The sequence below is a fragment of the Phocoena sinus genome, chromosome 8 (genome assembly GCF_008692025.1).
Source record: "Phocoena sinus isolate mPhoSin1 chromosome 8, mPhoSin1.pri, whole genome shotgun sequence".
NCBI classification, from domain to species: Eukaryota; Metazoa; Chordata; class Mammalia; order Artiodactyla; family Phocoenidae; genus Phocoena; species Phocoena sinus.
Genome location: NC_045770.1, coordinates 95392160 through 95525268, shown reverse-complemented (window position 1 = coordinate 95525268; position 133109 = coordinate 95392160). Strand labels below are relative to the sequence as shown.

The 133109-nt window shown below is 50.6% G+C and overlaps 2 protein-coding genes across 3 annotated transcripts; both read right to left on the bottom strand.

Annotated features, from left to right (window-relative positions):
• Positions 1-14236: 14236 nt before the first annotated feature.
• On the bottom strand, positions 14237-95598 carry PRDM11 (PR/SET domain 11). 2 transcript variants are annotated; one of them, XM_032641418.1, is made up of 8 exons: positions 95125-95598; positions 62145-62269; positions 61687-61790; positions 60841-61103; positions 37093-37160; positions 22003-22190; positions 17427-18053; positions 14237-16401 (listed from the first exon to the last, which is right to left on the bottom strand). In XM_032641418.1, the coding sequence occupies exons 2-8, from the start codon at positions 62261-62263 to the stop codon at positions 14237-14239; spliced, it is 3534 nt and encodes a 1177-aa protein (XP_032497309.1). In that variant the 5' UTR covers positions 62264-62269; positions 95125-95598. The 2 variants fall into 2 exon arrangements, with proteins under 2 accessions (XP_032497309.1, XP_032497310.1); XM_032641419.1 differs by lacking the exon at positions 14237-16401 and having other exon boundaries at positions 17187-18053; positions 95125-95333.
• LOC116758534 (myb-related transcription factor, partner of profilin-like) lies at positions 29066-34477 on the bottom strand. The gene is made up of 2 exons (XM_032641420.1): positions 32674-34477; positions 29066-29475 (listed from the first exon to the last, which is right to left on the bottom strand). The coding sequence occupies exons 1-2, from the start codon at positions 32980-32982 to the stop codon at positions 29239-29241; spliced, it is 546 nt and encodes a 181-aa protein (XP_032497311.1). The 5' UTR covers positions 32983-34477; the 3' UTR covers positions 29066-29238.
• Positions 95599-133109: the final 37511 nt, after the last annotated feature.

The following is a 133109-nucleotide window of genomic DNA, read 5'->3' as shown; positions in this document are numbered from 1 at the left end:
AATTTTGTGCTTTCTATTGAATAATTGTATTGTTTCATCTCAAAATCAGTTTATATTATACTTGGGGAGACCTTCCCTGACCAGGAATAGGTGGGATCCCCCGTTAGCTATTGGGTGCTGGTTGTCATGTCCACCAGCATCACCGAAGTGACCCTCTGAGTCAAACGCATCCCTTCTCGGTATACCAGCCACTTGAGGAGGAATTCAGTTTGGGGCACATAATTTAGTCTGGCTCTGTGGAGGTAGAGAAGGAAATGAGGTCTTTTGCAAATGTGCCCCTGTCCCTCTGTTTTTAGGACTTATCACTTTCATTAGTAAATAATGAGCAGCTAGGCTTCAAATCACTGATTATTCCAAATAGCTGTGCACATCATTAATCATATTATGAGCCTTGCTGAGTGGTTATAATCTTTGCCTGGGAACCAGGATTCCTGGGTTCTGTTGTCGACGATCCATAAAATGGGACTAGTGACGTGGCAGCTCTGTCTCTGTGAATGATGTGATAGATGAAACTGTGCTTGAGAGCTATAGGCAGCCCTGGCTAGAAACAAGCTCCGAGGCCGCCAGCAGATCATCTTTAAGCTTCATGTTGGCAACTGACCATGCCTGGAAAGTGCCAGAATCATCCCAGGCATTTCCAGAACCATGGATTCTACATTTGGACTCTTTAATACGGACATCTAAACTCCTTCAGATGTCACCCAGGCCCCTGACCTAAAAACGAATTCCTTTCCTTCAGTCCTTTAACAAGTCAAATCATTCTTGGTCTCTCCCTAAGAATCTGAGTAGAGACATATCAACTTTTTGTCATTATTTTTCCCTTTCTGGACAGAAGTAGAAAAGCATTTAGAAATAATTTCCACCTATCCCCTGAAGAAACAGAAAAATATCTAATCCCTCTCAAATGGGAAATTCTTTCACGTAACTGGAAATCTCTCCCATTAAGGCTGACCACCGTCTGCCAAGTGTTTTTAGGCAAGGCATTTGTTAGTGGTTTCCTACGACATGTTTTTGAGAACCCCCTCACCATTCCGGTCTCCCTGTTTTGGTTGGCATGCTGAAACAGAACAAAACATTCCCTATGTAAGCTGACCAGTACTCTCTTCTTGGTAATATCTTCTACTCCAATCGAAAAAAGTCTGGATTCTAGACTTAAATTCAGGAGACACGGGTCCTACTTCCTTATAAGTCCACTCACCTGCCTTACAGTCACACCAAAGGATGTTTGAGGTGAGTTAACGGGGCCCCTAATCCCAGAATACCAACTCCACCCACAGTCATTCTATCATGAGGCATTCGTTTCTTTGGATCTCAAAGGTTTAGTGATGGGAGTCAAATGTCACTGCTTAACATGTTAGGTGTCAGCCATCACCTCACTTAACAAGGTTGCATAGAAATGAGACAGATTTTGCAGGGGCTTTTGCCTGTTGTGTTCACTGGTATATTCCAAATGCCTAGAATAGAACTGGCTCATGCACCCTCAGTAAATATTTGTTGAATGAATCGATGAATGAAGACTGGATAGGGGAGTAGGCAGGAAAAGACACGTTTTTATGTAAACGGCATAAAAATCAGAGTCCTAGCTGGGTTCTCAATGGTAAAGACAAAGTCATCAGACACCTCAGCAGTTGGCCTAGAAATTCATGACATTGAGTATTACCGTTCACCTAATGACAATTTATAGCTCACTATGTAGATGTAATTAACGACTGACGAGATTATAAAAGCTGTGCTTTTCCACCAAACCTCCACCTCAGTGAATTTTAAATTACCCAGAGATATCAGACTGCCAGATGAAAAAACTTCACTAATCTTTGCATCAGCTTACCTTGTACCAGGTACACTTGCGATTTACTACCACATTAGAGTAATCGAGTCTGTGTGAATGCATCTGGTGGTTTTTTTTTTTTTTTGAAAGGAACACCTTGTCCTTTGCCAGGAAGCATTTTCTAAGAAGTGCATGAATCAGAGGTGAATTGGGAGTCCAATCTCATTAACCTGCAACTCACTCCTTGCCTCAAATCAGTATATATTTGTTGAGTGCCTATTGATCAAGACCTTGCACACATCTGTCCATTTCAATCTGAGATGTGACTCGGTGTGGATTCAATGGCAAATCACCCCAAACAAAGCTATGTAGAGAGAACAGTTTGGGAGAGCAGTTCTTCAGGGGCAATTCCTTTGGGATGTAAAGGAGTCTTGGGCAGCTTAAGCCAAATGGAGGTGAGGACCACCAAAAGAGAGACCTAGTCCTTGTGATTTGTTTTTGCTGCCTGTGTCCCTGTTGTCAATTCTCTGTGTGTGTCTGTTTTGCAATCATGAACCGAAGCACAAAAAGACGCACGAGATATTGTAGCCACATGTCTGGTGTCACACTTTGGAGCAAAAATCTTGCAGTGGTAAATAAATAATTTCCAACAGGGTCAGCTGCCTGGTGTTTTTTATTCCCTTTTACTTAATATTTTAGACATATAAAATGTAGAAAAAATCATTTGATAAACACTCATGAACCCCTGCCAAGTTTTATAAAACTTGACAAATACAGTTGAAATCCGCTCAGCCTTTCACTCAGGAGACCACCATCCTGAATTTTGGGTTTCTCACCTCAAGCCTTTCTTTATCTTTTTACTACCTGTACATGTAAACCGTGAGCACTATAGAATATTTCGTGTTTTTTATTTTAAATTGCGTCACACTATTTTTGCTCTACATTAAAATTTTGAGCTTTATCCATGCACATGTATTTAGCTCTAGTTCCTTTATTTATTTATTTATTTTTTCAGTTCCTTTATTTTTTTTTGCTGCTGTGTTATTTTCCATTGCATGAATATATCACAGTCCCATTCTCCTGTTGACGTATGTTTAGATATTTCTTTTCTTCTCTTTTTCCGTTAGAGGAAATGCTGCTGTGAACATTCTTGGGCAAGGCCTCTTGGGGATTTAGCTTTATTCTTGAGAAGAAAAATCAGGTGGAAACTAGAGACCTTCTCTAACATCCCCCAAAGTTGTACTCCCATCACTGGAAGAGTCAGGGCAGTGGCTTGGGGTTCACCTGTGCTCCAGGTGGTGGGCAGGGACAAGGGAACTTCCAGAATCCTGTCATCTTAGGCCCTCCTGGTGGCTGCTGCAGCCCTGGCTTCCAGAAGGGGCTCAGGCATTAAGCCAGGGGAAGGGCCTGGATTTTCAAGTCAGTAGGCAATCAGCCAGGTCACATAGAATTAAAACCAAAGGCTCTTAAAGAGGATAAATGAGCCATAAAGAAAGGCTTTGCTTTTCAAGTCTGTGCATGTAATTCCTTATTTTATATCATATACATATTTGTTACCTTTTAGTTACAGCCAGGATTTAAATTTCCATAATTAAATAGAAGTGGGTTTTATCCCACGTAGCCAAATACTGTGTAGACTATGTTTCACAGGTAACTATGAATATGGCTCCTGGAGCCCAAAACTAATATTTGAAAGTCTGGATTTATATAAAAGAGAAATGGAAGAGGCAAGACGAGCTCAGGAATCGTTTTATATGGGGCTTTCCCCTGAACCGCCTTAAATAACAAACTCTGTTCCTGCCTATGAAATAACTCAAATCTAGAGCACTGCATTTAGGAGCTGAGAACCTGCAACCCAGCTGGGCTTTGTCACTGGCACCTTCATGGCCCTGGTCACGTCACTTGCCTCTGGGCTTGTGCCCGCATCTGTAAAATAAATTTGGACAAAATGATCACTCTTCAAGTTTGAACATTTTGTGATTTGCTAATTGAGACTTTTCACGTGTATCTCTGGCCTCCAATCTCATGCATAAAATGGACTAAACCCACGTACACGTGTACCTGCCTTCCCTGCCCCAGGCCTGGTGTCCTGACAGCCACCCGCTCCTCCAGACAGTATGCGATGTTACCTGAGGCTCTGAGTCAGCCTCTTCTCATTTGCTTAATTGCTAATGGAGCCGGTGGTAATTTTCCACCCGAGAGTTTCTATTTTTTCAAGCCAGTTAGAAGCCCAACATTTCAAGAGCTTGGAACCCTGGCATCTGTTCTGTCTCCCTCCCTGGGCGGATGCCTGGCAAGGACAGAGCCATGCGATGTGGCTGTGGATGGATTTAGGAGGTTGGGTGTTTTCTTGGTACCAGCCTTGGAGAAGGCCCCCTGTGCCCCTCCCTCATTTCCTGCAGGTGAGCCAGCACAGATGGTCCCTGGCGGGGACCTTGGCAGCTTCCCAAAGCCAGAGATGGGGGCAGGTGCCTACCTGGGAGGAGGTGGGAGGATGCCTGTCTTAGGACTGGAAGCCAGATGTTACCATAGAAACCAGTCTACCGGTGGCTTGTCCTCAGCCAGGTGAGGTCTCTTCTCAAGGCAGACTCTGCTGGAGCCTGGTTTCCCATCCTAATTTCCCAGCACTCATTCTTGGTGGCTCAGGGCAAGTGGGTGATGGCAGAAATCCTCTTTCAGAAACTCAGGATTCAAACCCGGGACAGATGAGGAGAAATCTGTTCTTCCAGCCAAAAACAAACAAACCAACCCTCTTTGCAGTCCCTTTTCCCTCGAGAGCCAGGTGAGTTGAGGTGTTGACCAGAAGAAGGTGCCCTGAGGCTCTCTCTCCAGGCTGAGAAGGAAAAGGTGAGTCAGGCAGAGGTCTCCAAGTCAGCTGTGGCATAGGTATTGGTAGCTCTGTATTAAAAGTCACAGGCAACCCCTCATCCAGGGTAGACCCTGGGATTCAGGGTGAAAGAAGGGAACCCTAAAGTTCCTAGCATCTACTTCAACCTGATGTTAGAGGTAACAGTAACGATGATAGTGACCCTGGTCACCATGTTGTTAAGCCTCTGCTCTGTACTGAGCCCTGAAGATGCAGACTCAGATAAATGACTTGTCCAAGGTCTCACAGCTTGTAAGAGGCAGAGGGGGGACTTGAATCTGGTACCACTCTAACCCTAAAGTTCAGGCTCTGACTTAGAGCCAGTGGCCAAGGGTTTTTACCGGAAACATAACAGATGCGTAGGCAGTAGTTTCACAGCGCTACCTGGAGCCGTGGACTCAGAATTGCCACTCTGGAAGGAGCTGGAAAAGTTCTCTTCCCTGGGGGAACTCGGAATACCTGCCTGGGTGGGGTGGAACATTACCCAAAGGACAAGAGCAGGTTGGAGTGGAGGAGAACTCAAGTAAGCACCTCAGGGTCCGCCTCCACTTTGTAGAGAAGGGGCTGGGTCAAGGCCAGGTGTAGCCGGGTGTCAAGTGCTGGGGCATCCTAGTCAAATGAGGAAACTGAGACAGAGACAGGCAAAGTGGAAGAATCTGGGATTTCTACTGTGACCAATACAACATCGTTGAGATGGCACTTTTATCAGGCAAATGAAATTTACATTCATTCATTAATCCCTCCGATAAACACAGATGAGGTGCCTACTATGTGGCAGGAACTGCCCACAGTGGTATTAAAAAGTCTCTACTTTTCCCTTATGGACATTACAATACAGAGGAGGAAGACCAGACATAGAACACACACACACACACACACACACACACACACACACACACACACGATAATTACACAGTTCCAAAGTGAGATAAGTGTTTTGAATGAAAATCTCATGAGGAACAATGAATAGTGCCTTGAGGGTGGCTATTTAGAGGACATGGTCAGGAAAGACCCCCTCAGAAGGAAGTGTTCTAGCTGACACTTAAAAGATGAGAAGAGCTACCATCCTGGGGAAACCATCCCAGGCAGGAGGCACAGGGTACTGGGAGGTTCTGTGGTGGGAAAGAGCCCAGTGAGCTTGAGGAACAGAGAGGAGGCCAGGGGGCATGGGCAGGGGAGGGCACAGGAGCCCAGGAGGTAGGCAGGGGCTGGACAATGCAGAGCTGATGGGTCACACTCAGGACTTTGGATTGAACTCTAAGAGCAATGGGAAACAGAGGTTTCTAAGCAGAGAGGATACCACGACTAGATCTGTGTTCTCAACAGATCACTGTAGAAATGGTCACATAGCAGACCTTTGGGTCTTCAGGCCAGTCTCCTGAGCCTTCTCTCTGGGGTGAACTTGTCTTTTGAAGCTTGGAGAGGGAAGCTGGGGCAGCTGGGGAGAAGAGGGAGGGGAGGGAGTGGACTAGACCTCCCCACTTGCCACATCCTCCAAGCCCCACTTTGGGGAGACCGAGCTCACAGCCAAGTGCAGATGGAATATCTTTCTTTTCCTTGCTTCCCAGCTGCAAATGTGGGTCAAATCCGATGGCCAGCAGTGGGGCGGGGCTGACCCTGGTTCACTGGAGCTGGTTAGACATGGACAGCTGTGCCCCTTTGCTCCTTCCTTCCCACTCCCCCTCCCCTGGGAAAAGAAGAGAACCCCAACATTCTAAGCAGACTGTAGAAAGGCCTTCACAACAGGAAGCCTCTGGGTGACCTAGGGGCTGGAAGGGACACAGGCTGGGAGGAAGATGGCGGGAACTGAGAAGGCGGAGGTACAGAAAAAGGGAGAGGGAAGGCCCCTGACAGGAAGCTGGGCTGGGGTGAGAAGGGGCTGAGAGGAGGAGGGTTCAGCATCCGGGAGGAAACAATACAACCACTTTTCTATATTTTTCTTGAATGTATGCCCATCCTCTTTCTAAAACAATTTGGGGAAAACATCACTTATCGGGACTTCCCTGGTGGCGCAGCGGTTAAGAATCCGCCTGCCAATGCAGGGGGCATGGGTTCGAGCCCTGGTCTGGGAAGATCCCGCATGCCGTGGAGCAATTAAGCCCGTGCGCCACAACTACTGAGCCTGAGCTCTAGAGCCCGCGAGCCACAACTACTGAAGCCTGCGCGTCTAGAGCCCGTGCTCTGCAACAAGAGAAGCCACCGCAATGAGAAGCCCGCGCGCACCAACAAAGACCCAATGCAGCCAAAAATAAATTAATTTTAAAATTTTAAAAAAATTAAAACAACAATAAAACATCACTTATCACCCACCCCCAGACCAGTGCCATTAGCAAACTACCGGGGAAGGACCCCTCCCTGGGGACTGAGTCTGCCAGCGGAGAATCATGCAAGGTAGTTGGAGGGAGAATTAGGACACTGCTTACCTGCAATAAAATCTGAGATTTTTGTGGGCTAAATGTGTGTGAGGGCAGAGAGATTTATTTTAAATGGTTTTGGTGACACCTCTTTTTGGCCTGACGGGTGAGGCATGTAAGTTACCTGGTGGAAGTGGACTCGAATGGGGGAAAAGTGAGAACAGCAGGAAGGGACTTGGAAGACCTCTTCCAGTTCCTTCCCACCTGGCAGGCAGTAGGCATCTCACCTGACACCCAAGCATGGGACTCATTCTGAATAGCCCTGAGCACAGGCTGGGAGAGAGGCAAGAAGGCAGAGATTCGACCTCCGTGGGTAAATTTAAATGCTTTTATTAACAATCTCCTTACATTACAAGGATAATATGACAAAAGGAAAGTTTCTGCGTACATATTATGATAAACCAACATAGCTCTATTTGTATCCAGTGTTCTAGGTCCCGTCACACAGGTACTATAAAGCGTAGTCTGCAAAGTAATAACATCAAGAGTTGTTTTTTTTAAGAAAGAAAGTATTAACATATTAATATGTATGTGATAATAGACTCCTAGGTATTCCCCCCACCCCCACTGTGTTTTTCCTTTGTGATTGAAATGAAACGGTTCAGCAGCGTGGGGGGTGGAGAGAAGGAGAGAGACGGGGCTGAAAAAGACGGAATCAGACTGCTGGCTCTTCCGGAGAGACAAAAGTGAAGACTGAGGGTGCCCCGAGGGCAGCCTGGCCCTTGTCTTTTTGTGAGCAGTATTGTAACCGGCTGTCCTCCTCTGGAGGGAGGGCCCGGCGCCCTTGATGCCCCATGGTATGCTCTCTCTCTGAGGTACAGTGCATTGTGGGATTGCTACCCGGGGATGCCCATCCCCTGGCCACGGGTCTGGTCCACCGCAGAGGGAGGAAGGCTCGGGCCGGGCCTGGTCTCTCTTGAGCCAGGCACTGGAGGGTGTTTGGAGGCCCGGTTGGCAGCTAGCTGTGGCTCAAGGAGACCCAGGAGGACGTGGAGGGGAGAAGAGGTGGGCACTGTCAGAACAGACCCTCCCCGGACTGTAGGTATGGGGATGTCTGCTGGGGACTGAGGTACGTTGGTAAGATGGGAGGGAAGAGTAGGCCAGAGGTCAGGGGAGGCTCGGAGATGGGAGATACGCGCCTTTGAAGGCCAAAAGGCAGAGGCTGGTCTAGAGAACAGAGGATGCCACTGCCCTCCGTCTCCCATCATCTGTAGCCCCATCAGCCCCTACCTCCCTACCTCCCGGGGAAAGAAACGATCGAGAGAAACCTGGAAGTGAAACGGGTTTCTGATTCTGTCAGGGCTGCACAAGCCCTTCGTCATGCTGCCAGTGGCACCAGTGACCCCTCAGGCCCCCAGACATCCCTGCCATCTACGGGTGGGAGCAGGGACAAACTGAGGAAGGCGCCCTCCCCGGAGGAAGTGAATGAGCTTGGGGCATCCGGCTTAGCCTCTGCCTCGAGTCACAGAATCAGAACAGTGTACGTGAACTAAACCGGCCTGTTACGGTGCCGGTGGGGTGAGGGGTCGCTGGGCCTCCGTGCAAGAGAGGGAAGAGCGTTGTCCTGAGTACAGCCAGCAGCAGCTGTGCAAAGTGGGCTGGGCCAAAGCCCTCCTTCTGAACTTGAGTTGCTACTGAATTTATGAGTGTGCGGATATGTCTCTCTCACCCTTCCCCGTTAGCTGATGCCCCCTGCCCTGGCCAGAAAGCCTCTGGATGGTGGGCAGCGCTGGCTGGCCATGCTGCCCTGGCAGACAGCGATGGAGTGGGTGAGGGAGGCCAGGACGGCTGTAGTTCAGAGGTTTGGCCTCTAGGGGGCAGCAAAAAGCATCTAAAGGGGGAGCGGGTGGCATCTTTCCTGGACCTCTCTTGGTCCAATTTGCACCTTTCCTATGGCCACAAATGCTGCTTATTCCTGTGAGGGGGAGGGTATTTGGGGAAACTGTGCAGTGGTCCCTCCACCAGGGGTCAGAGACCACATCCTACTGCCAAGCAGCAGTGACCACCCAAGCGTAGGCTTGTGGGGGGCGGGGACTAAGGGGGCACTTCACGGGGAGCTCAGGGGCTGAGTATCTCCTTCCAACCTCAGACCAAGCCTGCGGGAAAGAAGAGAAAGTGCACGGAGAGGGTCTGGGCCCGGCTCCCCTCCTCTTCAACACTCCGGGTCTCGGAGGCCCCGTTCCCAGCAAACCCTGCCTGCTCAGCTTCCCCGGCCCCCCCGCAAAGGCTCTGCCTCCTCCCTCTTCTCAAGCGACAGGCTTTCCCGCTGCTCTCCCAGCTCTCTATAGACTCTATTTTTATATCTATTTAAACATAGAAATGTATAAATATATAGGATATTATTCATAGATATATAGACGGGTTTAATCTCTTACTCTGTGTGTATACGTACTGCATATGTCCATATATACAATATATATGCTGTAGCATTTGTATCATACACTGCACACACCCCTGCTTCCATGCACTTTCCTAGGGAGACCGGATTGCATAGGTATTTCCAGGGCGATACCACTTGAAGGGATGGGGGGATGGGGAGAGCCAGACCGAAGAGGAGGGCCGTACCATTTTCCTCCCGAAAGGGCACTTTTCCTCCCTCTGGCTAACACACAAAGATCACCTCAAAGTCTTCTTAAAATATCACAGCTCCATCCACTCAACTAAAGCACCATGTCCACAGATAGTAGAGAGAGGCCTTCCTCCAAGCAGGAGAAGGGCCCTGTGTATCTCTGGACATAATCTTCCCTCCTCGAGGTTGGAGGAGGGAGCCAGCCTAGAACCCATGACCCAGCACCACGTTCCCTGGGAGGCCAGCATCTGCAACGGGACTGTCCCAAGCTCACCCGCCCTCTGAACGTGCCTTTCTTGTCTAAGGAAAAGACACTCCCCACTTTGGCTGTCCCAGGCTGGCCTGGCTGGGCCTGCTGCTTGAAAGGGCAAGGGGATCCAGAACCTTCTACCCAAACTGGCTGTAGGGATCAAGACAGAACACAAATTCTACTTGGAAATCCACCCAGACGGGAAACCACAACCAGCTCTAGATACAGAATTCCTGTTCCTACGGGGGGTGGGAGAACAAACAAAGCGGGGAGGAATCTAGAAGTTCTCTTTCAACCCCCAAGCCACTTCCTGGACCCCATGAGGCTCCAGGTGAACGGCTAAAACGATGCCCGCCCCACAGCCCAAGCTGGGCCACGTCTGGTCCATTTCAGTCTCTCCACGATCATTTTCAGCACTCTACATGCTTTTGCCTGTTTTCTCCTTCTTGATAACACTTCTAAACAGCTGGAAAATATTTAAATAATTACAAGGTCCTTTCTCCAAATCAAAGCGTCAACATAAGCAAGTCAAGGAGAGGGGCCTCAGCAAGACAACTCAGCCTGGAAACAGGTAGCAGGGGTGGGGTGGAGACCTCCAGCTGCCCTAGATTCAGGGCCCAGCACCGAACGCGACCATCCAGGGATCCAGGACATCGAGCCTGGTCTCATCCTCCAGTGAGGATGAGGAAAGGAGGGTCTGCCCAGGACCATAGGATGCTGCCCGCAGCCATCGAAGGAAAAAAAAAAAAAGCTGGTGTTGTGGATGCTCAGATTCTCACATTCAACCAGGCAGGCGAAACTTGGAAATTGGGACATGGCAAGAGTTACAGACAGGGCTGGGCTGTCCTCGGGTCTCACAGATAGGTACAAAATGGGAATGGGTCTTTTTTTTCCTCCACTGAGGAAAAGCAGACCATTTTAATCACAAGGGCTTCTGGCTCCCGAGCTCTGCGATGTCTCTACTTGGCACAATTGGCCACGAACCTGATCTCACTTCCCGCCCCCTTCATGAACCGAAGAAAGTCACTAATCAGCCAACCCAATGAGGACAAATTTCAATTCTAGAGACACAGACCTTTCATTCTAAGCCAATGGTCGTCACTCCTAAGCCAGGGGCTGAGTTTATGGGCTCTGTCTCGTCCAAAGGGACGAGCAGGCAAGGACCTCCTAGCCACAGCTTTTTGTACTTATCAAAGGGAGGTTAGACTGCCCAAGCATGCGGTTCCCTGGGCCAAACCCTGAGGGTCCCCACAGTCCAAGAGTCCTTCTCAAGGACGCAGAAGAGTGGAAACGCCAGGGATGGAAATCACGGGTAATTGCATGCAGCATTCACAGGATAGAAACACTGGAGCCTCCGAGGGGTAGAGACTCTGTGTCAGTTGCAGTGGTGTCTCACCCAAATTGCTCCCTGTCCCAAGGCAAAGTGGCCTTCAGAGTGTCATGGGCATCTTGAGTTTTAGAGATGCCTTCCCCAACTTCAGGGCCCGCCAGACAGCTCGTCCTCTCTGAGGTCCGGAGTCCAGCTGGGCAGGTGATGGCTTCTGGCCCAGAGGCAGGTGGCCAGCTCCTGCCCCTCTAAAAAGACAAGGCAGACACTGGCATTGGCCCAAAGGATTTTTTCCCCTCTGGATAAAAATTTGAGCTAATTTTGGCCACGGCCTCCTGAGAGGCAACAGTCGCAGCCCTGATGCGGTACTCAGGCAGCCATCAGCGATTCTCTCCTCCTGGTTTCCAAATGAGTGGTCTAGGGGAGGACTCCCTATCTCCTGACATAGTGGGTGGGGAGGTACAGAGGGGGGCAGGAGGAGGCGTAAGGCAACTGTTGGCTAGAAGAAAGGATCCCGACTACTGTTTCTGACCCCTACGGAGGCCCACCTTGCCAGCCATCTCTGCCCTCAACGCATCTCAGTCTGTGCGATGTTCAGAGGAAGCTCCCACAGACACGGTGGTTTGGGTGTGTGGTGGAGAGGAAGTTGGGGAGGGAAAGGTGGACCCTTGTGCTTTGCACTTGACCACAGTTACTGACCCTGATGGGAGGAGGCAGATGGGGAGAGAAGACATCGGCCTAAAGTGGAGAAGCGGATGAAGCTGGGAACTTCAAAGCACGAGGAAGGGCTCTGGGTCTTTCCTTGCAAGTTCCTGCTAACTCTCTCCTTGTTCAGGGGAGGGTGGGAAAGTACGTGCGACTGGGGAGGGGGGTGAGGGGTGAATGTCACCAGGCAGGGGTGCATTGATTTGTTGAAGAAGGCAGCATATGAGGCCTGGCAGTGGGACAGTCGGAGAAAACCAGTTGGTTTTTGTTTTTTTAACATGCTACATCACTGTTGAAAACAAACAAAAAAGTTTCAAAAATAATATATAATATATATAATATATTTATATAATGAAAAGCTATCGACTAGCAGCAATGACTCTAAAGTTATCTTAGCACCAAGACCATGGGGTGTGGGGGAAGGGATCTGGAGGGAGTGAAGGTCTGGCAGGACAAGGAAGGAGGGGGTGACATGTTCAGTGTTGATGACAGTTCCACTCCGGTTCTCAACGGTGGCATGAGCCCTCGGAGACAAGATAAACCAAGAAGGAAGGAAGCCACCACAGTTTTCTAATGTCTGAGCCGAGCAGGTGGGGGACGCTGGAGCCATGCCTGTGGCCAGATCACACCGTCCTTTGCCCACCCTCTGCCAACTGAGAGGGATGGCTCCCGACAGACCACAGACAATGCAGCTCTTCCTCTCTGCCCCCAATATAACCTGCACCCACGATGTAGGATCTCTGCATATCAGATATGCATACATCAGATGTGGAAACATGGACAGAAGTTTTTAACAGCTCACGCACATTTTTAAAAAAACTCCCTTGCGAGGTATACTGGTAATTAAATGAACAAAGGAGCATTGATCAAGACTCCTCTAGATTAAACCACTACTTGCCTCAGGGAGTAGGCGAGTGGCTATTTCTAAAGCTTATATCTCGGTGTGTGTGTGTGTGTGTGTGTGTGTGTGTGTGTGCGCGCGCGTGTGCGTGTGCGTGTGTGTGTGTGTGTGTGTGTGTGTGTGTGTAGGCTGATGCCTTGAGAGTCCTGTCTTACCTCTTGTGTATTCCTTTCTTTTAGGACGTCTCTACCCTGTTCAAAAAAGGAAGCGTTCGCCGGCATAGATGCATTACCCACTCTCCCACTACCTTCCTGCCAGGCTGCAGGGCTCGTCATCAGCCTTACTGCAAAAGGACCCAATCTCTAGAGACTCTCATCGGAGTTATGCATAACCCAGGGCACAACTTGCATTGACATCTCCTGCCACCGGACTCTAGCAGGCATTTCTTGATTATTAAAGGGAAAATAAAATACCCCCAAACACATTATATGATTATAAAGACAGAGTATAAATAATTCATGTAAATTGATTACATACTTTTCATTTTACTTGTTTTTAGCCAAAAATTGCTGCCCTACTGGGGTAGAGACTTTTTGGCTCTTCATTTCCCCCATATTCCCTGGATCTGAATGGAATTATATTATGTTATCCCACACCAGGTCAAACAGGAATGCAGGAGCTCACGCCCCACCCCCACCCCGTCCCCGGGATTTCAAGCTCGGTGTAAGGCGATTTTGCCTTCAGTATAACAGGTAAAATGTTTAGGATCCAGGGGTCTGGAAGGAGGGATTCAACAGACAAGGGACAGGACAAGCGGCACGGGTAGGGAGTGGTGGGTGTCACAGTCTGACCGACACTTTTGTTTCGAGACAGTGAAGGAACGCTGGTCAGGAAATGAATGAAAATCCCTCAAGCTGAAGTTGGGTGGGAGAGGGAAAAGTCAAATACCCCGATCCAGATACACAGCCCACCCTATCCCAAATGAGAGATCTGATTCAGCTGGACCAGCTGGTCAATGAAGAGGCCAAGAAACCCCCCTCATGAAACCAAACAAGAAAAAAAAAAAAAAAAAAGGCAAGAACATACACCCAAACCCAAACCCTTCAACCCCCAAACGAGAACAGAAACAAAACGAGCTACCTAAAGGTGATGACAGACCCGTCATTTTAGCTTATGCGGTTGGTTGACTGTGAGGTGGGAGCACGTGTGGCCCCAGCACCTGCTTCTGTGAGTGAAAATGAGTTTCCACGTGTGTTGCAGCTGCCAAGTTTTGTAGACGAGAGTCAGTTTCTGACATCATTCCTTTCCCAGTAGCTTCTGGTGGACGTGTCACCTTGGTTTTTAACATCTTTTCAGTGTGGGTTTATATATATATATATATATATATATATATATATATATAAAATATATAATATATATTTATATAATGTATCAAAGCTTATGAGTATAGGTTAAAAAAATATTCAACAGCTTAGTGAACTCTGCGATCCGGCTCCCTAAATATCCGGGTAAAACTCTGACCCGTGGTCCACGGTCTGAAGCACTGGCTTCTGTTCCAGCGCAGACATCCGGCTGAGGACCTCGGCCGACAGTGTGTAACTGTTGCCAGACTTCTCCTCGAACCAGCTGTCCAGGGCTCGCTTGGCATCAAAGTTGGCGATCGGAGGGCCGTTGACAGCGATGGTCAACAGGTCGCTGAGCTGCTCCAGGGTCAGGCGCGAGCGGTGGTTTTTGCGGACTCGCTGCAGGGCGTTTCGGCCTTTCTCGCAGCAAGCGGTGGAGGTCGGGAGGACTTTGATGACCTGGATGATCTTGTTCAAGAGCGGAAACCTCTGCTTGTATTTGCAAATGTGGCCGATCAGGTCCTTGAAGCCGTTTTTGGTGTAGTAATCAGCCTTGAGTTCCCGCCACTCCATCAGCAGACTCCCCCGGGGGTCCAGCCCTTCCCTGCAGACATCCCGGGAAAAGGTGGGGATGGCCTCCAGGTGATCAAAGATCTGCACCATGTCCTCCTTGCCGTAGCTCATGAGCTCCTCGCTGTTCCTGGGCCAGGCGGCCAGGTCAAACACCTGGCAGGCCTTCACGAAGAGCCGGCTGCGGGAATCGAACCGCTGAGCCAGGATCACTTGGGTCTTCTGGCAGATCTTCTCCCGGATGGACTGGAACTTGGCTTCGGCCACCCTGAGGTTCTTCACGGAGATCCCGTTGAAGCTCTCCCGGAAGTTCTCCTCGAACTCCTGCAGGTACTCCCCCGGAGAGTCGGCCAGCCGGCTGATCTCCTGGATGGCCTCCTCGAGCTTGTCGTCCACCTGGGACACCAGGAGGTACTCGCCCTGGAAGACGTAGGCCAGGCGTGACAGCACGGCGATCACGTCCAGGAGGAAGTAGACGAGCTTGATGGACTGGTAGTCCATGAGGAACTGCAGCAGGGCCAGCGCGATGGCCGAGGCGTCCGCCCTCTGGGTCTGGCTGCTGACATCCTTGAGGTGGGCCACCACCTCCAGGTAGTCCTTGATGAGGGCATTGAGGACGTTCTGCTCTCCGATGATCCACCTCACAGCCCGGATGTCCCCCAGGAACTCCGTCTCCTCGCAGAGGGTGGACGCCGTGGACCGCAGCTCGCACATGAGGCGTGGCGAGTAACGGTAGAAACTCAGCAGCTGCTTCAGGTTGTTCTCCAGCTCCTCCAGGCAGGGGAGCTCCTTCCCACTGATGGCATCCAGGATCTCCAGGTGGGGCCGGTGCACCATGAAGGGCAGGCACAGCAGCCAGGGCAGCGTCTTGCGGATCGTCATGAACATGCTGGCCCGCAGGCTGGCTGTGACGTTGGCCCCGTCTATGCCCAAGCCAACGGTGGGCTTCTCATCCTGCAGCCGAATGCCCAAGGCGGAAAAGGCCCGGTCAAGCGCCTGGAGGTAGCTCTCTGTGCTGGAGAACCCCAGTTCCTGCAGGGACAGGAACTCCGTGGCCGGGGGCCCGTCGCTGCTGGTGTATTGGACATAGACCGCCACCGTGTCAGCCAGCAGGTCGTCGCTCTGTCCATCCAGGATGATGCTGAGGCACGGTGACTGGCGGATGCGCTCCACCAGGTCTTCGCGCAGCGCCCGGGCAATGTGATGGATGAGGATCTGACAGTCTCCCTCGTTCATGTACTGGTCCACCACCTTGAGCTCGCACTTCCGCAGCAGCTCGGCCAGGGGCCGGAAGTCCAGGTAGGGCCTGCCCTCCAGGGCCAGGTGGTAGGCGGTGTTGAAGAGCAGGGTCATGTTGCGACACATCTCTTCCGTCTTCTCGGGGTGCATGCGGAGCTTGTAGAGCTGCAGGCACTTCTTGTGCAGGTTGCTCTGACTGTGCAACTTGATGGTGTGAATCTTGAACTGCTTGGAGCCGATGATGAAGGCCGAGGTGCGGGAGGACTGCACCGTGTACTGGCGGCAGACGTGACACCACATCTCGTTGAGGGTCGGGGAGTACCGCAGGAACCAGAATTTCTTCAGCCACTCCTGCTTGAAGCGCCGGATTCGGCGCCCGGTGGCCGACGACATCTTGGAGGGCTCATCGGTGGCCGTCATCATATCGTTGGAGACGGATTCGTCTGCCGAATCGACCTCCTGGTCGTCGTCCTCCATGATGGCAGGGCCGGAGACCATGCTCTCTGAGGCTGGAAGACAAATGGGAAAGAAACAGTTACACCTGCTGGAAAAAAACACGGACATTTCCAAAATGAAGGAAATAGGGCCCAAGAGGTAGGTGTCGCATTCTGTGAAACAGGAGCCAATCCCTATGAGGAATTCATTTATAAGCACTCTTGTCGTCCATGCATGTCTCACCCTCTCTGTGCATTAGCCCCGGGGGCCACCACGCTCCAGGCTGCCTGCCCTCACCTTCCACGAGTAGGTGCTCAAGGAACTTAAATGTTCTGTATCGACCGAACAGCACAACTAGGAGGGCAGAGCTGCTGGAGCAACAGAGCACATCAGAGGTTCCGTAGTGGTACACAGCAAGGACAGGACGTGGGACGCGTCCCACCACCAAGGCGGTCAGGGGAAGGCGCGCTGCCCTCAAATGAAGGGAGTTCGGGCCCCAAGTGATTTCGGGATCAGAATGCAGTGTAGTTAAGATGCGTGCTTTGAAAATCGGAAACACCTCATTCTGAGCTAAGGGGTGCGGTTAAAATAGGAAGTGCTTTGTAACTCTCTAACTCAGCTGCAGGTGCGTACTGAGAAAACCTCCTTGTGGTTGAGCATCCCTAAAAGATGCAGGCAGCCAACAGAAAGCAGCAAAGGCAACTAAATGCCCTGTATCCCCGTCAGTAAGGCCGGGGGCTCTCCCCCACGGGACAGCCTGCCTGAGACCGGGAGAGAGAAAGATTGGGTTTAGAAGTTGGGCTTTGGGGTAAGACACTGGAGAAAGGCAACGGGTTAAGAACACAGCACACACCCCTCCTGCGGCAGAACTTCCTTTATTGACGAGGAGGATACAAGGGCAAGACCCGAAGCCCCCACCGGAGCTGTAAGGCGGCCTGTCGGAGGCACCCGAGGGCGAGCGCTGTGGCCGGTACCCATCTCCGAGCTCCACGCCCCAGGTCTCCCCAAAGTTGGCTCCCCTGGGGAGCACCAGGCCCCCCTCCACATGGCCCACCGCGTGTTCTTCCCTCTGACAACAGTCTCATCCACACCAACTTACCTGCGGGGTCTGAGAATTCGGGGAGCTCCAGTACCTGTGCTGGCAAGGTGGGGGGCTCAGGAAGCGTGCCAGACTTAAGCATGTCTAGTTCGGCCTGGAGTTCCCGGACCTTCTTCTTTAGGCGAATACAGTTAGGGCAAAAGGAGGTGGTGGGCAGCTCGTGAGGGTCAGATGCAAGGGAGGCCTCGGCGGGACTGTCGGCCTTGAATGACGAAGGCTCCTCTTCTTCATCCTCCAGTGGGCCTGCCTCCTTGGAAGCCCCTTGGGGGATCTTCCAGTCTCCTTCTCCCTGGGTCCGGGTGACGTTCTGCATGCCATGTGACACGGTCATTGCACACTGACTGTAGGCGTCGTTCTGGTACTTGGGGACCTTCCTGATGACCAGCGAGGTGCTCAGTGCCAGCTGGTGGGCTTCTACCTTTGCAGATTCCAGTGAGGCCTCCAACACATCCTTGAAAATGAGGTCGATTTTCTTCTTCTTGGCCTGGGGGTGCACGTCCCCCTCGTCAAAGCCACGCTTGTAGGGACTTTTGCCCTGTCTCAACACGGGGAGCTGCAGGGGACCCCTCAGGTCTTCTGGGTTATCCAGAGCCTGCTCAGACTTCTCCCTCTGCAACTTCTTCTCTCCTAGGAAGGAAAACCAGGGTGTGAGGAAGTGGGGAAAAGCCCCAAAGAGGAGAAACCAACAGAAAATGAAGCGCTCCTCTCAGGAAGTCGCTTGACACATCCCTCTGGGTCTGGCCTAATGGAGCAGGGGTGGCAAAAAGGGAGGTGGATTACTCAATGGATCACGGGGTCTAGAGTCAAAGGACCCGAAAAAGTGGGAAGAACTCTTTTTCAAGAGACTGTTTCCATGGAGCTTTATGTGTAGAAGCTCTATGTTTATAAGTTGAGCAAACGCTATAGGGGCAGGGAGTTGGAAGTTAAGGAACTTGCCATCCTGTCATCCTAGAAGATGATACCCCACGTGATTAGCCGGGTGGGTGGTACCATAGCTCAGCTAAGTGCATGTGGAGTCCCCACCCCTCCAGGCTGCTCCTCCAGTCCCAGCAATCGGAAGATGGCTGCTTCGACTTGGTAAAAGGTACACACAAAACACTGAGGCCCACTCCTTCCTCCTCCCTGACTCTTGGGAGACAGCCCTGTTAGGGCAAAGTCTGCCTTATAGCAACTGTCCTTTCTAATTCTCCCAGGAACCGGGAGCCTTGGATTATGTGAGGAAGCACGGCCTGAACCTCTGTGGCTCTCACGGATGACCGAGGCAGGAAGAAAAGGGAAGTCGGGCATACCAACAGCGGCTGTGAGCTCCAAGATGGCAGCCCCCCAGCACGATAAAGCACAACACGCCCACGCGGACCCAACACGCGCTCAAACTACAGTAGCTGTGTGTCCTTACCTGACAATTCTAAGGACATTTCCTCTTCTATTTCTATCATGTAAATGACGTCAAAGACCTTGGTGAACACCCCAGCAATATATTACGTTAGCCTGATCTTTCAAAATGGCCAACACAGCTGCATAAATTGCTATAGATGTATGCCTGGGGCGACAGATGCTAAGAGGGACCCTCAGAAGGTCCTGACAGCCGTCTATGGAGCTAGAACTCTCAAAGGCTTCCTAGATCAGGGGCGGGGCCCTGGGAGATGTGACTCTGACCAACGTCTTGACCTGAATATATGTTGTAATTAGGCTTCTGAGAGCTGCGTTTGCTCAAGGCCTCCGAGTGAAGGCCAAGGGCTCTCCATGTGCAATCAGATGTTCCATGCTGTGACCAAGCCTTGGCATCCCACAGCTGGCATGGGGTGATGTACCCTGGCCCGTGTATGACTCCAGGTTTCCCACAGGTCACAGCACAGAAGGGAGCAGCCTATTCAGGACGATCCTCTTCTGTCCTCACGTGAACACCTAAGGAATGACCTTATCTCCTGAAGGCTCCAAGGCTCCTGAAACTCAGGCGGCTCCCCGCAGCCTTGTTTCTGTAACATCTGAGGGTGGAGATGAAGAGAACTTTTCAAAAATGCAACTTGTTCGCCTTACAGATCAGACACTTGCCCATCAGAATCTCTGAAAGTCAAAGGCCACCCTTTCACTTTCTCATGGACCAATCAGGCAGCAAATAGCTGAGGATCTCAGGAGGTCCAGGATACGCATCACCGGGGATTCCTCATGCATCTCTACTCAAGGACAAGGTTATTCAAATTTCCTAGGATGAGCAGGCGATTTCTTTGGGCTCAAGGCTCCCGGAAAAATCTATGGGTCAAAAAAAATCTTTAAGCATTATGAAATTGATTCTAAAGCCTCCATAAAACATGAGGGAAACACCACAAAGAAAATCAATGACCCAAAGTCGACAAAAAACATAAATTCTTTGAATACGTGTATTAGATGCATCCTATTCTTAAAAGATAACCACAGAGGAATAATTTATACTCTTCAGGAAGCAGTTCTGGGCTCCAACTAATGTCTCTACTTAATAAGAGCTAATAAGTCACGCTCTGGACTTCACCAAGGCTCCAGCCTCCAATTCCAAAGAAGCCTCCTCCCAGGTAAGACCTTGAATGGTTGAGCGTGGGGAATGCCCCCTACAGAGCAGAACTGGCACACAGATCTAAGACACCACTAGCCGTATCAGAGTCTGCCAAAGCTACAGGCTACAGGGACACACGTCTAAAGGCCACTGAGCTCCACGGCTGCTTCCCAAGGGCTTTACGGCCAAGTCCACCCTCTGCTCTGGCCCTGCCCCATGGGTGGCTTCCAGGTTCCTTCGTGTTTCCTACTTCTCAGCCTGGCCAGGAATAGACGCTCCTTCCTCCTGTATCTTCACACATCTTGGTTTATCTCATTTCAAGTCTGTCTGCCACGCTCCTTTGAACCACTCCTGAAAGCTGATGCCCTTCTCCGAGCGCTCCCCTTGGGTCTCAGGGCTCTCTGAGGATGAAGCAGCTTGAGGTGCTCTGGAGTAGACACGGGGAAAAAAGGACATTACAAATCCAGAAGAATTCAAGAAGATCATGGCCAAGGGATGGAACCCATGTCCTCGGATATGACTTCTCTTGGTTTTCTCTTCTTCTGGTGATATGATTCTTTTGGAGATTTCTTGGTGGTCTTCATTCATTTCTTCTTTTATCCATTCAACCAAGATTTATGGAGGATGTATGGCATCTCCAGAGGTCAAGTGGAAACCACGGCAATCATGTCACAGAAACATGCCTTCCCAAGTATAATCGGCATGTATGCGCCTAACACCCAGCTCCAAAGAAAACAAGAGATGAGGGTATCTACTGGGTCTCCCCTCACTGCTCATCCGGTCACCAGATACCTTTTACCAAGTCAGGCAGCAGCTGTGCACACAGTTGTGCACTCAATGTCCACAATTCGCTTTGCTCTGTTTTGGTTTTGAAGACAGCTTACTTCCAATGGGTCACTCTTATCCCCTTTTCATCTCTTCCCCTCATGCTCTAAATGAAGCTTTACTTCCAACAAGTAGATTGGTCAGAAACATGATATGGTGGGGCTTGGGTATAGGCTTGGTTCCCGGGACCAGATGGACTCTGGGTCTTTGGATATGTGGTTTTAGTGTAAGGAAGGTCCTGTTGGAAAAAGGACCTTGGGCTCACCCGTTTGCCCTGGCATGGCTGAGGATGGAGTAAAGAGGTAAAGGCCTAGGAGCTGGGGAGTATTTTAAACCGCTTTCAAATGACTCATTTAAATGGAGCCTGGATGGATACCCACCCACCAGGCCACCACCCACCTCCCTCCAATCTTCTTCTCCTAACAGAGATTGTTCTTTCACAGCATATCATTAGGACTGCCAGGAATGAGACCAGGAGGAAGCAGGGAAGAAACTAGTTTTGTCTGGGAGGCCTTATAACACTGTAGGTTAGAGCTTAGACCTTGGACTCAGACTAGATGTGGGTTAGGAACCTAGCTCTGCCCCTGCTTGCCATGGGATTCTGGGTGAGTCACTGTATTTATTGATGCTCGGTTCCTACATCTGTAAGGTGGGGATAATAATCTACATGCTATCATTAGTATTAAAAGTTTATAACTGAGGGCTTACGATGGTCAAGACAGACATTGTTCTAAATGTGCTACGTATATTACCCCTCTACTTCTCACTGGGCACTTATCGGGCAGGTGCTACTAGGATGATTACATGGGACACCATAGAAAACCTGCTTAGCACGTATGAAGTACTTAGCAAATGTCACCTATTATCGAGCCAGTGGCAGTTCACAACATCCTTCCATCAATTTGAGTCGGGGAAACAGAATCAATTTTGATTAAACTTATATGCTTGGCATTGGAGACTTGTCTCTCTCCCTGATCCTCTGAAACGTCTATAATAGGGCTTCTGACCACGTCTGAGGGAGGAGGACACACCGGATGGCCACGGCCGGTGCCAGAGCGGCTGCTCCTACCTAGACCATCAGTTCCCCTGAGTCCCTCTGTGTCTCCCCATTGCTGGTGTACTGTATTTCCCATCGGTTTTCCTAGGAAGCTCCTAGAGAAGCATTTCTGGCCTCCCCTGGGGCTTGGCAGTGGGCGTGGCCCTCCCTTGGGTGTGGGCACTCACCTCTGGCCAGGTTGCGGTGAATGGTCTCTTGGGACATGCTGTGCAGGCGCTTCATGTAGTCTTCGCTGTACCAGACCCGCAGCCGCTCCCCGGGCCGGATGTCCCGGCACGCCCGGAAGTAGATGCACTCGCTGTGCTGGAACGCCAGCAGGTTCTGCTCCCTCTCCTCCCGGGAGATGACCACGTACCTGGGGGCGAGGGGGACAGGTAAGAACGCGCGGGCCACTCTTTGGCGAGTGCCTGCCGGTACCAGGCACGGTGCCGGGCAGGTGCCAGTGGCCAGCCGCCTATGAGCGTGTGGGTATCTGCAAAAGTCTACAGAGCAGCTTCCCTGCCGAGGAAAGGCACACCAGCTGGAGCCAGTCCCTTGTCTCACTGTTTTGTGGACTTCAAGCAAGCCTTTGAACCTCTAAGGATCTCTGTTTTCTGGGACTGGAAATGACACCTGCCCTTCCTACCTCCTAGGTTCTGGTAAATACAAGGTTCAATACCAGATATACAGGTGGCTGGAAAACTATTCTTCCCTAACTTTTAACCGCAGGCATTCCCAGATACCCGCAGGCCTCTGATGGTGGTAAGGGCGAGATCCTTGAACTGTTCTCAGAATGTCACAAAGCCTAGCAGAAATGACCCATGTGAAAAGGGTGCCCAAGAGATCAATTAATAAATGCTGAAGATCAAAATCTTGAAAAACAGAGGGTCCAGTGGGGACAGGGGTGGTAGGGAAAGGCAAGGAAATGTGAGAAACCACAGGTTAATCCAAGTCATTTGAAGGTAAGGAAACTGAGGCTCAGAGAGGCTAAGTGACTTGCCTAAGGTCACACAGCTAATAAATGGGAGATGGAGCATTGAGGTCCATGCTTTTCTCACTAGAACTCACGGCTCCTATGTGGGCATGTAAAGCACCGACTCAGCAATGCCCAGATAAGCTTTAAAGTTCTGTCAGACCCTCAGAATCTATGGACCTCACCCATTCTCCCTGAAATGACATTTCCAATATCCAACCTGCCACCTCACTCGCCTCCGAAAGGTGAGATGATGCAATACCTGTAGAGAGGTGGAGATGCACAGATCAAACAGGCAAGAGGAAATTATTTGGAGTTTTAGGGTTCTGTGGTATCCAAGTGCCTAGGAAATTTGTAGTCAAAAACAAACTTCTTTTCCTTATGCTATGATTTGTCTCAAAAGCCAGGGAAGAAATCAAAGACTGTCCGACTGGCACAGCCCAAAGAGCTGTACTTGGAGCAGTCCAAGGGAAACAATAATTCACAGAAATAAATCCAAATGGATAATGAACAAATGAAAGGATTCAGCATCACTAATAAGAAAAGAGGCACAAAGCAGCGCATTGTCTTGTCGGCACAGAGAACTTTTTCACATTGTAAGCTCTGTATTGGTAAAGGTGGCAAGACTAGGGTCTCCCATACTAATGGTGGAGAACAAGCTGGCACGACACTTTGGGAAACGACTTGGCAACATGGACTCGAACGAGTATTTGTTCACTCACGTTCACAGCAGCATTATTCACAATAGTCAAAGGTGGAAGCAACCCAAGTGTCAACTGATGGATGAATGGATAAATAAGATGTGGTATATACACCCAATGGGATATTAGTCAGCCATAAATAGAAAGGAAACTCTGACCCACGCTACAACATGAATGATCCTTGACGACACATACTAAGTGAAATAAGCCAGTCACAAAACAACAAATACTACAGGATTCCACTTATATGAGTAGTCAAATTCACAGAGACAGAAAGTAGGATGGTGGTTGCCAGGGGATGGGGGAGGGGGAAATAGGGAGCTAGCGTTGAATGGGTACCGAGCTTCAGTTGGGGAAGATGGAAAGTTATGGAGAGGGATGATGGTGATGGTTGCCCAACAGTGTGAGTGTACTTAATACCACTGAACTTTACACTTAAAAATGGTTCAAATGGTAAATTTTATTTCATTTGGGTTTTTCCACAATATTTGTAGAATTTAAAAAAGAACACCAAAACGTTAAGGTGTGGAACAAGAATGCAAAATGCATACCGCCACGCTGACTGTTCCACTGTTTGTAATGGAGCAAAAGCTAGAACATCTAAACTTCTGATACTAGAGAAACAACTGAATAAACCATGGTATACTCGTACAATGGAATGTTACTCAGCTACAGAAAAATGTTTTCATAGAATCTTTCATGACATGGAAAAATGGTCCTGATATAAGGCAGAGTGGGAACAATAGGACTCAAAGCTATTTATATTATGGTTCTAATCACGCTTTACAAACAAGCCTGGGTAAACCGCTTGAAGGAAATACACCACTGTTTTAACAGTGATTATCCATTATACACGGTTCTACTTCTTTGTAATTTTCTCTACTTTCCAAGTCTTCCTCAATAAGCAGTTATTACTGTTACTCCCTCTCCCCCACCTCCTAAAAAAGGAAAAGACATACACCAACGCCAATACCAGTACAGGGTGGCAGTGGTGACGGTCATGGTGGCCAGCAGCATTGGGAATCTACATTTGTGGTACCCCAGGCATAGCGCCCCTCACATACGATCTCAACTCTCCAACTGCAGAAGTCTGCCTTTTCTTCATACGTGAGATTTCTTCTGAATGTGCAAACTATTTTCTAGTCCCCAGCTCAGCAAGAGTCTGGGATTTGACCTAGTGGTGAGCACAGCATGGAACTGAGGTAGATCCAAACCTTCCTATTCCCAGACACAGAAGGCAAACCAACTATTCATGTTTTTTCTAACAAGAATCACTTAAATCATAGAGCACAAGGAAAGAGGAATACAGTCTTTTCTTTTTTCAGTCTCTAAACAGCCGTCAGGCTCTAAAAGCTAGAATTATTTTCTCTGGCACTCAAAGAGAAAAAAGGTAGATGAGAAACACGTAACTATCAGGGATTTATTCCAAAGAGCAACTTGGTGAGGACGTCAGAAGGTTTAGAAAGATTCAAGTCAATTTCCCCTTCCAACTTCTGGTGTTTTTCTACCCAACAAGAATCAATATTTAGGAATAGAGGTCCTCCTGTATAGCACAGGGAACTATATTCAATATCCTGTGATAAACAGTAATGGAAAAGAATATGAAAAAGAATGTATATATGTATAACTGAATCACTTTTGCTGTACAGCAGAAATTAACACAACACTACAAATCAACTAGACTTCAATAAAATTTTTTAAAATATTTAGGAGGAGAGCTCCAAATCTTTGTATGGATCACGAAGTATCTTCAAAGATCAAAATTGGTTCAGCATCCAGTTGTATTTGGTTGTTCTGAAAGTTGGCATTCGAAATAAGATATATACGGCAACTCTCAGTGAATCGTAACAATCCATTCCCCCTGAGAAGATGTTTACGCTGTATCATTTTTGAGGTAAAGCTAAATGGAGCCAGCTAAGTCCCAACACCAGTGACTTCTAGTCAGGTCTCCCCATTGTAAGTATTTTGCAGTAACACCCAATGGCTTGATCCACTCCCAGAATCCTGCCCCCACACAACAATCCCTGTATGAGGAGGCATGCCTGTCCCATTACACGGCTGCGGGTGAACAAGAGCCCTTCCTGGAACAGAAGGCTTCCAGGGAGTGAAAAATCTTTCTATTTGAAGTAGTTTCCAGGTCACTACTTCATTGGAGGGAAGGCACAGAGTATGTCAGAAGGGGGATGGAAAATGCATAGCACGGGCTGATCTGTAAACACTAGTGCTTATTTGATAGCTTTTCAAATCAGACCCTTTGAAGCAATCCGGGGGGGGGGGGGGGGTGGGCGGGTAGTGGTGGTGGAGGGGTGGTTCTGGACTGAAACTTGCATGATGATAATGGATTGTTTTTATTCCAAACTCTGCTGACTTTGGGTATTGGCTAGATAAGCACAAAGACGACACTTTTCAGACCTCACCCACTGTGTCTTATCCAGTGCACCGTATTTTCTAGCTGGGTCAGGAAATGACTATCAGTTCCAACTCAAGACAGGAAAATAACCCAAGGGGCATCCGTTTTGTTGGAAGGGACAGACAAAGGCTGGGCTCAGACACTCTCACTCAGTGGCTATGCCTCCGATGGAAAGGAAGCTGCCCCAGTCACTGAGGCAGAGATGAGGAAAGACTGACCAAGAAGAGGCTGGGCTCTGTATTCTCACACGCATTGAGGTCTCTGTTCTGGGAAGGTCTTTGGGTCATGCATCCACCCACTAGATGGTCACCCGGACTCTAACAGAACACCACACAGCCAGCCCTTGGCATGGCTGGAGGCCTCAGACTCTTAGTGGGGGATGTCCCCATCTTAAGCTGAAATTGGCTGCCCATTCATTTCCATCCACCGGCTCCAGTTTCACCTTCCTGTTTGACGTGCTAGCCCCACAATCCCCACTGAAGCCAAGAAAAAGAAACTGAAATCTTTTCCATCGGAAGTTGACAAGTCTCTTCATCTCTCTGTCCCCTTTGCTTTCAACTTGGCCACTTTCCCTCCCCAGGACCAGAGGGAGAGGCCAGCCAGTCACTGCTTAGTACCCTGACCTTGGTGGGAAAGACCCTAGGCCCGGTTTCACAGAACCTCTGTATCTCCTGGAGATCGGAAAATCTTGATTTCCATGACCATGCTCTTTGGTCAAGAATGGCAGAGGTTAAAGCAGGCTGGAATCTTCCAGAAAGCGGATGGATCCCTGGTCAGGACATGGGTATTTCCTGCCTGGGAGAACCTCTCCCTGTGACTGGAAGCAAGCCAGGGCAATGCACGGATCAGGGGGTCCCTTTCCTGCTGAGGAGACTCCCAAGGGGAGCCAGAGGAAGCCATTTCAATTACTTTGAGAAGCCTCGACTCTAGGTGGGCAGGGCCTTACCTGTGACAGTCAGGTACCCAGATCAGTGGGGAGGTGACCAAAAAAAAAGTGAGTGCCTCAGGGTGGTCCCTGAAGTACCCTGGCAAGTGGACAGCCCCTGACCCTTCTGGAGTCTCCTGCCAGAAATGGTGGGGTTTTTCCCCAGGACCCCTGACATACCTTTAGGGAAAAAAAGGTAGAATTCATTGAGCAACATCTCACTTTCGATTTGCAGAGAAATTAAATATAGTGAAACGGTTTCATATGTGGATGCTTTGTCCACCTCGGCCCATCAATTCCTTTCCTTTCCTTTCCTCTAAGGGTGCTGAACACAGGGCATCTGAGAGCGGATGAGATCTGGGAAGTGCCAGGGGCACTTGAGCCTCCCTCACCAACACACTTTTCCTCGGTCATCTAACCCCTGCTTTGGGGGCCTCGAGGTTTCCACAGGAAGCGAAGAAAGAGAATATACACCAAAGAAAGATCCTGGAGACCGGGTGTGTTCCAAGTGTGAGATCAATTTCTTTTTATTGCCATCTTAACAAAAATACTTGGGAAGGCAATCTTTGATTCCAGCATCGGAGGGCAGGGCAATGCCAGGCAATAGTCAAGCCATCGGGCTGTCGGACAGGGGGAGCAGGAACCCCCAGAGAACCACAGACTGGGAGAAGGAGCCCAGGACACAGGGACGTTGCAGTTGCCCTCCATTCTCCCGCCACGGGGCTAAGCTTGGGCTGGGGTGAGAAGCAGGACTCCAGGAATGGCGGCAGCAGGCCCTGGGCATAGCAGTCCTCCCAGCCCCCACCCAGCTATGGCTCTAGGGGGCAGGTGTGGCAGGATGGAGGGTTGGGATATGAGTCAGCCTCAGGCCAGGGAGCAAAGAGGACACACAGCTGAGCTGCACCCACGTCAGAGCTGAGCTTGCATCCGCCACTCCCCGCCTCCCGCCCTAACTCTAAGAACCGGGCTCTCTCCCCACACTCCAAACCCAAACACGAAGCTTCGAGGTGTGTGTAGCTAATGCATACGCAGCCCAAGCAAGCAGAGGCAAGGCATGCTGGGACCTGGAACGGGACAGGAGCCCTGCTGGGCTCGGGAGGGGCCAGGGGAGGGGTCGCCTTCTGGATCCCGAGACCTAGGCCCTACTTCTCCCCAGCCACTGGCTGCCAGCCTTCGTGCCGGGGCGGGGTGGGGTGGACTCGCACCCTGAACGCTGCCGTTGCCTCCCACCGAAACCCCGAAGAGCTTGGCAGGGGCAGGAGCGACCCCCCTCCCAAGTCCCACATCTGGTCTCTGACAGGGGAGCTGGAAAAATCCACAGACCTGGCTTCCAGTCCTGGCCCCGCGACCGACTACTGTTTCATTTGTATGCAATGCAGATGATGATGGTAATAAAGCTGCTCACAGTACCCGACGTGGCTGCCTCTCCCACCGTCCTGAGGACCCACTGAGATCACACGTCTGCGAGCGCAGAGAGAAACATAAAGTGCTCTAAGAATGCCAGGTAGTCTTCCCCTTCCTCCGACGTCACCCCCCTCTTCTCCCCGCTCCACAAAAGGCAAGCACGGCAGCTGAGCACACGAGCGAGGGCAAGCGGAAGGCCAAGGCTGGGGCGCCACCCACCGGGGCTCGGAGCCCTGGGGGAGGGGAGGACAGACCCCTCCCGGAAGGGCTGAGCTCTGCCTGCCCGTTCTCGGGCCTCACCCTCCTCGAAAGCAGCAGCCTCAGGGCCGGGGAGGCTGATGCGGCAGCCCTGAGGACGGAGAGCGGGATTCCATTCAGATGCCCCCCACTCTCGCTCCCCCTTTCCCTGCAAGGCCTGCTGCTGTGGGGTGCAGACCAAGAGGAGGCCGACCCTCCAGGCCAAGCAAGCATCAGGCAGGTAGCTTCTCCTGCATCTCGAGCACCTGCCACAGATGAGGGAGGAGGGCTGAGCCCAGGGCAGCCAACCTGTGCGCAGCGAGGAGACGACAGTCCCCCCAACACCCTACAAGGGTCTTCGATCTTGGACACAAGACACTGGCCCCTGTCTCAAGGCCGGACACCCCTCCTCCATCTCTCTTCCTCCCAGCGCAGACTGGCCGGCTTAGAAACTGTGCTTTCTCTTCCGAGACCTGGTAGTCCGTGCGTGGGCCGGCGCTGGGGGCGCCTCTGGGGGCTCCGCTGGGGGAGCCTCGGCCCGGGGGGTGGAGCCTGCGGGCGCTGCCCCGTCGGGCCCCCGCTGAGATGCCTGGACCCCATCCCGGATCTCTGTCAGCGTCTGGCACATCTGGCTGACACGGCTGGTCAGCTCGGCCATGGCCTGGCCGATGGCCTGCATGCCGCTTGCCATGTCCCGGTGCACGGTCACCAGCTCCTGGCAGAACTGCCGAAACACCTCAGTCTGCTGGGCGTGGGAGTGGAACAGCTGCCAGTCTAGGCCTGTGCTGGGTGGGCCGGGGTGCGGCCGAGGGGCCCTGTAGGCGGCCTGGGCCTGAGGCGAGGGCCGGGGCAGGGCCTCGGGCTTGGGGCCCACTGTCTCGGACTGTTCAGAGGAGGAAGAAGAGAGGAGCAGGGCGGGCCTGGCCAGGCAGGCCTCTTCCTCTGGCGACGGCTGCAGGGGCCCCCGGAGGGGCTGCCTCGAGGGCCCGGGCGTCTCCTCATCTTCATCATCTTGGGGGACAAAAAAACAAAGAAGGGCAATTGATTACAACTGCGAGAAAGAAGGCAGCCCTGGGCTCGGACGCACCCCCCGAAGTTACCTAGCCTCCCCCCACCCTGCTACCCTTCAGCCTCGTTCGGCACCTGCCCCCCCCCCCACACACACACTCGTAGAGAAGCACCTGCTCCCTAGATCCCTGAGGTGCTTGGGCCAGGCACGCCTGGGGAGACAGGGTGAGTACAAGCAGTGCCCAGGTCCCCAGGTCCCCTCCTTGTACAGGGACAGCGACTTTCTAGTGGGACCCCAGCCCCAGGGATGGCACGTCGACCCCAAGGGCTCACTTCCTCTCTCTGCGCTCAGTTTCTGCAAAGCAAAGGTAACAACTGCTCTACCTACCTCCCCGACCACTTGCCCACCTAGCAGGTTGTTAAGGACTACACAGGACGACAGACAGAAAAACAACTCCAAAAGGTACTAGGATGCTCTTGGCCGCCCTCAGTTCCCGCCTCCATGCGGCCATTTCTGAGCTGCTTGGGGCCCACCTTGTGGGGCCTGCTGGAATCTGCAGCTTTAGGTCATAGAGGGGGAAGCTGACAGGCTGGAGAAGGGAGGGAAGGGATGGCTCTGGGACAGACAAGCCCAGACGATGCAGAGCAGATCTACCTGGGCGACCAGCCCTGCCGTCCTCTCAGCACCCCAAGGCAGGCTACCCGAGCAGACCACACCCCTTCTACCTGGAGCACCTGACGGCACAAAGGGACCATCAGACAGACTGCTACTTGTGACCAGTCGCAGGGAGGGGCCCAGCCCTGCACACGCAGGTCTCGGCGGCTCTCTCGTGAGCTGGTTCCCACAGCAAGAGCGAAAAATATACAGGCTGACCCTCCTGACAGGCACACCTCCCTGCCTGTACCTGGGGGGCTGAATTCAGAACCACCTGAGGGGGAGGTGACAGGAAGACAGACAGATTCCCGTTGCCTGAGCCGCCTGCCTCCGAAGGGTCCCGGCATCTCACTTGGGCCAGCACAGGAAGAGAGCCTAGTGCCTCATGACCCCCACTTGGCGGACACCCATTCTGGAAGGGCAGGGTTGAAAGAAGTGGGACGGGCTGCCGTGATGCTACTCCCTCCCTTTCAGGGCCTCATTCTGCCCAGCCCCTAGCCAAGTGCCGTAGCAGCTGGGAAAAGGAGGCCTGGACCCAGCCTGCGGTGGAGGGGGTCCTGGGCCCCCTAGCCAGTTCAGGTCACATTTGGTAACCTCATTACCTTTGGTCTCGGGAGATGGAAGGGATGAGCAAGACAGAATTTAAGGAACAGACTTCACTAGATGCTAGCCTTCTCCCTTTTCTCATCATTAGGTAGCATCATCCTGAAACTCCCGGATACACTGATTCAGCGGGAGCTGGCAGACCCAGGTTCAGGTCCTCATTCTGAATCAGGCTCTGAGACCACCTCTGTGTCTGGAGCTTAACTACCTAATCTGGACAACATGGAGGTCGGACCGGATGATCTCCTCCTTCTTCCTAGTTCTCAATATCTGACTCCGAATGGCCACCTGTCAGGAGCCCCGGCCAGACAGGAAATTAGCAAGCTCCCTGCGGCAAGGGGCCTGGGAGGGGAGGCTGGTCTTTGTGAACCATCTTCCCGAGGGCTGGTGTTCCTGGAGCCCTGCTGCCCGGCTGGTCTCTCACAAGCCAGACAGCCTCCAGCTGGGACCGCGGGCTGCGAGTGGGGGGTAGGTCTGTGCAGAAGCACAACTGAAGGGGGTGCAGCCCCAGCAGGGAAGGGCCTCGAGCGCCCCCCCTTCTGGTGAGCCCCGATCAGCACTACAGCCCCAAAGGACGCCCCGTGTAGGCCAGGAGGTTCCACACCCCCCAACCCCTGGCATCCAAGTTCATCCTGAGACACAGGAAGCACAGGGGAAAGAGGGAGACGAGTGCTGGGGAGCAGAGGGGTGGAGGGGGCCGTGCGGAGGGGACCCCAGAGCACAGAGAGAGGGGTCCTAGTGAGAGCCTTGGGGCGGGGGTTTTGTGGGGGGGGGGGCGGTGGGCAGAAAGAGGCAGGGTGCAGAGAGAAGAGAAGGCAGCATGGCACCGCGGAGGGGAGTGTGGAAATAACACAGAAATAAAGACACTCGGAATAGACAGACAGAAAGGACTGAGCTTTCGGGGCCTGGGACTTGGCTGGCTTCCTCTGGCGCCCCTCCCCCTCGCCTGCCTACACGGGGCTTCCCTGGCTCCTCTCTGTTCCTGGAACGTGCCAAGCGCCTTCCTGATGCAGGGCCTCGGGGCCTCGTACATGCTGTTCTGCCTGCGAGGCCCTCCCCTCCCCTGCGCTGCGCCCCACGGCCCACGCGTACCGGCAGGCTTAACTCTTCCTCATCCTTGGTCTCAGTTCAACTGTCATTCCCGGGAGCCTTCCCCAGCCTCGGTGGATGGCCAGTCCACCACTCCTGCGCTCAGACGGGCCGCTACATAATTTGCAGGGTCGAAGGCAACACGAAAATGCGGCGCATCGTTCAAAACTAGTCTGAGTTTCAGGAAGGCAACCGAGGAGCAGTTAGCCCAGCTCCGGCCTTGAGAGCGACGGGTTGCCACATCCAAGTAGTCAGCCCTGCTCTCAGGACCTCCTGTATTTGTCCTTCATGCCTTTTTTTCAAATTTCCTTGCGCAATTATTTAATTAAAATGTGTTTATTCTCACGAGTTTAAGGAACGTCCCAAGAGCAGGGGCAGGGTAGGTTTGTTGTTGTTTTTTTTTTTTTTTTTGCAGTACGCGGGCCTCTCACTGCTGTGGCCTCTCCCGTTGCGGAGCACAGGCTCCGGACGCGCAGGCCCAGCGGCCATGGCTCACGGGCCCGGCCGCTCTGCGGCATGTGGGATCTTCCCGGACCAGGGCACGAACCCGTGTCCCCTGCATCGGCAGGGCGGACTCTCAACCACTGCGCCACCAGGGGAAGCCCTAGGGTAGGTTTTATGCCCATCTCTGTCTTCCCAGCTCCCAGCGCAACTCCTGGCACGGTGTTCAGGAAATATTCTCGAATGAGTGAAGGAAAGAGGTAGAGAGGACAGAAGGGGGGAGGGAGGGAAGGACGGAAAGACTGGGCGAGGCAGAGGGACAGGAGAAAGAAGGCGGGTGCAGGGGACTCCGCCAGGAGTGGGTGGGGGAACAGGCAGGGGGAGCCCGGGGAGGGGAAGCGGGCGGTACTCACAGCTGGTCGAAGGGCTGTCGGGTGGCCATCCAGTTCCACCCTGGGGAAGCCGTGCCCGGACCGGGCTGTGAGCAGCGCTGACTCGATGGCCCTCTCGTGGGCAGTGAGCACGATGGCGGGGGCCCGGCCCCCGGCCCCTGGGCCCGACAGGGACTTCTGCATGAAGGCCAGCTTGTCCTTGGTCCTCCGTTTCATGTCATCCCATCTGTGCTTAATGTCCTTGACGGAGCGGGGGACCTGGCTGACGGAGGTGATTTTCCGAGCTATGCCTTCCCAAATCTTGTCCCTGTCGGCATGGGACAGCCGCATGGTCTCCCTCCCAAAGAGAACCGCTTCGTGGTGGGTCACCTCCGTGACCAGAATGTCCAGCTCCTCCTTGGAGAACTTGGGCTTCCTCTTACGCTCAGCCAGGGGCACCACGTTCCTTGGGTTGAATATCCCACAAAGCACAATTGGGTAAATGACCGTCAGCGCGGCAGGGCCTCCTCCTTCCTAACTGCCGGCCCCCAGCCGGGGAGCCAGGAGGCGCCTGGGCGCCCGCGCCCGCTCTCTCCACCACCACACCCTCTCCTAGCGACAGGCCCCTTCCACTGCTCCTTGGAGGGCAGGAGGAGACGCGGCGTACTCGATGGGAGTGCTGGACGGAGCCGGACGCCTTCAGTTTCGGGCCCTGCCTCGCCTCTGACTAGCTGTGAGAGCCATGGCCGCTCAGCAGCCTCTCCTGGTCCCACTCACTCCATCCGGAACCCGAGTAACAACTGCACCAACCTAGGGGCTTGTCACTAAGGAGGCAAAAGCACAGCGATGTGAAAGAGCTTTAAAGCCCTGAACGGGAGTAAAGGATCCTTACTGGGGTTAGGGTGAGGCCATCGCCTCTACAAAGCGATCTTTACCTAGGGCCATAGACCCCGGTGGCTCGGAGGAAGACCTTTTACACAGTGGACACTATTTACAGTGGGCTTCCATGGGGCGTGGCCTCGCTGGTCATGCCCATGATTAGGGCGTGGCCACAGAAAGCCTGTTCTGTCCTGCGGCTCTTCCCCTTCCCAGTCTCCCCAGTCCCCACCTCTGGGTGTGTACAGGCTCCCCTCCCACTGGAGTGCTGGCTGGCAGCAGCTCTTTTGGGGGCGGGCTGCTGTGCTTTTTGGCAGCTCATGGGTAGAATGTGAGGACCCCATGAGCACCCATCGGGAGACAGGTTCCACTTTGATGGAGACCAGGAATGACCTCGGCTTCCATCTGCACAGAGCAGCCAGGGGCCCCGGGCATGGGCACAGCGCAGCCCTGACCCCTCTGGCCTGGCACCTACTCTGGCTCTGCAGCTCCGTATCTCCACAGTGTGGTTCTGTCCACTCTTTAACTCATGCCCAAGGTCCCAAAGATCCATCCAAGAGGAGAACCTAGGATATGGAGGGAGCCTGGTTCACTCCTCTTGCAGGTGCCGAAGCCACAGCAAGACACAAGGGCACAGAGATCCTTCAGCCTTCACCTCCCCCCCAAGAATATCACAGCCCAGGAGGCAGGAGAAGGAGTCCGAGACTTTGTCACCTGGCCAAGACAGTGGCAGGGCCCGGGGCTGGGGCCTGGGGCTTGCACTCAGACAGACTTTGGATGAGAGGCTGAGTCTCCTGTGCAAACCCCATTTCCCCCAGTACCACCTCCAAGACCTGCCAGGAAGAGTTCATTCAGGGCTTCCTAATCTCACCATGTGGGATCAGGAAATTCTTTGTTGGTGGGGGAGGGGGGGCATCCTGGACAATGCAGGATCTTCATCAGCATCCTTGGCTTCTGCTCGACAGAAACCAGAAGCATCTACCTGCAGAGGTGTGACAACCAAAAATGTCTCAAGGCGCTGCCAAATGCCTCCCGGGGACAAAAGAGCCTGTGTCTGTTGGCCACTGATTTCATGAAGGCAGAGCACCCCACGCTCATCCGCGGGTGCCCGTTCTCTTCCTGGCCTACCACTTCGGGTTTGAGGAAGTTAACCAACTCCATTCGATCATCTGCAAGAGCCTACGCCGTGACAGTGCTAGTGAAAGTGTCTGAAAATTAGGAGGCGCTGTACCAGCGGAAGCCATACCTGAAGGGGAAAGGAGGGCTCCCAGGATGAACTGGCTTTCCCCTCACTCCAACTACCACCAGAAGAAGGCCATCTCCCTGGCAACAAACCATACACCCAAACCCAACCTACTCCTTGAATCTCTAATGAGATGAGGGCCCACCATCTGTGACAACCCTGGCGCCACCTTGGATCAGAATGGGTCTTGGAGCAGGAACATGATAGATCCCAGGCCAGCAAGATAGCGGTGGCGGAACCCACCCCACACAAGGCCCAGGAAGCCATGCTGTGCCTGGTCCCTTGTGTACAAGCAGAAAGAACACCGGCCTAGACGTTCAGAGATGTTCTGCCACTGACTGCGTGATCTGTTCTGTTCTGCAAGGCCCTGCCCTGCTCTGGGCCTCAGTTCGGCACTGTAGCGCGGAGAGCAGAACAGAGCAGTGGTTCTCAACAGCAGCGGCGCGTCAGAATCACTCCGGAGAGCTTTACAAACTACCAGTGTCCTGGGCTCAGCCCCAGCCTGATTAAGTCAGAATCGCTGGGTGCTAGATGTCCACTCAGTTCGTACAGGTGATGAATCCCCTTCTTTGCGGTTACAGTAAAGCCTTGTCCCGGCCAAAGCTTCAGTGCAGAAAGGTCTGACCCAGACTTCACTCAAACACACTATCCTTTGCTTGCATAGAGCCAGACCAGAGCTACAGGCCAGGGGTCTGGGCCATGCAGCCCATCTGACGACCTGCCGGACACCTGGTCCCCACTTCCCACTTCTGAGTCTTTGCTCACAATGTCCTCAAATGAAACCCCAGCCCCTTTGAAGGCCCAGCTCAAAGGCCCTCCCCACCCCTGCTTTCATCTGAGCCCTCCCAGCGCATTGTCCGTGCCTCCATCAAACAGCCTTATTAGAAAAAGCAATTTCCACGGCGGAAGGTGTGAGTCCTGGGAGGGCCAGGGGGGCAGGGCTGGGCCCATCCATCTAGGGCACCCAGTACAGGCTCTGACTCGCCACAGGTGCTCAGGAATGGGTGGTGAGTTGCACGTGCTAAGCTGACCCGCACCCGGCGGTCGGGGAGAAGAAGAGAGCAGAGGTGCCCATCCCCCTTCTTGGAGCCAGTTTCAGGGCATGGCTGACCCGATGCTGTGAAAGGGGGCTGAGGAGTGGGTGCCTGTCCCCACAGCACAAGGCTGGGGCCCGCCTGTCCCTCGGTGCCTCTGCTTCTGCACCTGTTAAATGACGATGAGGACAGTGGCCCCGACAAATAAGAGGGTGAATCCTTAAGCGCCCCGGACAGTGCAAGCTGCAGCCCACACATCAGCGGGCCTCAGGTGGGAGCCCATGTGGGCAGTGGGGCACCGGGGAAGGGGACTGGAGAGCTTACCACGGCCTCCCCACCTCAAACCAATTTCTCCTCATTTGCTTGGCACGTCTCAGGGTTTAAATCCAGCAACCTCCCTCTTAGCGAGGCCCTAACTGCCCTCCCTCCAAGCACAATCTCTCCTCCACCTCCCAGCCCCCAGCCCCCAGCCCCACGGGGCACAGAACTGCACAAACACCGACAGTGGGCCTGATCCACGGCGCGGTTCTGCCCCTGGGTCCAGCCCTCTGAGGCCTCCCTTCCCTCCCAACCCAGCTCCTAACCCCCGTCACAGCTCCTGAATCCCAGAGAGAGGCCACCAAAGAGACGATGAGGCAAGCCCGACCTCCCACACTGCTGGCTGACCCCACCAGGCAGGGCCCCCCAGCACACCACACAGGCCAGCAGCACAGAACCCAAAGGAGTGCCCTCGGTCCCGAGCTCAGCTCGGCCGCCTCTGGGTGACCCTGGACCAGTCCCCTGCTCTCTCTGGCTGGCCGTGAAGGATTCTTCTGGCGCAAACTTCTGTCCCAAGCAATGGACAAAACCAGTCTAGCAATCGAAAACTGAGCTAGAGACTGTGCCCTTTTCTCTGGGGGGCTTTTAAACGATGGCTGGGGGCTGCACTGGGATGATTCCTGCACCCCTCCAGCCGGAGTCTGCCTGTGAGAGGTGTCATAGTCCTGTGGCAGGGACACGTCCCCCCCCCCCCGCCCCCCCGCCATGGGAATGCTGTCAGGAGCCTGGGGCCTAGGGCCTCTAGAAACACTGACAAGGGTGTCCCAGTAAATGACTGGTCTGGCCACAGGCCTCCTCCAGAGCCCCCTGAGAGAGCCTGTGGGAGCTGGAGGGTTGGTCCCCCAGAGCTAGACACGTCCCTGCAAAGAGCAGTCCCGGGGCCTCAGGGACCTCTACCACTGGAGACCCTAAAAGCCCAACATGCTCCCTTGGCCTCCTTTCCAGAGTTCGGGCAAGGCTCCCGGGAAATCAGCAGACAGCAGGACTCACCTCATCCAGTTGGCTTTAGTCTCATCTGACCCATCAATGGACTTGTAGCGGTTGTTCTTGTCCACAATCTGGAAGACAGAGAGAGAGTCTAGAATGGGCATCCTCGAGGGGGCTCTCGTGTCTCTGGACTCCTCTCCAGACGAGGGCCCAAGGACAGCACACAGAACCTTCCCGTGCTCTCCCACTGCAATGCCCCCACCGCTGCAGGACTGACCCCTGAGCTGCAGCAGGAATCCCATCTCCCACCTCTATCTCGATGGAATACCCAGCAACATGGCCAACGAGTGGCATTCCCAATAGCACCGCGTTGCACCAGCAGCTAAATTCAGTCCTTCCCCTCTCTCTGTGGTTTCTGTGGGAGACAGAGGCTGGCACTGGGTGACTAGGCATATGTGATTTCGGAGGGCTTCTCCTCTCCCCAGCCTCCAAATGTTCAAGAGCCTCAGGGTTTGCGATGGGCCCCTTCATCTTCTATAAAACTGTCTTTATTTCATCATCACTTTCGCATCAGAGTTGAGCTGGATACGGAATTCTAGACGGATGAACTTTATTTTCTTCCAACAAATAAAGACTACCAAAAAGGCTGCCATAGGCGCTTAAGCAACCTACTGTTAGTCTAGTGTTGTTCTTTCATGCATCATCTGTCTGTAGTAAATTTTAAGACTTCCCCTGTATTCTTGATTTTCTGCAGTTTCACTATGTGGTTTTGAAATGGAGATCTACTTTTTAAAATTCTCCTCATTACTGGTCAAGCACGTTACTTGATAAGAACTTATTTCAATTCTGGGAAATTCTGAGCTATTGTGCTTTTGAGTAGGGCTTCTCAGTCGTTTTCTCCAGTCTCTTCCAGCAGAATTTCTATTAAACAGATATGGTAGGAGCCCAATCTATTCTCCATGTCTTACAACTGCTCTTTCATAATTTTCCCTCTTTGTCTTTCTGCGTGATGCTCTCAGAAAATTTCTCAGAACTCTCTTCCAATTCACTCATTCTCTCTTTGACTTTGTCTGGTCCAGAGTTTATCTGTCTGCTGAGGTTTTTCCTTTCTTTCTGGCCTTCCTTTTTATTTTATTTTTTCCTTCCATTTTAAATGACTACTTTTAACGCAATGAATATTTTTCATTCCCAGGATTTCAATTGGTTCTTTTTCATACCCATTTTTTCTTATTCTGCCTCTTTTTTGTTTCATAATGTTGTGTTCCTTCTTCTAACAGCTTTATTGAAGTATAATTAACATATAATATAACATTTGATACATTTTGACAAATGTATATATCACAATCAAGATAACAAACATATCCATCACCCCTAAGAACTTCTTCAGGGCCCCTGTAATCCCTCCCTCCTGCTTCTCTGCACATCTCCCTTTCCCAGTCCACAGGCAAATAGTAAGCTACTTTCTGTCACCATAAATTACTTTGCAGTTTTCAAGACTTTACACAAGTAGAATCAAATGGAAGGCATGTCTACCTTCACTCAGCACAATTATTTTGAGATTTGTTCCTACTGATGTGTGTATCAGAGTTTATTTCTCTGTATTGGTGAGTAGTATTCCACTGTTTGGATGTGCCACTATTTTTTTTTTTTTTTTAATCTCCTTATTGATGGACATTTGGGTTGTGTCTAGTTTTTGGCCATTACAAATAAAGCTGCTAAGAGACAGCACTAATAAATCTTTGTATAGACACATATGCTTTAATTGCTCTTAGGCAAATAATTAGTAGTGGAATTGCTGGGACACATGGTAAGAATATGTCTAACTTTTAAGAAACTGCTAAACTGTTTTCCAAAGTGGTTGCACCATTTTACATGCCCACCAGCTGTGTGCGGGATTTCCAGTCGACTCACATCCTCACATACTTGGTATGGACAGGCTTTTTCATTTTAGCCATTTTGATGCGTATGAAGCAGTATCTCATTGTGGTTTTAATGTGCATTTCTCTGATGACTAATGATACTGAATATCTTTTTGTGCACTCATTTGTCAGCTGCATTGTCTTCTCTGGTGAAGGGTCTATTCAAATCTTTGGCCCATTTTTTAAATAGTGGGGTTTTTTCTTGTTGTTGAGTTTTGGGAGTTTTTAAAAAATATATTTTGGATACAAGTCCTTTATCAGGCATATGTCTTACAAATGTTTTCTCCTAGTCTATGGCTTGTTTATTCACTCTTTTGGTGGTGTCTTTCTAAGAGCAGAGGCTTTAAATTCAAACAAACAAATAAAAACTCACTGTCTTTTTCTTCTTAATGGATGTTATCCTTACTTTATTTCTTTGAAGATCCTAAGGCTGTGAGTGTTAATTATCTATTATCCCTTTCATCCACAGTAACAGAACCCCTGGATTATAACCGAATACCTGGCTACCTGTAATAACAGAATACATTTCTTGGCTTCTCCTCTGGCTAAGTTCTGGCCAATAGAATGTAGGTGGAAGTGTCATGTGTCATCTTCCTGAAAACATCTTTAAAATACAGCTGATAGGGCTTCCCTGGTGGCGCAGTGGTTGAGAGTCTGCCTGCCAATGCAGGGGACACGGGTTCGAGCCCTGGTCTGGGAAGATCCCGCATGCCGTGGAGCGACTAGCCCCGTGAGCCGCAATTACCGAGCCTGCGCGTCTGGAGCCTGTGCTCCGTAACAAGAGAGGCCGCGACAGTGAGAGGCCCGCGCACCGCAATGAGGAGTGGCCCCCACTTGCCGCAACTAGAGCAAGCCCTCGCACAGAAATGAAGAGCCAACACAGCCATAAATAAATAAATAAATAAAAATTTTTTAAAAAGGCAAAATTCCTTAAAAAAAAAAATACAGCCGATATATGCGCTTCTACTATCCTGCTGCCTGGAATGCAGATGTAATGGCCGGAGCTCTAGCTATCAACTTGGACTATGAGGCTATAATCCGAGCATTGAGACAGTGATTAGCTGGATCAAGCTTGATTCCTGAGGACTTAATACAGGCTCAGAAGGTATTCATAGAAGAAAACTTAATTCCTGTTTTGCTCGAGCCACTGTTATTTTGAATCTCAGTGACTCACAGTCAAACCTACTCCTGATTCAGATCTTAGCTATTTTAAATTCATTTTCAGAATATGCTACTATTTTTATTTTAATTAGAGTGAATTCATTTGTCATTGTTTCTGAAGGCTGTCTTTGTAACATTAGTTTTCTTCATTAGTTCTGGAGGTTTGGTCCAGAGGCTCATCTTGAGTAGGAGTTTGTCTGCCTACCTCTTGCTTTTTCTCATTTGAAGCAGTCAACCTGGCTCCCCTCTCCACCTCACCTGGGGCACTTCTATTTCATAGTACCCTACAGGAGCTAAAACTGATTGCACTAGACTAGAGCCCTACGGGCCTTTGTTTTCAGTTCTGTGATCACTTCATGTTTCTCTCCTTCTCTCTCTCTCTCATTTTTTTTTTTCTTTTTCTTCTCTTTTTTTTTTTGGCTGGGCCTCAAACTGTGAACCCTCAGTCCATCTGAATTGTAAGCCCTCGTGCCCCCTCCACACACATCTTCTTTACCTATGCTTTCTCTGGACATTCACATCCATTTCCACACTCTCAATCTGTTCATTACTCACAGATTTTCATCTCAAGCCCCAGGTGTGAATATCTGATTTCCCATGTGACACGCCCCCTTGGATATCTCACTGGCTGCTCACTCACCTCAGGCTCCGCCCCCAAGTCTGTTCCTCTCATTTTCCCCATCACAGTATTTGGAACCACCATCCACTCAGGTTTCAGAAAGTCATCCCGACCAAACCCCAGTGAATCGTAACACTTTAAATGAATGAACTGTACAGTATGTGAATTATATCTCCATAGAGCTGCTAAAAAAAAAAAAAGGAAAAAAAAAAAAAAAGGAAAGTCATCCTTCATGCCTCCCTCTTTTTAAAATTTTATTGAAGTATAGTTGATTTACAATGTTGTGTTAGTTTCTGCTGTACAGCAAAGGGATTCAGTTGTACATACATATATTCTTTTTCATATTCTTTTCCATTATGGTTTATCACAGGAGACTGAATATAGTTCCCTGTAATATACAGTAGGACCTTGTTGTTTATCCATCCTATATATAATAGTCTGCATCTGCTAATCCCAAACTCCCAATCCTTCCCTCCCCCACCTCCCCTCCCCCTTGGCAACCACAAGTCTGTTCTCTATAGCTGTGAGTCTGTTTTTGTTTTGTAGGTATGTGCGTTTGTGTCGTTTATTTAGATTCCACATATAAGTGATATCATATGGTATTTGTCTTTCTCTTTCTGACTTACTTTTGCTTAGTATCATAATCTCCATCCATTTTGCTGCAAATAGCATTATTTCATTCTTTTTTATGGCTGAGTAATATTCCATTGTGTACATGTACCACATCTTCTCTCTCCATTCATCCGTCGATGAACATTTAGGTTGCTTCCATGTCTTGGCTATTGCAAATAGTGCTGCTGTGAACATAGGGGTCATGCCCCCCTCTCTTGACCCCCACATATCTAATCCCTCAGCAAGTCCTCCAAACCAAATTTCAAAACTGCTCCTGTCTCCACTGCTTCCTGCCATCATCAGCTCTCCTCCAGACAACTACAAGAGGTCCCTGCTAACCTCCCTGATACCATTTTTAACTCTCCACTGATTCTCCTCAAAGCAGCCAGAGGAATCTATTAATGTAAATTAGATCATGTCACCCACCAGCTCCAGAAGGCATACACTGTACTTAAAATAAAATTCATACTTAGGTTCACTGCCTTGAAGGCTTGTACGACCTGGTCCCTGCCTACCTCCCGACTTCTCTCAGGCCTCTCTCTCCCCCTTCACTTTTCTGCAGCCACAATGCTGTAAGAGTGAGACTTCACGCTGCCTGCCACCTCTTTTCCCCACTCTTAAAAAAAATGATATTCATGAAATATCTCAAGCATTCAGAAATTATAATAAAGAGTAATGTAACTGACCACCTTGTACCCATCAGTGAGAGCCAAAAACAATGACCACCAGCCATTTCTGTCCCGGACCTCTGTCTCCTCTTGCTTCAGGAAAATACATAGATGTTGTTGAAGACCATCTCTGCCTCCAATTCATTCTCTTTCCCACCCTCTCTCCGTCCTGAAGCTGGAAGGGAACCTTCTCAATTTCACTATACAAGGATTTCTTCTAAAAACAACGTACGGAACCATTTTGCATGTTTGTACAGTTTACAGAAATGACACCCAACTGAAGGTATTATCACTTTGGCAACGTCTTCTAAGTTTCGCACGGCTGGTCCCTTCCTATCTTTTGGGTCTCGGCTTCTGTCACTTCCTCAGAAGAAGGTTTTCTTGACCTGAGCCTCAGGTAGGTTCTCCCCTTCCACACCCTGACCTCCACATGCCTCTCTCAGTATTATCTCTATAACACTGTCCTGTTGCTTCCTTTTAGAGACCCAATTGCAGGGTTTGTCTGCTTGCCAATGTGGTAACTGACTGCCTTCTCTTTAGACCGTAAGCTGGTGACGGCCAAGTGCATGGCTATCTGCTCATGACAGTGGCCTGGCCCCGGTTCCTAACACGGGGCACGGCACACGGTAGAATACTGGTTGAATGAATGAAGGATTGGATGAAGAGCCAAAGTGTACACTGTTAATACTTGAGTATAAAGGAAATGAGTGGCGTGCTGGAGCTGGCTCGTACTGGCTAACGAGCGCCGAGTGCGCGATTTTCCAGAATCTCATGAACCAGTTGTGAAACGCAGCCACCGTTAAACATTAAGTTATATAAACTTACAAGTCAATACATTCTATTTTTACAAAGGTAATATATACCCAAAGTTTCCTAATTATTTTACTATATTTTACAATATCAATGTTCTCGAGGGTACTGGCATCTACCGTAACCGCATGGTAGAAATACTATAGAATAACTGTCATGATATACCTCTTCCCAGCTACTCACTTAATGCCTTCATGTTGGCAGCTTGAAACCAGCCATGCTGGGAGCCTTGACATCAAGAAAACTGGCACATGTATCCTGCTGTACAACCGTCAGCAAGCAGCAATATTTGCTAGCACATCACTCCGTACGTTTGTATGTGCATAGACAGCCTGGGAGATGCGTTTCAAACTCTCACCTCTGGTTACCTCTAGAGGGGAGGGCAGAGGGAAGGAGGATGAGGCTTTTGCTCTGTTTGTCTAGCTACAAGACTATACTGTCTCCGTGGCTTAAAACTCTCAGACAAAAAAAGAGAAAACATGCAGCTCAGGCTTCCCCTCCCCTGGCAATCTCCCCAGAAGACACCCCAGTCTACAGGGACCTTCCCCTGGCATCTCAGGGAACCCTGTACTTTATCATGATACTAATCACGCTTCCTTATCATTTTCAGATTGCTCCTTTCTCTCTGCGGGGAAAAGAGAAGCATCTGTAGGTCCCGCAGCCAGTAGCAAGAGCACCTAGTGGGTAGTGAGAGTCACGGAGCCCGAGGAATCGGCTAGAGTCTCAGCGTCGCCACTGACAAGCTGAGTAGTCTTGGGCAAGTGACTTCCCTGGTCAGGCTTCAGTTTCCTCCCCTGTAAAAAGGGGTAAAAACCAACCTTGCAGCACTGCCATAATGACTGATTTGGAGGCACTCCATAAGAGGTCTCTATTAGCACTGTGATCGTCATGGTGATTATTAAAGGGACCAAATGTTCGTTATGATTAATTCTGGGTGGTAGGGGTCAACAGTAGTTGTAATCAGACTTTTTGCAGCTTCAGCTGGGCCGAGAGGCCTGCGTGGGAGCCGTGAGGGACACAGGAGCTGCCTAAGGTCTCTGTTGCCGGCTTCAGATCCCCCTAAGATCTCCAGGTTTGCTGAGGGATGTTTCTTGGCTTATCGTCCCTGTCAGTCAGGATTTTCTCCAATCGAGCATTCATTCATTCAGCAGACATCACCAAGGGAGCAGCTACAGTGACAGGCTCTGGGGATAAAATGGTGATCTGGGAAGACAATGTCTTTGCTCTCACAAAACTCACAGTCCAGGGGATGCAGAAGAGAGGCCACTGTGCTGTCGTGTGGTCAGCAGTGTGGTGGGGAATTCTGTGGAACACGGGAGCGCAGAGCTGGAGCCCTGTACCTGGTGGTCAGCGAAGGACTTTCTCAGAGGGTGCAGTCTTGGAGAAGAAGAGGGCGAGGGGGTTCTAGGTGGAGGAAGCAGGGGCGCGCAGGATCACGGAGGGTATTTAGAGCACATCACGTGTTACTCATTAGCCCTGCCATCCGAGTAGACAGCGGGCTGTGGGCCTCAAGTCCTGCGACTGAGATGGTCCACGAAGGCCCGGTCGGGGCCATATGCTCGGGACCAAGCCCAAGAACACTGGTTTCCCAGCATCCTCCTTTGCCTCATCCTTCAAGGTCGATTCCTTGGCCCTTCTGAACCCAGCACTTCCTGGACCAGCCCAGACTCTGAACACTGTGATGTGAGAAGGACTTTGATAACCTGGGCCTGACCAGAGAAGGACGACCTGCATGGTAAGAGGGTCCCTTAGACTGGAGAAGAAGAGGCTAGAGAAAGCAGATCCATCATCAAATGTGGGAAGGACCACAGTGTGGGGGAGGGCAGGCAAAACCAGGACCACTTAGAGGACACAGGCCTGAACTCGGCGCAAGGGCTATGCATGCAGAACGGTCCTAAGATACATGTTCTAACATGCAGAACCGTCCTGCCATGGAACAAGAAGCCTTGTGAGGTGGTGAGTTTCTTGTTACTGGGAGTATTTAAGCAGTAGCAGGATGACTCATTGTCAGGGAAGCGGAAGAAAGAATTTCCCCACTGAGTGGAAGTCTGTCCTAAATGACGTATAAAATTCTAAGAATTTTATGATGCTATGTGGACAGATCCTCAGAAAATAATATAAAAAAACACAAGGTTTGGCTCCCTGGGTCAAGCATGGGTCAATGTGGACTAGAACACTATTTCTGACCACGGTAATAATTAACAGAGACATCAATAATAAAACATCACCCGCTGCCATCGATGGAGCAATTTTACTGCGCCAAGGACTCTGATCTCACGAATTCTCACAACTCTGTGAAGGTAGCTACAACTCTTGTCTCCATTTTACAGACTAGGAAACTGAGGTTCAGACCCAGTAGGCAACTTGCCTGAGGCCACAAAGGAAATGTGTGGGGCAGCTAGAGTTTAGCCTCTGCAGGTACAGCCCTTGCTCTTAAGCGCTCTGCAGAGTGATGGATGTCACCCCAGGCTCCCCCGAATGACCTCATCAGAATCAACCAGGATCGTGTCCTGGGGCCCTCTCCGGTGGACTTCCAGCTTTGCTGCTGGTTTGAGCAAATCATTATCTTTCGCATACCGATGCGAAGGTCGGCATTTTAACAGGGAGGAGCCTTCTGCTTTGCGGCAGAACGTCTGCCACAATCGAGGATTCACTGTTGGACTCCTCTAGATGGTGCCATGACCAGGTGCTGGCAAGACTGGATTTTTAAAAACCTGATTTGCCTGCAACTTTCCAGGAACCCAATGAATCCATAAAACGTTCTGATTTTCAGCTCTGCAACTCCTCTTAGAGCAAAGCGGTTACAAAAACGATTTGTGAAGCCACTGACAGTTGACAAAGCTCTTTCACATGTCTCAGATGCTCCTCCCAGAAGCCCAGGAGGCAGGCGGCATCACCTCAGTCCCGGGCCACTTCCCAGGCTGGCTAGCTGAAACGGAGAGAGATAAAGAGGCCGGCCTGAACTTGAACTCTGGCTCCTGCTATGCCCAGAAACACGGAATGAAGAACGCTTAAATTGAAAGGGGGCCTCTGAGATTATTCAGGGTCTGGGTTCCTAACTTGGTGTCTATGGATGGACTTCGGCCAGGAGAATGGGGAGCAGTCCCTTAAAATATGCATAGCATTTTATGAACATATATGAGTATAACCTCCTAGGTATATGAGTATAACCCCCTAGGTATACGAGTACAACCCCCTAGGTATATGAGTATATGAGTATAACCCCCTAGGCATATGAGTACATGAGTATAACCCCCTAGGTATATGAGTATATGAGTATATAAGTATAACCCCTTAGGTATATGAGTATATGAGCATATGAGTATAACCCCCTAGGTGACTCAAGAAGGCTCAAGAACCATGATCTAACGCAGCCCCACACCTCCCGCACCACCATTTAACTGATGACGGAATTAGTACAATCAGCGCTATGTATCTGCGGGTTCCACACCCGTGGATTCAACCAACCAAGGATCAAAACTATTTTTAAAACTTTTTTCCAGAAGTTCCAAAAAGCAAAATTTAAATTTGCCACACACCAGAAACTATTTACAACAATTTACATAGCATTTACATTGTATTAGGTATTATAAGTATTCTAGAGATGATTTAAAATAGGAGGATATGTGTAGGTCGTATGCAAACACTGCACCATTTTATAGAAGGGACTTGAGCACCCATGGATTTGGGTGTCCATGGAGGCCCCTGGAACCAATCCCCGCCGATTCTGAGGGACAACTGTACGTACTTCCTTTCCTTATTCTATTTATCAAATTTCAAAAAGGCCCTGGAGACCTGGTAAATGAGGCATGTTTACATACAATCCCAAATTCCGCATCCAGGTTTTACAACTGTAATTTCACTCATCACCCCCAGCCGGTCCTGAAACCCACGTGAAGCTAACTGGAGATAACACAGCTGCAACGCGCTCATCACCTACTACACACCAGGCACGCGACAAGCATGAATAATAGCAACTCATGGGGTACGTTCCATTAGATTGTGCACCCCCATTTGATGGATAAGAAAACTAGAGCTCAGAGAAAACGGTGACCAGCCCCGAAACACGCTTCTTTCAAGTGGGAGGAACGTGAGTCCAGAGCCCTGTCACCAATGCAGACAGCTCTTCCTTTCCCAAGTCCCTCTGCTCTGTCTGGAAAAGGCACCCACAGGAACGACCACCCTCTACCCTGAACACACTCAGCCTCACTCTCCTTGGTAATAAATCTGGCTGTTGGTGAAACTGATGAAATGAGCCCTTGGACCAGGACTTGAGGAGCGGGGTCAGGAAACTGGCCTGAATCCTGTCTCTTCATTATGCCTGACATGAGGGTCTTGGGGCAAGGGTGGGGGAGATAGCCAGGAGAATGTGCCCATCTGGGAGGCAGCAAAAATGCAAATAAGAATAGGCATGCTGTCGGAGAGAAATTAGCGAGCAACAAACTTTATACATCACGCTACAGACATGCAAGCTCTTCCTGATTAACAAGGCAGAGGGAGGTGGTGACAGGGCGGGTGTGAAACTCACCCCGTGGGGTTATTCAGAACACAACCTGTACACCCATCATGGGCAACTCTCCCTAATAACCAGTGAAATGGACAAGAGACAGAAAAAAGCAGAGAAAAAACCCAAAGGCCCACAAGGAGATATTGCTTCACACCTACTAGGATGGTTAGAATCAAAAAGGCAGGTAACGGGGCTTCCCTGGTGGCGCAGTGGTTGAGAGTCCGCCTGCCGATGCAGGGGACACGGGTTCGTGCCCCGGTCTGGGAAGAACCCACATGCCGCGGAGCGGCTGGGCCCGTGAGCCATGGCCGCTGAGCCTGCGCGTCCGGAGCCTGTGCTCCGCAACGGGAGAGGCCACGGCAGTGAGAGGCCCGCGTACCGCAAAAAAAGAAAGAAAGAAAAAAAAGGCAGGTAACAGTAAATGTTGGAAATCAGAAGAGAGAAATCAGAGCCCTCATATACTGTTGGTGGGAATGTAAAACGGTCCAGTCACTCCGGAAACAGTCTGGCAGCTCCTCAAACAATAAAACATAGAGTTCCCATATGACCCAACAGTTCCATTCTGAAGCACAGACACAAGAGATGGGAAAACATATGTCTACACAGAAACTTGTACACAAGTGTTTACAGCAGCATTATTCATAATAGCCAAAAGGTGGAGACAACCTAACTGTCCACGCAAGAATGCACAGATAAACAAAATGTGGTATATCCACACAGTAGAATATTATTCGGCCATAAAAAGGAATGATACCTGTCACAACGCGGACACACGCCTTGAAAACGTTAAGCCACGTGAAAGAAGCTGGTCACAGAAGACCACATAGTATATGATTGATTTCGTTCACATGAAAAGTCCAGAATAGGGAAATCGATAGAGACAAAGAGTAGAGGAGTGGATGCCTAGGGCTGGAAGGGAAAGAAGGGAAGAGGCGGGTAACAGCTAAAGGATGGAGTTACTTCTTGAGGTGATGAAAATGTACTAAAATCGACTGTGGTGATGCTGCACACGGCTGGGCACATACTAAAGACCATTGAATGACACGCTTTAAATGGGTGAATCGTACAGTACATGACTTCCATCTCAATAAAGCAGTTTAAAACATCTGCCAAATCTTCATCAACAGCAGTCAGACAAGGAAAAGGAAACGACCTTATGTCACTGGCTTGAAAAGCCTTCCCCAGAGAAAAAGGTGTGTCGGTGGCAGTGGGAAGACCGACAGATGTCACGTGGGCATCTAGACAGTCACATTCAGGGTTGGAGATTAGGAGCTCAAGCTTTGGTTCGGAGACCTGCTTCCACACTGCATGGCCTCATGTAACCTGGCCCTTTAAGCCCCAGTTTCCCAGTCTGTAAAAGGGGGATGATAATACCTATCCCACAGAACGGTTGTGAGGATACAAGAATTAAGACACACAGATCCTTCAGTGCCCAACGAACAACAGCAATTGTTGTTGCTATTATTATGACGCTTGCCCACCAACCCTAACTAGCATTTGCTGAGGACCCACCGGGGTTTAAGTGGTGCTGAATTTGGCTCTGGGAGTATAAATCAGACAAGACTTCTCCTGGAGGAATTTTCAAACACCAGGAAACCCCCAAACCCCTGTTATTAAAGCCAGAAAGTTCACTAGAGATGAGTGTTTCTCAAAGTCGGGTCTTTGGACATGTTCTCAAGATCCAAAAGTTCTAAGAATGTTTAATTCAATGTTTTCCTTAAAAAAAAAAAAAATCAATACATGGGAATCCCCGTGAGATTTCTGCCCCACAAGGGTACTGTGCTTGTGGAAACTCCCTGGTGGTCCAGTGGTTAAAACTCCACGCTTCCACCGCAGGGGGCCTGGGTTAGATCCCTGACCTGGGAACGAAGATCCCGCAAGCCCTATAGCGCAGCCAAAAAAAAAATTTAAAAAGAGTATTGCGCTTGTGACTGAGTCGGCACCCGCGGTAGACTGAATTCTTGGCGCAGCTCTCGCCCCTCCCTATCACCCTGGCCGTGTGACTCGGCACTAGACTCTGTCTTACAGGTGGCCCATACTTCTTCACTCCTTGACCTTGGGTTCAGCCACGTGACTTATTTGGCCAATGGGGTGTTAACACGCATGATGCAGACACGGGCTTGAAACGCGCTTGTGAGGGTGGGCTTGCCTCCGGGATGAGAAGAGCTTCCCCAGGGAGCCTCCGCCTCTTCAGTCTGGGCCCAGAACAGACACACTTGGAGCGGACTTGGCCCCCGGTGAGCAGCCAAGCCCAACTTAACCAGCCCAACCGCAGGGAACCAGTGGACACACCAGAATCAATGAGGGTCTGCAATCAACCAGCAGATACCCGAGCAGGGCTCAACGATGGTTGTTCTATACGCCAGGGGGCAGCAAACCGGGCCTGCAGGCTTAATCCAGCAACCCCCAATTGTTTTGTACAGCCCACCAGCTAAGAATGGTTTGTACATTTCCAAATGGTTGAAAATAAATCAAAAGAAGACTATTTCATCATGTGAAAATTACGGAATTCACATTTCAGTCTCCATAAACAAAGTCTTACTAGAACGCACACACCTCCGGCTGCTCTCATACTGCAGTGGCAGGATTGAGTAGTGTGACAGACACTGTATGGGCCACAAAGCCTAAAATACTTACTATCTGGCCCCTTAACACAAAAAGTTTACAGAGCTCCATTCTATTCCACTGCTTGTCCCATCGTAACAGCTGACTGTACAACACCAATTATGACTACTTGCCATGAGCCGATGCAAAAAGAACAGATACCAAGTTTAATATGTAAATGATGCATTCTGGCAAAGACTAAGAAACATCGTGGCAGTTGCATTAATGAAAGATTTCCCAGTGTTTTAAATAGAGACAAACAAAGAAAAGTGTCACGTGGCACACAAAAGCACAGGCATGTCAAATGCGGAAGAAGCTGTGTCTAAGTAGTATTCACCCTATAAACAGCACGTTAGTTTCAGTAAAACATTATCCAACACAGGACATTGATTTTGTTCATTTGAATTACGTTGGTTTGTATAGTTCTGTTCATTTTATATTTTTAAGTCTGTCTCGGTTTTATAGTTGTTTAAAAGCTATAAGAAATGTGTTTATCTAGTTTTTTATGTTTAAACCTTTTAAAGTAACTTTAGAATAAAATTAATGTAACACTGGGACCCCATAAAGAATAAAAGTCAGACACCTGACCAAAGTGCACATGCAAAGATGCTCAACATCACCAGTCATCAGGGAAATGCAATTAAAACCACAACGAGACACCAGTTCACACCTCTCAGAATGGCTTTCACCAAAAAGACAAGAAATAACAAGTGTTGACGAGGATGTGGAGAAAAGGGAACCCTTGAGCACTGTTTTGGGAATGTAAATTGGTGCAGCCACTATGGAAACCAGTATGGAGGCTCCTTAAAAAATGAAAAATAGAACTGCCATATGATCCACTAATTCCACTTCTGGGTATTTAACCGATGGAAACTTAACACAAAAAGATATCTACACCCCCATGTTCACTGCAGCATTATTTATAACAGCCAAGAAATGGAAACAACCTAAGTGCCCATCAACAGATGAATGGATAAAGAATATGTGGATAGATATACAAAGGAATATTTTTCAGCCATAAAAAGGAAGGAAATCCTGCCATGTGCAATGGCATGGATGGGCCTTGAAGGCATTGTGCTAAGACAAATAAGTGAGATCAAGACAAATGCCGTACGATCGCACTTATATGTGGAATCTAAAACAACAAGCAAACAAACCCTGAACTCATAGATACAGAAAACGGGTTATTGCCAGAGGCGGGAGGTGGGGTGTTGTCAAAATGCAGGAAAGGTGGTCAAAATAAATTACTCCTGGGTATGTAATGTACAGCACAGTAACTATAGTAAAATATATACATATATTTTTAAAAGTGGCCTCAATATAACAAGAGTGCGAAACACAACTGCAGTGGAAGTGCTGAGGAGACAAGGAATGTTGAAGGTCAAGTTAGAAGCCGGCTTATAGTGAAAATTCAGAAGAGTTCAGAATAGTTTTTCATGCTTTATTTTTGTTCCATATAATAGAGTGTGAGAATTACAGACTCAGTTCCAGCCAAAACTAGTTCACTACCATATTATATTTGGGGTTGGGCGGGGGGATATCTTTGGTTTGGTTCATGATCCAGTAACCAAACTACCAGCATTTATAAAAGTTATACAAGCCAAGCCATTTAATGCTTCTGATATTAAGAGGAATCTTAGGGTTGAGGTACATATTTTTATTCCTGGAAAAGCTGATATTGAATCAATAGTGTTTGAAGATCCATAACATCTTAGAACATGAGAAAAGCAACTTTTTTCTAGCATCATCTTCCACTTTTCCTTCTAAGCACATCCTGTACCTCTGCTATACCCCATTACCATTCTGCACCTCAACTTACACATGTGTCCCTGGGCCTTTGCACATGCTATGCCCACTGCTTGTGATTCCGTGTTCCCTCATTTCCTGACTCTGTTGGCCACTCACTTCAACACATCCCTCAAAACCTAGTTCAGGCTTAGAAGCAAGGACACCCCAGGAGCAATGCACACACCTAGTGTCCAGAGATTTGAATTCTAAATACCATTTCTCACTAAAGCAAATTAGAGCTCCTAAGAGAGATGGCTAGAACATCTTCTTTGGGACTTCTCTGGCAGTCCAGTGGTTAAGACTCTGAGCTTCCACTGCAGGAGGCACGGGTTCGATCTCTGGCCAGGGAACTAAAGAACCTGCATGCCACGTGGCATGGAAAAAAAAAAAAAAAAGAACTTCTTTGCACAGGAAGTAAGGAAATACTAAAAGAAGGACAAGAAGCCAGTCTGAACGGGTTCCTGTTGGCCAAATCTAGGGCAATTTAAAGCTCAAAATGAACAATGACGGGAATGGACTAGAATACACTGAAGAAAAAAAAGAATCCTTGAGTCCATACTGATACTAAAAATAACTTTAAGGAATGGGGTGGGGGAGAAAGTTGAGCACTTTTTTTCCTAACAGAAGAATGTCAAGTCATAAGTATAGAAGGAATGGTTACAAATCATTTTGGACCATGAAAAATAATTGATACGGGCAAGAATCACCAATAGTTGCTAAAAGCACTGGGTTAAAGAGAAGACAAACGGACATCACGTGTTCCTGCTATCTGCAGTGCGAAAGACAAAACACCCTCTGTGCCAAAAAATCTATAATCTGAATCTATCATGAGGAAACAATCAGACAAATCTAAACTGTGGAACGTTCTACAAACAACTGTCCTGAACTCTTCCAAAGCAGCAATATCGTGAAAGAGAAAACACAATGCAGGGAAACTGTTCTAGAATAAAGGAGACTAATGAGACATGACAAGTAAATGCAATGTGTGATGCTTGAGCGGGTCCTGAATGGAGGGAAAACTACCAAGGCCGTTACGCAAGGCAATTGGGAAAATCTGAATATGGATTGTAGTTGAGACAGTACTGTATCCATGGTTAAATTTCCTGAATATAATAATTATATTGTGATTATACAGGACAGGGGTCAGCAAACTACTGCCGGCAGGTCAAATCCAGCTCCTCATTTATTTTTATACAGCCTGTGAGCTAAGTGTGGTTTTGCTTGTTGTTTTTTTAATAATTGAAAAAATTTTTTCTTCGTATAATTTCATTTGTTTGATTTTCAAAACTTGTGAAACTCAAATTTCATTTGAACTTATATGAAATTCACATGTCAGTGCTTACAAATAAAGCTTTATTGGAACCCAGCAACGCTCATGCATTCATGTGCTGTCTCCGGCTGCTTTCATGGCACAAAGGCAGAGCTGGGTAGCGATGACAGACACCGCATAGCCCATGAAGCCTGATGTCTGGAACTACGCCTCAAACAGTTTAGAAAAACCCAACGAAAAAGAATGTGTGTGTGTGCGTGTGCGTGCACGTGCCGATAGGTAGATATATGGAGAGAGACTGACGCAATTGTTATAAAATGTTAGCAGCGGGCGAATCTAGATGCAGGGGGTGTGTCTGTTGATCATACTGGTCTCATACTTCTGCAGAGTTTGGAATTTTCAGAATAAAGAGTTAATAGAAATTAACAAATAAGCATGAAACTCACTTGCTCAGACTCTCTCACTCACACACAGAAGCCCAACCTGTTTCAAATGGGCCTTCTTTCCTTCCTGGACCAGCCCCTTGTTCTTCCCTTCTCTGAGCCCCACCCCACCCCCTGCTCCCCCTGACATCTTGCACTGTTGCAACTGTCTGCTCACACTTCACCTATCCCAGCTACTCGGGATTTCTCAGACTCTGTTCTGGAGGGCGTCATGAGCTTTTGCACATCCAATTGCAAGTTTTAAAATAAATCTCCATTTTTACGATGGAAGCTGAAATGGAAAACGGTGAAACCCCATTTCACGTCTGCTTCTCCCCAGAACAGTAGGAGCCTGGCAGGCAGAGAGGCTGGCTGACTGCGGGGGAACAATCCCAACCACACAGTGTCTTCTTTATAAGGAGGCCTGGGAAATCTCCCATCCAGTCTCTACCCAGAAAAGGAGACCTCCTCGGGAGCTACCTGGGACTTCTCGAGTTATGGCCAGAAAGTACTGGTAGCTAAGCAGGCTTGCCTTTCCCCAGTGGCTGCCGGATTGGGACCTTCTATAGCTAAAAGTGCACACACAGGTCATTATGGTATGCATTTTTAGCCTCATTCCTGGCTCCATTTAGGGTCTCCACCCTTGTTTTTCTTTCTTCTCTCTCTCTCAGTTTTAATATGCTATCATGTTATATTTGATATATGCTGCTAGGCTGCCCTAAATCCCTTCTGGAACCGGACTGGGTCTCAGTGAAAAGCTGAAACAGAAACCCTGTGCTGGCCTCCTCTTTCTCTGCCTCTTACCAAACCATATGGCTGCCTGGCGCTCCCCAAGCATCTCATGCCTGCAGCATCGTCTCTGGCCTGCAGTGCCTGGGGGCAGCCTGGCAACCTTGGCAATGACTTATGGAGTCTATGATTTCCAGTGAGATGAGTAAGCAGAGGAAGGGGAATTTCTTTTCTAAACAGTCAGAAGTGAGAGCAAAACTCCTTCCAAGGAGGCCAGGCCATGAAGGAGAGATGCAAAGTGGAAATGGCCGTTTGGTGCATCCCAACCCGGGCCCCGTCCCTGCAGCACACTGTACGCAGTGGGACCAGCTTTCCTCCAGGTTGAGGGGATGTGGAGAGGGACCTTGTACTGGGCAGGAAGGATGAGTGGAACAGAGTCGACCAAGGCCAGGATGTAGGCATAGGCCCGACAAGTAAGGGAGGTGGAGAGGACCAGGAGGCCGAATGAGAAGGTGGGTTCTGGAGGCACACTGCCCAGGTTTGAACCCCGGCTCAGCTACTCACTAGCCGTTTAGCTTTGTGCAGAATGACTCATCCTCTCCAGGCCTCAGTTTTCTCAGCTGTGCAATGGATAGAACACTACCTGCTTCACAGGGGCATCGCGAGGATCAAATGAGATCATCCTGTGAAGTGCTGAGTACAGACCCAGACACGTAGTAGGCACTCAATAAGCATTAACGGCTATGCTTATCCTTATAGCACCACCATCGTTTCTGCTGGAGGGGACTCTATATACTGAGTGATGGAAGGAAATGTGTTGTGTTGGACGGAGGCCAGAGCTCTGGAAGGCAGGCAGAAGGTCAAGCACAGACAAGTATAGCTTTGGGACAGGATTTGACAGATGAATGCAGTTTATTTAGGATGTGGAGTTTCCGGATCCTGGTCCAAAGTCAGGGCCGTCGTTCAGCCCACCTTTCCCCCTCTCGCACCGTTCAGCCAACCCATCATCTGAGCAGGCAGAGCCGTTCCTCATTCCTGCTTTTCCCCAGCTGAGGCCCCAACTGAGGACAGACACACAGACACACACACACACACACACACACACACACACACACACACACACACACACAGGTTTCAACGCCTCTCACTTCTCTGCATCACAAAGGTCGAAGCCTCCACGTGGTCCTGCAACCTCCAGCCATACTGTCCCTGCACCCATGAGTATGCCACAGCTCAGAGGCCCGTGGAAGGAACCTCCAAGGAAGCAACATTGCTGCCTCTGGCCCTGCCCCTGAACGACAGGCCACGAACAGATGGAGCTGGTCTATGACCACGCTGCAAACTCCAGAGCTTCCTATTATCCCTTTTCTCCAGACCTGGACCCATGCCAGGCCACGAACCTGGGGAAGCTATCTGCTTTAGAGACTCCAACCTTTCCCGGCTGGGCTGTCCCAAAGGGTAGACTCTGATGGGAAAGAAGGGGACCCTACTAGCCCTTCCCTGGGCATGACGCTAGATTTTTCTCCCCTGAGATTTTCCTGCAGGCTGAGAAGGCATCAGCCTCCTCTGCTGAACTCCTACCCATCCTTCAAAACCCATCCCCAATTTGCCCAGCCAAAACCAACTCCCCTTCTGCCTACCCCTACAGCCTACTGCAGCACCACAATCACCAGCAAAACTCTGGGTTGGGAATAGGCCTCCTGCCTTCCCATCTACCTCAGTCCCCGCTCCCTGTGGCTGAACCGAAGGCTCTGTAAAAACAGAGAGCAGGGCTTCCCTGGTGGCGCAGTGGTTGAGAGTCCGCCTGCCGATGCAGGGGACGCGGGTTCGTGCCCTGGTCCGGGAGGATCCCACATGCTGGGCCCGTGAGCCATGGCCGCTGAGCCTGCGTGTCCAGAGCCTGTGCTCCGCAACGGGAGAGGCCACAGTGGTGAGAGGCCCGCGTACCGCAAAAAAAACCCCAAAAAACAAAAAACAGAGAGCAAACTTCTTGTATTTGTGTTACCTCCAGAACTTCCTGCTCAGTGCCCAGTGCATGGGAGTTGCTCTGTGTCTGTGAGGATAGATTGAATTTGGACACATAACCACATTCACTGCTCCCCCTCCTTACGCATGTCTCCCCACGATGGAACTCCTTAAAGCCCCAGGCATCATGGAGGGATGCTGTCTTTGAAGGAACCCAAGGTCTGACAGGTACCAGCTACGGAAGTTGGGGCTGCTTGCTTGACCTCTTCAGTCCCGGGTTCCCTTATCTGAACGAGAAGGGCAGCCACCTCCACCTGTGGGACTGTTTTGAGGGAGAATGTGGTATACACCTGGCATATAATAATTGCTCAATGAGCAGCCAGACTTTGAAAACAGCCAATCACCCTTGCTGGCTGCCCCTCCTCACCTCCCACTCACATCTCAATCCACGGCAATGTGGCTTCCACCCGTGAAACTGCCCCTGCCAAGGACACCAAGACCTGTGTGCCAATGGGCTCTCGATCCTCAAGCTTCTCGCCCTCTGCAGCACTGACCCCACCGCTCAACCCTTCCCAGGGCTTCAGCTGCATATATTTATATGCTTGGTTTTCCCTCCATACCCAGGCGTCTGCCCTCGGCTGCTGACCCACACACACCGACGTGCCTCGGGACAGCGCCACCTGGGCATCTCGAGGGCACCTCCATCTCTACCCATCCCAACCTGAACTCGCCTTCTCCTCAGTCTCAGGCTACCACCTCTCTGCACATTTTAGCAGATGTGCCCCCAAACACAAGCCCACTGGATTAGTGCCCTACTACTGCTGTAACAAATGGCCACAAACACGGTGGCTTAAAACAACACAAATTTATTGTCTTCCTTTTCTGGAAGTAAGGAATCCTAAAATCAAGGTGTTGGCAGGGCTCAGTTTTTTTCAGGTGGCTTGAGGGAAGACTGTTTCCTGGCCTTTTGTAGACTCTGCAGGCCTTAGCTCCTTCTCCATCTTCAAGGCCAGCAGCATAGGGTCTTCCAATCTTTTCTTTCTGACTCTAACTCTCCTGCCTCCCTCTCATAAAGATGCTTGTAACTGCAGTGGGCCCACCCCAATAAGCCAAGATAATTTCTCCATCTCAAGGTCCTTAACTTGATCACGTGTGCAAAGTTCCTTTTACCATATAACACATTCACAAGTTCCAGGGATCTGGACATGGCCATCTTTGGAGAGCCATTGTTTGGCCTACTATAGTCACCTCCCTTCACCTGCTCCAAATCTTTAGGATATCCCTCCAGGGACAGACAAAATGTTGGCCCACCTCCTTTCTACAACCAGTGTCTCCATGTGAACCTTCTTAGGTAATATAAAAGCTTACCCATCACGCCTTATCTCTACTGTATATTCAATCATTTCTTCAGCAGGACTCCCTCCACTGGGTTTTTTAAGGAAGTTAATGTCTCATTAGCAAACTCCCTTGACCCCAGTCTTCCCTCAGCCATCACCCTTCCTGTCTCTCTCCTCCACTTATTTCTAATCAAACTTCTGAGAAGTGACTATACCAGTCACCTCCATTCTAATGAGGTTCCCATCTCATTACTCTTCTGCAGGATTTCTCAGCCCTGGTACCGTTGACAACTGAGGCCAGATCATTCTTTGTTGTAGGAGGCTGTCCTATGTATTATAAAAGGTTTAGCAGCATCCCTGGCCTCTTACTTCTAGATGCCAGTAGCATATCTCCATCTTAAGTTGTGATGGCAAAAAAAAAAACCATCCAGACATTTCCAACTACTCCAGAAAGGGGGCGGGGGGTATAAATTGCCCCAGGTTGACAACCACTGGCTTATAGTAACAGCTCTTGCTAAAGTCACCAATGACTTCCCTGGCACTAAATCCAGTAAATGCTTTCGAGCCCTTCTCTTGCTTGGCTTCTCAGCAGAGTTGGACATTGTTGGACATTCTGGCCTTCCCACCTCAGGCCACTCTTGCTCTGGCTCCCCTGCAGGATCGAGCTCCCCTGCTGGGCCGCTCACCGTTGAAGTTCCTCAAAGCTTAGTCCTTAGGCTGCTGCACCTCTCGCTCAGCCCGTTCTCCCTGGGGGCTGCCCTCCAGCCCTCTGGCCCCACGGATCACCTATGCACAGGTGACTCATGAAGTAACATCTCCAGTCGCCCTTTCCAAGCTCTGAACCCATATATATAAAGCTGCCTAGTTGATATCACTACTTGGATATCTTGGCATCACTCAATAAGATATCCAAGGCATCACTCCAAACTCAACAAGCCCCAAACCGAAATCAGGATCTTCCCCTCAACCCAGTCCCCTTCTGGCATTCCCCACTTCTCACAGAAATTCACCATTCCTGACCTGTAGGGAAAGGAACACTGCAGGAGTTGTTCACGACACTTCCCTCTCCCTTACTTGGGACAATGGGTCTCTTCCCAAGTCAAATCTCTTTCATCTCTGAAGTAGTTCACAAACCAGTTCGCTTGTCTCCATGTCTCTGCCCCACCCTAGCTCAACCCTCCACCGTCACCGACTTCAAGAACAAACACAGTCCTCCGACTGGGGTGCAGACGTCCATTCTTGACCAGTGCCTCCACCCCATCAGTTCTCCAGCCTGCAGCCAAAGTCACCCTTTCAAAACATGAATGAAAGCTTTTTGCTGTTCTTAAAATGGAGAACGGAAGTCCCAGTTTGGCCCACTGGGCCCTACATGACCCAGCCGCTGTCTCTTCCAGGCCCATGTTTGCTGCACTCCAGGCACACTGACCTCCCAGTTGCTCAAACGTACCGTGCTCTCTTCTGCCACAGGACCTTTGCTCATAGTGCTCCATCCGTCTTGATGCCCCTCACCATTCATCACCCGGTGGGAATTCTCTTCCTTCAATCACAGCTCAACTGTTAGGAAGCCTTCCCCGACTCCTGGCCCCATCAAATCCCTTGGTCGATCACTTTTCTCCTAGCCCCACTGTCTCTCCGTTACCTTTCAGAGCCATAATGTTACATTTATTTTTATTTATTTATTTATTTATTTGTGCGGTACGCGGGCCTCTCACTGTTGTGGCCTCTCCCGCTGCGGAGCACAGGCTCCGGACGCGCAGGCTCAGCGGCCATGGCTCACGGGCCCAGCCGCTTCGCGGCATGTGGGATCTTCCTGGACCGGGGCACGAACCTGTGTCCCCTGCATCGGCAGGCGGACTCTCAACCACTGCGCCACCAGGGAAGCCCCATAATGTTACATTTATTGATGCTTATCTTATTCTTTCATTTCTTCCATCTTCCCCACAGTAAATTCTATGAGGGCAGGACTGATGTCTGATCTGGTCCACCATTGCGTCCCCAGAGCCAGCCCAGTGCTTGACACAAAGCAGACCTTCAAGAGGTGTTTATTTAAAGATAAATGAATCATCTTCCTACCCCCAGCCTGCCTCTCTCTACTGTCCCATGTCCTCCTATCTGTGGTCAAGTTTGGTGCCTGAAAGTCATCACTGATAATTTTCGAATCTGAAAATCCCTCTTCCTCACCTTCACATCCTGTCTATCAACGAATCTAAGGGATTCTCCCCGCTAAATCTCTCTCAGACGTGCCCACCTTTAGCACTTGAGTTTAAGCCACCATCTTTCCAGATGTGAACTCCCACTCCAGCCTTTTACCTAGAATCCCAATTCTCCATTCCGCAACCCACCATGTCACACCTCTGCTTGAAACGTTCCGATGGCTTCCCCCGACCCACAGGATGAAGGATGCACTTGTCATGGCCTATGAAACACAGCATGATCTGGCTCCCACCTCCCTCTCCTGCCAATTCTCGCCGCTCTGCCTCTCAGGCTCACTGCTGCTGCCCCACCGGACTTCTTAGGTTCCTCTCTCTCAGCTGTTCTGCCTACATGGAGCATTTTTCCATCCCCCTTCTACTAACTGCTACTCATTCTTCAAGTCTCAGACCAGAGGAAGTCTTGACCAAACCCCTCAAGTAGGCCAAGAACAACAATAATAGCTGACAGTCACTGCGTGCTTACTAAAGGCAAGCACGATTCTAAGAACTCTGCAGCGTTAACTCACTTCATCTTCACCATCAGCTATGATTATCCTGGCACAGAGAGGTTCAATGACTCATCCAAGGTCACATTAGATAGTAATTAGCAAACCTGGCTGACATGATGAACTCAGGCTCCAGGCCCCAAATCCCAGAGCTCTGTGAACGCTGCCATCTCCCTGTGTACCCAGAGCGTCCTGTATTCCCCCTTCAGTAGCTGTTTGTCACATGTGCATGTGTTTGTTCACTGCCTGTGCTCCCCACCAGACTGTCCACTCCCAGAGGGCAGGGACCGTGCCTGTCTTGTTGGAAGCTTTACCTCTAGCATTGGATATTACTGCTTTTTTAGCTGAACGTCATGCTATGCATCCCCACAGTCCCAGCTCCAGGTCACCCACTCCAGAGGAGGGCTGGGGTAAACCCTTCATAAACGTCATAGAATGGCCCGCCAGACACACGCACGAGGGTTCATGGAGAAATTGCCCCACCACTGATTCCGCTGACTACTGCCAGATGGGGCTCCTCCGCATGGCCCTTGGCTACCAAGGGTCACAGGGGCAAGGGGACAGCAAGATCCATCATCCACGTGTCCAGGAGTGATGGCAGAAAAGCTCTGGGCCAGGCTGGGCCAGCGTATGGCTCCCCCTGCTGGTTTCCTTCCATGTTCGTGGCACCCTTTTCCGAGGCACAGCCCGGGAGACACTCACCAGCCACGAGAAGAAGCCAGCTGATTTGTCCTGGGTGGAGATCTGCCCCTCATAGGGGCCGAAGATGTGGCCCTTGGGGATGACCTCATTTATGCAACGCACGTCATTCTCCCCACTGGCTTCCTTGACCACCTCCATGCCCTGGGGGATGGTGAGGGCCGCCCGGTCTGGGATGCCCACAGGCACCGGCGTGTCGGACACAAACACCGGGGGACCATGGTTCGGGCACTCATCCACAAAGTACTCCTGGCAGGACTCGCAGACTGGAGGGATGGAAAGAGGAAAGAGAGCCTCAGTTGGGAGGTAGGACCCCCATGGAGGTGGCTGAGGGGCTGATGGGAGGCCCACCCTGAGGACAGCGTAAGCCAGTGGAAAGTACACAGCATGGGACTCGGGAGTCCCAGCCCTGGCTCCACCCCAGCCAGTCACAGGTCCCTGAGTCTTCAGTAGTGATAACTCACTCCCCTCCCTGGGGACTCAAAGGACACACCCACCAACACCAAGGAAGCCAGTTTGAAAAAACAGAAGAAAGATCATGACTGGAGTCAAATAGGTCTGGGTTTGAATTGCAGCTGTGCATCTGTGAGCTGTGGGACCTGACGCAGGTGGTACCTAACCCTCACCAAGTCTCAGTGTCCTCCCCTGGAAAATGGGACCAAATAATGGACACCTCAGTGGCTAATGGTGAGGATTAACTGAGGCCTGGACCTGTGTCTGGTACATAATAGGTGAGTGTCCATCTTCAGTATTCTCACTGCCAATTCCCTAAGCAGAGATGGGATGGAGGGTGGGGTGGGGGGTGAAGGGCACGCAGAGTGGCCAAGAGTAGCCCCAAGCTCCACTTACACCAGAAGTCCACTTGCTGGAAGCTTTTGGGCATGATGAGGTCACGCTTCCCCTTCAGTTTCCTGGGCTCCACTTCCATGGCGGAGGGGTCTGGTCTCCTAGAGCTGGCCAGGACAGGGGCCAGTAGAGAAAGCACAAAGCGATCAGAGTGAGAGGCTGGTGGGCAGGGAAACCGAGGACGTGACCGGATGTGAGGCAGGTGGAGGAACCCCAGCCCACCTGCTTGTTCAGTGCAGTGGGTAGTGGAAAGGTAGGAGTCCTGAGACCTGGGTTCAGGCTTTCTTGGGCCACTACTTGGGTTTTTCTAGAGCCTGTGCTCACCCCTGGTCCTAGGAGTTGCCCAGAGCAGAGTATGGAAGATGAGTAAAGCATGGGATGTCTTCCCAGGGTCTCCCATCAACCCAGCCCAGCAATGCTCCCCCCCTTCTCCCTCGCCTGTCCCCACATTGGGGCCTCACCAGGGTTGGCCATACTCCTGGTCGCGGAGCGGTGAGCAGACCTCTGTCTTCACCACCGTCACCATCTCCCCCACGGCTGCCTTGGTCTGCGCCAAGCACTCCTTCATGTTCTCAGTCATTCTGTCCTGGGGACGCGAAGGCGGGACCACCACAGGAAGAGGATCAAAGAGACAGGGGAAGAGGGGTGAGTGGCAGAGAGGGCAAGCGGGGGTCTCCTGGAGTCTGGTTACCCTCCCTGCCATCCCCAGAGGAAGCGCTTGAGAACACAGACAACAAAAACAGCTGTAGCCCGGCCAAGAGGAAATGCCATTTCTATCCCGGGCTGGTCCTGGGGACGACTGGAGCCACCAGCCCCATGGGGTCAGGGGCCGGGAGTAGCTCAGGCCAGGAGGCAGGGCTGAGAAGCACAGCCTGTATCCCAAGACCAAAGGGCAAAGGGTACGAGGGACCCACAGGAGCCTCTGCACAAAACCCTGCAATGGGGAGCAGGGGAGGGATCGACTCAAGTCCAGCTGGGGCCAAAGGGGGCAGGCAGATGAAATGGGCCCCCGAGCGCCTGGCTGCACAGGCCCTCACCCAGGGGCTGCCAGGGAATGCAGCCAGGCTCGCTTCGCCAGCTCAGAGCAGGTACAGGCGGGGCCTGGGGGTCCCCGTGTGGGCCGGCCCTGACTCCAAGCCCCACCCAGCTCTCTCTAGGGGAGTCTCCCTAGCCCGCAGCTTACCGCCCTCCTCCACCACCGCGCTGGGCTTCAGCCCCTCCCTTGGCACCCCAGGGTCCTCATGCCAAGCCCGGGGACACTCTTCTGGCCAGAACAGCGCTCAGCTCGGGCTGGGAGCACGCTCGGCCCCCGGACTGGGCGAGCAGCGTGTGTGACTCACTACCCGGGGCCCCGCTGGCCACACCCCTGCTCCTCGGCTAATCAGCCCCCTGCTCCCCACCGGGGCCCCAAAGCCGCCGGCAGCGGGAGGGGTGTGGGGAAACGTGACGGCCTGCCCCCTTCTCCGAGTCGGCGGGGACTGGGGGCGCGCGGAGGGGGGCGGGGGAGGCCCGGGCCGGGCCGAGAAGCCCCGCCCCAGCCCCCCACCGCCCCCCCTGGGACCCCCAGTTCCTGAAGCCCGCGGGTCATCCCGGCTGCGTGTCCGGCTGGGAAAGTGTGAGATCCCGAGATCCGGCCGGCACTGCGCACGAGCCGGGAGCAGGGGCGGCGCGGGGGGCCGGGGAGGGCGCGGGCTCGCTCTCTCCCTCTCACCAACCTTCCCGGCGGGGCGCTCCCTGCCCGGCCCGGCCCTGCCCAGCGCCCGCCCCCCGCCCGCCAGGCCCGGCATTCCTTGCGGGGGCATGTGGCTTCTTGCCGGCCCCGGGGGCACGCAGTTGGCTGGCGGCCGGGAGGGGGGCGCGCGGGGAGCGAGAGGAAGCGGGCGCCCGGGAGGGGCGGCGGGAGGGGGCCCCGCCTGGGAGGAATTCCAGCCCCTCCCGCGGGCCTCGGCCCCCACGCGGGCCGGGGGGCGCCTCGCGGGCGTCTGGTGAGGATGATAGCGCCGGGGAGGCTGGGCCCCGCGGCCCACCGCGCGCCCTCCCAGCCTCCGCAGCCCACTCGGCACGGCGGCAGCGCGGCCTGCGGCGCGGCCAGAGCGCCAGCGACACCCAAGTCGCCGGCCACGCACCGCAAGCCCGCCCCTTCCCCACCTGCGCGGCCCAGGGTGGGGACCGGCGTCTGCGAGGGGCCCCAAAGTTGGTATTTGGCTGACCTCATAGCCCACGAAGTGGCCCCCAAGCCACCCGTGAGGTGGGCAGGGGTTGGGAGTCAGCGAGGCAGGAACCTAGAGCTGGAAGACGTCCAGTGACTCGCCCAAGGTCACGCAGCCCATTCCTGGCGAAGTCTGCACTGGAGCCTAGGGCCTCCTCTGAGTAAATGGGAAACAGCAGGACCCCGAAATGTAAGCGCTTTGTTTCGGGACTGGTTCACTTTCACGCCACACCCTCAGTCCAGTCTTTTTCTAGAAGTATCACCCGAATCACCCTGGGGTGGGTTCAGGACTCAGCCCATAGGTGCAGCTGCCAGGTGGGGGCAGGACCCAGTGGATTTATAAACGGTCACAACACCCCCGCCCTAAGGAGCACTTCTCAACTGCATGGACAACATTTACACGCAACACATCCTGAGGCAGCTGGTCTAGAGTTTAGGAGCCTGGGCTCCTAGAGCCCACTGCTTGTGTTCAAATGCCAGCTATTGGCTCTGTGACCCTGGGCAGGTGTTAAGGACTGAATGTTTGTATGTGCCCCCTCAGGAAAAAAAAAAAAAAAAAAAAAAAAAAAAAAATCCATAATCCCTATGTTGGATGCCCTAACCCGCAGTGTGCCTGTATTTGGAGACAGGGCCTGCGAGGGGGTGATAAAGGTTAAATGAGGTCACAAGGATGGGGCCCTAATCTAATAAGGCTGGTGCCCTTAAAGAACGGGAAGAGACACCAGAGCGCCCCCTCTCTCTCCACCAGGTGAGGACAGTAGGAAGGCAACAGTCTGCAAGCCAGGAAGAGAGCCTTCACCAGGAACCAAATTAGCCAGCACCTTGATCTTGGACTTCCCAGCCTCCTGAACTGTAAGAAATAAGTGTCTGGTGTGTGAGCCACCCAGTTTATGGCATTTTGTTATGACAGCCCGAGCTGACCTGGGCAGCAGGCTAACTTCTCTGTGCTTCCATTTCTTCATCGGGAAAATGTGTCAAGTATTAGATTCTATCACAGACGTTGCTGTATTAAACAGACAGAGACGTGTTTGGAGGGAGCTAGGGAGCTAGGCACCGTCTCTATACATCCACTGAATAAAGCTCATCAGGAAGATGGGTATGTGTGACATCATTAAGGAGTGGCTTTGAATTCTCTCCTTTGGATTGGATTTATTTTAAGTCAGTCATTTGCAGACTCTGCCACTATCATAGGAACTGACTGCTTGGGACCATTTTGCATTGAGCTCTCCTGTTCTAGCCCCTCTGCCCTCCCCCGGCTTCACCTGTATGCCATGCTCCACCCTGCCAGGGGTCCTGTGAACTTGCTGTGTATTCCACCTGGAAAACTCCTACCTATTCTTCAGCCCTCACTGTCCCCCCCCATCCATAATACCCTCTCTAGCCCCATGTCCCTTTCCTCATGGCACTTGTCACTCTTAGAGCAGTCTTCTGTCAGTATGATTATTTGATGAATATCTGTTTCCCATAATAGATTAGAAGCTCCCCAAGGGCAGAGGGCAGGCCTTTTTGCTCACCACTGAATGGCCAGCACTTGTAACAGTGAGTGCCTGACGTCAGGGCAGAACAAGTGAAAGACAAGCCATATGCTAGGGCATAAACTTTAAGGAGGCACCCATTCTCAGGGTCATGCGCTTGCAGGACTCGCACCTGAGACTGAGTGCCTCCTTCAGTTTTGCACCCCTAGGCGCCTTGCTTGCCTTACCCGGGCCTCAGCCTTGCCTATCATATAGCATATTCTCAATAAATGTTTGCCAAGTTAATTCATGACCCAATGACCCCGTCATAACTCACTGTCTCCCACCAATATGTTCTTCTGGCCCCTTTGAGTATCTCAACTCTGTAAGAGACCTCAGAGGGGGAGATAGGGTGGGTGGGTTATTGTTTTGAACCCTCTTCATGGGGTACTTTCTCGTGACCTCTGCCAGGCAAGGTGGGGGAGGCTGGCATCGAGAGGCAGTGAGGGACAGTGAGAGTGTGATGGGATTAGACTCCTGAGGCCTGGAGCCTGAATTTGATAATAAGTGTAAAGTATAAGCTGTGCAAACAACCATGGGCATATGACTTCAACTCTCTAGGCCTTAGTGTCTTCCTTGGTAAAATGGAAATAATCAAAATTGCCCCAGAGAAATCACTGAGACAAAGGCTGGGTCAAGGTCTTGGAAAGAGCCAAGTGCTAAGGGTTTGTAAGGGATATTAATCCCTTACTGGCTCTAAACTGGCTGCCAGAGGCAAGGGGGTGAGCAGGAAGAGAAAGGAGAGGGGGGTTGGAGGGAAGAGAGACTGGCGGGGAAGGAAAGGAGGGAGAAGTAGGCAATAGTAAGGGAATAAAGGCTGGAGGGGAAGAGGGAGAGGAGAGGAAATCGGAGAAAAAATGTGGAAAGGGAGAGGGAGACTCAGAGAGACAGAGGGAAGAGGCACACAGACATTTTTCTAAGTCTTAAATGGTCCTGGGGGAAACATCCCCTTATAAAAAAAAGCATTCATTTGAATCTCAAAGTAGAGATGTCTGTGGGCCACTTACTTTCATGTCTTATTTTTCATTTACATCCCACCTTCATCCCATTAAAAAAATTGTGACGATTTATAACATAAACTCATACTCAGCAGGACAGTTGAACAACCAGAGACCTCATGGAGAGGAGTGATGCCAATTATACACAGAATCAGTGGTAAGATGTTTAGTGATCTACCTTTCCATTCAGTTCTGAGCCTCCTGGCAGCTAAGGCAAAAAGGGAAACACGATGGGTTACAAAGTACTCATTATTTGATACCTATTTATTGACTGGCTGCACAATTAAGTTCTTTTCATTCTTGGAGGGGTCCAGCTGCCTGGAGAACCAGAATCAACTCTCACTTACATAACTGGTGTGTATTACAACTCCTTTCTGTGTCTGTAGTGAAGGCCATGGGGGCAGGGAGGGAGAAGATGGGATGTGGCAGGACTGAATGAACTTCCATTTGGGAAGAGAGGGAGAACACGGGCTTGTGTCCTTCATTAGGTCCAGCTCAGCGGGCACGGTAAAGCCCCAGCCAGGTGAAGTTCCAGCAACTGTTTCCGCAGACTGCTCTGGCCCTGCTTGCCCAGAGAGGGGCTTAGGGGAGGGCGGGGTGGGGTGGGGTGGGGTCAGCAGGCCTCGTAGAGGACTCCAAGCTGCTGGCAATGCTCCCTCTCAGCTGGCTCCTCTGAGTCTGCACCCGCAGAGATTAGGCATGTTGCAAACCCAGCAATGAGATGCAGACCCAAGAGGAGGGGGCAGAACGCGGCTCAGGAGCCTGCAGCTCTGTTTTCACTCTTGGCAGGTTGCCAGGGTCCTGGAATGCCCGGCAACCAGTGTGGCCAGAGGACCAGGGGCCTGTACCCACGTGGGTACCCTAGAGGCTAGCACCAGGAGAACCTGGCAGGCCTGCTCTTGTACCCCCGCAGCATTCGGTGTTGTCTCCCCGATGACAAAGGGACACGCAGTGAGGGGGCTGGCCCGAGTTACACAGTGACCTGGGCTGGGTATCCCAAGCCTTGGCTCTCAGTCCCGACTGTGCCATAAACTTTTATTTATTTATTTATTCATGGCTGCGTTGGGTCTTCGTTGCTGCGTGCAGGCTTTTCTCTAGTTGCAGCGAGCGGGGGCTACTCTTCCTTGCGGTGTGCGGGCTTCTCATGGCGGTGGCCTCTCCCCCGTTGCGGATCACGGGCTCTAGGCGCACGGGCTTCAGCAGCTGTGGCTCCCGGGCTCTAGAGCGCAGGCTCAGTAGTTGTGGTGCACGGGCTTGGTTGTTCGGCCGCATGTGGGATCTTCCCGGACCAGGGCTCGAACACGTGTGCCCTGCATCGGCAGGCAGATTCTTAACCACTGCGCCACCAGGGAAGGCCCTGTGCCATAAACTTTTTAGGTGATCCTGAGCAAGTTCCTGCCTGGCCCTGAGCCTCAGTTTCCCCTTCCTGAAAAATGAAAGTTCCAACATGTTTCTTAACAGTAAACCATGGGGATAATTGGGGGAAAGCATGGAATTATTACAGGATTTATATGTCCAGCAAGCTCTGCCTATGGAAAGAACAGATTATATGCCTTGAACTTATGCATAAGACAGATTTGCAAATGTACGCAGACACTTTTGCGATGAACTAAAGGTAAATTTATTTAACAGTGTTATTGATTCATAGAAGCCCTATGGCACCATGTGTTTTGTTAACCAACTAATACCAGCACAGCCACTCAACAAGCTGTGTAACCTTGAGAAAATTCACTACCTGCTCCACCTCGGTTTTCTCATCTGTCCAATGGGACAGATATCAGATCCTACCTCATAGGGCTGCTTTACAGAGCACAGTGCCTGGCATATAATAGGTACTCTACAGATATTAGTTCTTCTTATCGTCCCTTTTATTTATTATTTTAAACATGTAGCACACATCAGGTGAGCCTGTTGGTGAAATTTTTTGACATTAAAAGAGGGCCTTGGGCTTCCCTGGTGGCGCAGTGGTTAAGAATCCGCCTGCCAATGCAGGAGACACGGGTTCGAGCCCTGGTCCGGGAAGATCCCACATGCCACGGAGCAACTAAGCCCGTGCGCCACAACTACTGAGCCTGCGCTCTAGAGCCCTCCAGCCACAACTACTGAGCCCACATGCCACAACTACTGAAGCCCGCGCACCTAGAGCCTGTGGTCCACAACAAGAGAAGCTACCGCAGTGAGAAGCCTGCGCACCGCAACGAAGAGTAACCCCCGCTCGCCACAACTAGCGAAAGCCTGTGCGCAGCAACGAAGACCCAACACAGCCCCAAAAAAATAAATAAATTTATATTAAAAAAAATAATAAAAGAGGGCCTTCACGAGTAGTCAATACCCTTAATAGAGAAACACTTTTAATAAATCTATACTATAAAGATGCTTATCCCAGTGGAAAAATAAAATGGAAAAGAACGTGAAAAAGCAATCTGCAAAAGAAAAGAGACAAATGGCCAATCTGCTTTATGGAAAATCACAAAACTCTAATACTCAAATAAATATAAGTTAAAACAAATAAATATAATTTCTCCTCTATTAAACTGGCAAAGATTAAAAATCTTGATACTAGTCAGAGTTGGCAAGTGTGTGGGGGAAATACCCTACTAGTTAGAATAGAAATCGGTGTAATCTTTCTGCAGGGCAATTTGGCAATGTGTATGAAAAGCCTTGAAATGAGCAAAACCTTTGTAGGAGCAGTCCCAAACCTAGGAATTTATCCTAAGGACATAATTAAGTTGTGTGCAAAGATTTACCCACAAGGCTTTCCTCTGCAACACTATTTTTAGTAGCAAAAAACAGGAAACAACTTAAACCTCGAAAACAGGGGAGAAGTTAATATGTAACACACAATGAAATATTACACAGCAATTAACAGTGCTTTAGAAGAATATTTATTGACACGGAAACAGGCTCAACATACTGTTAAAAAAAAACTGAAAGTCATGAAGTGAAAGAAGCCAATCTGAAAAGGCTACATCCTGTGTGATTCCAACTCTATGACATTCTGGAAAAGGCAAAACGATGGAGAGAGTAAAAAGATCGGTCATTGCCAGGGGTAAGAGGATGGGAAGGGTGAACAGGCAGAGCACAGAGGATTTTTAGGGCAGTGAAACTACTCTGTATGATACTATAATGGTGGATACATGTCCTTATACATTTTTCCAAACCCTCAGAACGGAAAACACCAGTGAGCCTTAATGTAAGCTGTGGCCTTGGGACGATAATGATGTCAGTGTGGGTTCAGCATTTGGAACAAATGTACCTGCCTCTGGTTTTAACTGTATAACCAACAGCTGAATGCCTGCTGGGGTGGCCACCGGACTGGCCACATAGCTGAGGACTGATGGGTCCAAGCACACCTCCGGCTCTTGGAGTCTGGGCTAGTCCTCAGACTAATGCTGCTGTCCATAGTGGGGGAGGTTCTGGAGGTGGGGGCCAGGGAGCATAGGGAAACCCTCTAGTTTCTGCTCGATTTTCCTGTGAGCATCGGTGGTCCAGCTGGCTGAGGCCTGCAGAACACATTCTCCCAAGGTGGTTCCTCCTGCAGAACCTTTTAGAGGTAATATGGTTACTCCATGATGGTAAGACTTTGATAAGGAGTTGGAAGAAACAGTGTAAAGGTTCGTGAGTCAAATGGAGAAGCTGGTGAAGGATGGCACCTTTTTTTATGAGTTTGCTTCTTACAGCGGATACTGCTAGTGGCTTACCTGGATCCCATTCCCCCTTTCCTCCCACTAATGGAATTGGACTTTGTTCAGATGCTACACCTTCCTCACTGGACCTACTGCCCTACCCTCGGGGGTGGGGGGGTGGTGAAGCACGCAGCTTTTCTTGCAAATGGCTGCCATGTCCTGCGGAAGACCCCGGCAGGAATCACCCTTAGGATGACCTAGCACGGCAGAGCAGCGGAAAGGTGTGGTATAGTAATAAGTATATCTGGTCTTGTCCCCAGCTCCTGGAACAGAGCTCCTAAAACCCTTGGCATTTCCCAATAGGAGTGTCTTTTGTTATTCACAAGGAGCCCCTTGCTGTCACACCTGAGTTGATGCTAATGAAGTGACTTAGGATGGGGTCCCTTGATAGCCTTAAGATGGGGCTGATCACCAGAAAGACCAAGAGATTAGAGTTAGAACTTTCAGTCCCATCCACTGACTTGGGGGTGGGGGGTAAAGACTGAACTCTATAAAAATTCTTAAGATTCAGAGAGCTTCGTGGTTGGTGAACACGTCCAGGTGCTGGGAGAGTAGCGTGCCTGGAAAGGGCATGGAAGCTCCACGCCCCTCTCCCCATACCTTGCTCTATGCATCTCTTCCATCTGGCTGTTCCTGAGTTGTATCCTTTATAATAAACCAAAAATAGTAAGTAAAGCACTTTCCTGAGTTCTGTGAATTGTTCTAGGGAGTTATAGAACCTGGGGAGGGGGACGTGGAAACCCCTGATTTATGTTGGTCAGAAGTATGGTTGGCCCAGGACTTGCAAGTGGTGTTTGAAGTGGGAACAATCTTGAGGGAGTGGGCCGGCAGCCTGTGGGATCTGTGCTCATTCTGGATAGTTAGTTTCAGTTGGTGTTGAAGTATCAGAGCATGGTTTGTTCGGTATTGGAAAACATACCAGAGATGGGGACTTTAAATGGCATGGTTAAGGCATTAAATTAACGGGTCCTGATATCTGCCCTACTTCTGCACTTCCTGTTACTTCTTTTTACTCAAGCCTGACTAGGACAGTGTCTCTGTCACATGCAGCCACAGCCATCCTCACTGGTACCCTACCCTGCCAAAGGTGCAGGCTCCACCTACCCGCATGTCCACTGGGGCTGGGATCGGAACTCTGGCTGTGCCTCTGTAAAGCATCCTCCCCGACGGTGCCTTGGACTACAAAGGGGCAAAGGGAGGGGCTGCAGCATTACACCCCCAGCCACCCCTCTCCCCTAAGCCCAAGATCTGACCTGCAGCTATAACCTGAGCTCTCTCTCTCATGCACTGCTGGTGGGAGTGTAAAACTGGTACCTCTAGGGAGAGCAGTTTGGCACTGGGAAACTTTCAGAAATGCACATACTCTTTGATCCTGCAATTCCACTTCTAGGAGTTTCTCCGAGACACATGTGTAAGGGTATTCATTGCAGCACTGTCTGGAAGCGCAAGGAACAACCAGCGTGTCCATCTGGAGGCTGGTTAAATAACTGATAGCATAACCATACAACAGGCAGCTGTTTCAAAGAAGGAACTGACGGAACAAACTCCATCCCCTGCTTCCACTCTGCCCCTACTGTCCGTTCTCCACCCCACAGCCAGGGTGAACCCATTACAACCTAGGTCAGATCAGATGGCCCCCAGCTCAAAACCCTCCTCAGAGCCCCACCTCACGCGGAGCAAAGAGCAAAGCTCTTCAGCGGCGTGCCAGCCGGACCCAGTCTGCCCTCACGCCCTCTGGAACTCATCTCCTCCCACTCCCCTTTCACGCCCACCACAGCCTGCAACAAGACACGCTTCGTCTTGAGCCTTTGCACTGGCTGTTCCCTCTGCCTGGAATGCTCTTCCCCCAGGGACCCACAGGGCTCACTCCTTCACGCCCTTCAGCCCTTTGCTGAATATCACATTCTCTGGCCACCTATATAAAATTGCAGCCCCCTTACGCTTTCTACCCCTCCTTCCTTGCTTCATTTTCCTCCAGAGCACTACGCACTGTCAAATATATGCAGTACTTATTTATATTCCTGGCTGGCTGTCTCCCCGACAAGAATGTAAAGTCCAGGAAGGCAGAGATATTTATCTGTTTTGTTCATTGCTGTATCCTCTGCCACTAGAAGAATGCCTGGTGCAAAGTGAAGCACACAATACACACATGTTGAACGGATTACATAATTCGTGGGGAAAACAAAATCTTGGTAAAGAAGACTCTGTATGATTTGAGAGGCAGCAGAAAATGGCGGTTTGAGACCAGGCCGACTACGTTCAACCCCCAACTGCGCCAACCACCGTGTGGTGTCGAGGGGGTTCCTTAACCTCTCTGTACCTGGAGGTATTAATAGCACCTACGTGGTAAGGCTGTTATGAGGATTAAATGAGTTACTATTTGTTATCTACCTAGAATGGTGTCTGACACAAACTGAGTAGGCTATATAAATGCGTGTTACATAAAATAAACATACCCCGTTTTAATAAAATTAGAAGGACGTACACATTCATATGTGCTTATGTGCGCACAGAATAGCTCTAGGCTATGGCAGCTGCTGTCCCTGGGATTGCCAGCTGAGGGAGGAAAGTTCTCACTGAATTTTACACCAGATCCATGCATTTCTAATTTAAAAAACAGATTAGTAATGCCTAGGAGTTGTCAATTGTTGAGGCTGGGTGATAGGTACCTGGAACCTTATTATACTCTTCTATCGTTTTTGTAGAGTAAAAAAGTTTTTAGAGTACATATCAGTATGAATAGTCTAAAAAAGAAGTCCCAGGCTACCCTGCCACCTCCCCTCCCAGCATGCCAGCGAGTGGAACAGAAGGGAAGACTGCATCTGCTGATGGAGGGAGGGCGGGCAGGGGTGGGCGTCGGGGCTCCTTCCAGCCACCTGCTGTCCCCACGGAGGGGGACCCTGAAGTCCAAACAAATTCCCTGAGTCCCACCTGGCTCCAGGATTCCAAGCACCAAGTCATCCACTCAAGGCTGGGGGAGAAGGGCTGTGCTGGGAGCGCTGGGTCCGGCTGCAAGTGGCGTAGGGTCTCTGGGCTGAGCTACCAGGGGCTCAGGGAGGCCACGCTTGCAGACGCCAAAGCGGCAGGAAGGGAAGGTCTTGATGGAAAACGGCCTGGATGTGTACATTCATTGAAGGACAATCAGAGATGGCCTGCATTGATTGCTTGCAGGCAGTCTGGTCTGTTGGCAGACCAGACTTGTCCTCTGGTGTCCCCCGCTCCTTACCCCTGTGATGCTAAGGCAGAGGGCACACAGTCTTTAAGCAATCTGCCCCCAAGTCACACCTGCAGGGGTGTGACTTTAAGCAATCTGCCTCTTAAGGGGCAGGGCTGGGGAAGGTGTGCTCTCGCATCTTACTGCCTCCTACAGGCTGTTAGAGCTGAAGGACGCACCCAGGCCCCTCCTTTCTAGACGAGGAAACAGGAGGCCCAGAGGCAGTGACTTGCACAAGGCCTCCCAGAGGAAGACTCGGGGAGATACAAACCCACCGCCCTCCAGCCTGTGCTCGCAGCCCCTCTCCCGCCCTGCTCTCCCTGCCCCTCTCCACAGCGCTCTTAGCGTCCTCGCCTCTACAGTCCTTCCGACCCACCCACCCACGGAGCTGGAGCCTCTATTTAGCCAGGTGGGACCTGGTGAAACACCACGCCGTGTTTTGGCCACAAGGAAAGGGGTCCTACTGTCCGTACCACGACTCCCGGAGGGAAAGGCCCGTGCAGGGAGGGGCTGCAGGGCCCTCGGGGGCCCCGTGGACCTGGTGCCAGCCTTCACCTCTCCTGCAGTCTCCTTCAGCTCCCTCCCCTCCTTGTTCCATCCGGCCCTGCCGTTTCACTGGCTGTTTTTTCGCCCAGTCCTGCCCAGAATCTCAGAATGAAAAGAAAGTTCAAAAGTCACCTAAATCTTTGCTTCTCCTGGCGTGGTCCACAGACCAGCAATAGGGCCATCACACGGCACTTGTTAGAAATGCAGAGTCCCGAGCTCCACCCCAGACCCCCTGAATCAGAGTGCGCCTTAAAACAGGAGATTCCCCCAGTGATTTGTATGCAGAGTTGAGTTTGAGAAGCGCTAGTCTAAACTGCAAGAGGCTGGAAGCCGCAGTGTCTATCATCACTGAGCGCGCTTGAACACCTCCAACAGGGAACCAGGCGGCCAGGCCACCATCCCATCTTTGGACAAGTAAGGTGTGTGTGTGTGTGTGTGTGTGTGTGTGTGTGTGAGTGTGTGTGTGAGAGAGAGAGAGAGAGAGAGATGGAAGGGGTGGTCCGCCATGGGTCCTGAGCGTCCCCTGCTGAGTTCATCAGACTGTATGCCCTCACCATTCTCTGACCTCTGACTGTGAGCCATTTCCGTAGCTAGTCACATAGGTAACTAAGTAGGTCACGGTGACCACAGCACGAATACTACCATACAACTGCTCGCTCCCCGGGGAAGGGGAACCAGCTTCTTTACCGCTTGCTACAAAAGGTGCCGAGCCCTCTGCCCTGAGCTCTTCCAGTGCAGTGTAAGAGCTCTGGGTCCATCGTGTCACCATCTGGGTCCATCGTGTCACCCGATGGGACTTGGAGGCACAGTAACCGGTGCTACCGTGTGCATGGCCCTGCTGTCTCCCTCCCGTGCTGGGGGTAAGAAACTGTCCTGCTGATCCATGGAGTCTTGGCCACATGTAGCATCCACGCCAAGAGATTGGGGTTCTTTCCTAACTATGTGTGTGTGTGTGTAGGTGTGTCTGTGTGTGTGTGTGTACCATGAGTGGCCGTTTATGAAGAATTAATTATCTTCCCACGTACTCATGGAAAGGCTCACACATGTGGGTTTATACTAGGACCTCGATTTGAGGGGATTCAAAGGGAACTAGGACCTCGATTTGAGGGGATTCAAAGGGAACCTGGCCCTTCTTGAGCACCTGCTTTGTGCCAGGTCTTGGCCAGGTGCTCCACTTTTTTATTATCTCACTTAATCCTCTTCGCAAACCTGCAGGGTGGAGTCTATCCCCGTTTTATATTTGAGGAAACTGAAGCTCTACCAGCGGCTCAATCCTGAAACAGTAACAAGCATAAATTATCTGGGCACAGGCAATAAAGAAGTAAACAAAGAGTGAGATGATTTCAGAGGATACCTGTGAATGCGAGGCGCTGTGATCACTAATTATTATAATGACTGTGTGTCAAGCTGGACCGAACAAACAGTGTCCTGGGGCTTCTCCGGCTGGGCTGACAAGCTCCGCCCGGAGAAGACACTGCGGAACCGTGACACTCTGTAGCGGGGTGCTGGGGCGGGGGTGGGGTGGGGTGGGCGTGAACCTGGCAAGGACCAAGGACAAGACCTTCATCCTGGTCCTGGAGGAAAAAGGGGCGCAGATGTGGCTGATGCCAGGCTCTGTGGCCGGTGTTCTACACATCCGTGGAGGATACTCATTTATCCGCTCTTGACTTTTCCACGCTATGGAGTGCCAAGCACTGTCCTAGGTGCTGGGAACCTGGGCTGAACTAGGTCCCTGACCTCGTGAGGCTTGCAGCCTGGGGAGAATGTCTGTAGGTTTCCCCACTAGCATCCATTACCCGTTCTGGCACCAAGCCCCCTGGTGTCCTCGGGGAGACCCCTTTTCAAAATGCTTCACTCTGATTGGTTGGCCCAAAGGCCAACCCACCAGGGCTTATATCTGCCCATCATAGTGAATGGTGTAGGGAAGGGTAAAGGGCCCAGTTAATCAAGAGCTGCAGTTTGGGGGTTTTGGAGGAATCTGCTGGGAAGAGGAACTCTGAAAAAATAGAATGTAAGTACGGATCTGCTGGCCGCCAGCCACGGTGCCACCACACACTGCAGCCTGCCTGTGAGTGGAGCCAGTACAGAATAAAGCAGACAGGCCGAGTCCTGATGACACTCTGTGAGCCCTGGATCCAACTGTGCCTGAAGCCGTAGATGCTCCTGGACTTCTCACTTTGCGGAGCCTGTAAACTCCACTTTTGCCTAATCCTGTTAGAGCTGAAATTCTGTCTGGTTGCCTTTAGTCCTTTCAACAATCTACTGAGTACAGTTTTACTTTACTTGTCTTTCAGACAGCAAATGGAGGCTCAGAGACGTTAAGTGGCTTGGATAAGGACGCACCGTAACTGTCTGGAGACTCTCCAAGTCAAAGCCCACGCCCTTTCCACCACTCCAAGGTGGCAGCGTAGAGGGTGATAAACCGCAGTCGAGCGGGAGGTAGGGTCTTCCATGTCAGGGAGTGAAGGGACCTCCTAGGAGAGGTGGCCCCTGAGGGATGATTAGAACAGACTTGCTCTAATCAGAGACAGGTCTGTAGAGAGGCAGCAGAGGAAAGGATCCACAGCTTACAAGCTAGTGGCTGGTTTTTTTTTTTTCCAGTTTTTATTTTGGCTTTAGCTGCCAACTTTAAAGAAACATAAGATTTCGTGTAAAAACATGGATGTTCAGCTTTTCTGGAGAACCAGAAGTACTAGCAATGCTAGGTAGGGGGTCTCACGTGGCAACAATTTGCCAGAGTTGGGTGACGGTGGCCAAATGGGCAAAGCACTTACTTTCCAGATCTCCGGCCAGCCCGTGTCATTCAGGGACGTCCCCTGCTGGGCTGGGCTACTGAGTGTGTGGCCTGCATGGCAGAGACCAGAGTGCTGTGTAGACGCTGTCCTCTGAGAACCCAGCCTCAGGTGAGAGGAGGGCGCTGGGGAGGGACCACGGTGCGGCCCCCGCCTCTGTCCGCTCTGGCTGCGCCCAAGTCCCCAGGGCCCAGAAGGGTCCCTGGTAGGGGCTCAATGCACACTTGGTGGAGGGAAGAAGAAAATGAGAGTGTGAGCTGGGAGCTTCCAGGACCACCTCACAGCGATCTTATAAACCAACTCCAAGAGGCACCTTGGTGTAGAAGTCGGGAACAATGTGGGCTCTGGAGTGGGCACAAATTGTGGCTCCACCACATCCAACTGTCATCTGCGGAAGTTATTTTCACCTTCTGGGCCTTCAGTTACCCCTCCATGAAATGGGGATAATAATAATCAGAGGGTTGTCGTGAGCAAAATGGTAAGCAGTCAGTAAGTAACTGACTTCTTCCATGATTCACTGACCTGAGATAAATTCCTTCCCCTCTCTGAGCCTCAGTTTACCCGAGGCGGTTAGATTTGATTTTCGGCTTGAACTTACCAGCTCTGGTATTCCGTGACTATGAAAATTCAGCATTCCTGCAAACTCCCAGAGCTGGGCCACAAAGAAGCACCCTAGCGGGCCACAGGGGTCTCTCTGCTAAACCAGTCCCCCACTGAGGTCAAAACACACCTGAATGTCCATCATGGTATCATGGTATAACCATTTGATTCCAAATTCATTTAGATTTAGCCAGGTTCCAGCCCCAGGACCTGCTGTGGCTCATTTACTCCAAATCACAACCCAAAGGCACAGGGACACAGCTGCAAGAAGCCGGCCCTCGGGGGCCCTTTCAGGGATCCCAGGGTGTCCTGTGCTTGCTTCTGAGCCTGCAAGCAGGGCTCTCGGCACAGGCGTTTCACTGCGGCTGGCGCCCGGTCATCCAGTTGGCAGAGCCGTTTCCATTTCTCTCACACGCCCCCGGATGGGAAATGATTCATGAAAACCAAGAAGGTAAAATTAGCCCAGAGGCTGCCGAGTAATTTATACAGCCAACAGCCCCAGGAGGGAGGGAAGGCCCCCGCTGCCAGCTCAGTGTGGCCTCCTGGGGGCTGGCGGACACCAGCCTGGCCATCAGGAGCCTCTGCCTCTGGGGTCTTCTATTTCTGGACTCAGCCTCCAGGGCTGTTGGCGAGGCTTCCGGAGCTTTCTCTGATCCCTTCCACCCCCTCAACAGATCTGCTCGTGACATTAGGGACCTGCTGAGTGTCAGCGGGTGGCTGAGGAGACACGCATGCGTTTCACCCTCACCTCAGCCTTGGGGGCAAAGTTTCACCTCCTGTCTCACAGGTGAGGACACTGAGGCTCAGAGAGGCCAGGTGAGTGGCCAAAGGTGTGTGGCAAAGCTCACATTCAAACCCAGATCTCACGGCCCCCAGAATCAGTGCTTCCCCCCCACGCGGGGTGCTGTCTGCCGAGCCCCAGTTTCTCAGGGTGGGGTGAGGGAATGGACCTGGTGGGGGTTCCCTGGCAAGCCCCACCTCATCCTGCCATGTGCTTCTCAGTCTCAGGACTATTTAGGACGAGGACCTGGTCCTTGACTCCAAGCCCAGTTGTCCCAGCTGGCAAGGCTGAGAGTCCCCAGTATCCTAGTATCTTCAAAAGGGGTTGAGAAAATGCCAGGCTGGGCCCTGAGCCATAAATCATACCCCTACCCCTAAAAGGGAAGGATAGAACAGCAGGTATCGGTGAGCCCCATGGTCCCACTTTATGGGGCCAGACACCAAGGCCCAGAGAGGGGTAGGAACCTACTCAAGGCCACACAGCAGATCTATGGCAGAGGATGGGATGGAACTGCATCTCCTGTGTCCCACTGCAGAGAGCCTACTGTCAGAGCTGTTCACAAAGTGAGCAAATCTGAATCGGGGTTCCCAGCACGCAGGGGCAGCTGAGGCGGGAGTCACCCGAGACCTCCAGGGGCCCTTGATCTGGTTCTTCCCCAGGCATCTGCACCCAGTTTTGGAACCCACAGTGAGGAACTGGAGAGGGCCCCTCAGAAGGCGGTAGGTGAGACTCCACGCCTGTGGGAACCTGGGTGAGTCACCTCGCCTCCCTGAGCCTGGATGAAAGACGGGCACGGGGAACTGACAAGAAAAATGTGTGTGTGAACCACCTAGCAGGCTGTGAGCGTCCCACAGGAATGCCGGGGTCCCCCCGCAAGAGCTCGGTCACGGTGCTCACCCTCAGCCCCTCTGGCCCCTGGCTTTGCCCAGAGGAAGCCCAAGGCCAGCCACGGGTGACACCCCACAGCCACCCATGCAGAGGGAACTTGCCTCTGTCCCCGGGGCTGGGCAGCTGCACGCCAGTGAGACAGCTCAGAGCCACACCCCACTCCCAGGGCGGTTCAGAGCAGCTCAGAGGCACCGTCTCCCCAGAGTGGCCGCAGCTGCCGTGGGCCGGCCCTGAGCACAGCACTTTCAAATATCACCGCACTGGACCCTTTCCATCAACACTGGAGAAAAGGTGGCAGGGTCCTCACTTTACTGACACTCAGAGAGGCTGAGTCGCTTGTCCAAAGCCTCACATCCATTCACGCAATTATTCACTCGACAAGTGTATACCGAGGCCCACCATGCGCCATGCACAGTGCCAGGATGAGACAGGCGTGTGTAGCCCTCCTGGCCATGAGAGGCCTCGTGGTGTTCATGGGCAGCCTCGAGCCACTCTGCTGGGATTCCAGTCCCAGCTTCACCCCCATATGTCCTTGAGAAGTCACCTCTCTGCACCTCAGTTTCCTCAGTAAATGGAGAATAATAATGGTGTCTACCTCATGAGGTTATTCTGAAGATTAAGTGAAATATTATGGGTCAAGACTTAGAATAGCACCTGGCACACAGTAAGCGCTCAATAAACATGAACAGTTATTGTTGAGCCAGGACGCAAGCCCACCTCCCTCTGACGCCAGCAGCCATGCTCTTAACTCAAGGCTAGGCCGGCTCCATGTCCGAGGTGTGACCCAGCAGCATGACTGGTGAGGGGCTACAGTAAGAATCAGAAGGTGGGTTCAAGTTTCCCCTCTGCCAGCCACCAGCTCAGACCAGCCCCTGAGCCTTTCTGAGCCTTGCTTCCTCCAGTCTTGGCCTGCAGGGTGGGCAGGAGAAGAAAGCAGCTTGGGGCCAAGAATAAAATGTACCCCGTGATGGCTGCTCTCCTGCCTCCCTGGGGAAGTACCCAGAGTCCCCAGGGTTGCTGCTGAACACCACAGGACAGGCCCAGAGAGCGAGCCTTCTCCCCAGCAGGGCACATGGCCTCAGCTGAAGCAGCCATACTGTCCCCTGCCACCTCTGGCTACTGAGAGGGTTTGTGGCTGGTGCTGGGGAAGGGCTGGGCCCCGGGTCAGCGACGGTGCTTCTCACCTCTCGGGAAATAATCCCAACCCTCTGTGCTCACTGACCACACATGCCACAGACCAGAGGGCAAGAGGTCAAGCAGGGCTGCCCCGCTGGGCACCTTCCGCCAAGATATCACGTTGGGTGGCCTCGTGAAAAAGAACCGAACAAGGAGCCAGACGGCCTGGGTACATTCCCAACCCTGCCAGTGGCTGTGTGGCTTTGGGAAAGTCACTTGACGTCTCTGGGCCTCTGATTCCACATGTGTGAAATGGCCTTGACCAGGCTGCCTACTTCAGAGGGTGGCTGTGCAGAGCTGGTTAGTTGGTGGCATAAAGGTGGTTTTGAACCTGAAAGGGGGTCGGGGGGATGGAGGTGTGAGAAAAAAGCAAAGGGGCCATCCTTTCCAGCACTAAATATACAGTCACCTGCAGAGATTTGCCCCATGGGCTGAAAGGTAAACCCAGGCCTGGACCAGCCAGTGTGGCCCAGAGGGGCCCCGGGGCTCTCAGGGGAGAGCTTGGCCCCAAGCTGCTTTCTTCTCCTGCCCACCCTGCAGGCCAAGGGAGATCAAATCCCCGGCCACAACAGGCCCCATTGAGAGTCGGTAAATCTGCCCGAGGTGTGGGGTTATGTTACCAGGTTCCTGGCCACCACCACTAAGCAAAGGGTCAGGCTGACCTCCTTCCCTCCCAGTGGGCCCTGATCCAGAACCTACGGGACCAAGCCAGGCAGAAATCGGATCACCCACTGCATTCCCAGGCAGCAGCCTCCTCTGGGAAATCAGTGGACAGTGGGATGAAGCTGTCGCAATGACCGGAGCCATCCCAGGCTGCCCACGGGAACACAGGCCCTCTGCCCACCGAGGTGGGCCTGGACCTAACGCAGACAAGAGACCCCAGGATAATAATATTATTAGGATTTTGTGAGCATTTTGCACCTTATACATGTTAGTTGACTTGGTCCTCACAGAAGCACCATGGTATGTATGCAATTGTCATCTTTATTTTACAAAGGACGAAACTAGGCACCGAGAGGTTAAGTCAATTTCCCAGAAACACCAGGATCTGAACCAAGGCATCTGGATTCCAAAGTTCACTTATCACAACAGCCACCTGAGAGAGGAGTCATGCAAAAACACACCTTTTGAGTAACGGTAGAAAAACCCAAGTGTGAAAGAGAAAAGACTCCAGGGGCCATGGCCATTGTTTCCAGCTCTCTGGGGACTGGCAGAGGGCACAGGAGCAGATTTTCTCTCTGGCTAAAGAAGGGATTCAGGAATAGTGGGAGACCCACAGGGAGACATTTGGTTCTGTGCAAAGCCTCAGGGGACAGATTTTTAGATACTGCACAATAATTTGTTAAAAATGCAACTGGCGGGCTTCCCTGATGGCACAGTGGTTGAGAGTCTGCCTGCCGATGCAGGGGACGCGGGTTCGTGCCCCGGTCTGGGAAGATCCCACATGCCGCAGAGCGGCTGGGCCCGTGAGCCTTGGCCGCTGAGCCTGCGCGTCTGGAGCCTGTGCTCCGCAACGGGAGAGGCCACAACGGTGAGAGGCCTGCGTATGGCAAAAAAAAAAAAAAAAAAAAAAAAAATGCAACTGGCTCCCATAACCCAGCAGTAGCTGCTACAGATATGACCAAAGAGGCACAAGAATAAAATCAGAATTAACCTAAATGTCCAGCAGTAAGAAAATGGATAAATAAATGACGATCCTCTCCACTGATATACTACTGTATATTAGTTTAAAAAAAAAAGAAGAAAAACAATATGGTAAGTTCACTGTGTAAAACTATGACTAGATTTCCTAGATCCAATGTTAAGTGAGAAAAGCAATTTGAAGAATGAAACCATTTGTTTAAACACACATATGCACGCACATGCTATAATGGTACATATTCCTATAGGTTCTGTGTGCGGTGCACAGACAAAGATCTAGATGGATATATAGCAAAGTAATAACAGTGATGATTAACCTTGCAGAGGAGGCTGGAATGCTACGGTTATCAAGGAGACTATATTTCGCTTTTTAAATATTATTTGATTTTTTTACAGCAAAAATGTATCCGTATATCCCTAATATAATTAAAACGTAGTAAAACAACATAAAAAAGACTCAACGAGCTGTCTTGGAAACAGTGAGCTACTGGTCCCTGGAAGCGTGCAAACCTGTGCATTGGGGTGGAGGGATTTACCACAAGGATAGGTGGGTCCAGTCCTTCTGGGCCTCACAGCCTCATCAGGGGAGTAGAGCAAAGCCCTTACTGTCCCCGCATCATGAGTGGCTTTAAGGAAGCACAGAGAATCAGATCTTGGAGGAGGGAGAGAGGCCAGGAGTTGTGGACGCTCACTGTGACGCAGTCAGAGGCACACAGGCCAGCTACCAAGTCCACCTCCAGCTGTCCAGCTCCACCCCTCCCCTTCTCCCAATAACACCCAGCCCTGGCCCCTCTGTCCCAGCAGCCCCCAGCCCCTGGCCAGCATGTCTGGCGTCAGCCTCAGACTCCCGGCGGGGGGGGGGGGGGGGCGGGGGGGGGCGGGGCCATGTCTTTGGGAAGACCTCACATTTGGGGACAAGAGTTCAGGAAGGAAGGGGGAAGTCGATGTGAAACGCTTACAGGGCTGAGCGCCCCTGACTGTGCCACTGAGCCCAGGCAACAGCCCAGGTCACATGAGGAGCCCTAATCCCCAACAGGCTGATCCCCAGCGCCAGCCAGACCCCTAGCCCTAGTCAGGCACTATAGCAAGCCAGGAGCAGTGAAGCTCTTACCTTCAAGACAGCTATAGCGTCAAGAAAAGAGTCAGGCGATATGGCTCTGAGTCCTAGCTCGGCCCCTGACTTCCTACAAGACCTTAACAGTCACTGAACCTGTGGAGGCCCCAACTCCCTCATCCGCAAAATGGGCTCACAGTATCCACCTCCCAAGCCTGCTGTGTAGATGAAACATCATCCGTGCAGCCCCTCTGTGAACCATACGGACTCCCACAAAACACACGGCCTCATCCATGCCGCGGACAGAAAGGGAGGTGGCAGCACCTTATCGCCAAAGGCAGCCACACTTGCTGCAAGACAGCAGTGAGTCCAAAAGGGCAGGGGAGCCTTTCTTGGCTACTGTCCTGGGCCGAGGGCCAGGGTGCTTGTGGGGAGGGCAGGGAGCCACCGACAGGTGCCAGGGAGGAGTCCGGTTTCTACCTGAAACTGGGGGAAGGGGTTCCTGGGAGCCAGGCCAGCGAGTCCTCGCCTCACCGCTAGCCCAGGGAGCCGGGGCAGGGGCGGGCGACAGACCCACGATGGGAATCAAGGGCAGGAAGAGCAAAGCTCCATCCCTGCCAGAAGGGGCGAGCAAAGGGCCGGTCTTGGAGGACTCCACCTGGGAGGCAAAGCAGTACGGGCCACGCAGAACTGGCTCGGGGTCCCATGAGGGGAGGGGCTGCTGGGAAGCAAGAAGGTGCCACCTGGCACTCACAGTGAAAAGCACCAGCTCTGGGAGAGGGTGGGGCAGCAGGACGAAGCCTGAGGTGGTCCAGCTGCCCCAGAGCTGTCCCCTCCTGCCTCAGGGAGACCCAGGGCTGTGGCAATACTGAGTCCAGCGTGGGCCCAGCCCACGGCACAGAGGGCCAGGGAGGTCTGAGGACAGAAGCCTCCAAGCGTGACCAAGGCCACTGTCAAAACCAAAGCACCAAACGTAAAATAGAGAGCTAGTGGGAAGCAGCCGCAGAGCACAGGGAGATCAGCTCGGTGCTTTGTGACCGCCTGGAGGGGCAGGATAGGGAGGGTGGGAGGGAGGGAGACACGAGTGAGGGGATATGGGGACATATGTATATGTACAACTGATTCATTTTGTTATAAAGCAGAAACTGACACAGCATTGTAAAGCAATTATACTCTAATAAACATGTTAAAAATATATATATATAGTTGGATTAATATCTACAAAAAAAAACCCCAAAGCACCCCAATGACTCCTGCGAACGCCTCTCCAGCCCCATCGGGCAGGATCCCAGCCCAGGCAGCTGGACTCCCTGCTGAATGGCAGCCAGCCCGTGGGAGCTGCAGGGAGGGAGCCAGAGGCTGGGCCACCTTGAACAGGGCCCCAGGGAGGAGGGCCTAGGTGGGGCTGGTGGGAGGGGCGCTCCGCACAGCTCCCTCCTAGGCAGGCATACACGCTCTCCGTGGACCTGTGGCCACACGCAGGCCCAGGTGCACGTTGGTCTGTTCCCAGGGGCCCCGGGACAGGGCAGGTGGCCTCCTCTCAGAACAGGAGGCTGGGCCGGAGCTCAGGACCACAGCAGCAACTCCGCTGCCCCGCACTGTGCCGTCTGCTGCTGCCAGCTGGCCCAGGTGGGGACATCAACTCTCCCTCGTCACCTCAACCAAGTGTTCACCCCTCAGGTCTCAAAGGCAGGCCTCAGCTCAGCTCTGGCCCATCAGAGGGTTCATGCAGGAAGCCACTTCAGGCTGCCGTCCACTGCTCACCTCCTAAACGGACCCAAGCCATCACACACCAGGCTCCTGGCGCCTGGCCAACCCCCAAACTCAGCTACAGACCTCAGGCCTCGCTCCTCCGGCCCACACTGACTCCTAGGGGCTGGCTGCCACAGCCCCTGTGAGCTCGCAGCGCTGGGAGCTTAGGGCAGTGGGGACAAGAGGGTTCAGCCATGGCCACCCAACCACCAGATGCCACCCCACTGGCCAGGACAGCCTGGGAAGGCCCGCTGCTCACGCCAGAGAACAGCCTGCCTGTCCAGCCACGGCTGATTCCCAGGGCAGCCCGGGACCAGCAGAGCTATGGGGTCTGCTTACTAGTAACCTACCCCACTGGGTACCAAGAAGCAGCCTTCCTCAAGGGCGAAGACCAAAAGGAAACTCCACCTGATGGCCCCGTCAGTGGAGCACCTACTTAGCGTGACCTTACCTCCCACCTCAGGATCTTACCTCCCACCTGAGTCTTTAGGTCTCAACTCCTTATCCTGGCCTTCAGGTCCTTCGTGGGCTGGCCCTAACCTGCCTCTCCAGCGCCATTCAGCCACCTCTTGTCCAAACACCCTGCTCACCTGCCGTTCCCTGAACCCTGGGATCCTCACGTTGCCTGCCTTTGCACATACTGTTCCCAGTGCTGACAATGTCCTTCCCTCTTCCTCCACCTGGCAAACTCTTACTCCTCCTTCAAGGTCCAGCTTGACATCACTTCTGGGAAGCCTACCCATGCTCTCCCTCCCCCACTGCCAAGGCGGAATACTTGCTCCCTTCCCCACCCTGCCTCTGAGCAGCAGGGCACTTCCTACCTTCAATCACAGTTAGGATCTGGGCCAGAGCTGCTCAAACTATTTATGGTAAAGAAACTTTTTTTTTTTTTAAGTTTTCCAAACTGCTGCCCACTAATGCTTTTGTAAATTACAATAAAAAATGGCGTGGGCAGTGTCAAGTTGCAATATGAGTTTCTCGACACTTACTCTAATGTCTGTACCTGTCTCACTGCAGACCAGTAGCACAGAGCTCATGGATGGGCGGTAGTCTGCAGACCACCCTCTCCATGGCACTGGCAGGGCTCTGTGTTGCCGGTGCAGGGCCCATCAAATTATGTCTATGTTTGGACCTCCAGAGCCCAAAGGGGTGCTCCATGAACATCTACTGTCTCAAATATTGCATGGCAAGGTCCCAGCAACCCTGTAACAGGTGCATTACCTGTGCTAGGCATCCCCATTTCTCAGGTGAGCACGTAGAAACACACAGAGGGTGACAGGCCTGATGTCACAGCTGGCCCCCATTGGATCTACCCAAAAAAGAATTCAGAGTAATGATAGTAAAGATGATCCAAGATCTCAGAAAAAAAATGGAGGCACAGATCTAGAAGATACAAGAAATGTCTAACAAAGACCTAGAAGAACTGAAGAACAAACAGAGATGAACAACACAATAACTGAAATGAAAACTACACTAGAAGGAATCAATAGCAGGATGACTGAGGCCGAAGAACGAATAAGTGAGCTGGAAGACGGAATGGTGGAATTCACTGCCATGCAACAGAATAAAGCTGGCCCACACTGTACCCTCTCTGTACTGCCCAGCATCACAGGGGCAGACTTTCGGAACCTGCAAGCCCTCCAGTCCACCATCCCACCCCCAGCACACGCTCCTGACAGCATTTCCCACTGCAGTAACAGTGAGGTAGCCCCATGTAGTGGTGAAGAGCTCAGCCTCCGGAATCAGACCAGACCTGGGTTCACATCCTGGCTCAGCCTTTCATAGCTGTGTGGCCTTGGGTACGTCACTTCACTTCTCTGGGCCTCCATCTTTCCTCTGTAAACTGAGGCTAATAGCATGAGTCAGGCAGCACCCTGCTTCAGGCAGAGCCCACACACACCTATAAGCGCCATTCAGGTCTGGCTGTTACTGACGTGTATGAAAGACCTGGGATTACCCAGTCTGAAACTCTTGATCCGGACCTTCCCTTTCTGCTCACCCTCCCCGAAAGACCCAACATCTTCTCTCTTGGGAGTAAATTCTTCCTGGCTGCTGAGTTTGCTGATCTCCTTTGGTGATCTCACCGCCCTGCCCTCCCCACCCCAGGCTAAGGGGCTTCTCCCTTCTCACCCTGCCCCCCTCCCTGGGACACCTCAGCCTCTGATCCTCTTCACCTCCTCTCCAAATAACCAGCCCCCTCTGGAACACAGCTGGTCTGAGGAGGGGCCCTGCACCACCCCTGGAAATGCCCCCTGTTGGGTTGGGTTAGAGCACTGGAGAGCCGGGCTGTGAGGTGGGGTCGGGCCCCAGCCTGCAACTCCACCCTCATCCACCCAGAGCCCACCTGCCCTGTACCTTGGGCCACGACAATGCTGAGTCCACCCCGGCTGGGTCCCGGTCGGCTGTCCCTACAAGAGGCTCACTCCCTGCTGGGGCTGAGGGTCCGGTGGGCTGCTCTCCATGCCCCTCAGCCATCCTGGAGCCTCTCAAGCTGGCTATCTCCAACCCCTGGGCATCGGGCAGCAGGATCCCTTCCTGGTCCTCAGCAATTTTCCTTGGGGAAAGTACAAGATAGTGGGAGAAGCCACTCTGGGAAAGCTGACATCGTGGGCGTGGTTCCATATTTACTTGCTCAGTGACGTCCACTGCAGCCCAGCCCAAGACAAGTTGATATCCTGCCTGCTGATCTCTCTCGCCCCCAGCCCTGCCCAGGAGAAGGAGCCCACTGGTCACCAGCCCCTCCTACCCCGAGCTCCTTCATGCACATCACCCGGGGTTGCTGCCTCTGTCCAGGGTGAGCTCCTGCCGCTACAGGTATTCCAGCAGTGGCCAGGCAGCCTGTCCTTTTGGAGGGCAGGGCACCAAGACTATGCCAATGCTCTCAGAGGTCCCCATTCTGCTCTAATTCCAGGAAGTGGAGGCCTGGGGTGCGGAGGAAGAAATGCTAGATGTGGGGTTAGAATTTTAGCTCGGTCACTCCCTAAATTGTATGACCTCCAGCAAGTCACTTCCCATCTCTGACCTCAGTTTTTTCAGCTATAAAATGGGGGTCATGAGAGCTGTTCTGCCTGCCTCAGAGACTAATGATAAAGGATTTGGGAGGAGTTTGAAGTCAAGAAGAGAGTCCTGGGTTGCCCTTATGGATCAGGTGGGGTGGGGAAGAAACAGGGGTGGAAGGGAAAGCCCTAGAAGGCACTGAAGGTTCCAGAAGCCCAGGTTTGCCTCACTTTGCAAACAGGGTCCCCACCCTCAGCACCCACCCCTGATCCGAGGCTGATGCTGGGGTGCAGGATGGCCAGCAGCCTTCTGTCCTTCTCCACCTCTGCTCTCACAGCCCACAGTCATTTCACAGGAGGCTCTTAGTTTGTCCGGATGCGCCAGCAAGACCTGATCCATGAGGTCCCTGGGTGGGGAGAGGAGGGTCCTGAAGCCGGCTGTGTAAACCAAGAGCTTATAGATCAAATCCTGGTTTGAAAGCACCCAGGGGACCTGTTGGGAATTGTTACATAACACAAGGAGGCAACCCCTAAAGCCTACTTTGTTGATGTGGGTTTCTCCAGGTGATTGGAAAGATTAGATTATGACTGTGGGATCTGAAGCTAGTCACGTATCCTCTCTGAACCCAAGTTTCCTCATCCAGAAATGGATGTAGAAGAGACCTCACGGGGCCAACGTCAAGTGCCCTGACGCTCAATACGTGTTCCTCTTAACACGTGGTCCTGAAAACAGGGAGGAAAAAGTTTTCTTCCACAGAAGGTAATGCAGGACTGACATTACCGTCTCCATGTACAGAAAGGGAGACAGAGGCCCAAGCACGGTTGGCCTTGAACACAAGCCTGTGGGGGTGGGTAAGTGTCCGAAGGTGCGTTCCGGTCACCTTCAAGTAGAGACTCCCCATGACTCATCCACTCTCTCACATTCAGGCACTGCTGTCCCCAGAAAGGGGCACAAGATTATTTCCGTGCCCTAGGGCATGCCTCCCCTGTGGTCATGACCTCACACACGAGGAGGTGGCCCCAGAGCCGTCCCCATGCCACACTGGTGCTCGGTGCTGCTTCCTCAGGAGCCTCTGCGAGGCCAGCACCATTATCACTCCTGCTGTGCGGATGCGGAGACAGGCAACCCCCAGACAGGCAGCCTCTTACCCACATCTCCCAGCTGCCAGGCGCAGGGGCAGGAATGAACCTGAGGCCACACCCGCCTCAAGGGCAGAGCGCTGTCCCCGCTCACACGCTCCCTCTCAGTGGCCCCCACCTAGAGGCCAGCCCAAGGCACTTTGCTGAGTTTTCTCTGGGGGTGCCATGGCTACTCAGAAATGAAGCCAGACGCACTCTAGGAAGCCTGCAGCCCCCAGAACTCTAACCCAAACCATCTGCACTGAGCCTCAGCGTGGAGGACCAGGTCCTCACCTCTTTCCTCCACCTTCGCTTTTGGAACGGCCATCACCATGCCCATGCTCACCCTCCCCTACCTTGACTACTGTAACAGCCTCCTAGTCGGCCTCCCTGCCTCCAGCCTCACACCCAACCTGCTGCTGCTGCTGATTTCTGGGACCTGAACCTGCTCTCCATGGCAGCTTTCTCGTCATAAAACCCTCTGCGGTTCCCAGAGGCCCCACAGACAGAGTGTGAACTCCTCAGCATAGCAGTCATAACCTTTCACAGTCTGGCTGGGATAGAGCATCGGGGTTAGGTGGGAGGGCTCAGGAGCCAGAAGACCCGGGCTCAAATCCCAGCTGTGCTGCTTACCAGCTGGGAGTCTTTGGACAAGTTACTCCACCTCTCTGAGCTTTGGTTTGCCAAAGGGAAATAACAGTGTCAGTAGAATGGGGAAATAATAGTACCAATATCAGGGTACTGCTGGGAAGATGAAATAGAAAATGTGTTCTGAAGCACTTTGCACATAGTAAGTGCTCAATTCATTCATTCATTCCACAAATATGAGGCCTTACTATGTGCTCTGCACGGTTCACGCAGCACTGAGCAAAGCTGACAAAACTCCCCGCTCTCCGGGAACGCACAGCATAATTAAAGGAGGCAGCCAAAGACAACATATTGATAAATAAGTAAAACACAGGGCATGTTATATGTGCTATGCACTAAGGAGAAAAAAAAGCAGGCAAGCAGAGGAGGATAAGGGGGTGTGGGCTGCCATTTTAAATGAGAAAGTGCCCACAAGAAGGCGACATTTGAGCAAATCCTGATGGAGGTGAGGGAGCCTGCCATGGAGATAATGGGTAAGAGTGTTCTAGCAGCCGGAACAACCAGTGCAAAGGCCCTGAGGCAGGATCAGGACTGATGTGTTAGTCATATTACTATTATCATCACTGTTATTCTCTTTCTAGCCTCATCTCCCTCCACCTCCTCCCTTACCCACACTCTCCAGCCAAATGAACCACCCAAGCCTCTCCAAGCCATTCCGTGTGCTCATGCCTTTGTAGAAACCTCGTCCCACGCTGGGACGCCTCTCCCCTTTCTTTCCAACTCCTACTCATCCTTCAAAACCCAGTTGACAGGCCTCCTCCTCAGGGAAGCTTTCCTTGACTTAGAGTCGATGGCTGTCTCCCTTGCATCCTTCTGCTATAAACTGTGACTGCCTGGTTAACTGCCCACCTCCTCCCACTGGTCTGTGAGCTCTGGAGGGGCAAGGACTGGGTTCCACACTGCACCCCTAAGCCCAGCACAGTGCCTCGCTGTGTGCACTGACCACCTGATGAATGAAGGAAGAACTGAAGGATGCCCCAGGCCTTCCCTCTTAAAGAGCCTTAGCCCCAGCGACGCCACCACGAGTGTGACTGCCCCTGTGAACACTGGCCTTTCCAACGCAGATACAAATCTGCAATAGGAAACAGGCTTTTTAAAAATAACGGCACATTTTTCTTTTTTCTTCATTGTTTTTTTTTTCTTTCTGCACGGCTTATTTTTCCGGCGCAGCCCCGGGGCCAGCTGCAGGGAAGTCCCTCCCAGGCCCCACTCTAAGAACATGGAACTCTGGGGCCTCTAAGGACTCCCAGGCCAGAACAGGGGTGGAAAGGCACCAGATGCCCTGGCACCAAGGCCACCAGGTACCTCTGAGCCAGGAACCCCTTTTCTCAAACCTCAATGTTAGGTGGATGTTACCTCCTGGAAACTTTAGAATGCCATGTGACATTTCCAAAGGGGCTTCTCCTTGGTGGGTCTGGGGTTCCCTGCCCTCACTCTAAGAGGGCATCCCGAGGGAGATGGCATCAGACTGCCAGCGTTCCAATCCTGGCCACACTGCTGTGTAACCATGGATCCCTTCCATCACCTCTTGGGGCCTCAGTTTCCCCATCTGTGAAATGGAAATAATAATACCTACCTTGTTTTCTGTGTAGGGTATGTGACATGCTTAGGACCACACCTGGCACACAAGAAGCCCTCAGTAGGGCTTCCCTGGTGGCGCAGTGGTTGGGGGTCCGCCTGCCGATGCGGGGGGGGCGCGGGTTCGTGCCCCGGTCTGCGGGGATCGGGGCGGCTGGGCCTGTGGGCCGTGGCTGCCAGGCTTGCGCATCTGGAGCCTGTGCTCCGCCCGCGGCAGTGAGAGGCCCGCGTACCGCAAAAAAAAAAAAAAGCCCTCAGTAAATATTAGCCGCCTTCATCTTCATCAGCCCTAGATCTCCTACTGTGTGGTCCCTTCACTGAATCATCTACTCCACAGATCAGAGACCTCAAGGATCTGTTAAATCTCACCCTCTTGGCCTTTCTGGAATTTTCCCTCGTACACTCTAGAAACATGGTCCTTCTAGGGCATGGACACCTGTAAGTATGGGGAGCTCAGGATCTGAACTCTCCGGGCCAGTTTTCCTCCCACACCTGACACCTCCTCGCAGCTGGACCCATCTGCCCATACTCCAAGGAAGCAGCGTTTATTAATCCTGTCCTTAGCCCCCAGCACATTGTGAGCCCCCAGCCAATGCTCAGGGATTTATCAGAAGGCATTCCGTGAGCAGCTCTCATGCACAGACACTGGAGGTGCAGCGGCACACACACACCAACCCAGGCCCTGCCCTCGCAGAGCTTACGGTCTGATGAAAGAGTAAGACTGCGAGCAATCATTACAACAATAAATGTAAAATTGCTACTAAGACGAGTGCTATAAATGCGAGGTACGTGGGGCCATGAAAGGCCGCAATAGGGAGTGCAACCCAATCTGGGAGGGCTTCCCTGAAGAGGTGATGCCAAAGCTAAAAGATGAGGAGGAGGCCTACGAGAGGAGTGGAATGCATGGTCAGGGCACAGGGGGCAACATGAGGATAGCACCATGTTAGGCTAAACGTGGTAAATAGGGGGAGGCAAGATGGTGTCCCCATAGCATCTGGAGGGCAACTTAAGTATTTCTGTCTTTCTCCTAAATACAGTGAGAGTCCCTGAAGGTTTTTCAGGCAGAGGTTGATAGACTCAGATTTATTTGTCAAAAGAGCTCACCCTGGCTGCTGAGGATGAGCTTTTCCTGTGTGTGTTTACTTGTCTCTGCCTGGAATGCTCCCCTACTCTCTGTATCAGTCAGGACAGGCTAGGTTATGCTGCAGTAACAAACAGCCCCCAAATCTAAGTGGTTTAAAACAACAAAGGCTTAATTATCACTCATGCTGCATGCCCATCATGGGGTACTAAGGGACTCCACTCAGGTAGCAACACGGGGACCCAGGCTAGCAGAAGCAGCCACCACCCTACCTCCTGCCAGTTTCCACACCACAGGAAAAGAGCACTCATGAGGGTCTCACACCAGCAACTAGATGCTTTGGCCCAGAAGTGGCATGTGTCACCATAGTTCGCAACTCACTGGCCAGTCACACAGCCCCACCCAACACAAGAGGACCTAGATCCAATCCTACGTGTGCTTGGATGAACTGGAAATATTTAGGGGGTAGCATTAAGGACCACCAGACACTCTCCCACTCCATCCTGCCCTGCCCCAGCCTTAACTCATTCATTAGATCACAACTGTTTCAGTATTCCAGGAGGGACCAGCGTGTGCAGGCGAGAATACGGAGTACAGAGAGATCTAGAGTAGGTGGGAGATGAGGCCAAGGAAAGGGTAGGGGCCAGATTACTCAGAGGCTTCTAGGTTATGGTAACAATTCGGTTCTTTATCCCAAAAGCACTGGGAAGACTTCTCAGTGCTTTACATAAAAACGGGGAGCTTGCTGTGATCTTCTTTAGAACAGATCACTCTTACTGCCATCCTGAGACTGGCGTGGAGGGGAGGTCACAGGTGGACAGTTGGGAGGCTACTGCTGTTGTCCTGGGGATAGACAGTGGTGGCTTGACCAAGACACTGGGGAAGAGAAGACGGAGAGGAGTGTATGGATTCAATTTATAGGTTAAAGTTCCCTAGATCTGGAGACATAGTGGACTGTGGTGAAGGAACGGAGACACAAAGGTTTCTGCCTTAACGACTAGCAGAATGGTGGTAGCCGTGGCCAAGACGAGAGCCCTGTAGGAGGTTTAGGGGGGAAGATGATGGGACAGCCTTGGAATCCGTGTGTTGGTCATAACTGTGAGATGGTCAAGAGAACAGACCGGGGAGGCAGCGGAATAAACAGGAATGACTCCTGACTCCTCGTTCAGTGGTCTTTACTTCCTTCATACTTGCCAGTAACTTAGAACCAGGGAAACCTCGCCTCCCCTCCCCCATGCAATTTAAGTCCAGGTGAGGAAAGATTCAGATGATTGTAGTCTTAACTTGACACCAAGGAGAACAAATTTATGAAACACATCAATCCAAAGGGTCTGGAGGACAGAACTGTAACTCAGGTCAGAGTAGTATATAAGTGATGGTTGTGATGGCTGATCAGGGCTCCTGGGACCAGTGAGGGGACCCCTCATCTTTGAATATGTCACTAGGGAAGGGAGAGTAGACCCTGCCCCAGCTGCTCCTTGGAGGCCCCATCAGTTTGGGACTGAATGGACCGAGGTGGGGCTTGTTGGGCAATCCTGATATTCCCAAGAGAGCGCTCTGCAATAATCCCAGGCAGAGAGAACAACACTTCTTAAATCATGTGTGGCCCCCGGGGCTAGGCATTTTCTCTGTGCTATCTCACATAATCTCACAGCTGACTGGCCAGGCAGGCTTTGTTAGCCCCACTTTAGAGATGGAGAAGCAAGGCCCAGAGAGGTCACAAGTAACCGTGCCAAGTCCAAAGTCGCATATTAGTATGAAGGGGAGGAAGGACTCCAATGGAGAAGCCCCTTTTCATTAAACTAAAGCAACAGCCCTGGGCTCTATTCCCAGACACGTGCCCACACAGAAATCTGCTTGCCCACCTCTCAGAGCGTTGGTGGGTGCAAATCATGCCCCACTCCCCCCTGGAAGGAAACACAGCCTGTTACTTCTGCCCCATGGACCTCACAACCCTAACCCCTTCCTTCCTCTCAAGGGGAAATGTGGGCAAAGCCAGCTTGGGTGCCAGAGGCATCATGCTCCATGGAAAATTCTTTTGCCCCAGCACAGATAAAACCCCCATTTTATAGGGTTTCCAGGCATGGAGAGCAATCTCTCATTATTGCCTCCTGTCCCCACGGACAAAGAACTGGGTGTGTTTCCTTCAACCACTCTAAATTATATACCACAGCCTTTCTCCACATGAAGCAAATGTCTAAGAAGAGAGGTTTAACATTCTTCTCCCCGAAGTCCCAGCCCACCCCTGGGATCTTAAGCCCCTATCGCCCAACCCCATACAAGACACAAGCAACTTTTCCGCCAGCACTGCTCAGCGCTCGAGACATTGGTGTTCTCCTTGCAGTCACTTGCCTAGGGCGTGCTGGCCTTGACCGGAGAAAGGTCATCGGCCGCTAAGTGCCTGCAGAGCAGAGCACCTTGGGGATTGCGAGTGGGGGATGGAGGCTACACTCCGGACATTTCCCTAAGAGTCTACACCGCAACTAAGATGGAAAATGTATTAAAGAAACAGCCCCCGGCGCGGCCACGTTTAGCGGGAAATCGTGCGGCGCGTGGGAAGAGGCCCCACTGCACGCCGGCAGGACCCGTGCCTCTCAAATCGGCCCCCGGGCGCCGAGCCCAAAGTGCCCCCGAGAACTAGGCCAGCAGCGGCAGCGAGCCCTCCAGCCTTCGGCGCCCCGCCCCGCCCGTGTCACCGCGTTCTCATTCCGAAAGCTCGGCCCGGGAGGCCGCTCCCATTGGTCGGCGGCCACGTCCGTCAGCGGGCGGCACGTCGGCGCAGAGAAAAGGCTACATTGTAACAAGGCGAGCGAGCTAGGAGCTAGCGGGGAGGAAGGAGGCGGAGGGGCGGCCCCCGAATCCCACGGCGGCGGCGGCGGCGGCGGCGGCGGCGGCGGCGGCGGTAGCGGCGGCGGCGGCGGCGGCGGCGGCGGCAGCACCTACCTGCCGAGGGTTAACCCACCTCGGGGCCGGGGCGAGGCGCCCCCCCCGGTCCGCGCCCGCGCCGCCCGGGCCCCCCGCACTGCTCGCGATGACTCCCCCGGCCGCCCGCCACCCCTGAGGCCGCTCGCAGCCCCTGCACCGGCGGCCCCCGCGCGCGTTGGCAAACTGCCGAGCGCTTTCCGAAGCCATTTTCAATGGCCACATTGGCTACCGGGGCTGACTCACCTTCCCGGGAATGCTGCGGCAGCCGCGGGGCCCGGGCGGCGCGGGCGGCCCGGCGGGCGGCTCGGCGGAGGCGGCGCGGCCCGGGCTGGCGGCCCCCGCGGCGGGAGCGGCCGCGCTGCGGGCGCGCTGGTCCCCGGCGAGGCAAAGTTTCAGCGCCAGCCTCGGCGCGGCGGCGGCGGCGACTCGCTGCTGCTCTCCTCCCCTGCTTTGACCACCATCTTATTAGTACAGGAAATGACATGGAAAACGGAAGAAAGCGGCGTTTGGGGCAGACGCGGACCCCCCAATTCAGGGGCCGGAGCCGGGACTCACCAGCCGCGTCCCAACCCGGCCCCGGAGAAAACTCCCGGGGCCCCCTCGGCCCCCGCCCCGCGCCCTGCCCGGAGGGGGGAACCTGGCTTCTCGAACCCAAAAGGAGAGGGCGACTTTTATAAACCAGCCCGCGGAGAAATCTAGAAAAAAAAATAATAAATGAAAAAAGAAAAGGTTAAAAGAACTTTCGAGCTGGGACACTTTTTTTTTTTTGGTCGGAATTAAAAGTTCTAGAATTTTAAAAAGTCATTCCTTGGGGGGGTGCTCCCTGGCTCCCCGATCCTATTGCTGCCCCTTTTGAACCAGTCTGGGGAATAAATGCGTTGATATTTTTAACCCTTTCTTGGCTTCGCCGCCCGCAGCTGGCCCCCTGCTGATCCAGTTTAACCCTTTGAATGCCCAGCTGTTTGGAGATTCAAACTAAAGTTGTAAAACAGGGGCATCCCGCTGAAAGCTGAGGGAAAGGGTCTTGTGTGTGGGGGGGGGGGGCGGGTTCGTTTAAAATGTTATTTACATGGGGCTGCGGATTTAAAGTCGCGAACCGCACGTGTTCTTTTTTTGTTTGTTTTGTTTTTTTTGTTTTTTTTGTTTTTTTGCGGTACACGGGCCTCTCACTGTGGTGGCCTCTCCCGTTGCGGAGCGCAGGCTCAGTGGCCATGGCTCACAGGCCCAGCTGCTCCACGGCATGTGGGATCTTCCCAGACCGGGGCACAAACCCATGTCCCCTGCATCGGCAGGCGGACTCTTAACCACTGTGCCACCAGGGAAGCCCCGCACGTGTTCTTTAAATCGAAATTTATCACCGGGATTGAGATTCTGAGAACCCGACGGGCTGGTCCCCGGCTGCCTTGGAAAAGATGTTTAAACTGCGCTCGCCTGCTCGGTTCCTCAGTTTCTCCATCTGTGAAATGGGATTTAACATCACAGAGTAACAAGGTAGCAAGGAAAAGATGGGGCGGAATTTTCATAAAGACAAAGGGTTTAAAGGCTTGAAAGTCTTTCTCCTGCGCTTAGAAAACCGACGGGTTAGGATGGAGCAGAGGACACCGCGGGATGGCGTAACCGAGACAAACATTCCCCAAATAACCGTTTTATTCTGGCGTTGTTGTCTGCGAGTGGCCGAAGTGTGAGATGTCTCCTGTCAGGGGAGGCTGCGCTGCTCTGGCTCTAAAACCGGGGCGTAACCTCCAGTAGAAATTATCCCCAGGACCGCGATGGGGCGCCCCCCAGACATCCGTGGAAGCCCTGAAAGGCCTGGCACAGGAGGCCTCCAGTGGGTACCTCCCTGCGATGACCTCCTCTCGGGGATGGAGTTCCCTGTCAATTTCTTGGCTGACTGGGAGCCTCGACCCCAGATGGCGTCCATGGTCAGACCCCAGGACGTGCTCCTGGCTCCTGGAGTTTGGATGTTGGGGCTTGTGGGGGGAAGCACTTCATGCACCACTTCATTTGTTTCCCTTGACTTTGGCATCACAAACACAGCTTCCTGGAATCCCCCATCTCTGACTTGCTGTGTGATCTTGAGTAAGTAACTGAGTCTCCGTTTCCTTATCTGCAAAGTGGGGCACACCAGTAACCCACGCTGCTGGCTCTGTGTGAGGAGCCATGAGAGTACTTCAGGAGCATAGCACCAGATTGCTCACAGTAGATGCTCAAGTAATGGTAATTAACACCATAATTATATGACTCAATATAACTATCAAAGTTTCCTAGTGTCTGTCTTGTTCCATGCCAGGCAGAGTATTGGGTACTGGGGAGTACCAAGATTAGTTAGATCTGGTCCTTCCAGGAGGTCTTGGTCTGGCCAGGAGATGAAGGAACTCATGGCTAACTCAAATTGATTCAATAATTAATGCACACCCGACTGTGCTAAGCTTTATACTGGAGGCCAGGTGCTCGGGCAGGGAGGGGAAAGGACACTGAGGAGGGAGCCATTTGTTCCTTTTGAGGAGTAGGATTCACCAAGGAAATGATGTCAGAGGTGGGCCTTAAGAGGGGGTTTGCAATTTCCACCAGTGCTAGGATGGCATTCCAGGACGGCAAACGGCACTGGCAAAGACATGGAGGTATCAAAGTGGCCAGGGTGTGTGACATGTGGCCAGGTGTGAATGGAGTAGAGAGTGGGTGGGGCAGAGGAACCAGAGGTGAGGCCAGAAAGCCAAGTGGATAAAGACAGAACATGGTCACAGCCTCCAAAATGCAAAAAGATCTTTAAGAGTAGGAGGTGGTGAGTGAGGCAAAGAGGGAAGTTTTCCATGTGGTGCTGGTTTTCTATTTAAATCTCCCCATCCATTTGGCCTGGTCTAGCTTCTCTTTGCCAGGGACAATCAGCCTTCAGGCAGCAACTCTGGAGTGGGGCTGGTCCTCAGGCATTGCAGGCCAGGAATCTTCCGGCGTCACACTTGGGGAGCACAGAGACATTGCATGGTTCAGAGACCCAGGTCTGAGGTCCAGCCTGCCACTCCACGCCGTGAAACCTGGGGCACGTGACTCTGCCTGTCTGGGCTCCAGCTTCTTCCTGTGTGACACAAAGAGTTTGGACCGGGGGTCCTACATTCTGCCCTCAAGAAGCTGCCCTGTAACCATATAATCAAGACCAGAGCGCAGGAAGGAATCTGGAACAAGGCTGGGAGTGTTGCTGGGAGCCCAAGGCAGCCAAGGGCTGGCACAGGTGCTCTGGGTCAGTGGGCAGCAACTGGCCCCAGGGCTTGAAGGTAATCACCATAGACAAGTGGTCTGGACAAGGCAGGTCTTGTGAGGCTGTGCCTCAGCTGCCCTCTGTGGGCTGAGTTGGGCCTGAAACACAGAAGTAGGGATGGGAGTGGGAGCTCCACACAAATCCTCTGAGAGCAAGTTGGTTGCGGGGAGGGGTGGTACAAAGGGGATTGAAGTGAATAGAGCACATGACACACACTTTCAGGGACCTTACCATTTGACTCTCTCAGTAATCCAAGGCAGACCTCATCATCACTATTTTTACAGACAGGGAAACCATGCTCAGAGAGATTAAGAAACTTGCCCGAGGCCACACAGCTAGTTAGAGGTAGGATAAGATTCAAATCTACATCTGCCTGACTCCATCGTTCAATGCCTTCCACTCTTGGTTGTTTCTGGTTTATCGTCCTTCTCCATAATGCAACTTTTCAGCCTAAAGGTTTGTAAAATATATCTTCCTGGTTTCTCCCTTGGGTATATCACACAATAGGAGCTGACCAGAACTTTGTGATGGGAGGTCAGGTACTTCATGACCCGCCCCACAAAAAATGTGTCAACAATCCCAGTCACTTGCAGGTCCCTGTGAGGATATTTAGATGCTCTAGGTGAATGAAGCTCAGCTCTTTGGAAGGAAAAGTCAATCTGAGGCCTTTCTCACCTACTAATAATAATGACACCCAGGTAAAACATACATACAACGAGCTGCAAGTTAAATGCCCCCCAGATCACTTCCACATTTGCTATAAAACAAGGGCAAGTGTTTATTGCATCAATTAATGACCCTTCTGAAGGCCTTGAGGGAGAAATTTCATTCAGGATTTAGTGCCTGGAAAAAACAAACTAAAAACCAACTGCATTTCCCCCAAGGAACTGGCAAGCATCTCCCTTGCTAATAAGAAGAGCTCCGTAACTGATCAGGTTTCCCTTTTTACACAGGCTGCCAGGAAGCTCAGAGCCAAATTCTACCCCCATTCCCAACAACTTCGGCAGTTGCTTCCTCCTCATTCCTCCTTTCCCACTTCTAATCCTACTGACTCAGCTTTATTTTCTCTGCCATTTATTAAAGATGCCCCCCCTTTTTAATGGCAAGAAATAAATATTTAAAATAAATCCACATTTGGAAGAGTTGCTGAAGGGAGCTGGATTCCATGGGCCTTGTGTTAAGCCAGGCACCGTTCTGTTCTGGTCTTGTCCACTCGCCCAACAGCTGAGGGATTCCTCTCTTGGAAGGAAGGAGGGACTGGCTTAAGACCAAGGGATTCCTCACTCAGCTGCTGACGACGGCTAAGATCAAATGCCCTGCATCAGATCATCATGGCTATTTTTTGGTTCTACTGACAAATAGCTTGCCTCTCTCCTGGCAACTCCCCAGGAAGCATAGACCACTATCCCCTACCCATCCCCCCCCAAGATATCCCCCATTTGTCCCTCCTGTTGAGGTTTGGCAGGGAACAGCCTCCTCTTTTCTAAAGAAGCCACTGCCACTTATGGGCTGCTTACCACGTGCCCAGCAAGGTGAGGTGATTAGGATGGAGGTTGGGAGTAAAGGAGCAACTTCAGAACCTAGGACAGGGAAGGCCTCTCTGAGGAGGTGGCATTTCATGGGAGTCTTGATCAATGGAAAGGAGTCAGCCTCTCCTAGAGTGGAGTAGTTTAGGCCCATCAGCAGGGGACACAGCCCGTGCAAAGGCCCTGAAGCAGGAGCTAGCCAGGCTTGTTGTATTCGGTGGCCCATGGCCAGTGTGCAGAGTATAGTATGGAAGGGGAGACAGGGAAGGAGACGAGAAGGAGAAGCTGAAGGGGTTGAATCTTGGCCATGTTTTTCCTTGGTTTGGTTTTATTTGAACATCAGTGGAAGCCACTGATGATTTATAGCTGGGGAGACTCAGGGCCTGACTTATGTTTTCACACAATCACCTCGGCTGCCATGCGGTTACTAACATTGACCTAGTGGCAGGTAAGTGGTATGTTCACAAACCATCTTATTTAACTATCACACCTCCCACCCCCCACCCCATTACGAGGTTGATGTGGACTTGTCTTTTTTCTGGCTGCCCAGCAACTGACTTCCCTTCCAGTGACTGGAGAAATTCCCACCTTCCAAGCCTTAGGGAGAAGCAGGGTGTGCCCTCCCCCATCCCCACTAGAGAATCTGAAAACATCAGAAATTCCATTTCCCAGTGCTATAGACTGAATGTTTGTGTCCGCCCCTGCACCGCCCCCCCCCACCCAATTTCATGTGTTGAAACCTAATCTCCAGCATGATAATATTTGGATGAGGCCTTTGGGAGGTGTAATGGTCATGAAAGTGGGGCCCTCATGAATGAGATTAGTGCCCTTACCAAAGAGACTCCAGAGAGCTCACTCAACCCTCCCACCAGAGAAGGACACAGAGAGAAGACAGCTGTCCATGAACCAGAAAATTGGTTGCCTCCAGACACAATCTGCTGGCGTCTTGATCTTGGACTTCCAGCCTCCAGAACCATGAGAAATAATTTTCTGTTTTTTATAAGCTGCCAGTCGGTGGTACTCTGTTATATAGTAGCTCAAAGGTAAGGCAGATACCTGATGGAGACTCAGCCAATTGGATGAGTTCCCCCATCTTTGAATTGGAAGCTAGTGACACGTAGAGGCATGAACCATGGACAGTCCTTTCTGGTGAGAGTAGGGGTGCAGTACAGTCAGTTCTCAGGGGCAGGAGTGCCTGTAGCTGGATCCAGCAGAGCTGCGGGGCTTGTGGTGCGAGCTATAGTACCTGTTGGGCAGTATTGGGCAGTGTCCTCACTGCATTGGTTCTGTGGCACGGTCTTGGCTATGGCTCTGCATCTGCGCACCCCACACTTGCTTCTCCAACCTTCCAGAGGGTCATGAGCTACCTGGACTCCTTTCAATATGTTCCTCTTCTGCTTAAATCAATGTACTAGCTATCAATTGCTACATAACAAATGACCTCAAAACTTAGCAGCTAAAGACAATAAACATCTATTCTCTCCCAGTTTCTGAGAATCAAGAATCCTGGGAGCAGCTTACCTGGGTGGTTCTGGATCAGAATCTCTCATGAGGTTACAGTCAAGCTGTCAGCTGGGGCTACAGTCATCTGAACGCTTGCCAGGGGCTGGTGAATCCACTTCCAAACTCCCTCACGTGTCGGACAACCAATGATCCATTTGCCTGGGACTGAGGGGGGATTCCCAGGATATGGGAATTTCAGCTTTAATGCCAGGTTGGCTCCAGGCACACCAGGGTGGGTTGGTCACCCTATTCCTGTGGTTGTTGGAAAGAGGGCTTAGATTCTTGAAGTGGGCATGTCAGTAGGACTGTTCGTGGTATGGCAGCTGGTCTCCCGTGGAGTGAATGATGAGAGAGAGAGAGAGACAGAGAGAGGAGAAGAAAACCATAGTCTTTTATAACCTAATCTCAGAGTGGCATACTATCCCTTCTGCCACATTCTATTGGCTACACAGACCAACCCTGGTACAGTGCTGGGGGGAATACACAAGGGTGTGAATACCGGGAGGAAGGCTTGTTGGGGGTCACCTTGGAGGCTAATGACCAGAGTCATCAAATTCTATTGATGCAATTTATTGGTCAGCAAATTTCTATTGCTTTGCAATATTACAACCTAAGAAATTATGTAACTTGTAGACAATCACAAAGCTATTCTCCACAATTCTTAACCATATATATAGCCAGGACGGTAGACCAAAGACACCCCCAGCTCTCAGGTGAGTGCCAACTATAGAGCTTGCCTTGCAAACTTCTCTGCATCCTAGACAGGGCCTTCCTTGGTAGACTGGTAAAATCAAAGTTGGAAACATCGGTCTGAGTGCTAGTTGTTGGAGCTCTGCTTCCAAACATGAGAGTCTGGGCAACTCCCTCCATTTCAGGGGACCTCAGTTAGCCCCAGATCTCTGCTCTAAGTCTCATTCTCCTTATCTGTAAATTGGGTTGGGAATGTTGGATTCAATCAGCATTCAACGCGTTGTTCTTTTCTTCTTGTGCGTTAGTGATTGGAAAGGAGGGAGGGATGAAGATTGAGGCGCTGCAGAGGCTGTTTTCAACTTCCAGGAAACTCTAGGATAAGACCCCTGAATGCCACACATTCCTAAACCTGCAGGACCTCGTGCAGATAGAGGAGCAGGTTCAGGGATGTGGGGTGGAACCACATTAAAACACATTTTAGCTCCAGGGAAAAAGAGAACTGCCTAAGAAATGGAGCCCTCCCCCGCCAGCCGACAACAAAAGGGGCTGTAGCTGCAAATGGTGAGTTTGCTTTAGTGGAGGTCTGTAAGCCAGGGTGGTGAGGCGGAGGGGGGTTTTCGAGATAATTTATGCCCAGATCAGATGTTAGCTTTGGTGAGCTCTGAAGTCCCTACCACAGGGGAGTATTCTTGATTCTAGGAAGGGTGTGGCCATGTTGTTAGGTGGTGGGCACTGTCTTGAAGATGGAGCTCTGGGCCAGGAATCAAGAGATGTGGGTTCTGGTGCTCCCCCTACTGTTTGGTCTCTGGGGGACTCCAGTCAGGTCCTACCTCAGCTCAGAGCCTCAGTCTCACTACCTGTAAAATGAGGGACCAATTTCCACATGCTGGTTCATAGAACCACCTCTGTCAGAGAACTTTTCCCTGGTCCTCGAGAAGATGAAAACCATAAAGTAATAGAGATTGTTTTTATAAAGCTAAATCCATTCAACTTGAAGAATTATCTTTTAGTCAGAGTGTTGATGTGGTCTCTCTTATTTTGGTGTTTAAATGTTCTTTTATGAATGGATGTTAATAGCATATGTGAAAGTTGAAGGTAACTTTTTTTTTTTTTTTGTGGTACGCGGGCCTCTCACTGTTGTGGCCTCTCTCATTGCGGAGCACAGGCTCCGGATGCGCAGGCTCAGCAGCCATGGCTCACGGGCCCAGCCGCTCCGCGGCATATGGGATCTTCCCGGACCGGGGCACGAACCCATGTCCCCTGCATCGGCAGGCGGACTCCCAAACACTGCACCACCAGGGAAGCCCAAGTTGGAGGTAATTTTGTGGGGGATTTTTCCCCAATGACCTTACTGGGCAAAATAAAGAGTTGACAAACGTATAGTAGTTCCCTCAATTATTTTGGAATGGATATTAGTGCATGAAATTAAGAAATATGGGAATCAATAGACTAGATGATTCCAAACAACCTCCAACATTGTTTCCCCCTCTTTCCCTCCCTTCTTTCATCAACTCACCCATCTGTCCATCCAATCCTAAAACATTTATTGAAGGCCTCTCAGATACCAGAAAGAGCCACTTCCCACATGGAGCTAAGAGGGTCCCTGGGGAGACCAACATAAAGACATGTAAACAAATGGACACCTGTAGTTCATATTTTTCTATCATAAAAATACTGAAGTAGACACCCTTAGATGTATATTTTGTGTGCTTCTCTAATTATTCCTTTGGAATAAGTTCCAGAAGTTTCAGGGTCAAAATGTATGCCCAGCTTCACATCCTGAAACATTTTGCCAAATCGCCCTCCAGAAAGGTTGTACCAATATCAGTTCTCATTGGCTTTGTGTGAGTCTGTTTGTTTCTCTAAACCCTTACGCTTAACATCATCCATCTGCTTAATCTTCAGTAATTTGATGCGCAAGTGAGCTGTCTCATTGCTGTTTCAGATCAATATTTAAACTGATATTGTTAGCAACATCAGCATAGTTTCATGTGTTTATTAATCTTTGTGCTTCTTTTGTGAATTGCTTATCACATCCTTTGTCCACTTTAAATTTGGGATCTTGTATCTTTTTATTGACTCATAAATGTAGTTTACATATGAAGGTTAACAAGTCTTTGAAATCTATAACACAATTAATTTTCTCAATTCATAAATTTTCCATAAATGTATTTATGATTTTTTTTTGCTATATGGAAATTTAAATGTTTTGTTTTTCCTTTATGGTTTTGTGGGCAGAGTTAGAAAGACCCTCTCCTTCAGATAATTATAAAAACATGCTCTTAGATTCTTTTTTTGTTTAATATTTTGAAAAAAATATTTGATCCATCTGGAATTTATTTTGGTGCAGAGTGTAACATAGGGATCTAACTTAATATTTTTCCTTAGTGAATAGCTAGTTGTCCTAACACCAATTATTGTATAATTCACCCATTTCTCATGGTTTTGTAGTGCTATCTGTATCCCGTGTTAAATTTCCATATCATACACACGCCTACTTCTTGTCTCTCTATTATGTATCATTGATCATTTGTCTATTTGCACAGTACCAAACTGTTCAGGTTACTATAGCTTTACAATATATTTTAAAGTTAGACAGGGCACAACCCCCACTTTGCCTTATCTTTTTAATTTAATTAACTTGTTCTAATTCCTAGAGGCAGAAATTTTAACTCTTAGATTGTATTTGCCTTCATATTCCAAACTGTATGTTTACATTGCTAGCTTCTGATTAATCAGTTTTAGACGTTATGCATTGATTTTTCTGACGTGGAAGATGAGTCTTCCATTCACTTACACTCCCTCTTCCCTGATGCCCCACGCACCACTACCACCTTGGGCTCAACCTGGTCACATCTCAGTGTTGGCGTGTGTCCCTACTCAGTGTATTCATTGTAATGACCATGTGAATGTTGCGAATTGCTAAGCCAAAGACACACTGTAATTAAATTTCCTTGATTACAGCTTTTTGGTTTTCCTAGGGTTCATAATAGACATCTTTTTTCATTTGCTAAGTATTTTTTAACATCTAAGATTTTACTCCAACACTATAGAATGCCTTTCACTACAATTTTTGACATCCTCAGACCTTTCAAATGATCTATCAGAAACTTTTTTCCCCTACAGACTTTTTTTCTTGTATAGTGGACCAGAAATCTTTCTGAAAAGAGTCAGATAGGCGATAGACTTTGTAACTCCCTGGAGTCTCTGTCACATATTCTTGTTTTTTTTGTTTTGTTTTTTCTACAACACTTTTTTCAGCATGTTTTGAGATTCATTCATGTTGTTGTTTAAACCAGCAGTTAGTCCACTTTTAGTATCGAGTAGCATTTCCTTTCATTGATATACCACAATTTTTTATTGTACTTTCTGGGAGATTTCCATGACCTTATCTTTCAATATTTAGACTTTTTTCTTAAAAAATTTCAGCTCTCAGGGCTTTGCTGGTGGCTCAGTGGTTGGAAATCTGCCTGCCAATGCAGGGGACATGGGTTTGAGCCCTGGTCTGGGAAGATCCCACATGCCGCGGGGCAACTGGGCCTGTGCACCACAACTACTGAGCCTGCGCAATAGAGCCCTCAAGACACAACTACTGAGCCCATGTGCCACAACTACTGAAGCCTGAGCACCTAGAGCCTGTGCTCCACAACGGGAGAGGCCACCGCAGTGAGAGGCCTGAGCGCCACAGCGAGGAGTGGCCCCTGCTCACCACATCTGGAGAGAGCCCGCACGCAGCAACGAAGACCCAATGCAGTCAAAAATAAATTAATTAAAAAAAAATAATTTCAGCTCTCATAGTTTAAATTTCCATCAACAAACAAGATTTCTTGTTCTCTGTTTTTCTTATAACTTCTTTTTATTGGATACAATGTTTTCACTTCTCTAGGAATATCTTCTTCCCCCTTATTCTGTGTATTATATGCTTCCTTCAATTTCTGTGTCCCCTGCATCAGCAGGTGGACTCTCAACCACTGCACCACCAGGGAAGCCCGATGTCTACTCCTTTTGATCATCATATCTGAGATTCACCCATATTGTTAGAATACAGAAGTTTGCCACTTGCATTGCTGTGTAGTGTTCCCTTGTAGGAATATACCAGTGATCTATTTTACTGCTGATGGACATTTAACTTTTGTCCAATTCATGGCTATTTTGAGCAAAGCTGCTATAAACATTTTTGTACATTTTTTGATGGACATGTGTATATTAATATCGCTTGGGTAGTTACCTAGGATTCAAATTGCTTGATGATGGGGTAGGTGTATGTTTAACTTTATACAAAATTTTCAAAGTGTTCTCTGAAGTAATCATATCAATTTACTTTCCCCCAAACAATATACTGTATGAGAGAGTCCCAGGTGTTCCACGTAACTGCCTACACTTACTATTGTCAAGCTTTATTTTTATTCATTTTAGAGGATGTGTAGTAGTGTCTCGTTGTGGTTTTAATTGGCTTTTTCCTGATGAATAATGATGTTGAGCACCTTTTCATGTGTTTATTGGCCATTTGGATATTCTCTCTTGTGAAGTGCTTTTGTGCCCAATGTTTAATCGGGATTTTGGGCTTTGTTTTATTTATTTTTCAGATATATGTGTTGTGAATATCTTCTCCCAATACGTGGTAACTTGCTTTTTCACTCTCCTGATGTCTTTTTTTTTTTTTTTTTTTTTTTTTTTTTTTTTTTTTTTTTTATGCGTTACGCGGGCCTCTCACTGTTGTGGCCTCTCCCGTTGCGGAGGACAGGCTCCGGACGCGCAGGCTCAGCGGCCATGGCTCACGGGCCCAGCCGCTCCGCGGCATGTGGGATCCTCCCAGACCGGGGCACGAACCCGTGTCCCCTGCATCGGCAGGCGGACTCTCAACCACTGCGCCACCAGGGAAGCCCTCTCCTGATGTCTTTTTATGAACAGAAGTTCTTAATTTTAATGAAGTCTATTTTATGGTTCATGTTTTTTGAGTTCTGTTTAAGAATTTGTTTGCCTACCCCAAGGTCATAAAGATATTCCTCCATGTTTTCATCTAAGAGCCTTATTGTTCTGTCTTCCACATTTAGATCCATTATCCATTTCAAATTAATTTTGCATGGTATGAGGTACGGATCAAGGTTCATTTTTACCCATAGGGATAGCCAAATGATGTAAGAACATTACAACATTTATTTTAAAAGAATCCTTTACCCCCTGAAATGCAGTGACCCATTGTCAAATATCAACTGACCATATAAATGTTGGTCTATTGCTGACTCTATCCTACTTCCTTCTTCTATTTGTTTATTGTGTCAAACAAAACCATGTAACCTTCTTAATCATTGTAGCTTTAAATTTTAAGCATTAATATCTAGTGGTGTGAATCCTCCAATTTTGTTCTTCTTCAAGACCATTTTGGCTATTCTAGTTTCTCTGCATTCCTATGTATATTTTAGAAGGAAATTTTCAATTTCCTTCTGGGATTTTTATTGAAATGGCACTGAATCTATAAATCAGGAGAGATATTGGTATTTGGAGAGAAACAGTATGAGTCTTCCAGTCAATAAATATGGAATGTCAATTCATTTTTATGTCTTATTTAATTTCTCTCAACAATGATTTCAGTGTAGATGTCTTGCAATTTTTCATTGTTTTTATTCTTAAGCATTTGATTTTCTAAAATAAATTTATTTACTTATTCATTTTTGGCTGCACTGGGTCTTCATTGCTGTGCACAGGCTTTCTCTAGTTAGAGTGAACAGGGGCCACTCTTCATTGCAGTGCATGGGCCTCTCATTGAGGGGGGCTTCCTTGTTGTGGGAGGCAGGTGGGCTTCAGTAGTTGTGACACATGGGCTCCGCAGTTGTGGCTCATGGGCTCTAGAGTGCAGGCTCAGTAGCTGTGGCGCATGGGCCCAGCTGCTCCGCAGCATGTAGGATCCTCCCGGACCAGGGCTTGAACCTGTGTCCCCTGCACTGGCAGGCAGATTCTTAACCACTGTGCCAAGTCCCAAGCATTTGATTTTTAAAATCCACTTGTTAATGGTGGGTTTTGAAGTTCTATTTCCATTTTTAAAAATATTATGTAGGTATAATTAATTTATGAAAAGTCACCTTGTTTAAACAACGTATCCAAATTTGCTTATTAATTCTAATAGGTTGTTCATAGATCCTTTTGAATTGTTGACATACACCATCTTATGTCATATGTGAAAAATGGTAGTTTTATTTTTCCTTCCCAATCTTATAAATTTTAGTTCTTTTTCTTACCTTATTTCACTGGCTAGGATCTTCAGTACAATGCTGAATAGAAGTAGTGATAGTAGTCTTTCTTGTCTTGTTCCTAATATCAGGGGAAAGCATTCACCATTTCACCATTAAAAGATGTTAGCTGAGTGTTTTTCTATATACTAGTTTAGAGTAAGGGAGTTCCTTTCTATTTTTCTGGTAGCTTATTATGAACAAGTATTGAATTTTGTCAAATAATATTTCTGTATCTATTGAGATGATTACATAATTTTTCTTTTTAATTCTGATAATGTGGTAAATTGCACTGAAAGAATGTTAAGGTAACTTTGCATTCTTGGAATAAACACCACTCGGTCATGATATAGTTCCCTTTTATATGTCACTAGATTTAATTTGCAAATATTTTACTTAGGGTTTTTACATTTATATTTAAGAGAGATATTGACCTGTGATTTTCTTTTTCTTTCTTGTAATATACAGATCTTCCCCAACTTACAATGGGATTACAGCTCAATAAAGCCACCATAAGTTGAAAATATCATAAGTTGAAAATGCATTTAATACACTTAACCTACTGAACAGCGTAGCTTAGCCTCACCTGCTTTTTTTTTTTTTTTTTTTTTTTTTTTTTTTTTGCGGTACACGGGCCTCTCACTGTTGTGGCCTCTCCCATTGCGGAGCACAGGCTCCAGACGCGCAGGCTCAGCGGCCATGGCTCACGGGCCCAGCCATTCCGCGGCATGTGGGATCTTCCCGGACCGGGGCACGAACCCGTGTCCCCTGCATCGGCAGGCGGACTCTCAACCACTGCGCCACCAGGGAAGCCCCACCTCACCTGCTTTAAGTGCACTCAGAACACTTACATTAGCTTATGGTTGGGCAAAATCATCTAATACAAAGCCTATTTTAGAATAAAGTGTTGAATATCTCATGTAATTTATTGAATACCGTACTGAACGTGAAAAACAGAATGGTTGTCTGGTACAGAATGGTTTTATGTACATCAGTTGTTTACCCTCGTTATCACGTGGCTGACTGGGAGCTGTGGCTGCCACTGCCCAGCATTACAAGAGTGCATAGTACCATGTATCACTAGCCCAGGCAAAGATCAAAATTCAAAATACAGTTTCTATGAATTCGTATTGCTTTTGCACCATCATAAAGTAAAAAACAAATCATAAGGCGAACAATCGTAAGTCAGGGACTCTATATATAATAAAATGTTAGTCTTCGTTATCACAGTTATGTCAGCTTTATAAAACAAGCTTGGAAGTGTTTTCTCTTTCTCGATTTTCTGAAAGAATTTATATAATATTGGCATCGTTTCTCCCTTAAATATTTGGAAGAATTCATCGGGAAGATATCTGTTCCCAGAGGTTTCTTTCCAGAAAGATTTTTAATTAAAGATTCCATTTAAAAAAAATGAATATCAGACTACAATATTTTTTACTTTTTCTTGCATGGTAAGTAATGTTTTCCTTCTTGCACTAGCTAGAATTATCAGTACAGTGTAGGACAGAAGTGTCAGGAGTTATTCTTGTTTTACTGCTGATTTTGGAGGAAAAACCTCTAGTTGTTCATTAGTATGAAATTAGCTAAAGGTTTTCCATCTATCTATGTATCTATCTATGTATCTATTTGTCTATCTAAATATCATCTATCTCTATCTACCTGGATCTAGATCTCCTTTGCCAGATGGAGTAAGTGCCCACCTATTGCTAATTTGATGAAATTTTTTTTTACCATGAATGGGTGTTGAATTCTACCAAATTCTGTTGACAGAATAAACAATTAACAGGTGAGTTACACTGATTGCTTCTGAAATGTTAAAACAAACTCACATTACTGAGAAGAACCTCAATTGCTCATGATGTGTCATCATTTTTATATGTTGCCGAATTACATCTGCTATATTTTTACTTTTTAATAGATTTTATATTTTGAGGTTTAGACTTACAGAAAAATTGAGAAGACAGTACACAGTGTTCTTGTGTATGCCTCACCCAATTTCCCATATTATTTATTAGCATCTTATGTTACTGTGATAAATTTGTTACGGCTAGTGAGCCAGTATTAACAGTTTATTTCTCACTAAAGTCTATAGTTACTCAGAGTTTAGTTGGTCATCTTTTCCTAGTTTCATCAGGTGGAAATTTAAGCCATTGAAATTGAATTGTTCTTCTTTTCTAATATAAACAGTTAATGGCATAAATTTCTTTCTAAGCACTGCTTTAGCTATATCCCACACATTTTGAGATGTATTTTTATTATTCAGTCTAAGATATTTTCTATTTTTTTCTATAATTTCTTCTTTGACCTATGAATTATTTAAAATTGTGTTATTTAATTTCCAATTATTTGGGGATTTTTTAAGATATCTTATTGTTGCTAATATACAGTTTAATTCCATTGTTGACAGAGAACACACTTTGTAAGATTTCAATCTTTCGACATTTTTTGAGGTTTTTTTAACAGTGTAGTATATGGTCTCTCTTGGTGTGTGTTCTAAATGCCCTTGCAAAGAACATGTTTTTTTTTGTTTTTTTGTAGTTGTTTGGTGTAGTAGTCTATAAATGACAATTAGATCAAAGTACTTTATAATCTTATTCATATTTTTTTGTATCTTAACTGAGTTTTGGTCTGTTTGATTTCTGAGAAAGGAGTGTAGCATATTCAAACCTGATCGCAGGTTTTGCTATTTCTCCCTTTAGTCTTGTCAGGCTTCTTTTATTTTTTTTTTAATTGAAGCTGTGTAACTAGGAATATACATGTCTATAATTCAGTGCTTTTAACAAAAGCACTGATATGTTCTTTATCTCAGCTGATATTGCTTGTTTTAAAATATATTTGACCTGATTTAATATTACTGCTTCCAGCTTTCCAATGCTTGCATGGTTTATCTTTTCCCACCCTTTTACTTTCAACCTAATTGTATCTCTATATTGAAAAATTGCCTCTTATATGTAGCATATAGTTGCTTCCGCTCTTTTAGCCAGTCTGATAAGCTCTGCTTTTAAACTGGAGTATTTAATCCATCTGCATTTAACATAATTATTGATATAGTTGAATGGAGGTTTATCCATTTTGCTATTTATTTCCCATTTGTCCCATGCATCTTTTGCTCCTGTTTCTCCTTTCCTGTCTTCTTTTGAGTTAAATATTTAAAAAATAATCTTTTGGGACTTCCCTGGTGGCGCAGTGGTTGAGAATCTGCTTGCTAATGCAGGGTACACGGGTTCGAGTCCTGGTCTGGGAGGATCCCACATGCCGCGGAGCAACTAGGCCCGTGAGCCACAACTACTGAGCCTGTGCGTCTGGAGCCTGTGCTCCGCAACAAGAGAGGCCGCGATAGTGAGAGGCCCGCGCACCGCGATGAAGAGTGGCCCCCGCTAGCCGCAACTAGAGAAAGCCCTCGCACAGAAACGAAGACCCAACACAGCCAAAAACAAATAAATAAACTTAAAATGCACAGTATTCCAAATCATTGTATAAAAATTAAAAAATAATAACCTTTTAATTTCTCTATTGACCTTTTAGCTAAGCATCTTTGCATTATTTTGTAGTATGTGCTCTAGGGATTTCAATATGCAGCCTTAGGTTATCAGCGGTATTGTAACACATCAAGGTAAGAACTTTGTAACAATTTCCTGGTTGTGTTGCTTTTATCACATATACTACAACTATGTATTACAAACTCCATAATAGTGTTATGACTTTTGCCTCAATTTTATGCCTTTTAAATAAATTAAGAGAATAAAATATGTTTTTTCTTTAATAAATACTTACATGTTTACCATTTGGGGAGTTCGTTCCTTCCTGTAAATCTAAGTTTCCTTCAGGTGTAATTTCCCTTCAGCCTGAAGTTCTTTTCGTATTTCTAGTAGAGCAAGAAGCTCTGCTGGCAGTGAATTCTCCCAGTTTTTAGTTATTTGAAATATCTATTTCCCGCGTTTAAAGGATACTTTTTTCTGGATATACAATTCTGGATTCATTATTTTTTCACTCTTTAGTGAAATCATTTTTAAAATAGTTTTTTAAAAAATACTTTGTTCAGAGTATATAATTATTACCTGAAGGAAGGTTTAATTCAAGGAAAACCATTTCACCGTTACTGGATATAGAGCCAAACCACACTATTTCAATTGTTGAATTTTTGTAATGCATTTTAATAACTGTCATGCAGGTTTCCCTTTGTTTCAATATTTTATTGAGCGCTGATGATTTATTCCTCCAGGTAAACTTTAGACTTACTTCGTTGTACTTCAAAAAAAAAAAATAGCCCCATGGGATGTTGACTGGAATTTCATTACGTTTATAGATTTATACGGGTGATTATTGGTATCTATAATATTGATACTTTCTTCCTGTAATGATATGTGCCTCCACTGGTTCAGGTCATACTTTCTGTTGCTCACTACAAAACTACATTTTGTAGTTTTCTTCATCTAGATCCTACCCACATTTTGTAAAATTCATCACAAAGTATTTAAGTATCGATATTTGGCAATTAAAAGAAACGTTTTTATAAGAATTGGCACATAATCTTTTTTTTCCTTTGCAGGCAAAGGGCACACTTACAAATACTGTAAGTTGGATTTACCATATTTACTTGCTCATGGCTGTATGAGTTGGGATCCAGCCATGAAAACAGAAACCATGCTAGTTTGTGACAATGAGAAATACAGAGAGAATTGGTTAATCAGGTCCTGGAAGACAGAGCAGAAACTCTGAGGAAATACAGAGATGGTAACTTGGGGAAACATCTACCTGCCTCGGGGTAGGGGAGGAGGGGAAGAGATTTTTTGGAGGAGGTGTCTCACAGGACTGGGACTCAGACCTCTTTGGAGGGGATGCTGCCCGGCCAGTGCTGGCATTTCCAGAGCTCAAAGGAGGGTCTCTGCACAGCTGGCACTGAGACTTCTGGGGAGAGGGTGCTGGCTGGCTGCTGATGGCACCTCATACAGCTAGGTCTCTAATCCCTAAGGAAGCGGGTTTCTTCCCCCTTTGTTTCTCCCTTGGGAACAAAGATTTCCAAATCAGCAGTGTTCAAAGTCGTGGGGACAAGAAGCAGAAATTCTGCAAGTGGTTATTAGGTATAATAGTGAGAAAAGCCACTTCCCCTCCGTGTTTCCTGGCCCAGTTACCGTGGACAGGGGTGGGGAAATACCTCATACTGACTGCTGAGTGAAAGCACATCTGATCCTCAAGCATTTAGGATACTCTCTCTCAAGTAGCACTAACCGAGTCTTCTGAAGGCCCTTCCACTCTCCAATTAGGCTCCCAGCTTTCGGATGATGGAGTATATGGTGAGACTAGTGACTTCCCGGGCCCCAAGTCCATTGTCGCTCTTTTCCATGTATCTTAGAAGCAATGATGGGTGGAAAATCATGACGGCAAATAGGCATTCCGTCTGTCCAGAGATGGCAGAAATATTGTAGGCAAGTAAATATCCGGAATATTGACTTAACAAAAACAGTCAGATAATTACGCCGGGCAACGGAGTACGTGTGCGTGCGTGCGTGCACGTGTGCGTGCGTGCGTGTGTGTGAGAGAGGGGAGAACTTGGGGGAGATTATAAGAAAGACAAACCTTCATCTTCCATCATAGTAAGTCAAAGATGATGTCTAAAATTAGGAAATCAGGAACTAGAACGACAAGCAGGTTATTTAGAAATCTGTAGGCTAGCAGAAGAAACACCGACAGCATTTGAAGTGGTTGCACCTGGGGAGTGGATGAGACGAGAGGAGACCGCTGGGTTTTGTTGAGTCAGAGAACCATTTGACATTTTTAAAAGGTGAGGTATTACTTTGATTAAAATTAGAGTTATGTAAATAGAAAAAGGGATCTGACTCAGGTTTGAGTCTGGAGGGTTGTCACTTCCAAGATTCCTGCTGCCTGAAGAGCATAATGGTTTCCGTGCAAATCGGAAAACGGCGCCTCTTCCTTGGAGCACCTTGCCCTCTGCTGGAAAACTGAAGTAATACCTCTGCAAACCAGCCAGCGACTCGGACGTGAAGGCGCCCGCTGGGTTACGCGGTGCGCTGGTTAGGAAGTGCTATCGTACACCGCCCATCTGGGACACTTTGACCGGGCCTTGTCTACAAGCCGGTGAGATCGTTGTGCCTGGGTGGCCAGAGCAGCGTGGCATGTCCTCCGTCTGGCTGCTGTCACCCACAGTTCAGGGAAGAGCCCCTTGGCAGTATCAGCCCGCCAGATGCTTGGGGTCGGGTGGCACCTCGAGCCTGGGGGCTTTTTCCAAATTGGCCTCATCTACAATGTGTAGAAATTCCTCAGAATCCAGAGCGTGCACCTCTTTTCCTTGTTTGAATCCTCCTGTAACCCTCGCTGCCCGCCACACAGACAATTGCACGTTTTCCCGGTGATTCCAATCCGGGATGGACTGTGAGCAGGGGACACCAGTACCTACATCTTACTCAGGCCTGTGCTTTCCTAGCTCCAGTGCTTAGCCTCCACTTCTTGGCTCTGGTCTCAGAGGTGCTCATCTTTCCTGCGGGAGAAGCTGCCCCTAGAAAGGGGGACAGGAAAGTTTTCACGCAAACCTCAGCCTTGCCAAGATTGTATGCCCTGCCCTCCAGGGATGTTTGCAGGCAAAGGGCATAAACCACAGCAGTCATGGAGAGATTCAGACAAGGGCCACTTCGGGTCATTGAGTTTTCCTATTCTAGAATCTTGACACGTGGACAGACAATTACCACGCCTGGGCTGAGAACAGGCTCACCTGCCCACCCCCCAGTGCTTGCAGCTGAGAGGTGACTTCAGGCAGGCCTGGTCACTGGAGCGGGGAGGTGCCATCCTTGGACAGAGCTTAGAGAGTAGCATGGAATCAGAGACTCAGAAAGGGAAGCAACTTTATGAGACCAGTAGCCCACCCGTCCCCATCTAGTGCCTGGATCCCCCTACTCTTCCCTACCAGAGGGTCTTTAGCTCACTCTCTGTTGAAGCAGGCCCTGCTGTCTCTGGAAGGATCTGACTCAGAAAGTACTGCCTTCTCCCATCCTTCATCTGCCTCACTCCAGCTCCCATGTCTCGGTCTTGGTTCTGGCCCACGTTCCCTCCTCTCCATGAAGGTCTCCAAGTATTTGAGGAGACGGAGAAGGTCCCCCCAGAGTGGTCTCCTCTCTCAGAATGTTGACTAATTAGGACTCTTTCAGCAGCAAGTGATAAGGCTCAGCTCATACTAGCTTAGGTAAAACAAGAGGAATTTATGGGCACCACCTGGGATGGCCAAGATGCCGCTGGGTCCAGGAGGGCGAACGCTCTGTCTCTGGGCTTCCCCTTTCCTGGTCATACTGCTTTTACTCCCGGGCAGGGTGGGAACCAGGTCCCTGGCACTGCCCAGACTCTGTCCTACCCGAAGCAGAAAGAGACAGTCTCTTCTGATAGGGCCATAGGGCAGTGGTCAGGGTTAACTACGGTTTCAGAGAGACCGAAATTAGAGGTGGCTCAAAAAGTGTGTCTGTGCACAGGTCAGAGGCGAAAAGTTAGAGATCTAGTCTACCTGAGGGGTGGAGGCCAACCTTTCCAAATTTCCAGCCTTGAGTGCCCAGAGGTCCATGGCAGTGAACCCGGGTATCTACGAGGTCACAGGATGAGCCTGCCATCTTCCTGGAGAGTCAATTTTCCTCAGTGGAGGTAATTTAAAGCACTATTTTTGGATGTACACAAAAACGGAAACATCGTGGAGCAGAATGCACCATCTGTAATTTTGAAACAAAACCCAAGACTTTGAAGAAATTTCACACTTGTGTCAGCTGCTTTGGGCCGGCCGCCTGGGCTCCCAGGTCAGCTTGTTCATTCTTGCATGATCAGGCATGGCGGGGGGAGTTGAGAAAGTGCTGGAGGAGAGGTCCCAGGACGCACAGTCTCAGAGGCACTGGCCCTGGGTCTCCACACAGCTGCAGGGCTAGCCTGAGAGGAGATGGGCTCGAGGACTTCACAGACAGCCGCCCTGGTGGGCCCTGGCTGTGCACTATCCCACGTTCCCGCCGCCCTGGTGGGCCCTGGCTGTGCACTATCCCACGTTCCCGCCCCGCACCTGCTCAGCCCCCTGGATGTGCAGGAGCCAAAGCCCAGGCAGAGTGAGGGATCCTCGGGGCCCCAGCAGGACATGCCAGTGGAGAAGTGCAAGAAACAGTACCGACTCCTCCAGACAGCTTTGCACGGGGCTTGGGAACATGGGCAGGGTGACCCCTGAAACATTTAACCCTAGAAGCTCAAGGGATTAACCAATCAGAACAGACTCCAGCCTTATGCCTGAGCAGGGTACTGGACCAGGGTCACCCCTCAAGGTGCTGGATCATGGGGGGATTTGGGGATCCCAGGTGAGAGGCCAGGGCAACTGGGGCAGTGGGGAGCCCTCAGGGGGCACTGGGACAGCAGCTCTATATCAACTGGTAGGGACATGTTTTGATGTCCTAACAACCTGGACAGCTGTCCTGGCTGCAAACGAGCCTTGTCTGGTCCAGCAAGATTAAGACTCAAATCCAGCCTATGTTTACTGAGCATCTGTTCTGTGCCACAGACTGTGCTGGGAGCCTTCATGTGTATTACCTAGTTTCATGTTGACGAGAGCACACAAATCCACGACACATATTAAGATTATAGAGGATTAATACGAAAACAGAAGAGAAGTCAGTCAGGGAACCTGACAGGTAGAATCCCATCCTCACCCCTCCAGGTCCCCCACTCAGCAAGGGGCTGGATATTCTCTCAAAGGCAGATGCTGTGACAGCCGAGCCATCTGTTCCTGGCTTCTCCTTTGCCCTTCTCTGTTATGGCTCATCAGTTCTCCAAATTTAGTTTTCTTTAGAATCACTCCACACGGTTGTACCTGCAAAACCATGTGTATACATGTTGCGGGGGAAATTAAGGGGCTTTCAAGGGTGGTTTTGTCTGTACTCGATTTTTGCCTTACCAATTTAGAACTTTGCCCTAAAATTGCCTATGGCTCTATGACTAGAATTATCCCCATTCTGCAGATGAGAAAGTGAAGCTTGGAGATGTCATCCATCCAAGGTGACACAGATGATGGAGACCAGTGTCAAGCCAGGGGTGTCTGACCCCATGACCTTGCGCCTAGCCATCTCGGTATTGCCTGGCCTTTGAGTTCCATCATTTGCTGAGATATTCAGACAAACCTGGCGGCCCCGGCGCAGACCTGCTAGAGCACTGCATCTCTAACTTGGTGCTTGTGTGTATGTATCACTGCTCAGCTGAGGTTCCCAGGCCCCCTAACCCCAGGTGGGTGCCCATGGCAGACTACGTTCTGCCAGCTGCACTTACCTAAACGACAAGCCCAGGTACAGCCGCCAATCAGCCACACTCAGCGATTCTGCTTTCCTGCTTTGAGACAGAGACTGTTCTGGCTTTTGGTTTTAACTGACCTGAACCATTTCTCCTCCTGGAACCTCATTCCCAGAGTCCGCACTCTGTCCTGGACAGGCTTCCCTGTTTGCAGTCATCCACTCAGAGTTCCATCTCACGTTCCCCTCCGCAGGATCAGCAGGCAGCCCAGTGCTGAGCTGCCTTGTTTCTGGCAGTTCAGTGTTGCGTATTGGAAAGAACAAGCCGGTGGTTCTTCTCTAAAAGCGCTGGCTTTGGTTGAGGTGGCGTGGCAGATGGACTTTCTAAGTACGGCCACAGCAATATCTCCCATCCACGTGTTCTTACAGTGTGACCCTGACACCACTGCCATCAAGTGGTGAGGCCTACGACCAGGGCAGACCTTGGTGACTGCTTCAACTAGTAGAAGATGGTAGAAGATGCTGTGTGACTTCCAGGGCTAGATCTGAGTGATGCCGTGCACTTCTGCCTCAACCCCTCGGGATACTTATTGGAATCCAGCTACCGTGTTGTGGGGAAGCCCAACCTAACACATGCAGAAAGACCTCAAAGTTCTAGCCAACAGCCAGTGTCGGCCACCAAATCTGTGAGTGAAGACGCCTCTGATGATTCCCACCTCTGCCTTCAAGTCTTCCAGCCGAGGCCTCAGGCATCATAGAGCAGAGACCACTGTCTCCGCTGTGCCCTGTCCAAATTTCTAACCTGCAGAATTCACGATCATACTTAGATGGCTGTCTGATGCACCCAGTTTGGGGTTGGTTTGTAACATAGCAATACTAACTAAATCAGGTGGATAGTGAAAGAAGCAACAAAGAAAAGAATTAATTTGCCCCAGGCTGCTAAGGGGTAAGAGGAGGCAGGACAGAGGAGCTGGAAGCCAATCCCTGCACCCTGGGGCACCCCAAGAGATGCCAAGGCCTCCAAGGGGAATGACTTCATGGTAGACTGAGAGAGGATGGACCCCAAGCTGGGGCTGCCAACCTGGGTAGGAACTCCTGAGCCTGGGTAGCACAGGAGCATGGGACCTCCTCCCTCCATGGACCAGGTGCACTTGGGCCTGTGATAACCCCCAGAGGCCCTGTCCCCATTTGGGGGGCTGCAGAAATCTCTGTTCTTTGTGATCCAAGGTGGGGAACATTCAATCATGGGTAAGCCTAGGAGGAGGAGGAACTCAGAAGAAACTTTGGAAGGAAACTTGAAATGGGTGATTTCTTGCACACCTGAGTTTGTGTAGTAAAAGCCTGCCCAGGGCCACGGGCTCTGTTTTGTCCAAAGGAAATTATGTTAGAATGTTCTGCCCCAAACCAACCTGACCTCGTGGTCTGTGATGCTTGACCCTGACCCAAAAAGAGACCTTTGTCCTGATTACTCTGTAGCCTTGGGGCTTAGCAACAGGCACTCAGAGATGCTGCCCACCAGAGCGGAGGGCTTTTTTCTTTTTTAAATTTATTTATTATTTTTGGCTGCATTGGGACTTCATCGCTGCGTGCAAGCTTTCTCTAGTTGCAGCGAGCGGGGGCTGCTCTTCGTTGCGGTGCGCGGGTTTCTCATTGCCATGGCTTCTTTTGTTGCAGAGCACAGGCTCTAGAGCGCGGGGGCTTCAGTAGATGTGGCGTGTGAGCTCAGTAGCTGTGGCTCGCGGGGTCTAGAGCGCAGGCTCAGTAGTTGTGGTGCACAGGCTTAGTTGCTCCGTGGCATGTGAGATCTTCCCAGACCAGGGCTTGAACCCGTGTCCTCTGCATTGGCAGGTGGATTCTTAACCACCGCAGCACCGTGGAAGCCGGAGCGGAGGGCTACTGAGGAGAGCCACCAGCTCCCCCAGGCTCCCTTCACGCAGAGGCTGGCACAGCACTGAGGGAGAGGGAGGCAGGACCAGAGACTGACGTCTAGTCCTGGCAGTTCTTACCATGGCCACCAGATGGCAGGCCAGGGCCACAAGGGACTGCTGGGACTGGCCATCCTAGGGGTGACCCGGGACTGGGAAGCCCAGTTTCCTCCAGGGGCTCTGGTGTCACCATGGCTGGGAGGAGGGGCAGCAGGGTCAACTGCAGCTGTGGAGGCCAAGGCTGTTACCCTGATCTGAATTAACCAAAGGGCTATCACGTGTTCCAGGGCGCCGCTCCCACCCATCCTTTTGGCGGCATACGTCATCCCATTTAATCTGCAGCACTGAGGTTTCTGGACTGGGCTTAGGACTCCACACTCCCAGGCCTTCGCTCCACTTTCCTGGGCTGCTTTAATGCCACGGCTTATCTTGGGGCTGAGGTCTAAGGTGGGAGCTGGGTAGCGTCTGTAGCATCTAAGCCTCAAAGTTTCTTCATTTGTAAAATGGGGAGGCTCTTGCCCACCTGCAAGGTCTGTGGGAGGACCGGAGTGTCTTCACCCGCACAGTGTCACTCAGCTCTCACGGTAACCCCAAGCTGCAGGAACGGCCCATACTCTCATCCCCATTTTACAGAGGAGGAAACTGATCCCCATGGATGAGAAGCAACTCACCTCCCATCACTCAGCAGAGCCTGGGTTTCGACCCAGATCTGCCCTGGATCTCTCCCCTACCCCACACTCCCATGCTACCCTCCTGCCCCGTCCCTTCAGTGGACTGCTTGGTTCTTTCTCTTCTGCTCTGTTGAGAGGGACATCTCTGGTGCCCTGTGACCCAGAAGATCCAGGTCTTCTGGGAACCTGCAGTCAACACCTTAACCTGGTGCTTTGCTGGGCACAGTGGCCCTTGGGCCTGCCCAGAAAACTATGATGACCTGGGTCCTGTGCAGCCCAAGCTGGCTTGAGGGCCCAGTCGAAAAAGTCTAGGAAATGGAATTAGACAATCTGGAGCACTTTTCCACCAAGCCTCAATTTTTCAGCTATAGGATGTAAGTCAACTTACAGGATTGTTGTAAAACCGGAAGTATAGCTATATTTGAAAGCGCTTGGTGACAACAGCAGTAACCCTCACTGCATCCTTACTGTGTGCCAGACTCCAAGCTAAGCCCCTTTCCTACGTGATCTCACTTAGTCCTCACCAAAATCCTGTGAGGTTGATATTATTGTTTATATTGTATTTTTATTGAAATACAACTTATATAAAGGGCACAGCCTTGCGTGTACAGCTCTATGACTTTCTACAACTGTGTAACAACCACCATTATAGAGATCATTTCTAGCACCCTTGAAGGTCCCTTCGAGCCCCTCAGTCAATGCATCACCAAAGGTAACACTATAAAGTTGGGGGGTTTTATACCCATTTTATAGATGAGTAAACAGGGAGGGTCTGTGTATAGCTGCTACGGGTTGGGACCAAGATTAGTCAGCCTCTCACCAAAGTGCATGGTGATCCATATGGGCTACAAAGCAGTTACCTCTTCTTTCTCTTCTCACCCCTTCTCTCCGTTTTCTCCTCTTCCTCTGACTCAAACGTTTCCTCTTCCACCACTTCCCCCCACAGCCTCTTCTTAAGGGCCACCTGTTGTCATTTCACAGATTTACCACCAGATGGAGCCAAAGGACCAACTGCAGAATCAAGGCTGGCCTCTAAGGGCCTGGAGGCGTTGGGCCTGGCCAGTCAGGGTTTGGGGGCAGGGGTGGGGAGCAGGGCCCTGACCAGCAGACGTAGCGGAGATGACCCTAACCCAGGCCCCGGTCCACTGACACCCAGACAGACAAGAGGATAGAAATGCAGGCTGGGGCTCAGACAGAGATGAACGCTGGGCTGGGAGTGAAGAAACCAAGGTTGTAGTGTTACCCCTGTCATATACTCTCTGAGTCACCTGCCTGCCTTGACCTCAGGAGGTGGTCTTTTCCTTCTACAAAGTAAACTCTTGTTTTTTTGTATTTGTTATTCCCTGCACCTGGCATGCTCTCCCCTCCACATTCTGCCCATCCAATCAGCCGGCCTAAGAAGTCTAGCTGAATTACCGCTACCCCCAGGAAGGCTTCCCTGACTGCGTCGTCATTGAGTTGGTTATCTTGGTTGTCCCCTGTGCAATGGCTCAGTGAGAGGGAGACTTACCCCAAAGCTCTTTGTGGTCTTCTATCCCTCTTCCTGGGAGTGGCTGGATTGTAGAGGGCAGGTGATGTGCCTGGGTCCCTGCTGGGGTGCTTTGCCTGTGCCAGACAAGGGGGAATGCTGAGAGGCTGAGCTTGTGTCTTCCCTCATCTGTGTCATGCTAGCATCTGCCATCTCCTGTCCCTGGAAAGTCAACCTCGCAGAAGGCAGGTGAGGAAGAGCCCTCAGGGCTCATTACTCACACAATGGCCCAGGTCACCCAGCACCTTGGCAACAAGACCTTGGCTCAGCCCTGCCTTGAGCCCCCAGCTAGGGCTCCCCAGAAGGCCTTACAGGATCCTCCCAGATCTAAAAACCCGGCTTCACTATCCCCTCCTCCCCTACCTGGAAGTTCCTCTCCAGTTCCTTCCTCGGATGGAGCAGACTCAGTAGGGACTTCTCTCCACCAGCAAGAATCTGTGGGGCAGTGGAGAAAGGGATCTGGAGAGGCTGCCTTCCCAGGCTGAAGTCGTGTGGGGCCCCCATCCAAGCCCTAGCGAATGCCAGCTTGTACCCCTGCTGGAAGACACTAGAGCTGTTGAGAACCCAGCATTTGGAGTCAGACGGTCTCGGGTTCAAAGTCCTTCTCTATCATTTATCATGTGCATGACCTTGGCCAAATTCTTAAACTTCGGAAGTATCTTAATCTGAGAAATGGGAATACGAACAGTTCCTACCTCACACAGGTGTGCACATTCAGTGAGGGAACACGCGCAAAACTCACAGCGCAGGCCTGGCACCGTATTGGATTAAAGGTTGTTCTGTCACGGTTGTAAGTTGCGGGGGGGGGGGGGGGGGGGGGGGGGGGGGGAACTCAGTCTCAGTGAGAGGGCTTGGTCCGTACAGAGATGGACTGCCTGCTGGAGGGTGGATGCTGATTGGCTGATGGGTATGCAAATGAATATGACGTCACCAAACACAGACCTATGGAGGAGAGGGCTGCTGCTCAGGGCCATCTCACCAGCCAATCGGCAGCAGCATGTGTTGAGCACCTGCAGTGGCGGTGGCGGGGCGGGGGCGGGGAGTTGGGGGTTGGGGGTGTGGTCTGTCTTGGAAGGGGAGGGAGGAAAGGGGAGGCAGACAGGGGTGGGGGCGGGCACTGATTGAGAGCTCTGGGCTACCAGTCTGGAGACCTGCGCTCCAAGGTGGAGCGCAAAGATGAAGAGCTGTTTGGACAGACTGTGAAAAGACAGGCACGAGTTTCTTCCTCTGTGACATGGGCGTGGCCTCTCTGCCTATTTCCCTCATGGAATGGGTGTGAGGACCAGGTAAGCTCATGGATAGGATAGGGTTCTGAAAGGTACCCTGAACATGCAAGGCACAAAACTCAGTCCCCTGGATCCTAGGAGCAAGTGGCCAATCTGCACAGCTAAGGGTTTGCTCCTTTAATCACTCAAACTTTCAAATTTCATTTTCGCCTTTGGATGAAAATGTTTTTACATATATAATCTATTTCCTTACGTTATTAAATAGAGTATCCTTTAATGTAAGTTGTATTGTTGCTTTTGAAATCTACCAAATGATGCCACTTTATTGTGCTTTTTAGAAAAAGTTTTGGTCTCTTAATGTTGGCTATCATTCTTCCCTGCTCTCAGTGTACCTGCCTCTTAACAGTTCTTCTCCCATCCTGGAGAACTTTCTACTTCTAATCTGCTGTGGATTTGGGAATCAGAGCCTTAACTCTGTTGGAATTGTATATAAAGTAAGAGTAAGTGGGCCCCGAGCAAGAAGGACTTGTGAGTAAAGCGCACGAGCTTGAAGGTGAGCTGTCTTCGGCAGCTGCTTCCTCACTCCTGGTCTTGGTTATGAACCAGGAGACGTGGGGCCAGAGCCTGTGGTCTTAATCATGAATCGTCCTCCTCAAGGGCTCTTGTGGTCATACCATCCACTCCATTGCCCCACCGCAGTCCCCCCTTGCAGAACAACTGGTGTTCTGCAGCAGCTCCCTGGCTGGACATCCCACCTTCCAGTGGTCCCCGTCCGGTCCAACCCCCGCCCACCCCCGCGTGCACTGCCAGCCATTTTCCAGAGGACAAATCTGATCATCTGCCTTCAACACTTGAAAGCTTTTGCTGTCTCCACAGAGTTTCGGAATAAAGCCCAACTCCCTAGTTTAGTACAATGCTCCCCAAGGTCCCACCTTTGGGGACCCCTCTAACCTCTTCTTCCAATACCTCCCTGCTCCCACCCTCTTTGCTGTAGCCACAGGAACCAATATGGGATGCTATGTTTCTGTGGCTTCACATGGGCTATTCTCTCTTCTGCTTCCTCACTTCCCCTCAACTAGGAAAATTCAGCCCAGCTGTCACCTCCTCCAGGAATTCTCCACCGCCTCCTTCTAGGCTCATCCAAATGCTTCCCCGCCACTACCTTATAGACTGTGGGAGTGGTTTAAGTCGCAGATTCTAGAGCCTGACCACCTGGGTGCAGATCCCAGCTCTGCCTCTTCATCGCCATGTGACCTTGGGCAAGTCCCCTGACCTGGTCTCTCCACCTGTACAATGGAACTGAGAACAGTAGTTAGCTCCTTTACACCATCATGTGTCATAGGGCCGTGCCTGGCACATCGTTAGTGCGGCTGTTTGCAAGCATTTTGTTTATCTGTCCTGTAATCGCTGGTTTCCAGTCTCCCCCACTAGCCCCAAGCTTTTCAAGGGCAAATACCATCTTTATTCATCTGCAGTCGGTGCAGAACCAGGCACACAGCAGCTGCTCAGTAACAGCCAAATGCATGAATGGAAGTCAAGTGCAACATTGGCTGGGAGGGTCCTTTTGCAGCACAAGCGAACGCCCAGCACTGTGTGAATGGGTTTTCCCCGATGTAAGTCTTCTCCTTGGAACCAGATGGTAGGCTCCCAGGGATGTGGGAGCAAAACTGTCCCTTCCACTGGCCATGGTGCCAGTCATTGTGCCTGGCACACTGAGGCCTGGGTGGGTACCCGGAAGGCAGATCTGGGGTACTGTCCGTGGTGCTGAAGAGAACTGCCAAGTGACTAATTCCTCTGTCTGAGGTGGATGTTGAGAAGTGCAGGGATTTGCTTCAGGGAAGCCAGGAATGGATTTTTCATTCCCAGATCTCAGCCAGCGTATTTTACTCTGACATTTCCCTGGCACCTTTGCAAATGACGTGATGTTGCCTGTGTAGCTCTTTCCCCTGCTTTCAGGATTCCTTGGAGAACTGTCGTATCTGCCCCTCCCCCATCCCCTGCCACCACCGCAGGCACCTCCAAAATTGGATGTATCACCCAGATACCTGGACTAATAAAGAGACTGGAACACAAGCTGTGGCCCCACTTGCCAGCCAGCCAGCTCCATACTTTCTGCAAACTGCTTGTCTCATCTACAGGTGGTCCCAAGCCCTGGCAACCTCCTGACAGTCCTGTCCTCAGCAGCAGACAAAGCAGGTAAACGCTGGTCAAAAAATGGGGGTGAAAATAAATTCAAATCTCGTGCACACAGTGGAGTAAAATATTACAAACTTTTGGACAGACGCCCGAGTGAGAATCCCACCACCCTTGTAGGACCTTGTGTGATTTCTCTCTTCCGTGAGCCTCAGTTTCCTCAGCTGTTAAATGGGAATAATAATACCTTCCTCAAGGGTTATTGTGAGGACAAAATTAGACAATATAGGTAAAAGGGCTGACAGTTGTCCCTGGCACATAATAAATGCTCACTAAGTAATAGCTATTATCTCTCAGACTTTCCTTTGATAAAGAAGCTTTACAATTTCAGAGCTGGAGTGGATTCTAGTCCAACCTATTCAGTTTACATATAAGGAAACTGAGGCTCAGCTAGGTGAAGGGAGTTGTTTAAGACCACATAGTCAGGAAGGGATAGGACTCAGGATAGAGGGTGGTCTTTAAATTGGTGAGCTGTTGATGTGTTATAACACCAGGATGCCATAATCAGAGGTATGGGGGTTGCCCACAGGATGGAGGTCAGGTGTCTTTATTTAGATGCAGGAAATCTCCTTGATTTAAACCTTAAAACCAAATCCCCTTGCCCCACCTTCATCCCATTTACTCCTCAAGCACACTGCCAGATTGGTATCATCGTTATCCCCACTCTCCAGATGAGAAAACTGAGGCTTGGAGGGCAGAGGAGACCAGAGCAAGGCCACAGAGCTGCTTCCCTGCCAGGGTTGGCCATGAAGATCAGACAGGAGTTCCTGAAGCGGGCCTGGCAGAGGATGTGCTTTTTTCCCTCCTGAAGGAACCAGTCCTCACATTTCAGAGTGGGAAGAAGCATCTCTGGAATCCAGTGCCTCTGTGATGCTGCAGGCTTAGAACACAATCTCCTCGGAAGATAACGAAAAAGATGCTGAAAATCAAAGCCAGTGACGCGGCTGCCTGGGAGGTGATAGGGAGCTGCTTGGCAAGCGGGGTGAGAGGATGGGGCACATGGGAGACATTAGGGACATCTGAGGATGCCATTTGGTCCCAGAGCATGTGGTCAGGCCTGGCCAGAATCATGAAGACCCACTGGGCTCCATCCAGGGAAACTGGGCTCAAATCCCAGCCCTAGTGCTTAGAGATCGGGGACCTGAGATTGAGTCACCATCATCTGAGGACCTCAGTTTCCAGGTTTGAAAAATGGGAATAACAAGTCCTACCTGAGAGTGTTAAGACAAGTGGATGAGGTGATTCACATGAAGCATGCAGCACAGTGCCTGGCACATCGTAGGTTCTCAGTAAATGCCAATTCCCTTCTTGTCCTTCCAGCAGTACCTGTATTTATTCTTTGAGTACTTATTGAGCACTTACTGTATACCAGATCCTATTCCAAGTCCTGGTGATATAGCAGTTAACACGGCAGGTACTTTCTCTCATGAGTTTATATTTTGCTGGAGAAAGTCAGAAAAAAGAAGCAAATAATGAACAAGAAAATTTTAGATGTCAGTAAGTGCTATAAAATCTTTAAACTTTGTTGTGCTAGGGAGTGAAAGGTGGCAATATAAGGTAGGGGAATTGGGCTGGACCTTTCTGAGGAGATGACAATGAGCAGGGCCCTGAATAAAGATCTGGAGGGAAGAGCATTCCAGACAGAGGGAACAGCACGTGCAAAGGTCCTGAGGTGGATGCAAGCTTGGTGCCCTAGAAAGGAGGCCAGCGCGGCTGGGGTGTAGGCAGTAAGAGAGGGGTGTCACAGGAGATGAGGTGGGAGGGGTGGGCAGGGCCTGATTAGGTAAGGCTTGTGAGCTCTGGTGAAGCACTTACTTGTTTTACCTTCTCCAGTCTTGATGGACCTTCAGCCCTTGGTGACTTTTCTATTTTCCAGAGTCTCCTATTACTCTGTAAAGTCAGTTCACTAGGCAGGGCCTTTAACCCCAGCAGTGAACCTTAAAATGGCAGAACAGGATGGGTCCTTGGAGATGCTCTATAAGTCCAAAACTCTCATTGTTCAAAGAAATCAACTGAGACCCAGAGGCAGAAAGTGACTTGCCCAAGGTCGTATCACAAGTTAGAGACTCTATCAATTAGGATTATGTATATCTGTAGGTGACAGAAAGGCCCCCAAATCAGTGGCTTAAATAAGTTTATCTCTCTGTCCAGTAAACTAAGAGAGGTAAGCATACAGGGTTGGTATGGTACAGCAGCTCCATGATCATCGGCGACCCAGGTACCTGCTAATTTGCTCTGCCATCCTCAACATACAACTTTCACATCATGACCCAAAATGGCTGCCCCATCTACAGTCATACTGTCTGCATTCCAGAGCAGAAAAGCAGAGGGTTGAAAAAGAACATGCCCTTCCCAAAAAGGATGTGGCCCAGGTGTTGCACTTATGTTATGGCCAGAACTTAGTCACGTGGCCAAACCTGACTGCAAAGCAGCCTGAGAACTGTGGTCTTTACTCAGGACAGCCATGTGCCCAGCCCAAAATTAGGGGTGGTAATTCATCAGGAAGAAGCTGAGAACAGATAATGAGGGACAGCTGGTCATCTCTGCCACAATGACAAAGACTGAAACACACGCCCTCGTGCTCTCTGCACTACTCCTCCCCTGCCTGCCCCCTCCCCCATTATGAGCAAATAGCAGCCCAATGTAGGGGACCCCCTGGGGAGAGGGACCTGGAGGATGTAGAGGGGAGGGGAGGGGCACCAAGAGGGAGGAGCCGTGACAGAGGGAGGCCCAGCTGCTGGGCCCTCCCCCACTGGGCTGGCAGCTGGCCCTGAGGCCCAGGATGGGGAGACGTTGCCGTCACCTCCTTTGGGGGAGGCGGCTGATGACACAGCTCCTGACAGCTCCCCCATTGTTCCCAGTAGACGACATGGTAAGTTGATAGGATCCCACTGGGGCAGCAGGTGGAGGGGAGGGGGTCGTTAGGCAGCTGGTAAGGCCAGCCTGCCCAGCCCCACACCCAGGGTCCCCCACCCCTCCCCCTTGCCTGGGTTGGTGGCTGGACTGGGTGGCCTAGGGGCCTTACCTGAGACTCTTTCTCCTCCTGACGCTGAGCACCGAGTGCCCTCTGCTCAGTTTCGACCGCCTGCCTCCTCCCTCCTCCCTCCCCTCCTTCCCTGCTCTCTCCCTCCCCCCTCCTCCCTCCCCTTCTTCCCTACTCTCTCCCTCCCCCCTCCTCCCTCCCCTTCTTCCCTGCTCTCCCTCCCTCCTCCTCCCTCCCCTTCTTCCCTGCTCTCTCCCTCCCTCCTCCTCCCCCCTTCTTCCCTGCTCTCTCCCTCCCCCTCCTCCCTCCCCTTCTTCCCTACTCTCTCCCTCCCCCATCCTCCCTCCCCTTCTTCCCTGCTCTCCCCTCCCCCCTCCTCTCTCCCCTTCTTCCCTGCTCTCTCCCTTCCTCGTCCTCCCTCCCCTTCTTCCCTGCTCTCTCCCTCCCCCCTCCTCCCCGCTTCTTCCCTGCTCTCTCCCTCCCTCCTCCTCCCTCCCCTTCTTCCCTACTCTCTCCCTCCCCCCTCCTCCCCTACTCTCTCCCTCCCCCCTCCTCTCTCCCCTTCTTCCCTGTTCTCTCCCTCCCCCTCCTCCCCCCTTCTTCCCTGTTCTCTCCCTCCCCCTTCCTCTCTCCGCTCTCTCCCTGCCCCTCTCCTCCCTCTCCTTCTTCCCTGCTCTCTCCCTGCCCCCTCCTCCCTCCCCTTCTTCCCTGCTCTCTCCCTCCCCCCACCTCCCTCCCCCCTCCTCCCTCCCCCCTCCTCCCTCCTCCCTCCTCCTCCCCCCTTCTTCCCTGCTCTCTCCCTCCCCCCTCCTCCCTCCCCTTCTTCCCTACTCTCTCCCTCCCCCCTCCTCCCTCCCCTTCTAACCTGCTCTCTCCCTCCCCCCTCCTCTCTCCCCTTCTTCTCTGCTCTCTCCCTGCCCCTCTCCTCCCTCCCCTTCTTCCCTGCTCTCTCCCTGCCCCTCTCCTCCCTCCCCTTCTTCCCTGCTCTCTCCCTCCCCCCCCTCCTTCCCCTTCTTCCCTGCTCTCTCCCTGCCCCCCTCCTCTCTCTGTCATTCACTCCTCTTCCCCAGCGTCTTTTCTTCCTCTCCTTCATTCCTCTCTCCCTCCCTTCCTCCCACATTTTCCTTCTTCCTGCCTTTTTTCTTTCTTCCTCGTCAGGACTCCTCCCCTCTCCTGGCCTCCTGGCCTCCCCCACCTTCGCACTGCCCACACCCTGCTCTCCGAGGATTCTCCTTGCCACTGGGCACCGGACGGGATCAGAGGACACTGAAGAGCAGCCTGGGTGGAAGGTCACATCCGCTCTGGGCTCTCCGGGAGCCTCCAGCTTCCTGTCCAGCATCAGGGGTCAGGAGAGAGAGTGGTGACCTGCCACAGATGGGGACAAGGGACTCAAGTTCACTGAGCTCCAACTACATGCTAGCCACTTGCACAGCACTTTATCCTCACCACAGTCCATTCAGGCTGGTTACTGTTATTCCCATTTTATAGATGAGAAAACTGAGGCTCACCAAGGCAGAGTTGTTAGAAGCCAGACAGTAAACTTCTGGGAGCCAGAATATGGTGGATCAGAGCCTTGCTTTTGGTCCCCTGCCAGTCCCAGCCCTGGTCCAACTCTCAGTCCCCACACCTGTTTGGCAGCCCAGTCCCTCAGCCTTCATAGAGGTTGAAAGACAAGGAGAGGAACACAGCAGGTGCTCAGTGAGGAGGGTCCAGGTCTTTGTAGCCAGCCTCTTGGCTGTCAGGGCTGCTCAGCCTCAAACTCTTTAAATAGCCTCCCCCATCTCACCCCCAACAATCATCCCATCATATACACAGACCCACACCCACACACATGAAACATCCAGAACAAATATGACCTCCCACTCAGGCTGCCTGTGTAGGTTGGAGGGCTTTTACATATTGGTAGTGATAGTGATGGAGGTGGTGATGGAGGTGGTGACGATAGTGGTGATGGTGGTGATGGAGGTGGTGATGATAGTGGTGATGGTGGTGGTGATGGAGGTGGTGACGATAGTGGTGATGGTGGTGATGGAGGTGGTGATGGTGGTGGTGATGGAGGTGGAGGTGGTGTGGGTGATGGTGGTCCTTGTGATCGCGATGGTGATAAACATCTTGTTTAGCCATACGTAAATACATAATATACATATACCTACATACCACAAAGAAAAGCAAGGATATGATTAACACTAATTAATGAGAAACTGTGCCGACAAATGGATGACATTTCCGAAGAACCGTAAGCTGTGCTGAGCATGAGACGTGACCGGGCTACTCTGCAACCCCACGAGTGACATGGCACCCTCCTCTACACGGCCTTTTGAAGCCAGTGCAGCTCCCTCACCAGGACAACCCCAGCCCTGCTTTCACCCTCCGGCCTCCTAGATCAAGATGATCAGGTGCCGAGTTTTGGAGAGTACTTAGTCCAGACTGGACCTGCTTCCGCAGTCCTCCTTTGGGATCATCCAAGGCGAGCCCAGACCACGAAGGGGCTTTTCCAAACCCCCCTCACCAAGAAACCCCAGAGCTCTCCCTGGGCTGTGTTCCCTTGCAGCTATGGGCTTAAGAAACCTAACATTTTCCTACCACAAGTGTGTTCCTGAGTCTTTGGCTGGTTGGCTTCAAGAGCACAACATTCAGCCCAGTGGTAACTGGGGCAACGGGGTCGGGGGTGCGGTGAGCAGAGGGGCGGGGCGCACGGGGAGCTCAGAAGGCACTGTTTCTTAGGTTAGTGGTGAATATTAGGACTCCATTTGTTTGTTTATTATTTTATAAGTAAACATATTATTTTTTTTTTTTTTTTTTTTTTTTGCGGTACGCGGGCCTCTCACTGCTGTGGCCTCTCCCGTTGCGGAGCACAGGCTCCGGACGCGCAGGCTCAGCGGCCATGGCTCACGAGCCCAGCCGCTCCGCGGCACGTGAGATCCTCCCGGACCGGGGCACGAACCCGTGTCCCCTGCATCGGCAGGCAGACTCTCAACCACTGCGCCACAAGGGAAGCCCCATATTATTCTTTAAAACATGCAAATGTTAGCCCTAGCACGCGCCTGCCCAGCGCCCTGGAGTGCACCCTGGGCTCCCCTCCCCTTCGCAGGCGCTGAGGGTGACGCGGGCACCAGAGCACAAGGACCCGAGTGGAGCGGGGAGTAGTGGGGATGGGTGCCGTAGAGGCGGTGGGAACATAATATTCTTTTAAAAAATGCATATGTTATATAAATTATCTTACATGTATATAATGTTTCACAATAAAAAGTACAAATAAAAGAGTTAATTTAACAAGAAAACAGAAGTCATATCCCCGCTGAAGGCCCAGGGAATAAATAGACTTATTCAAGGTACCACTTGGCTTGAGACCAGCAGAACATACTCAAGGCTGGCTCTCAGGGCCTGGGGGCAAGACCCGCCTGGAGGGAGGGAGTCTGGGCAAGCAAACTGCCCCCTCCTCATTCAGTACCCTGCCCACCCACTGGCATCCCTGACCCCGGCCCTGGTGCTACCTCCCTTGGGGAGAAGAAACATTTGAGTGTTTGTTTAGAGACCCGATGTCCTTAAACTGCTGGGGTTTTTTTTTTTTTCTTTCTTTCTTCCTTCCTTCCTTCCTTCCTTCCTTCCTTCCTTCCTTCTTTCTTTCTTTCTTCCTTCCTTCCTCATTCTTTCTTTCTTTCTATTTCCTTCCTTCCTTCCTTCCTTCCTTCCTTCCTTCCTTCCTTCCTTTCTTTCTTCAGCCGGAGGGCAAGATGGAGAGGAGGTGGGGGGAGGGTGGCAGGGCCAGAACAGGAGGAGGCAGCTCTTGAACATCCTTGGGACCCCCGCTTCTACTTAGGAAGGAAGAGACAAGGCACAGAAGGGACGGGAGGAACACGTGGGGAGCGCGTGAGGATCCGGCATTCCCCCAGCAAGGCAGTGACATCGTGGGATTCCAAAGCGTCTGCTTTGATCTCCATTAACTCTTCTCCTGCCCCTGGGCCTTGGTACCTGCTCTTCCTTCTGCCTGGACCATTCTTTCTTTGGAGCTTCTAACGACAAGCACCTTTTCCTTCTTCAGGTCTAAAAATGACCTTCTGAACACAGCTTCCCCTACCCATGGCCGTCTGTAGGAGGCACCACCTATCCCACGCACCTGGTCCTGGGTTACCACACTACCCTGAGTGAGTGGAGGGTGCTGACTGCAGGCTACATGGGCATAGGTCTCCTTTTGACAGGCATCTACCGTGTTTTCACACAGCGATTTCTTTCCTGTTTCCTGTTGACTTTTGCAGCTACATCTGAAAATCCAATGGTACTTTTACGATTGTATTTACCTAAGCTATTTGAAGCAGTCGTTTACGTGGCATGTGGACTACACTCCTCTCGTAGGTTAATCATGGCTATTGTGAGCACTTCGAGAACGAACGGTTCCTGAAAGGGATCCAAGCCAGAAAATGTATTATTTAACCAGAAGAACACACTCTGGCATTCCGGTTATTTTTCTTCAGTGAAGCTTGATATTATTTTAACAAGCATAAGCTTTAATTACTGAACTTTTAAACTTTGGGGCTAGAAATATGAAATGAAGTCATTTTTAGATAAAATGGAAATAGAGCAATTTCAGCTTGGTCAATGAGAAACTTCAAATTATGGGGGTAAGAGGTGAATTCGGTTTTCGTTTTCTTAATTTTTCATTGCCAAGAAAAATAGTACAAGATTTCCTGCTTTTTAATTTCCCAGATGATTTATAGCACAACATTATTTACAGGAAAACATCAGAAGAAAATAATCTTTTTGCATCAACAGAAGGAATTTCAAGAGAGATTATTCAGTTAATAGTCTTTGTGAATCCCTGGTCACGTGTCTCCCTGCTTGGAACTTTTCGGGGGGGGGTCCCCTGTTCTTAGGACAGAGACCGAACTCCTCCAGAGCCCACAGCCCGAAGAGACCTGGCTCTTGTCTTTCTTCTTTGCTCATCTGCCACCCCAGTGCTCTATGCTTCAGTCTGATTGGCCTTCTCTAGTTTCCCAAACAAAATCTGCCCTGCGCTCTCTTCCTCCTGGCCCCTTATACACGCCGTTCCCTCTGCCAGGCTCATTTACCCTTCCTACCCTCTACTCATCAGCCTTTCCTTGCACAGCTTGGATGTCACTTCGTCCTGGAAGCCTTCCCTGATACTCCTGAATGCGTGAGGGATGCACGCCCCATCTCTTTGCTTGGATAGCTTCCCACGTATTCTCTATCATAAGGCTGATCCTGCTGTGTCACCTTGGCAATTTCTCTGTCTG

Bases quoted from the DNA above. Each gene is read 5' to 3' on its own strand.
- LOC116758534 (XM_032641420.1), bottom strand. From the start codon at position 32,982: ATGCGGCTGTCCCATGCCGACAGGGACAAGATTTGGGAAGGCATAGCT. The intron at 29,476-32,673 runs GTGAGTACCGCC...TTGTCCCCCAAG, and splicing joins CGACAGCCCTTCGACCAGCT to ATGATGAAGATGAGGAGACG.
- PRDM11 (XM_032641418.1), bottom strand. From the start codon at position 62,263: ATGACTGAGAACATGAAGGAGTGCTTGGCGCAGACCAAGGCAGCCGTG. The intron at 22,191-37,092 runs GTGAGTCCTGCT...CCTCGCCCCCAG, and splicing joins ACTAAAGCCAACTGGATGAG to GTACGTGGTCATCTCCCGGG. The intron at 16,402-17,426 runs GTAAGTTGGTGT...TTTGTCTTCCAG, and splicing joins CGAATTCTCAGACCCCGCAG to CCTCAGAGAGCATGGTCTCC.